The 123,661-nt window shown below is 54.8% G+C and overlaps 1 protein-coding gene and 1 long non-coding RNA gene across 7 annotated transcripts in view; one reads left to right on the forward strand and one right to left on the reverse strand.

The window, feature by feature from the left end:
- Positions 1 to 8,304, reverse strand: part of LOC138424419 (uncharacterized) — a 10,324-nt gene extending 2,020 nt beyond the window's left edge. The window contains exons 1-2 of one of the 2 annotated variants that reach the window (XR_011250790.1): positions 7,822 to 8,087; positions 3,577 to 3,753 (exon numbers count right to left, since the gene is read on the reverse strand). This is a non-coding gene — a long non-coding RNA (uncharacterized lncRNA). Of the gene's footprint in view, positions 1 to 3,576; positions 3,754 to 7,821 lie in introns of both variants that reach the window. The other variant, XR_011250791.1, reaches the window with a different exon arrangement.
- Positions 8,305 to 47,455: 39,151 nt separating this feature from the next.
- Positions 47,456 to 107,802, forward strand: GRIP2 (glutamate receptor interacting protein 2). Of its 5 annotated transcripts, none has more exons than XR_011251024.1 (24): positions 47,456 to 47,525; positions 72,029 to 72,109; positions 72,593 to 72,728; positions 73,995 to 74,140; positions 74,808 to 74,894; positions 75,731 to 75,806; positions 77,132 to 77,277; positions 78,373 to 78,520; positions 78,631 to 78,800; positions 80,436 to 80,561; positions 80,852 to 81,001; positions 84,670 to 84,856; positions 85,394 to 85,539; positions 86,236 to 86,316; positions 88,291 to 88,357; positions 88,456 to 88,601; positions 97,429 to 97,573; positions 98,512 to 98,651; positions 99,258 to 99,437; positions 100,375 to 100,552; positions 101,881 to 102,274; positions 103,435 to 103,578; positions 104,535 to 104,681; positions 105,686 to 107,802. XR_011251024.1 is itself a non-coding variant. In XM_069562565.1 (24 exons), the coding sequence occupies exons 1-24, from the start codon at positions 47,471 to 47,473 to the stop codon at positions 105,842 to 105,844; spliced, it is 3,147 nt and encodes a 1,048-aa protein (XP_069418666.1). In that variant the 5' UTR covers positions 47,456 to 47,470; the 3' UTR covers positions 105,845 to 107,802. The 5 variants fall into 5 exon arrangements, 4 of the variants coding, with proteins under 4 accessions (XP_069418666.1, XP_069418668.1, XP_069418669.1 ...); XM_069562565.1 differs by having other exon boundaries at positions 102,169 to 102,274; XM_069562566.1 differs by lacking the exon at positions 47,456 to 47,525 and adding an exon at positions 63,295 to 63,383 and having other exon boundaries at positions 102,169 to 102,274.
- Positions 107,803 to 123,661: the final 15,859 nt, after the last annotated feature.

Raw genomic sequence — 123,661 nt, forward strand, 5'->3', positions numbered from 1 at the left:
GGACCGTCAGGGAAGTCCCCAAATCAGTACTTTCATTCCCCTGCTCTCGGAAAATCCCAGCTGATTTTTCAAGACCCTGATCAAAAGCCTTCTCCTGCAGGAAACCTTTCCTCTCTCTCTCTCCTAAGAGATGCTGAGTGCGCTCCACCCAGATTCCCGTCACCAAAACAGAGCACCCACCTCCCAGCTGCTGTGTGTGCTGACTGCTAAGAGCTCTGGCTGCACCTGCCCCCGAGAATGGCTTTCAGCCAGCGGGAGCCTCCCGGGGGCCGCGTCAGGGATGCTACACTCTTCCCGTGGGAAGGGGGCAAGTACAGTTCCCTTAAGTATTGCTCCAGCTCCAGAGCAACCCGTGGGGTCAGGCTGAGGCCAGACTTCTCCTGAAACCACGTCCCTGCTTGCCTGGTTTCTTCCCTGCCTCATCTGGCTTGCCTCCCTCCCCTACCTTACATAAATGCATGTACAAGAGTGCCTGTCTAAGGCTTGGCCCAGGCTAAGACTCTGTGTGTGTGTGTGTGTGTGTGTGTGTGTGTGTGTGTGTCCTGCTCCTATTCAGCCACTAAGTCATGTTAGAACCTTTGTTACCCCATGGAGTGTAGCCCACCAGGCTCCTCTGTCCATGGGATTCTCCAGGCAAGAATACTGGAGTGGGTTGCCATTCCCTTCTCCAGGGAATCTTCCCAACCCAGGGATTGAATCTGGGTCTCCTGCATTGGCAGGCGGCTTCTTTACCACTGTGCCACCAGGGAAACCCTATGTATATATGTGTGTGTGTGTGTTGCTCAGCCGCGTCCTACTCTTTGCAGCTCCGTGGGCTGTAGCCTGCCAGGCTACTCTGTCTGTGGAATTTCCAGGCAAGAATACTGGAGTGGGTTTGCCATGCCCTTCTCCAGGGGATCTTCCTGACCCAGGGATTGAACCCGAGTCTCCTGCGCTGCAGGCAGATTCTTTACCTTCGGGGCCACCGGGGAGTCCTGTGTATATGTCTATCTCCACATATCTTATGTGATGTAAGCCTGGACCCTTGAGCCCTCTCAAGCATTCCTGTGTCCTGTTCCCTTTCACCCGCTCAGTGTGTATAAATCATGTGGAAATGGGGTCACAGCACCGAAGAAACTTGATCTCTGAATGACCACATGGAGAAGCTGATTTGGAATTTCCCACAAGTGAGAAAGAAGCTTATCTCATATTTGCGCCACTAAGGATTTGGCGGTCTGTTGGGTCCTGCAGGTGATGTTCCTGTAATGAGTACATCTGGGTCGGGTCATCTGTTAGCCTGGCTGATGCGGTGGCTCAGTGTCAGCGTCAGCGTGATCAGGCTGGGGCTCCAGCTCAGATACATTTGGCCTCCCTGGGACTCAGTTCCCTCAGCTGCAAAGGAAAAGGCACACCCCGCCCTTTGATCAGAAGCATTAAATGAGATCGGTTAATTTCAGGTGTCAGCTTGACTGGCCTTAAGGCGCCCAGGTATTTAGTCAAATGTTATACTGCGTGTGTCTGTGTGGATGTCCCTGGATGAGATTAACATTTCAATCAGTTGACTGAGTAAAGCAGCTTGCCTTCCCCAGTGTGGGTGGGCCCCGTCCAATCCACTGAAAGCCTGAATAGAATAAAAGGCTAAGAAAGAAGCCTTTTTGTATGCCGGTCTTGGAGGTGGGATGTTGGCCTTCTCCTGCCTTAGGACTCAGACTGGAACTTTCATCATTAGCTTTCCCAGGACTAGACTTCTCCGTCTCCATAAACACACGTGTTAGTCAACGGCTCAGTCATGTCCGACTCCGTGACCCCATGAACTGTAGCCCACCAGGCTCCCCTGTCCACAGGATTCTCCAGGCAAGGATACTGGAGTGTGTTGCTGTTTCCTCCTCCAGGCGATCTTCCCAACCCAGGGATCGAACCCAGCTCTGCTACATTGCAGGCTGATTCTTTACCATCTAAACCACCAGGGAAGGCTCTAAAAAATAAATCTATCTATACCTATCTATGTCTAAATATCTATATATCGATATATCAATATCTATATGTATGTATACACACACACACATCCTACTGGTTCAGTGGAGATTCCAGACTCATTCACGTGGGGCATTCACCCAGGCTTCATTGCTGGAGCATCACACAACGTCACCATATGTGCCTCCTCTCCTTCAGTCATCTCTAGGATCCCTGCCCCAGGGCATGGCCCTCCACCTTCACCGGGACCATCACACACCCCTCATCAGCCTCCCTGCTTCTGACCTTGCCTCTCCAATCCATCCTCCCTGAGGGCCACAAGAATGAGGGCTCAAAACCCCACATCAGTCAGTGTTATACATGCAGCAAGCAAGCTTACTAACTAAGCTTAGAAGCCTCAGTTTCCCCATCTGTAAAATGGGAAGGTGAACTAGATGAACGTGAAGCCTCCTTCCAGCTGTTTGTTTCTTTGGTTTGGAAATGTGGTCCTTACTCCCTGTTTCCGGAGCCTTCTGGATCCTGAATCTCTGCCACACCACCTCTCGTTTCCTCGGCTTCCGCCCTCATCAAGAACTCATTTCTCCCACACTCTTGGCTCCTCTTCCCGTTTCTATTCCTCTGCTTACAACATTCCATTCCTGCCACTTTCTCCCCTGGTCCTATCACATTGCAAGCTTACTCACTTGCTGCCATTCTTGTTACTATTTCCCTGGCATTGCTCTGCACGTATTGCCTTGGTGTTTGCACACTTCTGTTTCTCCCCTCCCTCCCGTAGAACAGCCTCTCCTTTTTAACCCTCCCATTCCTACTGCCCGCAAAGGTCCGTCTAGTCAAAGCCACGGTTTTTCCAGTAGTCATGTATGGATGTGAGAGCTGGACCATAAAGAAACCTGAGTGCCAAGGAATTGATGCTTCTGAACTGCGGTGTTGGAGAAGACTCTTGAGATTCCTTTGGAGTACAAGGAGATCCAACCAGTCCATTCTAAAGGAGATCAGTCCTGGGTGTTCATTGAAAGGACTGATGTTGAAGCTGAAACTCCAATACTTTGGCCACCTGATGTGAAGACCTGACTCATTAGAAAAAACTTCGATGCTGGGAAAGATTGGCGGCAGGAGGAGAAGGGGATGACAGAGGATGAGATGGTTGGATGGCATCACTGACTCAATGGACATGAGTTTGAACAAACTCAGGGAGATAGTGGAGGACAGGGAAGTTTGACGTGCTGCAGTCCATGGGGTCGAAAGAGTCGGACACGACTCAGGAACTGAACAACAACAAATTCCTACTACAGTTCCTCCAATTCAGGCTGCTATTGTTTCCCTTGTTCCTATCCTTAATGTTCGGAGAAGGCAATGGCACCCCACTCCAGTACTCTTGCCTGGAAAATCCCATGGATGGAGGAGCCTGGTGGGCTGCAGTCCATGGGATCTCAAAGTCAGACACGACTGAGCGACTTCACTTTCACTTTTCACTCTCAAGCGATGGAGAAGGAAATGGCAACCCACTCCGGTGTTCTTGCCTGGAGAATCCCAGGGACGGGGGAGCCTGTAGGCTGCCATCTCTGGGGTTGCACAGAGTCGGACACGACTGAAGCGACTTAGCAGCAGCAGCCTTAACGTTACCTGTCCAGGCATCCCTCTTCTCATCACTGGGATTTCTCTGATCACTCCTCCTGGCAAATGATTTCTTGTCTGACTCTTCGTCATCTCTGTAACTTTTTCTTTTTCTTCTCCTTCAGTGAATAGGATTTCTTCTGTTATTCTTCCTCCTCTTCTTTCCTCTGACATTTTTTTTCCCTTCTGTGGGATTAAAAAAGTGTGTGCAAATCCTTAGACACTCCTCTCATAAGAGGGGGCGTCTGTGCCTGGAATTTGGGGGGCTGGTGGCTGCTTTAAGGATACGTCTTATTATTTGAGTTTATTTTATTCACAACAATACGTATTGCATTTATAACATTTTTAAATAAAGAGATGCTTTAAAACAAACAAACAGAAAGGAATAAACAGGAAGTGAGGCTTGTGCTTTCTGAGGCAGGGTCATGAAAGTGGAGCCAGCTCCTCCTATGCTGTTTGAAACGCTCGCTCTGGGAGCTCCGAGCCCAACTCGAGCAGGTCAGCTGCCCTGAGGCCGCCATCCAGCTCAGGAACCAGCGAGGCAAGAGGCCTCCGGATGGTGCCAGCCTCCAGCCTTCCCTGCTGAGTGCCCAGATATCATGGAACTGAGACATGCCCTCTGCCCTGTCCAGATTCCCGACCCGAGAATTCACAGCCATAATAACTTGACTGCTTTATGCCACTTGACTTTAGGGTGGCATACTCTTCAGCAGCAGGAGCCAAAAGGCTCTGCCCTTGCCCACATGGCCCATCCTGGAGAGTCCCAGGGCTCTGCCCTGCCCTCCTGACCTTGGCACTGGCAGCGCTGCCTGTCCCATCAGCGATCCCAGCCCCGTCATCCTCTGGGCTGCGGGCATCTGGGCCATGCGTGAGGCCATCCGTCTGGGTACAGACAGCAGTGATTCACAGTTCTGCTGCCGGGAGAAACGTACTTCCTCATCAAAAGCTCTCGGCCAATAAGACAAGTTGCGGAGTCAGCACAGCGGACTCAGGCCTTTGTGCTGATCTGCCCCGGCCTCACCCCAACCCCCTGGGCCTGCGCCCGACATACTGAAGCGATTAATGATTCACGATGAATACGGGGCTGGGCTGTGACCCATCTGAGGGTCTTAGGAGCACAAATAGGTGATAGGTGGATCAGATAGACGGTGTGTGCGGCGCTGTCTGGGGGTGCTTGGAGCTGGGCAGATCTGGGTGATGGCCAGTTCCGCCAACTTCTGGCTGTATGACCTTGAGAAAGACATAACCTCTCTCGGCCACACTGTCCTCCTTTGTAACATGGGTGAATTACACCAACTTTGCAGAAATATTGGGGATCTAAGATCCCATAAAGGCCCACGCTTACCCTACAAAAGGGGTACTTCTGAAGGCCAAAGGTAAGGTTGGCTTCACTGATAGGATCAAGACGCCTGGGATTGCCTTTTGGAATACAAGCACCTGGCTCCAGCTTTCCTAGACTCTGCAAGGACACTTATGATGGGTCCTCGTTTGCAGGTGGGGAATCTATGGCTCAAAGAGATAAGGTCATTTGCCCAAGGACACCTGACTAAACACAGACTAACCCAAGATGCAAGCAGAGGCCAGTTGTCTTCCCCCAGCACTAGTGGAGGGTAGTGCTCTCTGCTGAGCCCGAGTTCGTACTTCACTCTGCTGTTGACTAGCAAGACCCCCTCCCCCTCAGAGCAGGCAGCCTTTACTGAGGTACAAATGCTTCTTCTTGCTGTCATAAAATTTTATTTATTTAAGAACTTTACTTAATTTTTTTTAGATAGGTAATCCGCAGTGGTAAAGAAGCCACCTGCCAATGCAGGAGACGCAGGTTCAGTCCCTGGGCAGGGATGATCCCCTGTGGGAGGAAATGGCAACCCACTCAGGTATTCTTGCCTGAAGAATTCCACGGACAGAGGAGCCTGGTGGGCTACAGTTCATGGGGGTCAAAAAAGAGTCAGACATGACTGAGGATGAACTCCTTAATGCATTTCCAGAGTTCAAAATTTCAAGGGCTTCCCTGGTGGCTCTGTGGTGAAGAATCTGCCGGCCAATGCTGGAGACACGGGTTTGATCCCTAGTCCGGGAAGATCCCACGTGCGGCAGAGCAGCTAAGCCCATGCGCCTCTGAGTGCTGCTGAGCCTGTGCTCGGAAGCCTGGGAGACGCAACTACCGAAGCCGGTGCCCCCAGAGCCTGTTCTCGGCAACAGGAGGGCCCACCGCAACTAGAGAAAAGCACCTGCAGCAAAGAAGACGCGGCACAACCGAAAATAAATAAAACGACTTAAAATAACTTTAAATAAAAAGTAAACTCACTTGAAACATTTTCAGGAAGCACAAACGAGGATGCAATGAGAACAGAGTCTGTCCCATCTGCTCCCAGCCACTTTGTCAAGGGGATCTGCGTGTCCACAAGAGAGAATTTTCCACATGCTTGAGGCAAACAAGAAGGCAGAGCCTTCGCTTTTTTTTTTTTTCCCTGCACATTTTATAAACATGTGCTCCACTCTGCCCTCTTCCAGAGCCCTCTCCTCCTGTTTTAATGGCTGTGTGGTATTCCTTTGTCTGGATTGCTCACACACCTCCCTCCCCCCATTCTAAAGGAAGAAGCAAGTCTGATTTCCAAGGCTGGGACTCCCAGTGCCCCTTCCCGGGCTGTTCGTCCTCAGAAACTGCGCCCTGGGGAGCTTAGCGGCTGCTGCGCTCATGGAAAGGAGCTCTGGTGGGCGTCAGTGGACAAAGCCTGCAGACAGACAGACCTTCTGACCTCTGGCCTCCAGCCTTTGCTGGGTCCACGGGCAGGGCCTGCCCTCTCTGAACCTCCTTTACCCCTAGATACAACTCGAAGACCCCACGCGTAGGGCAGAGGTGAGGGCTGCTGTAGAAAGTCGCTTGCCTTCTACAAGCCTGAAGCCCGGGGACACTCGCTGATTCACTGATTCGCTCGTTCTTTCGTTTACTCAGCCACTTATTGATGTATTCCTCCCCGCCCCCCACTTATTCACGCGCTAATTTCCATAAATCATACACCCATTCGCTCATTCACTCATTCATTCATTCCGCCACCGTTTCTCACTCACCCGTACACCCATGTCCTCGCTCACTGATCCCCTCCCTTATGCGCCCATTTATTCAGGCATTCACTGTTCTCACTCTTTCATTCACGGTCTGATTCGCGGTGATCGCGTTCCTGGGACGTGCTAAGCGCGGATTCGCGGGAGGCTGGCGCGGCGAGCCGGCTCAGGCCGCTGCGGGGGCCCCTCCGGCCGCGCTCCGCGCCGCCCCCGCCGGCCCCGGCCGCCGCGCCCCCGCGCCCGGGAAAGCGCGCGCTCTCGGGGCGCCTCTGCTCAGCTGCGGGCTTCGGAGCCGAGCCGAGCGCTTGGCGGCCGCCCGGGCCCCCCCGACCCTCGGCGGCCGCCCATGCCCGCCGCGCCCTGGGCGCACGGCCGTCCCCAGAGCTGCGCTGAGCCGCCGGGCCCGGCGGGGGCGGGGCCGGGCTGGCGCGGCCGGGCCGGGCCGCAGGGCGGCCGCCGGGATGCGGGGCTGGCGGAGGAACCTCGCGTTCTGCCTGCAGCGGCTGCCGGACGAAGGTAGGACGCGGCCGCCGCCCAGGCCGGTGAGCACCGGCGCGGCGCGGGGCGAGGAGGGCGGGCCCAGCGCGGGGCTGATCGGGGGGCGCCCGCTGGGGGCCCCCGCGGGAGGCGAGGGGCGGACGGCGGTCTGCTTCCCAGGCGCGGGAGGGGAGCGCCTGAAGCGCCGAGCCCGAAGGGTCACCGCAGGACATGCGGCTTGGAGCGCAGCTGGGCCGGGGGTGGGGGACACAGCGGGCGGCTGCGCGGGGCGCGCGGAGGTGGGACCGGGGCCCGGGCGACCGCTTGAGGCTGGGGGTGGGGGGCGTAGGGCGCTGGACGCCCCAGGGCGCAGCCCGCTACCGGCGCGTGAGTCCGGTCCTTGGAGCGGCCGGAGCCGGCGCAGCGACCACGTGCGTCCCCGCGAGTTGGCCCGGAGTGGGGGGGTCCGGTGTGCGCGCGCTCACCGCGGCTGCGGCCTGGGGATCCCGAAGCTGCCGTCGCTGGGACCCAACTTTCCTCCGCGCGCCCGACAGCAGCCCCACGACGACCCCAGAGTCTGCAGTTGCTCAAAGTTGCAGAGAGGCCGCAGGCGGGAAGGGGTGCGCGGAGGGCGGGGAGCCTACCGGGCCCTGCCGCAGCGCGGCGGCGCAGCCGCCTCCGCCCGGCCGCCCCCCTGGCTGCCCCGCCACTTACCTGTGGTCGGGGCCGCTGGCCGCGCGGGCTGGAGGTTAAGGAGGACCCGCGCGCCCGGGTCCGGCCATCACCGAGGGAAGTTCGGCTTCGGTGAATTGCCAGAACGGTGTCGAGGGGGCAGAGCCAGGCGGGGATGGCAGTGCCCCCCCCCCTCGGCTCACTTCGGGGGGCAAGAAGGCGGGCTTAGAGGTGCGTCCGGGCCCACACTTCCGCCTTTGGCTTTCATCTTCGCGGCCACCCCTGGAGAGGGCGCTGTTCTTTCCTCCTGGCCAGGGAGGGCATTGAGCTCCAGGGAGGATGCCTCTCGCCCAAGGTCACGACACCGCTGGGTGGAAAAGCTGGAGGTGAACGAACCTAGGTCTGCGTTACTGGCGAGACTTCGGTCGTGCCAGCCCCCTGCCCCGACTACTTCCCGTCGGACCAGGGTCAATTCCTGGGAAAGGATCCGTGTCCAGGCCAGCCCAGGATACTCTTGAATGGGGCATGAGGGAAGCGGGGAGGGGGGACTGCTGAGAGCAAGTCCCTGCCCCTCCTGTCCTGTCCCCAACGCTAGGTCAGTTCTGGAATCCGTGCAAAGGTGGGGGCGGGGCAGGTGCCCAGGCTTCCTTCCTTTCGGTGGAGGGAGGGCGCAGGTGGGTAGAGCCGGCACCGTGGAGCTGCCTCCAAGGAGAGGAGTAAATTAAGAGTGCATCTTCAGAGCCAGGGGCCCAGCACCAGCCTTCAGAAAACAGCGCAGCTCAGCCACAGGCGTGCTCCATGGTCTTGGACCTGTCCTTCAGGCTCTGGGGGCTCACTTTCTGTGTCCCTAAGGGGCGGGCCTGCCTAGGGAGGAAAATGTGAGATCTAGGCCCCTGGGCACTGCGCACAGCCCAGGGCAGACTGGCAAGTGGGAGGCTGTGATGTCCTGGGACGGAGGGTGTTACTGCCTTGCTCCTGGATGCCCACTCGCCATGGGTGAGGCGCGTGGGTGGTGTCTGTGTGTGAGGTGTGCATGCTGGCATGTGGGTGGTGTGTTTGAGATGCACGTGGGTGTGCCCAAGGCTCACAGGTGACCTGTACGAGGTGTGGGGGTCTTGTGACGCCTGCAGACCTTTCGCCTGATGCTGGCCACCGTCTTGAAGAGGAGCCCCCCCATCCCCTCCCTCAATGCCATGAGATACCCAGCGTCTGAGTTTTCCATGGGAAATCTCTGAGACTGATCTCTGAGTTCAGCACTGAATCGGAGGGTGACTGGTGTCTCCACCCTCGCCCGGCAGGAAATTGCTATTTTAAAAAGACAAAAATCCCCAGCTGACTCTGGGCCTCGGGAAAATGGTTTCCCGTGGGCCAGGTCTCAGATGAGAAACTCTACGATGTGGGCCCAGCTGGACGGGAGCCCTGTGGGAGGTCAGCCGAGCTTGAGTGAGGGAGAGAGAGGGCTGCAGAGATGGAGCCGCAGGCCTGGCATCCTCAGAGAAGAGCTTCAGCCAGCAGGAGGGACATTCTGAACAACACCAGCTTGTCCACTTGTTGGGCAGTGTAAGTTAAGGCCCCAGGGAAGGGAGAGTGGGCTTAGAGACCAGACTCAGGGCCCCAGCTTAGCGTCTCTGCTGGCCAGCTGTGTGACCTTGGGCCCACTGCTTAGTTCTTCTGAGCTTCTGGTTTTCGATCCGTGAAATGGGAAAGGTACCCTTGCAGGTGGTCTTGGAGAGTCAGTGTTAACATGGCTTAGCAAGTGGTCAGTGCTCAAGAAATGCTAATCCCCATCTTCCGTTCCGGATCTTTACATCTGCTTCAGGTTTGGTGGGGTGAGGATGGGGCTTCCTGGACGGCTCGGCAGGTAAAGAATCCACCTGCAGTGCAGGAGGCAAGGGGAGACACTGGTTTGATCCCTGGGTCGGGAAGCTCCCCTGGAGGAGGGAATGGCCACCCACTCCATATGCTTGCCTGGGAAGTCCCATGGACAGGGAAGCCTGGCAGGCTACGGTCCGTGGGGTTCGGACACAGCTGAGTGAGTATGCACGCGTGCTTAGATTTGGGGAAGTGATCCACTGTACTGGTCAGTGGGGCACTTGACTCAGGGTGGGTTTCTGGATTATGAGCAGTCATCTTGAGGCTCCCCACTCCTAGGGTTTGGGGGCATCCAGTCTGGGTTGTGTCTGCTGTGTGGCTACTTGGATCCATCGGCCAGCCTTGCCCAGTGAGGTTGGCCGAAAGTGTGGTTGTGCTCAGCACACACTTACGCAGTGTGTGTGTCTGGGTCACTGCACAGTCCTTAGCACCTTATGCAGTAGTCATGTCTCTTGAAGAGAAACACATGCGGCCACAGAAATTGGGGAACTCTGTGACTCTTCATGATGCTTTTGAGGGGTGTGTTTGTGTGTGTGTGTGTGTGTGTGGCGGGGGGTAGACGGAGAGAGAGAAACTTGTGTTCTAATGAACCATCACCTTGAGGTTTGTGGCCCCATAGACAGCAACAGATTCCCTTCTGTTCGCCGCAGTAAACCCTTCTAGAGGATACTTGCCTCCCTCCTCCAGGCTCCTGCTGATCTCTGTGTGGGATCAGAAAAATAAACGCCAGTCCTCAGCCTCAGGTTGCCCCCAAGTCCCTCAGATAACAAAAGTTCAAGATGCCCAGTGCCTGGGGAACGTGGAGTTGAAAGCAGCAGCCAATTCCCGGTCAGAGAGGCTGCTCAGGGGAGGAGGGCCCTGCGACCCAGTGGAGACAGTCGGATCTCCACCGGCAAGTTCCTCCCGTGGTGTGGCCTGATTAATTTTCCTCCTTATGCCAGTCCTTTCTGCTCTCTAATGGACTTTTGGAATGTTAGCCAGGAGGGTTAATAGAACTCATCACGCCCAACTCTCTTAGTAGAGAGAGGGCGAAATACAGAAGCAGCCAGGAGGAAATGACTTTTTAGTCACTCACCAGATATTTCCTGGGCCCTGTTCTGGGGGCCGGGGATACTGCTATGAACCAGAGACCCTGGCTCATGTAAGGGACTTTACATTCTGCGGAGAGACAGAGAACAAGCAAGCAGGTAAATAGGAATGGGACCGCTTCAGCGTCAGCGGTGAAATGGAGACAACACAGGAACATGGGGTGATGGAGTGGAGAGTCCCAGAGGAGGAGACGTCTTTAGAGAGGATGGCCAAGGGGGGTATCAGGGAGGGCCTCTCTGAGAAGGTGACTTTTGAGCCAAGACTGAAGAAAAAGAAAGCTCAGCCATCCAAGAGCGGAGGGAAGAGCTGTGTAGGTAGGGCGGTTGGTGGTTTAGTCACTAAGCCATGTCTGACTCTTGCGACTCCACGGACTGTTGCCTGCCAGGCTCCTCTTCCCAGGGGATTCTCCAGGCAAGAATACTGGAGTGGGTTGCCATTTCCTTCTCCTGTATAGGTAGAGGGGACAGCAAGTGTCAAAAGCCCTGGCTTCTAAGGCGTAGTGTGGGGAGGACGGGTTTGACCTATTGGAGGAAGAGCAAGAAGCAAGGGAGGAGGGTGATGAGTGAAGAGGCTGGAGAAGCCAGGTCATGGAAGGCCAGATCACCACAGGAGAGGAGGGTGGGTTTTATTCTGTAATGGGAGGTATCAGGAGTCTTGACCAAGGACTTGGGTTGGCTCTGAAGAGGAGCAAGGTTTCGAGCAATGGAGATGACGGTGGGAGAGGCATGCCCATATGGGCATAGGGTATAGGGGCATGGGTATAGGGGCGTATAGGGGCGGAGGGGGGAAAGCTGTAGGAGCTGAGACTGCCGGATGGGCGGGAACCAAAGGCACCGAAAGCGCGCTGGGGGAACTGTCCAGGGTTCTGACAGGCTCATCCAGCGGCTCTGCAATTATGGACTTTTAGGGGATCGTGTGTGTGTCCGTCCCCGTGGTACCCAGCTAGCTGATGGGTCCCGTTGCTGGTTACCTAGGAGACAGAGGGAAGACGATGGGGTGGGATCTGATTGGCTACACACTCCCGCTGCTCATCTTTCTGTCAGACTTGCAGGCAGAGGTTACAAATGGTCCATGTGGGCATGCCAAGCGCTGGAAGGGGAGCTGCGAACGCTCACTGCCCCAAGTCCTCCGTGTGAGAGTGTGTGTGTGTGTGTGTGTGTGTGTGTGTGTGTGTGTGGGTATGTCTGCCAGTGCGTCTGTGTGCACGTCTTGAACAAAGCGGCAGCATCTGGAGCTAATGTGCTTCCTGCTGTGAAACATCTGCTCGTTTCCTTAAATCAGGTAGTGGGGGCTCAGAGAAATTTAAGAAGAACCAGCCAGACTTGAGAAAGGATCTTTTGTTTGGTTTTACTAACTGCGGTGTCAACACTGAAGCCGACTTTAAACGTCTCCCTGTACCTCCAGAAATGCACATCAACCTTTGAGTGGCGGAAGTTATGTCCCGTGATGCAGACTGTGATGTCAGTGTGCAGAATCGCCTGCTCCCCCCCGCCCAGCCAAGGATGGTATAACATTGTAGATCTGGTGTTTCTCTCCTCTCCTTTTTTTTTTTTTTAATAGTATCTATTTTGCTTTCACTTTGTGGGCAAAAGGACAACAGATCTGCACATTAATTTTGCTTATAAAGGGAGTGGGGAAACAAACAAACAAAAACCTCATCCAAGTATTTCCTTTACTGTTGACTTTTTCCTTTTTTAAAAAACTTTGTATTTTGTATTGGAGTACAGTTGACTAGCAATGTTGTGGTAGTTTCAGGCGGAGAGCAAAGGGACTCAGCCATTCATATACAGATATCCATTCTTCCTCAAACCCCCCTCCCATCCAGGCTGTCATATAACCTTGAGCAGAGTCCCATGTGCTACACACTAGGTCCTCACTGATTGTCCGTTTAAAATATAGCAGTGTGTACGTGCCCATCCCCAACTCCCTAACTATCCCTCCCCTCTATCCATCCCCCCTGGTAACCATGATATCCTTCTCTAAGTCTGAGTCTGTCTCTGTTTTTTAAATAAGTTCATTTGCATCATTTCTCTTTAGATTGCTGTTGACTTTCTACAGCAGAAGCCCGGGTAGGCTTAGGGGGAGAAACCCAACAGGAACAACCATAGTACTTGCTCAATAAATATTTGAAGGGAGCAAATGAGCCTGGAGGACAGAGTTGAAACAGAGAGTTAGACTTCCTAGGAGCCTGGCTCAGCCCACCAGATATTCTGATCCTATTTGTTGTTGCTGTGTTTTCTTTTTTCCTAGAGAAGCTAAAAATCCGGTTTTAAGTGCTACCAGCCAACTTTAAAATGCTGGGCATCAATTTAAACGAACTCTGAGGGGTCAGATGACGCTGCCTTTGAAGCTGGAGGCCTCTGATATTCCCAGCCCTTTGGGATCTGGCTGCAGTAACCTCTCTTTGCTCCGGTATCATGCATAGACCTTGTTCTGCCCCACCTCTGAGCCTTCGCTCAGGCGGCCGCCTCTTCCTGGAGTGCCTCTTCTCACCCAGCAAATTAGTGTTTCCTTGGGTTCCTGCCTTAGACCAGGGCAGGGTGCAGCCTCCTGTTGTCCCCTCCTCCAACACGGCAGAATCGGCCTCTCCCACATTTGTGTTCCAGCTCCTCTCCTACTGGAGCATAACCACGTGTCTGCTCGTCTCTCTTCTCTGCTGGACTCGGGCTCCGCAAGGCAGGAACCCTGTCCCATCCATCTTCGCAGTGTCCCGCCCTGGGCCCCCAGCTCGGGAGCCGGCCAGGACAGCTCTGAGTGTGGAGGGGCAGCAAATCCCTTCGTGGGGAACTGCATCTTTATGGCAGTTTGTGCTTTGCAGAGCATCCCCCCTTTTTTAATGCTATTGGTTTGTTAGCCATGTCACCCTTTTAGGAGTTTAGCATGTTTGTGTTTTGCCTGTGTGGGATCTTCACTGCTGCGCACGGGCTTTCTCTAAGGGCAGCGAGCGGGGGCTGCTCTCCAGCTGCGGGGCGTGGGCTTCTCTTTGTGGCGGGTTCTCTTGTTGGTTTCCACAGGCTCTAGGGTGCTCGGGCTCAGATGTGGAATCTTATTTCCCCAACCAGCGATCGAACCCATGTTGGCAGGCAGATTCCTAACCATTGGACCACCAGGGAAGTCCCTGCAACGCATCCTTATTGGTATTATTTAATTAGCAGCCCACTCAATCAGCGGATGTTTTTTTGAGCTCCTGTGGTGTGCCAGACGTGGGCACACAGTGCTGAAGACCGAGTAGGCCGAGCTCTCACAGAGCGTGCACGTGTGCGGCTGAGCCGTGTGGGCTGCTGCCTCTGGCGGTGCTTCCCGAACACCAGGGGCTTGGATCTGCCCACTCTTCTTCCTTTGGCTGGTCTGCCTCAGTTTACTCTCCAGGGACTCCTCCACAGTCCTTGAATGGCTCCTCAGAGGGCATGCCACGGAGGGGCAGATAGTCCGTGGCCTTCTTTGCAATCAGGAGATGGTAGTAAAGGACAGGTTGCTCAGGAGTGTAGGGAACCCCTGGGCTCCCTTCCAGAAAATTAGCTAACTTTTCCATGTGGGGCGTTCAGAGCATTCTGAGAAAATATTTGTTTTTGAAGTTTGTCCTTTCATTCTGCAAGCTCTTACTAAGCCCCTACTAAGTGCTGGTCCCTTCTCTGATCTGTTGTTCAGTCACTCGCTAAGTCACGTCTGACTCTTTGCAGTCCCCTGGACTGAATGCAGCGTACCAGGCCTCCCTGTCCTTCACCGTCTCCCAGAGCTTGCCCGAACTCCTGTCCCTCGAGTCGGTGATGCCATTCGACCCTCTCACCCTCTGTCACCCCCTTTTCCTCCTGCCTTCAATCCCTCCCAGCCTCAGGGTGTTTTGCAATGAGTCGGCTCTTGGCATCAGGTGGCCAAAGTATCGGAGCTTCAGCATCAGTCCTTCCAATGAATGTTCAGGGTTGGTTTCCTTTAGGGTTGACTGGTTTGATCTCCTTGAGGTCCAAGGGACTCTCAAGCGTCTCCTCGAACACCACAAATCGAAAGCATCAGTTCTTCGGCTTATACCATTTCAGAAACCCAACCTGAGTTCAGAGCTCAGTATCTCCGTCTCACACTTGGGAACCTGAGGCGCAGGGAGGCTAAGTCGCTTGTCTGAGAACGCACTGCTGGGTTGCAGCACAGCAGGAATTTCATCCCGGGGTGTCTTTCTCCCAAGCCAAGGCTCGTTCTGTGACCCCAGGCTGCTTCCTTTGGAATTCCGGTCCCAAGAGTCACGAGTGATGGGGCACTCAGGTGAGGAACGTGGAACTCTCTGTGGGTTGGGGAACTGGTGTTGACATCTGGCTTGAGTGGGCTTCCCTTGTGACTCTGCTGGTAAAGAATCCTCCTGCAATGCGGGAGACCTGGGTTCAATCCCTGCATTGGGAAGATCCTCTGGAGAAGGGAAAGGCTACCCACTCCAGTATTCCGCCTTGGAGAATGCGTCCATGGACTGTTCAGCCCATGGGGTCACAAACAGTCTGACACGACTGAGCGATTTTCACTTTCTGACTGGGGTTTCAAAGAGCAATGGTGAGTTGGCCAGAAAGGAAAGGAGCAGGGAAGGGCGCTTTAGGCCCACAGATCAGCGGGCGAGAAAGCAGAACTCAGAAAAGCGTTCTGTGTCCACACTGTGCAGTGTGGGCTTGCATGAAGTGGCTGGGGGCGGGGGAGTGGGGCTCCGTTCCGGAAAGGTGGGTCTGGCCGGATTGGCAGGGCAGAGACGACCATACCCAGCCCGTGAATACACCTCGCTTGGCACTGACAGTAGCTTAAACAAATTATTTGCTGTTAAATTTTAAGGGGAGGTGGGAGGAGGCGGGGAGCTTTCACATTAGAAAACCAGATGTGCAGCTCTCTTCAGAGGACCTCGCGACCCTGGGCTCGCCCTGCCGCTGTGCCCTGTGGAGTGCCCACCCCCATCCAACCGATGACGCATTCACGCACTTGCCCGGTGCGGGAGACCTTGAACTCAACCACGAAAGCAGTTTATGCGTCATTTCTTGAGGCAGCTGAAAGGTTTTCAGGCAGGAGAGTGATTATCTTCAGAAAGCTCCTGCTGGCTGCCAGGGGACTGGGAGGCAGGGTGAGGCAGGAGGACCCACCCCCTTACCAGCGACCGTCCTTGTCATTTTTAGGCGTATTTGCTCAGCCCTACTAGATGCCGTATTCACTCCTCGTATTAACCCTGCAAGGCCAGGTTATCAGATGCTGCTGCTGCTGCTGCTGCTGCTAAGTCGCTTCAGTCGTGTCCAACTCTGTGCGACCCCATAGACAGCAGCCCACCAGGCTCCCCTGTCCCCGGGATTCTCCAGGCAAGAACATTGGAATGTGTTGCCATTTCCTTCTCCAAGGCATGAAAGTGAAAAGTGAAAGTGAAGTCGCTCAGTCGTGTCTGACTCTGTGCGACCCCATGGACTGCAGCCCACCAGGCTCCTCCATCCATGGGATTTTCCAGGCAAGAGTACTGGAGTGGGGTGCCAGTGCCTTCTCTGGTTATCGGATGAGGGAATAGAAACTCCAAAAGCAGATGCCATGAAAGAAAGCATGGAGAGATTAGACCGCCAAAAAATGTAGTTTTGTATGACCAAGGAAACCATTCGCAAGGTTCAAAGACAAGCCACAGGACAGGAGGAAAAGTCTTTAAAGCATACCTAATCCAGGGACTTCCCTGGTGGTCCAGTGGTTAAGACTCTGCCTTCCAATGCAGGGGACGTGGGTTCGATCCCTGGTCGGGTAACTAGGATCCCACGTGCCACAAGGCAGCTGAGCCCGTGAGCTGCAACCGCTGAGGCCGTGTGCTCTGGAGCGTGTGCAGCAGCAAGGGAACAGCCTGCACACGGCAACCGAAGATCCCGCATGCCGCCGCGAAGCCCTGAGACAGCCAGAAACAGATCAGTATTAACCAAAGAATCCAACCAGTCCATCCTGAAGGAGGTCAGTCCTGAATATTCACTGGAAAGACTCGTGCCGAAGCTGAGGCTTCAATACTTTGGCCACCTGAGGCGAAGAACTGACTCGTTGGAAAAGACCCTGATGCTGGGAAAGATTGAAGGCAGGAGGAGAAGGGGACAACAGAGGGTGAGATGGTTGGATGGCATCACCAAGTCTATGGACATGAGTTTGGATAAGCTCCGGGAGTTGGTGATGGACAGGGAGGCCCGGCATGCTGCAGTCCATGGGGTCTCAAAGGGTCAGACATGACTGAGCGACTGAACTGAAAAAAAGAATAATATCTAGAGTGCAAGGAAGTCTGCAAATCAATAAGAAAAGGAAGCCATTTAGGAGGAGTGTAATGGATTTGAGCAGGAAGTTACTAGACGACGCCACGCAAATGACCAGAAAGTGAAGGAGAAGATTGATCTCGGGGAGCTGCTGTATTAGCATCAGGAAAGATGCTCATAGAAACGGTAGCACACGATCAGCTTTGAGGGGAAATGAAAAGATCAGTAGCGTGTACTGCTAGTGAGACCGTGAGTGAGCAGAGACCGGTGAGTGCAGCGAGCGGGTGGGACCGTTTTGGGGGGGGAGGGCGGGGGCGGGGGGGACAGTTTGACAGTTATGCAAAGTGCTCACATCCTGTGACTCAGCCATCCCTTTTCTCTTTGAAACCTTTTTATTTTGCCTGCGACAAGTCCTCACTGCTACGCACAGGCTTTCTCTAGTCGCGGCTAGCGAGAGCAGCTCTCTGGTTGCCGTGTGCCGGCTTCCCCTTGCGATGGCTTCCGTTACTCCGGATCACGGGCCCCGGGCAAGCGGGCTTCAGTAGGGGCAGCCTGTGGGCTTCAGTTGCCCCACGACACGTGGGATCTTCCCCGACCAGGGATCGAACCTGTGTTCCTGGCATTAGCAGGCGGATTCCTAATCGCCGTACCACCAGGGAAGTCCCACCCATCCCTTTTCTAAGGATCTATGCTCAGGAAAAATCTAACATAGATGCATAAGGCAACATGGATAAGGACATTCATTGTAATGTTAGTGAAAAAAAACTAAAGAGCGTAAAGCAACTGTCCACTGGTAGGCGGCTGGCCTGAGAGCTCGAGGGTCACGTGGTTCAGATAGAAAACCTCAAAATACTTCCCTGAAGTCTCTCCTCAGCGTCTGTCTCCTGTTTGTCAAGTCCCTCCTCTCCCACAGTCGGTAAAACCATCATCTGTTCCTAGTGCACGCCTCTAGAAACTTCTTCTGTGTGTAATAAACATCTCTGCATTCCTATTCTTTCCCCTCCCTGAAGTGGTGGCCCGCTACGCTTCGATTCTGCACATTGTGCTTTCATTAAAAGATATACTGGACGCAAAGAAGAGCGCTTCGAACATGGGTGCTTTTGAAAGATCAACATAAAACAATCACCAGTGCATCCGACCTGGGGTGAGAAATAAATCACGGCCCGCCCCAAGGCCACACGGCTCTCCAAAATTGCTGTTCTGACGTATACTCCCTTTGGGGATTTGTGTAGTTTTACGGAAAAAAAAAAAAAAAGATAAAGCAGTGGTTTTACCTGTTCAAGGTCCCCAAGCTAGGCAGGTACTGACTTTGGTTGGGCTTCAGGTCTGTCTGCCCAGCGGGGTTGAAGCTGAAGCCCAGAGCCCCCGGAGAGAGGCAGGCAGCGAGCCACGCGGGGGACCCAGCTGACCTCGTGACGCATGAGGAGTTTCGTGCATGACGCACGGAGTTTCCTGATCGGGATTTCTCGGGGCCTGGGGAGTTTCACTGGTGTCTTTTGCTGGGGGATGTGCAGGAGTGGGTTTTAGGGGGCTGAATGGGAGGGGCCTGCCAGGAGACCCCTGTCTTAGAGGCACCTGTCTGGCTGCATAGCTCTGGGAGCTGGCAGCCCAGCTGGGGAACCCCAAGGAAGGGGGATGCCCTTCAAGCAATCGTTTTTCAACTGAATGAACAAATTCTTCCCCTCTCCCGTCCAGCAAGGGTGATTCATCCTAGGGTGAAAAATGAATTCTCCCAGGAGGCGCTGCTGCCCGAGACCCTGGAGCCATGAATTTACTGCCTGCCTTCTGTCCTGATGGAACTGGGTCTCAAGATTTACGTCTGGGGGTTTACGGGCAGCTGGCTCTGGGTTGGCAGGAGTCCTGGAGAGCTGGCAGGATGGGGGCGGCTGTATTTTACAGTGAGGCTGGGCCCCAGGAGGATGTAAATCATGGACCTCCCAGCCTCTGGAGAGAGGCCGCCTCCCTTGAGTGGGTGGGAAGGGACTGGGGGGCGGTGATGCTCAGGGTCAGCAGGAAGGACCCTCCCTCAGAGATCACTCAGTCCAGTTCTCTTGGGTTCTCAGTGGGGAGACTGCCCAGGGAGAGGGAGAGTGGCCCAGTGCCTCTGAGGAGGCCAGAGTTCCTTCAGATCAGAGGAGTCAGACTCTGGTTTGAGCGGTTGACCTTTCGCAATTGTTTTGTTTCTTTCAAATGTAAACCAACCTGAACCACAGACATCCCTCCAAACTGCTCTTGTTCAGTGACTCAGTGTGTCAGACTCTTGGCGACCCCAAGGACTGCAGCACACCAGGCTTCCCTGTCCTTTACCACCTCCCAGAGTTTGCTCAAACTCACGTCCATTGAGTCAATGATGCCATCCAACCATCTCATCCTCTGTCACACCCTTGAACGTCAGCAGTTTGCTGGAACAGTTGGCTGTTCGAGCCCTCTGGTGACCTCTGGCCTCCAGTGGCTTGCAGGCTCAGCTAGTGGTTCCCCACAGTGCGGTGCAGCTACCCTACCCAGGACGTCTCTTGAAGAGGAAGATGGGAAAAAATTTCGAGTTTCAGTTTGCGGTAGCATTTTCTCACAATTTAATTATTTCTGGTTCTGCATGTGTCGTATGCCACGTTACGCAGATGCAGTGAAGCATGGATAGTCCGTAAGTGACGTGCATATGTTGCTGCAAGGGAGCGCACAAACATTTTTCTGTAGATGGGAGTACGAGATCCAAAGCGTTTGGGGACCACTCCCTGCCTGCCTGATGGAAGCGCAGCATTAAGGAGGACCCTACTGGGATGTCCCTTGCTTCGAGAGCAGAGGGCACCAGCATTTACTGAGCTTGCACTGAGTGTTGGGCACACCCCTTCTCTAGAGGCCTGGATTCTGCAGCAAGATTGGGAAGCAAATGATTAATCCCATTCTACAGACCAGGAGACTGAGGCCCCGAGGGGAAAAGGCCTCACCTGGTCCCTGAGCTGAAATTGGTCTTCTGACCCTCCTGTTGACCCGTTTCCTGGTTCTTCCTTTGTCTGCTGTGTCTGTTCCTTTGTCTGTTTGCAATAAAGAAATCTTATAAAACGTTTGTTGGGCATTCAAACTATTTAAAATAATTAGGCACAGCAATATCAATTTTTAAAAAGGCATTACAATGCCCCCTCCTTCTCTGTGTATCACTGATGTGGGCACATTCTTCTGGCTTTTTGCCATTATTAAAAATTAGCAACAGTATCCTTTTAAATTAAGTTACTTTCTGTGAGCTTCCTGATTACCCAGTGGTTAGGACTCCACCTTTCCAATGCAGGGGGTGCCCGTCTGATCCTTGGCTGGGGAGCTAAGATCCCCTGTGCTGCACAGAGCAGCCAAAAAAAAGAAAAAATTAAGTTTCTACCTGATTGAGGATACATTTGTTGTTAAAAGCAGACCATTTTGGAAAGAAACATAAAGACCAAGAACAGAACCAAAATCATTCTCTGTCAACTCACCATCCGCGGACCCTTTGATGTGTTCCCTCCGAGTCTCTTTTCCACTGTCTATTTTTGCTGATATCCTATGACATACCATTCTAGGTTTTGTTTTTGTTTTTTTCTTCACTTGGCTTCACGGGGTCAGCATCCCCCTGGGCTGGTCTAGCTGCAGGTGCCCTGTTGAGAGTCTGTGTGGGGCCCTGTTCCTCTACCTGCTCCCCTCCCCCTCGAGCTGGATCACAAGGCGTCTCCAGCGTTCTGCTGTTGCAAATCAGGCCGCAGCTTCCTCGTGGTTGTCATCAGCCTGTAAGGCAATTCTGCTTGGGCTTTTCCCTTGCAGATGTTATTTCTCACACTTGTCATTTTTAATGGCTACATAATCTCCTCGAGTGCTGCTATTCCTCATGTTCTAAACCATTTCTCCCTCTCTGTATCCCGTAGTAATAGTAGTAGTTCAGCTGCTCAGTCGTGTCTGATTCTTTGCGACCCCATGGACTGTAACCCGCGAGGCTCCTCTGTCCATGGCATTCTCCAGGCAAGAAGACTGGAGTGGGTTGCCACTTCCTTCTCCAGGGGATCTTCCCCACCCAGGAATTGAACCCAGGTCTCCTGCATTGCAGGCAGATTTTTCATCAGCTGAGCTACAAGGGAAGCCCTCTGTATCCCTATTCCCTATTCCCCCTGGGAAGCCTCCCTCTCCCCTAGCACTTTTGCTTCAGGGAACTGGCCTTGGGTGGTCGGGGGTTGGGAGGAGGCCAGGAGGGGACTGTCATCGTATGTGGGACCCCAGGCATTCGCTGCCGCCCTCCTGCCTGTGGCCTGGCCCCGAGCGGACTGACTCCTTCTTTCCTCGCTTTCATCCATTCCGTAGTCGTTAACCACGGCCCGCCAGGTGCTAGTCACTGCTCTAAGGACTGGGGCTGCAGCAGCCAGCAAGACAGTCTTTGTCCTTGTGGAGAAGGGGCGTTGGGCCCTAAACAGGCGAACAAATAAATAAGAGTTCACAGAAACGAAGGAAGACCAGGAAATGGGATGAGGGACTTCCCAGCTGGTCTGGTGGTTCGGACCCTGGTCAGAGACTAGATCCCACATGCCACAACTCAGAAGTCACATGCCGAAGCTGAAAAAGATCCTGCAGGCCACAACTTAAAAAAATATATATATAATAATCCTGCACGCCTCAACAAAGATCACAGATCCTGTACATCAAAACTAAGACCCAGCACAGCCACATAAACCTTTTTTTTTAAACGGGGACCTTCCTTGGTGGCTCCCCAGTAAAGAATACGCCTGCCCGTTTGCTCCCTGATCTGGGAATAGCCCACAGGCCACTGAGCAACTGAGCCCGTGCGTCACAACTATTGCGCCTGTGCCCTAGAGCCCCGGAGCTGCAACTTCTGAGGCCCACGCGCCCCAGAGCCCGTGCTCCGCAACACGAGAGGAGCCGCAGTTAGAGAGTAGCCCCGACTCCCCGCAACTAGAGTAAAGCCCACCCGGCAACAAAGACCGAGAACAGCCAAAAGTAGATAAATAAATAAAACTATTTAAGGAAAGAAACGGGATGAGATGATAAGGGTGACAAGGTGGTCAGGGAAGGCCTCCTGGAGGAGGTAACATTTGTGCGCGGACCGGTGGAGGGAAGACCCAGGAGAGAAGCGCGGCCGGTGGAGGGAAGGGCAGGGGCAGAGGTCCTGGGGCAGGGGTGCCCCTGGTGTGTTTGTGGGGTGAGGCAGAGCGCTCAACCAGGCCCTGCAGGCTGAGCGGAGGAGTCCAAATTTCTTCTGAGCTTCCTGGGAAACCATTGCAGGGCCTGGCCCGCGGTAGATGCCGGGTTGAACCCTCGTGTGGGAGACGGAGGGCTGAGACTTGCTCGATGCCGAGTGCACCAGGCTTGCACTGTCTGGTCTCCGAGTCTGACCTGTCCTGTTCCTGCTGCAGCTCACCCCTGTCCTCTCTCTGACAGTGGCCCGAGGACAAGCTGGCTTTATGCATCGGGAGCTCCTCTCCCCTCAGCTCCCCCGGCACAGGAATTAGGGGACCCGGTGGGCCTGTGTTTGCTCTGAATTGTCCTCTGTGAATTAGGCCGATTCTACCTCCCAGGGCTTTCAGGGGGCTGTGCTGGCACCTAGTGGGGGCTCACCAACGTTGGCTCTGAGATGCTAAACCAAACATCTTAAACAATAACGCTTTATCTAGAAATCTGCGCACTGTCTGTGAGTGTCAGTGCCCTGCAGGTACCCTGGAGGGAGGTGGCAGGTGTCCCCTCGGGGAAAATCAAAAGCAATTCCTTTGGATTCTGCACTTCATTTAATGAGAAAGGCCTGCAGGGAGGCAGAGGCAGGGCTTGCAGGCTGTGGGCAGGAGTGATTCTGGGGAGATTTATGGCACTTCATAAAAGATTCAGATCCAGGCTGAGCTTGGACGGTGCTGGGCTCAGCGCCCTGGGAGGCAGATGGTATGAGACTCTGGGTGGCTGTGATTGCTGTGTGGCTCTAGGCAAGTCACCGCCCTTCTCTGGGCTCTGGAGCACCACCGGGTATTCTGGGCTCCCTCCCGCTCCTCTGTCCTTGGCCCCACCTGCCGCCTGCCTCCACCAGACCTAAGAGGCTTCCCACATCCATGAGATCCTCTTCCCCACAGCCCATGCCCTCCCCAAGCCAGCTGTTTTTCCATTTTACAGAGGAGAACACTGAGGCTCTGAGAGGTTCACTGATGTGCCCAGAATTACATAGCAGATCTGAGGCAGGTGTGGGGGGGCGCTGTTTGGCCCCTTTACCAGGGGGGAGTCAGGAGCCTTCGGGGTGTGCTTGAAGGCCACTCAGGTTTTGGACGGGCAGTGATTTGCTTTTCCATCGTATGAGGTCTGTCCTACGGTTTTTATTTTCCCATTCAACAGAGAAGGGCCAGGAGAGTTTTGGGGCCAGCCTGGACCTCACAGCAACTAGCACCAGAATGGGAATATAATTGCCTCCTGGTCCAGCCTTTCTTCCCAGCACATCGCAGAAGTCTTTCAGCCTCCCCTGACTTGAGCTCAGCTCCTCCATTCATTTGCTGTGTGTCCCTGAGCAAGTGACCTGACCTCTCTGAGTCTCCACGTCTTCATCTTTAAAATGAAGATGGCAATATGCCTACCTCCCAGGCTTGATGGGAGGAGCAGCTGTCGGCAAATGGCCTAGAATAGTACCTGATATTGATTTCTTTTCAGAAAAATGGTAATCTTAGCACTGCTCAAACCCTGGAGAAAAATCCTTCTAGAAAGGAACTTCTTCTTTACTGGGCCTGAGCTTCGCTGATGTGGCCCCAGCCGAGGCAGACGAGGACGGAGGGAACTTAGTGTGGGCTGGTGGTTGCAGATGGCAGGCAGCTAATTTATTTACTTCTTCCTAATAAATATGCACAACGCATAAATAAAATATCTCACTTGTACCGCTCTCCTCAGATCCAGGCAGACAGCGACAGTAGGCAGCGTCACTCTGAGACAGGCTGGGTGTGTGTGGAGTCTAGCGAGGGGGTTAATGAGCTGATTATACCTGCTTTAACCTAATTTCTAGCCAGATATCCAGCAGTGCTCGAAATTCCCAGTTCTGGAGGTGCTGGGCATCCCCTCCAGGCCTCCCAGCCAAGCTCAGGTCGAGGACAACTCCCACAGCTCTTGCTTCCCTGGGAACTGGGCCAGACTGAACTGGACTGCCCTGGGAGGGATTGAGTGCCCCGTTCAGGCTGCTGCCGGAAGGGCCTCTGTCCTGGGTGGGTTTGGACTGGAGGACTCTCAGGGTGTCTCTGGAGATGCCTTGGGCACACTGGTAGGCCCTGCTTTTGCAAACTTGACCTGCTTCTGTTCATGCACTGGCCTCTTGGCAGGGGGCCCAGCCTCGCATTTTCCCCACTCCCCATTCAGTTCTTCTGACCCCTCGCCCAGCTCATCTGGAGCCACGAAATCCAGTCCTAAGACAAGATTAACAACAGTTCACGGGATCTGCCACCCTCCAGGGCTGAAAGAAACCTGGAGACGGGCAGGGGGCAGGGGCAGCCTGCAGACTCACAAGGACTGGGATTCCCCTCACTCTCTCTGAGACCTTCAACACGTTACCCAACTCCTCAGCGTCTCAATGTTTTCATCTGTGAAATGGGCACACCATTGGTATTTGCCTGACAGGGTTGTCGTGAGACTTGTTCTTTCATTTGTTTGACAGCTGTTGGCTGAGCAGCCGTTATGTGAAGACACTGCCTTAGGCCTTGGGGGTAGAGTGTGAATGAGACAGATGGGACCGTGCCTGATGGGTCTTACATGCTAGTGTGCTAGTCAGCCAAGCGCCTTGTCAACTGGTGGATGAGAATGAGATTGAATGTAACCCAGGCAGGCCAAACAGCAGGTGGAGACTCCCCTCACCTGTGGTCCTCAGGAAGGTGTCTCCGAGATGGGGATGGTCAAGCACATACTTGGATGATAAGAAGAAGCCCGATCTGCAGGGAACTGCATGGGCAGAGGGAACCGCCAATGAGGTGGTCCCGAGGTGCAGACAGGTCTGCATGTTCTGGGAATGCCAGGGCCACAAAAGCACTTGCGATGAAGCAGGTGGCACTCTGGCACAGGGCCTGGCACAGGGCGAACACTCACTGGACTTCCTCCTCCTTCCCCTGCCCTCCTGCTTTTTGGCCTGTGCTTGAGTCTTCCGTACTCACAGTGTAATGGTCGGAGATTTCTAAAATATCTAAGCTTCACCACTTGACTTTTTTTAGACCCATCCTGCGTATGACCCAGACCAGTGTATTAAAAAGCAGAGACATCACTTTGCTGACAAAGACTGGTATAGTTAAAGCTATGATTTTTCCTGTAGTCATGTACGGATGTGAGAGTTGGACCATAAAGAAGGCTGAGTGCCAAAGAATTGATATTTTTGAACTGTGGTGCTGGAGAAGACTGTTGAGAGTCCCTTGGACTGCAAGGAGATCCAACAAGTCCATCCTAAAGGAAATCAATCCTGAATATTGATTGGAGGGACTGGTGCTGAGGCTGAAGCTCCAATACTTTGGCTACCTGATGTGAAGAGCTGACTCATTGGAAAAGACCCTGATGCTGGGAAAAATTGAAGGCAGGAGGAGAAGGGGATGACGGAGAATGAGATGGTTGGATGGCATCATGGACTCAATGGACATGAGTTTGAGCAAACTTCGGGAGCTGGTGATGGACAGGGAGGCCTGGCGTGCTGCAGTCCATGGGGTCGCAAAGAGTCAGACACTACTGACCGGCTGAGCAACAAAGACCCATCCTGAAGAAGCGTGAGCCCCACAAGTGGCCTGTGGTTTCTCTCTGGGCCCGCCTTGCAGTCATATGTAGCCTAGAAATAAATGCAAAAGAAACAAAAGAGACCATAGCAAAAATCAACAAAGCCAAAAGCTGGCTCTTTGAAAGGATAAATAAAATTGACAAACCATTAGCCAGACTCATCAAGAAACAAAGGGAGAAAAATCAAATCAATAAAATTAGAAATGAAAATGGAGAGATCACAACAGACAACACAGAAATACAAAGGATCATAAGAGACTACTGTCAGCAATTATATGCCAATAAAATGGACAACTTGGAAGAAATAGACAAATTCTTAGAAAAGTGCAACTTTCCAAAACTGAACCGGGAAGAAATAGAAAATCTTAACAGACCCATCACAAGCACGGAAATTGAAACTGTAATCAGAAATCTTTCAGCAAACAAAAGCCCAGGTCCAGACGGCTTCATATGTTGCCTATATTGCCGACAGACAAAGGGCTCATCCAGAATACATAGAGATCAACAGGAAAAAGACAGGCAACCCAAAGCGAACTGATCAAGATACCCAAGCAGGCAGTTCACAAAGGAGATCCAAACGGCCAATCAAATCTGTGCGGAAGTGCTTGGCAGCATCTCACAGAGGGACATGGAAAGTAAGCCACAGAGAGGGACTTCCTGGTGGTCCAGTGGTTGAGGATCCACTTGCCAAGGCAGGGGACCCGGGTTCCATCCCTGGTTGAGGAGCTAAGATCCCGCCTGCCTTGGGGCAGTTAAGCCCGCGTGCCAAAATGAAGATCCGTCATGCCGCAACTAACGCCTGATGCAGCCAGGTATAAATAAGTAATTAAAAAAAAAAAAAAAAGCACAGAGAGATCCCCAGCAGAGGGCCCACGTTGAAAAGGCTGGAACTGCTGAGTATTTGTGTGGAGGAGACACAGCGGGACATCACGCGCTGAGGGTGGGAGCAGAGACCTCGCCTTGCTGCAGGCTCCCTGGAGAGACGAGGGGAGGGCGTATGACACCCACAGCAGCGCAGGGTGCATTCACCTGACCCGCTGCTCCCTGCTCTCCCCCAGCCTGCACCCCCCGCTGGGTGCCTCCTCCCACTTCTTCTCCCTCCTCAGCCTCCCCTCCGCCCTCTGCTCATCAGCTCTGCTTCCGGCTTGCACACACCAGGATCCAAAACAAACCGGGCCCTTTCCATGAGCTGTGGCCACCTGCTCACTCTCAGGCCTGCAGAGGAGGCGGTGTCAGGCAGGAAGCTGCGGGTTAGAAACGACAGAAACCCAACCCCAAGTGGCGCAAGCAAGGAAGAGACCTGACATGCTCATGACAGCTTCAGGAAGGGCTGAATCCAGGGGCTCAAAGGATGACATCAGCGCTCCATCCCTCCGTTCCTTGTCTTTCTTTCTCTGTGCTGCTGGCTTTGCTCCAGACTCGTACCATCCCACAGTCTGGTGGGGCAAGAATGCACAGCTGGGTCCAGCTGGCGGGGAGAGTGAGCTGCTCTGATCGGCTGTGCCCACCTTGGAAGCAAGGTCAGCCCCATGAATCACATGGACAGCAGGTGGGGGTGGGGGTCTCCCCAGAGCAAAATCGGAGTACTGTTACCAGAAGACCAGAGTCTGGATGATGGATGGGTAGAAACAACTGCTGCCATGGTGGGGGTCTCAGTTCATTTAAGTGAGGAGCGTGGGCTCAGAGTGTATCAGTCAGGGTTCTCTGGAGAAACAGAAGGGATAAGAGATCTATCTATCCATATAGCTATCAAAAAAGAAGAGATTTGTTTTAAAGAATTGGCGGAAGCGATGCTGGGGCTGGCATACAGAAATCCATAGGGCAGCTCGGGCAGGCTGGAGCCCCAGGCAGGGTTTCTGTGAAGCAGCCTTGAGACAGATTTCTTACGGGGGGAACCTTGGTCTTTGCTCTTAAGACCTTCAGTTGACAGTGTGAGGCCCACCCACGTGATGGAGGGTCATCTGCTTCACTAAATAACTGATTGTAAATGTCGATCACGTCTAGAAAATATCTTCACAGCAACATCTAGACTGGGCTTTGACCCAACAGCCAAGTCGACGCATAAAGGGGACCGTCACAGAGCAACCACGGTGCTTCTTGAAATAAGCCCCACATGGCAACATCAAGGTGTATTTGACCGCTTCTCACCTAAGACTGGGAGAAACCACTCAGGGAAGTCCAGGAGAGGCTGATGACCTCAGCAGAGAGAAGAGGAGAACCTTCTGGGGTCAGAGGGGCAGCTGGGTGCAGATTTCATCCCGAGCTCAATGACGAGTTGGTTCTCATCTGCTCTGGGTTCTGGACTGCGGGGCGGCCAGACCAGCTCTGTCCTGCAGGGTCTTCCCAGGCTGCCTGTGGTCAGGGAGGGGGTGGTTTACCCTCTGAGGCTCCCCAGGTTGTCGGGGCAGCCGGGGAGACTTCCTGCGTCCATCACGCAGTCCCATAGTGGGGTTAGCAGCAGTGAGTACCTTGACATGAGGTGGTTTCACCATCAGCCCGTTTGCTGGAGGAAGGGAGAGGCTGTGAGGCTGATGGGAGAATCACCGTGATTAGCGGCAGATAGACCATCACGCATTAGATGGACAGGCCCGCCTCACTGCCCAGTGGAGCAGCGAGCAAGAGCTTCTGGCCACCTCTGCGGAGCTGGGAGCCCCAGAGACGCGCTCCGTGTCCGTACTGGTCTCCCAGTTTTGATGAGGGCTGATGGCATGGCCTGGTGTTCAGCCCAGAGCTAGGAGCTAACAAACAGGAATGTTCTAGAAACTGAGACTCTGGCAGGGAAACTGCTTTGCCCCAAGTGTCACAACGAGGTGGTGAAAGTGAGAGGCAGGGTTCCCGCCCGGGTCAGCCTGACCCCAGAGCTGGGTCACCCTCACAGGGGAATCTCAACACAGCTGGTGCCGTGGGCTCCTTTTTCCGGTACCATCTAAAGAAATGCCCCCAACCCCTCCCGCTTGTAGAGTTTGTTCCAGGGTGACAAGGTCTGGCCTGCCCATCGGTATATACCATCTGATCATAGACCGACCCAGGAAACTTTGCAAGAAGGTTGTCTCAGGAGCCATTTAAAAACAAACCATATTGAAGTACAACTTACATACAATGAAATGCACCCATCTCGAGTGTACAGTTTGAAAGTTTTGACAAATGTATGGACTTGTGTAACAACTGCCCTAATCCATGCATAATTAGAGCCTTCCCATTACCCAAGAAAGCTTTCTTGTGCCCCTCCCAAATAGTTCCTGCCAGACCCTGGCAAGCACCCATCTGCTTTTCATCAATATAAACTGATTTGTGTTCTTTAGGGTCTCATAGGAATGGGACCCCACGCGTATGGTTTTGCACATCCATCACATCTTGAGACTCCCCCAGTGCTGCTGTGTGACGGAACCTCTTTCTTTTTCTTGCCGAGTGTAAGAAAAAGGGTGTCTTTACTCAGTCTTTTGTTCATGGGGGTTTGGGCGGTTCCTAGTTTGGGGTTACTGTGACTTAAGCTGCCAGGAGCCCTTCTAGACCAGGGTTTGTGTGAACACACGTTTCCGTCTCTCTTGGCTAAACACCCAGGAGTGGGCCTAGTGGCTACATGCCAAGTGTGTTCAGCTGCTTATAAGAAGCAGACCCATCTTATGGATGAGTAAACTGAGGGCCAGAGAGAGAAAGCAGCTGGCCTGGCACACCCAGTGTGAGACAGTCCAGCCCGGGGCTTCTTACCTCATCATTCACTCACCCAATAAATAAGAAAAAAATCCTTTCATTCATAATATTTATTGGCACCTGTGTAATACACCATTTGGGCTTCCCAGATAGCTCAGTGGTAAAGAATCTGCCTGTCAGTGCAGGAGATGCAGGAGACTTGGGTTCAATCCCTGCGTCAGGAAGATTCCCCGGAGGAGGAAATGGCAGCCCACCTCTATTCTTGTCTGGGAAATTCTGTGGACAGAGGAGCCTGGCGGGCTACAGTCTGTGGTTGCAGAGAGTTGGACAAGACTTAGCAACTGAACACACACACCCATTCACCCCATTTATTTCACTTAATCCTCCCAACAATTCCTGAGACCAGATCATAGAAATATTCTCATTTCCCAGATGGACGGAGGCCCAGAGAGGTGGTGCTGTGGCTGAGACTCAAACTCAGATCTCTGGGCCCTCGCCTTTCACTGCCCCAACTGGAGATGCAGGGAGCGCAAGACCCGCCCTCCCGGCCCACTGCCAGCTGACTGCTGCACTCCTTCCTGCTGACTTAACCTCGGAGGCTTTTAAAACCGGTCTCCATGCAGCCACTCCTGATGGATCGGGGATGGCAGGTGAGAGGAGAGCTACCAAACCCAGCCCTGGCCCCGGCCCGTCTCAGAGTCCAGGTCCGCCTGGTGGAAGGCCCTTCCCTGGCGCGAACGCAAGGCGGAGCCGGGAAGGAGAAGGACTCCGAGAACCTCTTCTTCCAGGCAGGACTGAGGCCTGCAGGTGGGGCCGTCCCATAAGGGGCTGGAGCAGAAGCAGGGCAGGGCGGCCCACTCGCCCGAACAGCCCCGTGTGACTCTGCGGAGCCCTCAGGAGCTGCGCTGCCGTCTCACGGGTCTCCCTCTCCCTGCAAATCTCCCCGTCTCCGTGTCTTTCTGTGTCTCCCTGGTAGCCTTTCTCTGTGTTCTCTGTCTGGGTCTCTCTCCCCACCCTCAGAGCTCTGTTCTTTTTCTGGTTTGCAAGCATGTTTCCATTTGTAACAGATTCCCTGAGAAAAAATCTCCGACCATTCGTCTCCAGTCCAATCTGTCATGAACATTGCCAGTAGAAATAACCAACACAAAATAAAACTGACATTGGCTAAAACTGTGCACGGGGAAAAAAAAAAAGTAGTTATTGATCTAAAAATTGACAGAAGAATCAAATCTCCATGCCAACATTAAGATCTGCAAAATTCTGACCCGATAGAATTGAAATTGACAGAAATCACGGCCAGAACAGGGACTCTGAGGCGGCAGAAGATGCGGTGATCGGTGGTGTGTGCTGTGGGCAAAGGAACTGATTGATGAGTCAAATCTTCATTACAGGTTTTAATTAAGAAAGACTCCGTCTTGATGAAATCGACCTCAGTAAAGCAAAAACGGCAACAGAAATCGCGGAAGCGGCTTAACTGCGCTTTGTAGAGGATTAATCAAAGGTTTAAGTGGGGCCTTCGAGGCTCGTGCCAGGAAGCACTTCCTTGTATTCATCACATGGTAAAATTTGTGCTTTCGTGTCCAAGATGGCCTTGTCAGGAGTCAGTATGGACTGTGCTGTCTGCAGGAAAGACCGTGGTGCATTGAGGCTCCATCAGTGCACAAGAGAGGAGGTGTCTGTCTGCCGTGCACTGTTGCTCGACTTTGGCCATACCCTGGCCGTAGGGCACCTTTGAAACGTGTCCGATGCCCTGACTTTCTCCTTCCTCCAGTGGCTCCTGGCTCCTGCAGGACCCAGGTCAGCGTCCTCTCGTGAGGCCTGGCACTTCCACCTCCTCCATTCTCCCATCCCCGCTTCCGTCTGCCCTCTCTGGGCTCCAGCCACGCAGGCCTCCTGTGTGACCTTGTGCGCGCTACCTAACCTCTCTGTGGCCCTGTCTTTTCATCTGTAAAATGGGAATAGCAGCACCTGAATGAAAGCGTCATCATGCGCTAATCCACGTGGTTGCATAAAGCCCCAGAGCCAAGCCTGGGGAGCACCCAGACATGTTCATCCTTACTCTCACCCCAGACCCTTGCCCATGCACTTCTCTCTGCCCCTGGGGCATAGGGGGCTTCCCTGGGGAGCCCGCACTAATCCTGTGGACCTGGCCCAGCATCCTTTCTCCCGGAAAGCCTCCCTTTGCCCCCTCTCATGCCCTGAGTCCCACAGCAGAGGGCTGGGACTGCCGTCTTTCTCTTCCCAGCATTGCCCCGGGGCCTGGCACTTAGCAGGCGATCAGCCATTCAGGAGCTACTGTGGGGGTAGCCCGCAGCAACGGGGTAGCAACTGACGTGGATTGGCGGGTCCGTGCGGCTCTGTCTTCTGAGAGTGGGCCTGAAGCTTCCCCGCTCCCGTCCTCCCCCCACCCCCCGACCCTGGGGAGACTGAAGGCGCCTCGGCAGAAGCCTGAGCAGACGCCTCCCCGATGGCAGCCTCTTAACTGCTTCCTCCCCATCCTTTCTGTTTTCCTTAAAGGGCAGTCACCGAGCCTGGCCTCCAGAGCGGGCACACTGGGCCGCCAGCCCCTCTGCCACGGGATTTCGGTGACTCACCCACTCTGTGTCACCCTCCCCTCCAGTATCACCCACATCCAGAGTACCACCCGCCGGCAGGAATTCCTTCCTTAAACCCCCAAGGTCATCCTTTCCAACTCGGACTGGACTGCTGTGGGCTGGCCACGGTGCTGGGGGTCCCCTGGGCGCTTCTAATCAGTGACGGCCCAGCTTGCCAACTGGGGGCTGGCCTTCTAGGCTCCTCGTCCCAACACGTGGGTGTTTTAGAGGTTGGTGTGGCCTCAGGAACTTGGGAGTCAGAATCTTCAGGGTGCAGGGGTGGGTGGCGGGGGCATGTTTAAAATGCTCATCCCAGGGCCCCAACCCAAGCCTGAGGAATCAGCACTGCTGGAACTGAAAGGGAAACTTAACATTGTAGAGACTTCCCCGGTGGCCCAGTGGCTAAGACTCCACACTCCCAGTGCAGGGAGCCCAGGTTCGATCCCCAGTCAGGGAACTAGATCCCACCTGCTGCAACTAAGACCCCGCGCAGCCAAGGCATAGGTGTGTGTGCTAAGTCGCTTCAGTTGCATCCGGCTCTTTGAGACCCTATAGACTATGGCCCCCCAGGCTCCTCTGTCCCTGGGATTCTCCAGGCAAGAATACTGGAGTGGGCTGCCATTTCCTGTTCCAGGGGATCTTCCCGACCCAGGGATGGAACCCGGGTCTCTTGCATCTGTTGAGTCTCCTGCATCGGCAGGCGGGTTCTTTACCACTAGCGCCACCTGGGGATAGATACATAAATATTAACAGAAAGAAAACTGCAAAATATGCATGTGATTGTAACACGGAGGAGGAGGAAAAGATAATGAGAAGTGAACACCCGTGTAACTACCCTGGTTAAGAAATTTCTATTCCTTTCTCTGTGGGCTCATCTCAAGCTGCATCTCCCTCCCTCCACCCAGAGGTATGCACAGTCCTGACTTTCTGGATGGTCATTCTGTTCGCTTTCTTTGCGGCACTACCCCTTGTAAATATCATGCCATGATGGAGTTTGTTATTGTCTGTCCTTGAACTTCACATAAACGGAGTGTGTATTCTTGTCCAGCTCCTCTCCCTCAGCACCACGTCTCGGAGCTCCTTCCATCGCGTCAGGGGTAGCAGCAGTGTGTTCTTGTCCACGGCTGTGTAGTATTCCTTTGCTCGACTCCCAGATTGTTTCCAGTTTTTGACTTTTACGAGAAACTTCTGCTCTGCGTATCCTTGGCCCTGCCTGTGGTAGCCTGGTGCACACGTTTCTGTTGGTTACACACCTTCAACTGAAGCTGTCAGCCCGTAGGGTAAGCATATTCTTCACAGCTTTATCGAGGTATGTTTTAGAATATGCATATTTAGAGAGATACAGCCAAACTCCTTCCCAAAGTTGTACTGCTTTGCATCGCCACAAGCCACGTGTGCGTTGCGGTGGCTCCACATCCTCACCAACACTTGTCCTCAGACTTCCCTCCTTCCGTCTGCTCCTCCCTCCCTCCCTCTTTTCCTTCCTTCCTGCCTGAACCTTTATTTCTTATCAACCTTCCCAAGAGATTCTGAGGCCCTCGGAGGGAGGTCTCAACTCTTGCTGCGCATCAAAATCACCTGGTGAGCTTTAAAAAGGCAGACCCTGAGACCCCTGCTGGGCGACAGTGAATCAGAGCCCCCCAGGTTGGAGCACACACATCCAGTCCCTCTGAATCTGCGCTGCCCCCCACCCCCGCCCCCCTGGCTGGAGCACAGACATGGGTGGTTTGAAAGCCAAGCTTCCCGAGGTGTCTTTAGGAGCATCCACTCCACACGCTCCCCTCCTCCAGGCCGTCGTCCAGCTTCTTGTCGACGAGCCGTTCACGAAGACCCCTTCTCTCGGCCTCAACCTCTGGCTGAAGGCCGTGGCTTCTGTCCAGCTGCTGGCCTACTGCCCCTGGGCTCTGGGAGGCACTGAAGCTTTACCGCCGTGTGGATGGCATCTCTGAGGCTCTCCTGGTTCCTATGGTGACCTTTTCAGACTGGTCCTCAATGATCGCTGGGCCTCTTCCATGGGCCAACTTTAGGGAGGGGAGATCTGACAGGTCGCCCCTTCGGGTGACACCAGGGTTTGCAAACTCGTATGCCTACAGGTTTTGTTCCAGTTCCAAAGAAAGGCAGTGCCAAGGAATGTTCAAACTACTGCACAATTGCCCTCACCTCACATGCTAGCAAAGCAAAGCTCAAAATTCTCCAAGCCAGGTGTCAATAGTACGTGAACCAAGAACTTCCAGATGTTCAAGCTGGATTTAGAAAAGGCAGCGGAACCAGAGATCAAATTGCCAACATCCGCCGGATCGTAGAAAAAGCAAAAGTTTTCCAGAAAAACTTCTGCTTCATGAACGACGCCAAAGCCTTTGACTGTGTGGACAATTCTTCAAGAGATGGGAATAGCAGACCACCTTACCTGCCTCCTGAGAAACCTGTATGCAGGTCAAGAAGCAACAGTTAGAACCGGACATGGAACAATGGACTGGTTCCAAATTGGGAAAGGAGTATGTCAAGGCAGCTTTACATCCTAGGATGCATAAGACAGCTCGCATCATAAGGAATTATCCTGTCCAAAATGTCAGTCATGCCAGGGGTTGAGAAACCCTGATCTAACAAAGCTATCTCCACTTCAGCGAACATAAAAATTTTGTGTCATTTCAAAAGCTAAACATTTATTTTGCAGCATGACTTTTGGTTGAGCTGCACCTCAGGCTGGGCGCCAGCTTTTTGTCATTGGTTAGTTCCTCCAAAGCGGTGCTTCTCCGATTGTCTGGTGAAGGGCCGGCATTTTCTTCTTCTTTTTAATCTATGGGATACTGATACATTTAAAAAGTACATGCGTGCTTGTGTGCTAAGTTGCTTCATTGTGTCCGACTCTGTGTGACCCGCTGGACTGTAGCCCCCCAGGCTCCTCTGTCCATGGGGATTCTGCAGGCCAGAATCCCGGAGTGGGTAGCCATGTCCTCCTCTGTGTACAAGTTTTATTCACTGCCGGAGCATGAGAGCTGCTCAGCATGTCTTTAGCAAGGGAGTGAGTGACTGCTGGGAGCACATGAGGTCTGGGCGTAAATGCCGCTGGGTTATCACTGCTGTCGTCCTCATTCTTCCTCTCGTTGACTCTGCTGCCTGAGCCTCAGGCAGAGAAGAGGCCCCAGCAGCTCCAGGAGCGAGGTGCCCTCACTCCTAACCTCTTGCTCTCTACCCGGATTCCCAGGATACCACGTGATCTGCAGCCCCGAGGCTGGCATGTCCCCAGGGAGGGGCCTGGCACTTAATGTCCTCCTGGCGGCTGGCCGCCTCCCTTGCCTGGAACCCATGCGGAGGCAGGGGACTCTGAATCACCGGCCGCCAGGATTCCTCTCGGGGGGCCTCCTTCTTCCTCCTTGCAGACGGTTTTTCAGTGCCCAGGAACAGATCGAAAGGGTGCTTGGAACTGAGGGTTCTGGGTTCGAATCCCAGCTCTGTCCTTGTGGCTCGGTGACCTTGTACAAATACCCGCACCCACCCGAGAGAGGGACTGAAGGAATGCACCGCCTCCCGTCCAGTCCCTGGGAGCCCAGGGGGCCTCGAGTCAGCAAAGAGCAGGAAAGCGCCTCCGGGCTGGGTGTGCCTCGAGTCCCTCACTGAATAAGTATCGTTGAGCCCCTACTGTGTGCTGGGACACGCACCCTGCCCTGGTGGAGCTGCCATTCTAGTGTGGGAGACAGACGATAAATAAGAAATGTAAGTACAGATTGGCTTGTCAGATGATAAATGCTGAGGGAAAAAATAAAACAAGGAAGGGAGTAGGGGTGCTGGGGGTGGGATCTGTACCTTTCACTAGATGAAAGTGAGCATGTGATCGCTTGGTCGTGTCCGACTCTCTGGACTCTCGGTCCAACCCCGTGGACTGCAGCCCGCCAGGCTCCTCTGTCCGCAGGATTCTCCAGGCAAGAATACTGGACTAGGTTGCCATGCCCTTCTCCAGGGGATCTTCCTGACCCAAGGATTGAACCTGGGTCTCCCTCATTGCAGGCAGATTCTTTACCATCTGAACCATCCAGGAAGCCCCTTTAGGAGATGGGGGAGGTGATTTTTGAATGAGGACCTAAAGGGGAGAGGGAGGGACAGAGCTGTGCGGACAGCAGGCGTGGAGGTAGGGGGTGGATATTCCGGCAGAGGGCACAGTGGGTGCAAAGGCCCTGTGGTTGAGGGCCGAGGTGGGCGTTAGAGTCAGTGTGAAGAGAGTGGAAGGAGATGAGGCCAGAGGTCACAGGGGGCCTTGTTGGCCTTTGGAGGAGTTTGGGTTTCATCTAGCATCCTGGGAGTCGTGGGAAGATATAAACAGGGGAGAGATGAGATCTGATTCCTGACTGCCTCAAGGTGTGCAGGTAGAAGGTGGGTTAGGTAGGGTAGGGAAGGGAAGGCAGGGAGACCGGGGAGGAGGCTGCTACTGCCGTCTGAGGAGCAATGCTGGCAGCTGGACAGGGATGGGGGAGGGAGTAATGGGGTACTGAGGACTGTCCGGTTGGTCCAGCAGTGTGAAGAGAGACGTTATCCAGGGCTGGAGGAGTCAGGGAGGGCTTCCTGGGGGAGGTGATCCATGAATAGGGGACGTCGGGAGGTGGAGAGGAGGCCTTCCAAGGAGGGGGCTGTGCAGTTAACGAAGGACAAAAGCAGGAAGACAGAGAGCAGAGGCTGGGATCCAGGAGGGGCACAGGAGGGGAGCCCAGAGAAGCGGGATGGTCAGACTTCAGGAGGGTGCCTTGTCCATCCATTCAAGTGAGGGCCTTTGGGAACCACGGAAGCTTCTCAGGAAGGCGAGACGAGTGATGATCATTTCATAGATTACTGGTGGTGAAGGACCCTCAGAAAGGGCCATCCCCCTAAGTTTACTGTGGGGAAACAGGCCCAGGGCAGACAGGAACTTGTCCCAGGTCACACAGTAGCCATGGGACTGCCTTGGGAAGAGGAGTTTGGTAGGATTGAGGGCAAGTGTGGGGGACTCAGGGCTATGGAAAGGAACTTTTGGGAGACACAGTCTGCTTGGCAAGAAACCGGTAACTCACGCTGCGCCTTTGGACCTGGCCCGGGGTCCCACAGGGCGCTCCTCAGCATTGTCCTCACCCTAAGTCTGATGACCTGTGGCCTGGGGTTCCCTCGCCGCCGTGGTCTCTGTGTCTGTAACTCAGACACAGTCCCTGCTGTCTGAGTGCTTTGCGGCCCTGGACCCAGCACGCTGGAGCTCCAGGGTTCCGGTCTTGTGTGCCTTTGTGGCTGATTACCCCGTCCCCCGTGTTGTGTGGCTCTGTGTCCCTGTCCTGGGGGGAGCTCTGTGCCACCGTGGGCCATCACTCAGCTTCCTACCGGCCTGGGCCCTGTTTCCCACGCGGTGGTGGCTTGTTCGAGCGGCCAGAGCCCCAAGATTTTGCTCAGATTACTGACACCGCTGCCCTGAGGACAAGTGGGCAGAAAGAGGTCACCCTGGCCGAGCCAGTCTCTCTGCGGACAGCCCAGAGGGCTCCCTTGGAACACACTCGCCCTTTCTTTACCTGGGACCCCCTCCCCGCAGGGCCATCCCTGGGTGTCGCTGGAGTGTGTGGTCACTGCCTGCACGGGGCGGGGGCAGGCGTGGGTAACAGGGCTTGGTATCTCTGGCCCCACTGCCTTAGTCCATTCCGGCCGCTGTAACAAAATACGCTGCCTGGGCAGCTTACGAACAACGGAAATGTATTTCTCACGGTTCTAGAGGCCAGAAGTCCAAGATCAGGCTCCGGGGAGGGTCCGCTTCCGTAGCTGGCGCCTCTTGCCATGTCCTCATGTCGGGGGAGGAACAAGGGACTCGCTGGGATCTCTTTTATTTATTTCTTTTAAAATTTTATTTATTTATTGGCCGCACTGCACGCCGTGTGGGATCTTAGTTCCCCGACCTGGGATCAAACCTGCACCCCCTGCATTGGAAGCCCAGACTCTTAGCCACTGGACCACCAGGCAAGTCAGTGGGGTCTCTTTTATAAAAGCACTGATCCCATTGACCACAATCGCCTCCTGAAGGCCCCACTTCCTAATACGTCACCTTGGGTGTGAAGTGTTTAACATGAGAACTTGGGGCCATTCAAACATTCGTCTTCCCTGGTGGCTCAGTGGTAAAGAATCCGCCTGCCAATGCAGGAGACGCACGCAGGAGATAAGGGTTCGGATCTCTGGATCAGGAAGATCCCCTGGAGAAGGGGATGGCAACCCACTCCAGTATCCTTGCCTGAATTCCAGGGACAGAGGAGCCCGGCGGGCTACAGTCCGTGGGGGCCACAAAGAGTCAGATGCGGCCGGGAGACTGAGCAGGTAGCTCAAGCATTCAGTCTGAAGCTGCCACTGATGAGCTCTGTGACCTCCAGCCCCCTCCTTTCTGTGTGCTTGAGGTCGGGGGTTTGGGGTGAAACGCACAGACCATGCCAGTGACGGGTGGATGGGCACAAGCCCCTGTACTCCTCCGTGGGGGCTCCTGGTCTTCTGTGTGCCAGGCTGGGGGATACAGACCTGCAGGCCACCCCAGGAAGGGTGATGCTTGGATGTGGCTGCCTGCCGGGGCCTCCTACTGGCTCCCCCAGGCCGTGATGTCATCCACCTGCAGCCTCGGGTCCACTGAAAGCAGACACACAGACCCGGATGAACCTCCCCACCCTGCCGAAATGCCAGGAGATGCCCCCGCGGTGGCCGAGGGGAGGCGGGGCTCTCACAACCCCAGAGGGCCCCGCCTGCAGGCACGGTCGCAGGGAGGGGCACACGGTGGGAAGGGCAGCGAGGCTGGGAGCTCGCCCAGAGCCCGGTGTGCGCTGCACCCCCGGCCCTCATTTTGCCACTTTTGCTGTCTTTAATCACACCCACCCACACGCTCCCGCAGACACCAGGACAGAGGCGTCTGTGTTTGGAAGAGGGCTGGCTGTGAGGGTTGGCTTGGAGCCTGCTTGTGGGGTTCAGGCTCAGAGCCACACCCCCCAGCCCTCTGCCTAGCTCTCCCCCGGGTATCTGGACTAATCTTAGCCGCACATCGTGGGCTCGTGGGGAGGGTTGCCGTGTGCAAAGGCTGGGGAGGTCTTTGCTGCTGTTGTTCAGCCGCTCAGTCGTGTCCGACTCTTTGTGACCCCATGGACTGCAGCATGCCAGGCTGCCCTGTCCTTCACTATCTCCCGGAGTTCAACCCAAGTTTATGTCCATTGAATCGGTGATGCCATCCAACCATCTCATCCTCTGCCACCTTCTTCTCCTTTTGCCTTCAATCTCTCTGAGTATCAGAGTCTTTTCCAAGGAGTCAGTTCTTCGTATCAGGTGGCCAAAGTATTGGAGCTTCAGCTTCAGCATCAGTCCTTCCGATGAGTATTCAGGCTTGATTTTCCTTAGGATTGACTGGTTTGGTCTCCTTGCCATCCAAGGGGAGTGTCTTGTGCAGAGTCCAATTAAAACTTTGGTTTTATTCAGATTTTTCAAACAAGGTGTAGTCTGAAAGCAAACACCTGGCAGGTAATAATAAGGGAGGTCCCTTTCACAGCGCCCTGACTGGCCCCAGGCTAAGTTGCTGCAGTTGTGTTGACTCTTTGCGACCCCACGGACTGTAGCCTGCCAAGCTCCTCTGTTCATGAGATTCTCCAGACAAGAATACTGGAGTGGGTTGCCATTTCCTTCTCCAGGGGATCTTCCTGACCCAGGGATGGAACCTGGGTCTCCTGCACTGCAGGCAGATTCTTTACCATCTGAGCCACTAAGGAAGCCCTGACTGGCCCCAGACCTGCGTTATTTCCTGAGGCTGTAACAACCACGTGCCTGGATGATGGGATTCCCACTGCAAGGATGAGGGGAGGGCAGGATTTGAACCCAGTGCTTTGGCCACTAAAGCTGCCCCCAGGCTGTCCCCTCCAGGGGACTCTGTGGACAAGCCTGGGGAGGAGCCCTGGAGGTCAGGGTGGGGAAGGCATGGGTGCTGGTGGGGGGGGGCCCTGGTGGCTCACGGGAAGGACCATAAATGCAGTGTCTCCATCACCTCTGCGCAAGCATCCCACAACTTCATCTGTATCCTCGTTAATGTCCTGCCCAGGCGTCTGCTCCTAATCATTGCGCTGTGAGGGCAGTGCCAGGACTATTAACAGGCATGCCACCTGTTTCCCTGTTGGCACACCTGTCAGACAGCCGCCCCGGCCCACTCAGAAAATGCTTGATGGCACTCTCTTCCTTGACTCAGGAACGTTTCGGAACCATCAGACGTATAAGCTGCTCCCCTGGCGGGCTTTGAGCCCCCTGTGGGGCTGCTTCTGGCTCAGAGTGGGTCTGATGAGGGTGGACAGCAGAGGGTAGGGGGAGAAGGTGGTCGGCTGGGTTGTGTTGGAACCCTCTCCCCTGCCACTTGGAAGCTGTGTGATGCTGGAACAGTCACCTTCCCTCCCTGAAAATCCACGCCCTGACTTTGTTTGTTGCTATTGTTTGGTCACTGAAAGTGATAGTGAAGTCACTCAATCGTGTCCGACTCTTTGCGACCCGTGAACTGCAGCCCACCAAGCTCCTCTGTCCATGGGATTCTCCAGGCAAGAATACTGGAGTGGGTTGCCATTTCCTTCTCCAAGGGATCTTCCCGACCCAGGGATCAAATCTGGGTCTCCCGCTTTTCAGGCGGATTCTTTACCATCTGAGCCATAGTTAGTCACTAAGTCGTGTCTAACTCTTTGTGACCCGCCAAGCTCCTCTGTCCATGGGATTCTCCAGGCAAGAATATTGGAGTGGATTGCCATTCCCTCCTCCAGGGGATCTTCCCGACCCAGGGATCGAATCTGGGTCTCCCGCTTTGCAGGCGGATTCTTTACCAGCTGAGCCACCGGGTAAGCCCTTTGAGCCCCCCTACTTCTTTTTATTTTATATTCCAGTGTTTCATTTACTTCTAAATGGCACTGATAGCACAGGATTACCCCTGAGGCATTTTAGGGGCAGATCTTGAGCTCTGTTTGTTTGTTTCATCTGTTTCTCCCCCAAAGTCCTTTTCTTACATATAATGAAAATAACAGCGTCAACCCAACAGAATTCACCGTGACTCCCTCACATCGTCTCCTGCTCCTCCTGTGCCGTTTCCCCTTGTCATCTCCCGAATGTCTTTTCACACTGTTTGTTCAAATCAGGGTCCAACCAGGGTCTTCGAATCGCAATTTGTTGTTAGTCTCTCAAGTCCCTCTTAATCTTTCATAGCGCCTTTCCCTCTCTTTTTTTTCCACTGTAATTATTTGTTGGCAAAACCCTGTCATCTGTCCTGTGGAACGGCCTCACGGTGTCATGAGCACAGCCTTCAGTCTTTGTACTTTCTGTTGACTGAGGTCTGGATCTTGTTGTTGTTCAGTTGCTCAGTCGTGTCCAACTCTTTGTGACCCCAGGGACGGCAGCATGCCAGGCTTCCCTGTCCCCCACTATCTCCTGGAGTTTGCTCAAACTCATGTCTGTTGACTTGGTGATTCCGTCCAACCATCTCATCCTCTGTCGTTCCCTTCTCTTCTTGCCCTCCTCAATCTTCCCAGCTTCGGGGTCTTTTCCAATGAGTTGGCTCTTTGCATCAGGTGGCCAAAATATTGGCGCTTCAGCTTCAGCCTCAGTCCTTCCAGTGAATATTCAGGACTGATCTCCTTTAGGACGGACGGGTTGGATCTCCTTGCAGTCCAAGGGACTCTCAAGAGTCTTCTCCACCACCACATTTCAAAAGCATCAGTTCTTTGGCACTCAGCCTTTTGGTCCAGCTCTGACATCCATACATGACTACTGGAAAAGCCATAGTGACTAGATGGACCTTTGTCAGCAAAGTGATGTCTTTGCTTTTTAATACACCGTCTAGGTTTGCCATAGCTTTCCTTCCAGGGAGCAAGTGTCTTTTTCTTTCATTTCTGCAGTCACCATCCACAGTGATTTTGGAGCTCAAGAAAATAAAATCTGTCACTGTTTCCACTTTTACCCCTTCTATTTGTCGTGAAGAGATGGGACCAGATGCCATGATCTTCGCTTTTTTGAATGTGGAGTTTTAAGCCAGCTTTTTCACTCTCCTCTTTCAGGTCTGATTTTGCAGGCAAAGCAGGTGGTGCTGTGGGCTTGCTTCCACATCCTATCAAGAGGCCCACGTGCCAGAATGTTCCACTTTTGGTGATGCTAAGATCCTTTTAGGAGTTCAAGCAGTGTCCGCCGGGCCCTGCTGTCACCCAGTTCTGTTCGGCACTCCCTTGATGCCCAGTGCCGGATCCTCGATTTCATTAGGACTGTGAAAAGGTGGCTTTCCAGTTCTGTTATCGGTTCTGCACCTATTTGCAGTGGTTCTTCTGTAAAGAATGACATTCCCTTAAAAGAAGGGATAAATGCTTCATTCTTTCCCTGCATCTTCTGTTCATAGGATAATCAGTTGTTGCCTTGAGTCCCTCCAAAGGAACCGAGGAGGTTTTTCTTTCTTCTCAGAAGCGTGAACACATGGATTTTTGCAGTTTTTCAGTCATTGTTCTTTCTGATGCTCAGCTTGGCCCACATGTGGCTGGTGGGAGGCCTCCAAACTGGCTGCTGTGTCCTTTCAGCCCTATTAGCCTTCAAGCATGGCCGTGTGTGTGTGTGAAGTCGCTTTAGTCGTGTCCAGCTCTGTGTGAACCTATGACTGTAGCCCGCCAGGTTCCCCTGTCCATGGGTTTCTCCAGGCAAAAATACTGGAGTGGGTTGCCATGCCCTCCTCGAGGGGGATCTTCCTCGACCCAGGGTTCCAACCTGTATCTCTCATGTCTCCTCCACTGGCAGGCAGGTTCTTTACCACTAACGCTGCCACAAGCATGTCCTTACTTTATAGCAACACGAGATGTGCCGGGCTCATCTTGCACCGGTCCTGGAATCAGCCTCTTCTCTGAGGAGCCCTGGGGACCCTTTTACTGGGAGAAAGTATTTAGAGACCACAGTCTGGGTTCTGAGGAGACCACTTCCTTTAGAACTGGCAACATTTCCCTCTGTGCTCACATACCCCTTACGCTGCTCCATTCATTTCGAGCATTTTTCACCTTCTATTCTAACATCCTAGGACGTTTACTCTGTCTTCCTGCTAGAATGTTAGTGCGGTGAAAACTGGTTCTGATGGTGGCTGGACCTCCCGGTTCGGCATTCAGAAGGTGCTTAATAGAACGCTGGTTGGACGAGTGAGTGGATGCACGGATGGATAGCCATCGTCCTCTCCCTCCGCCCTGGTGACTCAGATGGTAAAGAATCTGCCTGCAGTGTGGGGACCTGGGTTCGACCCGTGGGTTGGGAAGATCCCCTGGAGGAGGGCATGGCAACCCACTCCAGTATTCTTGCCTGGAGAACCCCATGGACAGAGGAGTCTGGTGGGTTGTACTCCATGGGATCTCAAAGAGTCGGACACGACTGAACAACCAACACTTTTCACGTCACTTCCTCCCTGCACCAGCCTGGCACGCCCCCTTCCCTCCCCCACCGTTGCCTGCAGAGCCTGGGGGCCTCTGTCTTATTTAGATCAGCAGAGCTGGGCAGCAGAAATGTCACACCACTTGGCCCACTGGGAAGAAAGGGCCGGGCTGAGAAGATTAAAGGCATATCTGATGAGATGTTAATTTGCTCGGGGAAGCAGGTGGGGGTGCCGCCTCTGGGGCTTTGTGAGGCTGAGGCAGGGATGAAAAAGCAGAATCCAGGGTGGAGCCCAGCCTGGGTCCCTCTGTGGTTGGTTTCCTTCTCTGAGCCCATCTCTTGCGGGGGAGGGGGGGGGGTCTGTTAGCTCACTTTTAAGGGAAATCAGGTGGCCCTGTGTTTGAGTTTGAATCCTGGCCTGGCTGCCTCAGTGGCTGTGTGACCTTAGGTGATGGGAGGAACATCTCTGGGCCGTGGGGGAGAGGGCGTGGGACTCACAGGGAGGGTGAGCCCAGGGAGGACCGTGGACTCCAGCCCAAGAGGCCAGAGAACAGCAGGGACTTGCTTGGGGCCACCCTGTAGCCAGCCGCAGATGGCTGGAACCTGGACTCAGGCCCCCTGGCTCCCCACCTGGGCTGGTCTGCTAATTTTTCGTAGAAACTCATTTAGTTCATGCCTTTCGGCTGGGCCAGCTCTTCGCTGCTGTGCGGGCTCTTCTCTGGGTGGGGTGTGCGGGCTTCTCTGTGCGGTAGCTTCTCTGGTTGCGGAGCATGGGCTGTATAGCGTGTAGGCTTCCGTGTCTGAGGCGTGTAGGCTTCCGTGTCTGAGGCCTGTAGGCTCAGTAATTGTGGCGCGTGGGCTTAGTTGCTCTGAGGTATGTGGGATCTTCCTGGACCAGGGATCGAACCTGTGTCCCTTGCACTGGCAGGCGGATTCTTTACCACTGAGCCAACAGGGAAGCCCCCTGATCTGCCCTTTCACCGTTGGACTCGTTTAGGGGCTCCTGCGCTCTCCCACACTCGCCCTCAAGCTACCGCTTCTGCAGAAGGAGCGCTGTGAAAATTTGGGGAAGGGGGCGCTGACAGGAGCCGCTCAGGTGACAGGCAAGTTCTCGACGGCCAGAAACCGGAACGCCCCGGTGTCCCTTTTCCACTCCTGCCAGCCAGGGGACTCCTGAGCCAGCGAGGAGCCCGTCATCCAGTTTCCATCTGCGTCAGCTCGAGCCCAGGTTTCAGGGCGACCGCTGGAGGCAGAGTGGGGAGCACATCGGTCTGTGTCTGTTTACTTGTTCGCTCATCCAGTGTCTGCCAGGTCCCTGTTCTGCCCTGAAGCTGAATGAGGAAGGCACTGGGTGGAGCCCAAGTCGCCAAAGATTCAACCCACACTCGCTTAAGCCAAGAAGGGAATGTATTGGCCGAAGTAACAGAAAAGGGATATTACTGACGTCAGGTGCGTCATCGCCAGGGTGGGATCAGCTTCACGGCTCCCGTTTCCACTTTGCCGTCACTGTGGCCACCAGCGACTCCAGCATGCCTCCACTTCCCTGCACACCCTGCAATGGACAGAATTCCCCTCCCCAGGAGTTTGGTCAGGTCCCAGGACTTGGGTCGTGTGCCCGTCCCTGAGCCCATCACTGTGGCCGGGCTAGGAGAGTGCTGGTTAGCGGGCTCTGGGTCAAGGGCCCTCCAGGAGCTTGTGGGGGGTAGGGGGGCAACCTCCAGCCAGCCTGAGTGCAGGGGAGGAGCAGCCCCCCCAGAAAAGTGGGGTGACGCTGCTGGAAGAAGAAGGAGCAGGAGGCAGAAAGACCAGGCGTCCAGGCCGACACCAGCTCTCCGAGAGCTTGTGGTCTAGTGGAGAAGCTGGACTGTGCATGGTGAGAGGAGGTGTTGGGCATCTGCAGTGTACAGACGCTCCAGCTTGTGGGATCACTGCACAGAGCAGAGTCCTGTCCCCAGGGTTCCAATGGGCAGACGAGGGGTGAAGAGCATCTTTCTGGGTTGGGCGCTCTCAGAGGGCAGGGACCACGTGCTCCTCACTCTGCTCCTGGGGTGACCCCTGACATGGCGCCAGGACCTGGGCTCTCTGACACCCAGGGAGCCGCCTCCCAATCGGCTGTGAGTGGCTGGGCCCAAGTGACTTCTGAGTGGAGTCCGTGCCCCTCTCGATGGGGGCAACCCACGGTACTTTGAGCTTGGGACGAGTTGGGAGATAAGCCCACTGAGGCTGTCAGTGGGGGGCACCCTGAGTCAGGATTTGAACCCAGGCCTGCCCATCCTCCAAGGCTGGCGTTCTCTTTTCTCACCTGACTCTGCACAGCTCTGCCAGAGACTTGCTGTTTGGCTGGAGGCTGGGCCTCCCTGCCTGTGGGCAGCCTTGCGGTGGAGTGGGTCGATCTGAGATGGGGGCGCCCTGCACCCCGCCCTGTGTCTCAGGAAGCAGCTGTGTGAGCCCCTCACATGCTGGCTTCCATCTTGCTGGGCTGCCCTGAGCGGCCCCTGCCACTCTTGCCTTCAGGATGAAGGGATGGAGACCCCCCGGATGCAGCAGAAAGGACCCAGGCACGCTGGCCTCGCTGAGTCGCCCCCACAGGGCTTCCCCGAGCCCACCAGCAAGAGCCTCCCGGTGCACTGGGCTGGAACCCACACTGGGGCAGAGGAGGGGGCATGCTGTAAGTCTGAGGCGTGCTCTCTGTCAAAACTGGTTGATCTCTAAGCTTCAGGGAGGCAGTAAGGCGTGACAGGGCCGAGTGGAGACTCCTGGGAGGAATCTGAAGGACTAGGGGATCACTGAGCAGGGCATCAGTATCTCACTGGGTGAGTCACCTCTGTTAGCTGCAGGGTCTGTTGACTCAGAATAATTGCCCTGCACTCCATCCATAGTGGGGGCTTCCCAGGAGGCGCTGGTTGTTAAGAATCCGCCTGCCAGTGCAGTGCAGGAGACGTGAGAAGCGGGTTTAATCCCCAGGTCGGGAAGATCCCCTGGAGAAGGGAATGACTACCCATGCCAGTATTCTTGCCTGGGAAATCCCGAGGACAGAGGAGCCTGGCGGGCTCCAGTCCATGGGGGTTGCAGAGTCGGGCAGGACCGAAGCAACTTAGCTTGTGATTCCCGAGAGGGCGTCTGGCCCTCCCTGTGAAGGTGTTCCGTGGCCTGATTCACTGTGGCAGCATCAGTGGTTTGCAGAAAGGATGGAGGAAGCAGGAGCCGCCCTGATGGGGAGGGGCCCCACCTGGCATCCGGCCCGTCTGCCACGCGTCTGTTCTGTGACCCTGAGCCCCCTGCTGCCCCTCTGCCTGGCTCCAAGTGTAGTGCTGGGGTGGTCAGCGAGGAGGCTAGCTGCGTGTGAGACAGGAAGGGACACCAGATGCTTTTGTTGAGCTCTTGCTGGATGCCTGGAGCTCTCAGGTCTCCATCAGCACCACGCCCCCTGCCCTCACCCCAGCCAGTTTGGTGGGGATTCTCTTGTTGCTCATTGCTACAAACCGGGCTAAGTGTAGCAGCTGGAAGTGAGGCGGTGGGGCCTCAGACTCAGCATTCGACACCAATGGCCTTGAGATGCCTGTGCTGACCTCAGGGGACACAGGATGAGAGGACCCTGTCCTCGTCTGCAGGGACTCCCAGGCTTGTAGGGGATAGACAGTCTCAACCTAGTATGCAAAGCATTACTGGGGCCCAGCGGGCGGGTGGGAATCTCTGAGCAAACCTCCCTGGGCAGAGACTCCCAGGGAGTGGAGTAACGTTCCAGGGAGTGCAAAGGCCTGGGGGCATCAAACAGACCCTCCCCCCGGGGAAAGAGGGAGGGGGATTGGTAGATTTGGGCAAAAGATGGGGTGAGCAGGCAAGGTGAGGCTTTGGGAGGATAGAGGAGCCGGTGGGGCGGTGGAGGTTTGCTCCGATGTCGGGGGTCCCCCCCAACCCCCGCCCCCTAGGAACTGCACTCCCCAGGCCGGGCTGCGGGGGAGGAAGGACCTCACTGATGGCACCGCTGCCGGCTCCGGGGAGGATTATCTATTTTAGCAACCGGGGAGGGCGGAGCAGGGAGCGCCCAGCCTTTGCCAGAAGCGCAAGCCGCGCAGAAGAGCGCGGAGGAGCGCGGAGCCGCGCCGGGCGGCCGGGCAGCGGGGCTCCGGGCCCAGGGCAGGCGGCGCGATGCTGGCCGTGTCGCTCAAGTGGCGGCTGGGCGTGGTGAGGCGACGGCCCAAAGGTACGGGGCCCCGGGGGCTAGGGCTGGCCCTGGGTCCAGCTGGAGGGCGGCGGCCGCGGGGCCCCCGCCCCGCCCCGTCCCCCAGGCTCCGCCCTCCTCTGGGTTCTGGGGTCTCCGTCCGGGAATCCGCGCTGGGTCACTCGGTGCCCTGCCCTGGCCGGCTCCCCGAGTCTCCACCTCTCCTTGTCTTTGTCTGAGTCTCCAACTCCGGCTCTTCTCTCCGCCTCTGTCTCTTCCGGGCCTCTCGCGTCCCTCTTGGTCTGGTCCTGTCTCCTCCCTGCGTCTCTCTGACCCTCCTCTGGCCTCCTGGCCTCTCTCCCGCTCTGCCCCCGCGCTCTGGGCTCTCTCCCGGCCTCTGACTGTCGGCCTCGCTCCACTTTTCTTCGCCTTCGTCACCCATGTCCCTGGCGACTTTTGCTTTTCTCCTGATTCGGGGCATGGGGCTGCGGGTGGAGGTGGACCAACAGAGTGTGTGTGTGTGTGTGTGTGTGTGTGTGTGTGTGTGTGTGTAGGATGAGGGGCTGTGTGGGGGGAGTTGGGGCTGGGGGGCTGTGGGCAAATGCAGGACTGGGACCCCAACGAGGCTAGCTCCAGAAGTGGCTCTGGCAGGGTGTGCAAAAGAGCGTCTGGAGAAGGGAGTCCAGCCCTCCAGGCCCTGAGACACCAGGCCTCTTCATGCACGTGGGATGGGGTGGAGGTCGTGGGTTTGCAGCCTCTGTGCTTCTGGCCTCAGAACTCATGATAATGGTACTTTTCAGAAGGACAAGAGTAGCTGACTGTGTGCCAGGCATCGCGCTAACCCTTTAATTCCTCCCTGTGGCCCTGCATGGTCTGCCCTGTCCTCACCCTGAAGGCGCACAGGGGGAAACTGAGGCCCAGAGAGGTTAAGTAACTTGCCTGTGGCCACACAGCCAGCATTCGGAGGGTTTCTCAAGCCAGCTCTGGAAACTGTCAGCAGCATCTTTTTCCAGACGAAGGAGCCTCCATGAGGTGTGGGGCTGCCTCAGGAGTGGCCAAGAGGTGGCAAGGTCTGTGGGTTGGCAGAGTGGGGCCTGCACTGGCCCGTGGGCAGCTTGCTGGCGGTCTGACATCCCAGAGGCCCCTGGAAGCCCCTTCTGTTGGGGCAGAGCAACCTGGATAGGGACAGGACCTCCCCTGGGGCTTCCCAGCCGCCCCTGTGCTGGGACCGTCCCCAGGGGAGAAGCCCCTCCCTCATCAAGGCTCTTGCCATCTTGCTCGGTGCCACAGCCCCCCAAGAACCCAGGGGGCTCCCCCTAGGCTGGAGGGATGGACAGACCCAGCCTGACCTGCTTCTGATCTGAGTATCCCCAGGATTGGGAGAACAGCCAGCTTCATGCTACAGATCCGGTTCTGGGTCTTGGAGGTGCAGAAAGTGCTTGAATTGTCCCCGACAGACCTGGCTCTTGCTTCCTGCGTGGCTGGCTCGGAACCTCAGTTTCCTTGTCGATAAAAGGCACCCAAGGAAAGCCCGCCCTTCTGAGACTGCAGTGACAATTAGAAAAGATTGGGGCGGGGCTGGCACCCAGAAGACCCCCCTGGTAATCTTGAATTTCATCTTGCCTTCTGCGGCCCAATTTCCTCCTCCCCCTCCCCCCTTGCCCCCACCCCACAAAAACAGGGACCCCAGGGTGGTTGTGTCTGGGACCAGCAAGCCCTTAATGGGAAACAAGCGAAGGAGGCAGAGGGAAGCACGGCCTAATTGCCCGAGGACAGACTGCGCTGACGGGTGCCAGGCTTTGTGGCATCTCCCCACTCCTTTGGGGGGGCTCGAAGGAGGCACAGGGACCTTGCTCGCCAGTGTTATGAGCCTGCATATCCATTTAAAACGGGAATTCTTGGGGGAGAGGGACTCAAGAGGTTGTGGGGGAAGGAAAGGCGTTTCTCTTCTTTTCCAAAGCATTTTTTTAAATGTGTGAGGACACGTCTCTCTACTTCCAGCCCATTTTTTTTTTAACATAGGCAAACCTATTTCCCATCTTTCCTGGGTAAGACCCCCAAGCTCTTCACCCTGTGATTGCTTAAGCGGGGTGGTCCCTGGGCCTCGTGCCATCTGCAACCGCTCCTGTGTCTCCCAGAATGGGATTTGAGGCTTGGCTTAAATTGAGGAGCCGTGCTTCCTGCCGGGGCTGGGACTGGGGAAAGCTGGGGTTCAGACTCGGCTGGCACCCCATCTCTGCCACAGCCCTAGAGGCCGGGGGAGCCCCTGCTGGGTGCACCCAGCGTTGGGAACATCTCCAGGATGCTGGTGGCTTACTGTCCTCCCCCCGCCCGCCTCAGTCCTGACAGTGGCCTTGGCTTCTGCATCTGGACAGTGGGGGGCGGGGGGCCTGCAGAGCTGCACTCTGACCCAAGTGCTGGACTCTGAGCGGAGCTTCAGCCTCTAGAGGCATAAAATAGTTACATTCAATTCAAAGAGTGAGAGATGTAATTTGATGTGTGCTGATGTGAGAGAGGCAGGATATGCAAGTCGTGGAGCCATGGGCCGGGTTTAAGTCTCAGGCGTGCCACCAGGCCAAGTGCCTTCACCTCTCTGGGCCTCCGTTTTCCCATCTGTGAAATGGGATTAATATTGGAGCCTTCTTCTCTGAGTGGCTGCAAGGACCACTGAGGTCATACTTTCAAAGTGCTAGGTGTCACTTGCAGTTTCTGACTCAGGGGCCTCAGACCCAGGGAGAAACGAGGGGTAGATGATGTCGGGGCGTGGCAAGGGTCGGGGGTGGGTTGCTTGGGGGACTGACAGGGTCCTGTTCATGCTTGGAGAAGGAAGCAGTGATTTTCTTGTGAGAGGGGAGGAAGCCCCCAGAGTGGGGTTTTTAAGGATGAGTAGTTTTCCAGACAGCTAAGAAAGAAAGAGGAATTAGGCAAAGGGAACAGTTTGTACGAAGATCTGCCTCAGAGAATCGGTCAGGCGACTTCGGTCAGCATGAAGGGTTTGGGACGGACGGGAGCTGGGGCAGAGCAGGTGGGAGACCGTGGAGCTTGCACTCTGTCCTGGGCGGAGGGGACACCGTGGAGGGTCCATGAGCAGCAAGGAATAGAGGCCAGCTGTGAGTGTTAGGACGGGCTCTGGGTACTGAGCAAACCACAGGCGGGGATGTGGGGAGAGAGCTAGGGCTGTAGGGGGTGGAGGGGGAGTTGATGGTTGTCGAGGCAGGGGAATACCCCGAGCCATTCACTCCCTCACGGGATACCGTATTATGTGCCATTTACTATTCTAGACCCTGGGGGTACAACAGAGAGGAAGACGGGCAGAAAGCCCTGCCCTCGTGGAGCTGACGTTTCTAGGAGGAGGGGCAGCTAAGGAACAAGACAGATGAGGGAGATATATGGTGGTGCCACGCTGGAAAGAAAGACGAGGCAGGGAAAGGGCATGAGGGCAAGTGGCTAGCAGGGTACAGTTTTGCAAAGGGTGTTGGGGGAAGGTGACCCTGGGACAAAGCCCTGACGCAGGGCAGGGAGGGAGCCAGGGGACCGTCCAGGGGAAGAGTGTGGCCGGCAGAGGCCGCGGCCAGTGCAGAGGGCCTGGGGTGCGGACGGGTTGCATGTCCCCAGGCTGGCAAGGCTGGAGCAGGGGCGGTCAGGGCGGGTGGTGAGGAGGACCCTCTGGTGAGGCCCCTGCAGTGCCGGGGGAGCCAGGGGCAGCTCAGGGATGACGAGGTTATCAAGGATAGCGGTGCCCCCCGCCGGCCGAGCGGGGCCTCTCCCGCGCGTGCCCTCCCGAGCTCGGTCCGCCCGCACCCCACTCCGTGGCGCACATCTGTGATGAATTATTCACTGCTTCCTCTCCCTCCATAATGAGTCTCTCCTCTGTCTGCCTCTCGCCTCCACATCCGGCTCCCGGCGCTTCTCACACTGCAGCAGCTGCGCTGGTGGTCTCGGATCTGACTCGCAGTGTGGAAACAGGCCTCTTGCCTCCAGCGCCCAGACAGCAGCCTGCACCCCCGCCCCACCCGCCCCACTTCAGACCAGCGAGGGTGTCCCGAGTCCCCAGGGATTTCTCCCTCCCTGGGGGCAGAGAGGGCCAAGGATCAACTCAGCCTGGAATAATTCCTGGAACCCCGCAGCCAGGAGTGAGCCTCTGGACCTGTTCTGTGTTCTCCAAGCCTTTATTGAGCACTTGATGTTTGCTAGGCGTTGGGTTAAGTGCTTCCTGTGTACATTCTCATCCTCGCGACAATCCTGTGAGCTGTGAACTAAATTGCCCCATTTTACAGATGATGAAACTGAGGCTCAGGGAGGATATGACTTGCCAACTTTCCAAGGTCACACAGCCAGGAAGGAAATGGTGGTGTCTGTGTAACCCCCTGCCCGCCTCACCCCCTACCCACAGGCAGTCTGACTTCTGAGCCCAAACATCTCACCACGGGCGTTTTTCTCAGGGGTCAGTTATCTGGCCTCCTGGCCAGGATCAGAGGACCCCTCAGCATGCAGCTACGAGCCTGTCTTCCTCAGGCTCTCCCCAGGTTCTCCCACCTTCCTCTGCTACCCCCGCCCCAGGAGAGCCCTGCAGAGACAGTGACGGGGTCCCCCAAGGTACCCCCTCCAGGCTGAGCGGTGGCGTCGCCCTCCAGCACCAGTGCTGATCGGGTCAGCCCGTGTCCCAGCGTCGTCTCCGTTTGTCGGCTTGAAAGTTCAGTCCAGCAGGACCATCTGCCCGCTAATTGCCCCGATGATTGTGAAGGCTGCTGGTCCCTGTCTCTTCGCTGGGGAGACGGCCTGATGGAGCAGAAAGAACAGCCATCACACAGGAGACCCCGCTGCCTGTGGTCCCGGAGCCCTGCCCTGCTCCTCCTGGCCACAGTTTCCCTCTGTGCCCCCACCCGGCTCCCCCGGGGCTGGAAGTCTCGTCACCCCACTTCCATCTGCCCATGGCTCTCCTTGGGCTGACCTTGTCCCTCCAGCCCCCGCCTTTCGCTGACTCGGCCCAGGTGATGGTGACTCATAAGTGCAAGTGTGGGAAGAGGGGCGGGCACCCACCCGGCAGCCTCTTAGAGCCACACAACTGGGGCTGCTAGGGTCCCTGCAGGTGACCTTGGGGACAGTCCTTGCTCGTCACCGAGGCTCGGTCCCCTGGTTGCAAAACAGTCCGTCGAGGGACGCTTGTTTGAGGTTTGGAAACAGCCAAGATGGCTCAGTGGTAAAGAATCTGCCTGTCAGTCTAGGAGATGCAGGAGATGCAGGTTCATTCCCTGGGTCCAGAAGCTTCCCTGCTGGAGAAGGAAATGGCAACCCACTCCGGTATTCTTGCCTGGGAGATCCCATGGACAGAGAGAGGAGCCTGGCGGGCCACAGGCCATGGGGTCCCAAAGAGTCGGACACGACTCAGCAGGAGAGCACACAGGGTCGTTTAGAGCCCAAGCTGGGGACTGAGGCGAAGAGTCCCAGGCTGGTGAGGTAGGAGCTGGAGCAGCCCCCAGAGGCCACAGGCCTGGCTCCGCCCCAGCCCACACATGTACCCCCATTTTACACGTGGAAGGGTTGAGGCCACTTTTGCTCACAGTCACCCAGCCAAGTCAGGGGTGGAGATAGGACCTGAGCCCAGGGTCCCCTCACAGGCCCCCACGCTGCTGCTGCTGAAGGAGGGGGTGCTGGCAGGGCTGAAATGTTTGTCTCCCCTTAGGGGTCAGGCTTGTCAGGAATAGACAGGAGAGGAAGAGGGGGGCATCCGGTGAGTTGCCGGTGGCTCTGAGGGATGCCCCAGGGCTTTGGAGACCCAGATGGGACACCAACCAGTTGGAGCAGGCCCCAGGAAGTGACAGGGAGGCAACCCTGGGGAGCTTATTTTGCCAGGCAGAGGAGGCCTTAGGGCCAGCTCATTCCTGGGGAACCGAGAGCGTGAAGGCTTGGAGGTGGGAATGGAGGGAGGCCAGGCTGCAGGGGAGGGCGGGTTCTTGACGCCCGTTGGTGACCTCCCAAGGATTCTTCCTGAACAGCACTGAGGGAACCACGGAACGTGGGGAGCCTCAGCTGCCCGGAGCAGGCACTGACCCAGAAATCTCAGAGTCAAGCCTTGTCCTCAAATAAGTGGCCTGTGCCAGGGGCCACCCCTGCCCTGCACCTCCACCAGGCAGTCCTGCTGCCAGGATCTCACCGGCGTATTCTCAGCTGCGCGACCTCCTTGGTGGTGGCAGTGTTCAGTCGCTAAGTCGTGGCTGACTCTTTGCGACCCCACGGACTGCAGCATGCCAGGCCTCCCTGTCCTTTACTATCTCCCAGAGCTTGCTCAAACTCGTGTCCATTGAGTCGGTGATGCCATCCAACCATCTCATCCTCTGTCGTCCCCTTCTCCTCCTGCCTTCAATCTTTCCCAGCATCAGGGTCTTTTCCAGTGAGTCGACTCTTCAAATCAAGTGGCCGAAGTACTGGAGTTTCAGCTTCAGTGTCAGTCCTTCCAATAAATGTTCAGGGTTGACTCCCTTTAGGATTGACTGGTTGGATCTCCTTGCTGTTCAAGGGACTCTCAAGAGTCTTCTCCAGCACCACCATTCGAGCATACTGGAAACCTACTGACCTGGGGGCTGGCTTATCTTCCAGTTTCATATCTTTTTGCCTTTCTGTACTGTTCATGGGGTTTTCAAGGCAAGAATAGTGAAGTGGTTTGCCATTCCCTTCTCCAAAATTTGCCTTCCCAAAGTCTCTCCCTGCATGAGCTTGTATCACTAATGAGTCCACAACAGCAGGATTCTCTTTCAGATAGTCCACATAAGACCATCACACAAAGCCCTGTGAGAATGTGTTGGGCTGAGATTAAGGCTTTGAAGTCAGACACCTGCCCCTGTCTCCTGCCCCTCTGGACTCCAGTTTTCTCATCTGTAAAAGAGGTGATCGTGCCAGCCTTGTGGGCCTGAAGCAAATGCCACTGGACATTAAAAGCACACTGACGCCCAGAGGGGATTGAAGAGCCTGGCCCCAGAATTCCTGGTGGTGTGGGGTGTCGATGGCCGCCCACTCTTTCCAGCCACACACCCAGGAGAGACCCTCAGGGTGGGAGGGAAGCTGGTGGGTCCCCACTGGAACCACATCCAGACTCTGAGCTGTGGCTTCTCCTGCCAGGGCTCTGAGGGCGTGACCTGGCTCCAGGCACGACCTATGAGTCTCTGCAGGCTGGTCCGGGGCAGGGCCCAGAGAAGCCATAAGGAAACAGGCTCCAGCTCAGGATGACAGAAGGACTCCCATCCCGACAGCCATTCAGGAATAGGGAGGGCTGCTTGTGAGGTGATGAGCTCCCCGTTCGTGGAGGTATGCAAGCTCTACCAGACAGCAGAAAGGCTTCTCGCATGAGATTGAAGAGGGATGAATGATGGGTTTCTTTCCAATATAGCAATCCAGCGGTTATTTATTTTAGTCATTCATTCAGTAAATACTTACTTAGATCTTACTTTGTATGAAGCCCAGCCCTGAGCATAGGGTCAAAATCAATAAGCAAGACAGTCGAGGGTCCCCTCTTTAGTGGAAAAAAAACAGGTGAGCAAATGCACTGAAGGAAAGGCTGGGAGAGGGTAAAGAGGACCCACCTCGTGTGGTCAGGGTGGGCTTCTTGGTGGAGGTGGCATTTAGGTTGGGCTCTAGGGATGCAGGGGAAGGGAGTTCCAGGCAGAAGGAAGAACCCATGTAAAGGACCCCGGGCGGGAGCACCTGACTCTGACACTCTGACCCTTGGCCTGTCCTAGCAGGGGCCCTTGGCCAAGTCCCTTCCCCTCTCTGAACCTCAGTTTCCTCTAAGAGCAGAGCAGGAGTGCCCACGTCAAAGGGCTCTTGGAGGGTTCCATGAGACCCTGCACTCAAAATGGCAAAGCTGTGCGTAGATGCCCCTTCTCTGGGGCATTTTCACAAGGACGCAGAGGGCACCACTTGATGCAGAGCGGGGATGGCAGGAGTCCAGAGTTAGCCACAGGCTGAACCCACCTGGCTCTCCTCTTGGTGGCTGAGGGCACAGGAGGAGAGCTGCGCCTGCCCCTCCGAAGCCTCATGGGTCTCCAGCCCCAAGGGACGTTGCGGTCCTCTGGGTCCAGTGCTCTCCACGCCCGCCCTGCTCCCAACAGCGTGGTCACGTGGGAGGGCCTCCACGTGTCTTCCTGCCAGCATCTCGTGGACGGGGCTGAGGAGAGCCTCCCTTCCTCAAGTGTTATCCGCAGGGTGCCGGGATGCCTCCTGCAATCCATTCTCTCCCTAAAGCAGGTCTCCGGCTATCAAGACTCAGCCCCTTGCCTGTCCAGCCCACCTGCTCCTGGGGGACCTCCGACCTCAGCCAGGCGGGCTGGTGCCTCTCCCTACGATACTGCCTTCCCCCTCCCACCCCTTGCCCAGGCCGTCCCTCTGCCTGGAATGCCCTTCCTGCAGCATCTCGGAGGGTTTGGTTCCTGCGTCCCTTAAGGCTTAGCCTGGACACCACCTCTACCAGGCAGCCTTCCCTGATGCCTCCCTGAGCGGGCTGACTCTTTGGCTCCCTTTTGCTATATTTGGGCTCCTGGCGGGTCCTCATTGAGTGTGGGCCCTTCCACAAGAGACCCCGGTGTTCTGCATTACCTGTGATGTTCTTGGCACAGAGTTGGCCCAGCAGCTGGGCCTCGAACCTGCATCTCTTGACTCCCAGCCCAGGGCTCTCTACAAGGCTGGACACGCATGGGGGTTGGGGAGGGCACTGCTATGGTGTCCTTGGCACTCTGAGATGAGGATGCATGACGGGGCTGAGCCCAGACTGCCTACCCATTTATTTTCTGGTTTTGTTCAGGCAGCGAGTGGGCAGGTGGGCAGTCTGAGTGGTCCTGGTGGGGAGAGTGACTGAGGTCAGCCAAGGCTCCACCCCCACCCAGGGCTCTCTCAGCTCCCAGTTCGGTTACTTTTCTAAGGAACTGGGCTGACCCCATCCTTCCCTCCCTCTAAAACCTTCCGTGGCTCCCCAGTATCCTCAGGAGAGACCTTCAGCTTCTTAACAAGCCATTCGAGGCATCTGTTTATTTTTTACTTTTAGTCCCAGGTTTCAGTGGTTGAGCTAGAGTCTTCTGTTCATAGCGCACTTGGTCCTGGGCCAGCCTGGCACCCACTCTGGTTGCTTTATTTCTCCCTCCCTCCTGCCCTATCCCTCTTCCCAGTTACTGTCCTGGAAACCTTCACTCTGTGACATAGATCTTTACTGTGTATGTGCCCTTGGGCACACGTTGCCCTTTGTGTGTATTTTTTGTTTATACGTGATATTACAGGGAAATCTCACGATCTTTCCTGCCTTCTCCCGGCCTGCTTTCTTCCCCTCTGTCCTCCTTCCCTTCTCCTCCTCTCCTTGCTCCCATGAGCTCGACACTATATATCTAAACCCATCCACGTGGCTGTGCCCGGCGTGTGGCCGTCATGTTACGCGCCCCCTCCCCCAGAATGGAGACGCAGGTCATCTTCACAAATGGTGTTCTCACTGCTGCCCCTTAGGGTTGTCGTCCAGTCGCTCAGTCCTGTCTGACTCTCTGTGACCCCATGGACTGCAGCACGCCAGGTTCCCCTGTCCTTCACCATCTCCCGGAGTCCACCCAAACTCATGTCCATTGAGTCGATGACACCATCCAACCATCTCATCCTGTGTTGTCCCCTTCTCCTCCTGCCCTCAATCTTTCCCAGCATCAGAGTGTTTTCCAGTGAGTCAGCTCTTCGTGTCAGATGGCCAAAGTATTGGAGCTTCAGCTTCAGCATCAGTCCGTCCAATGAATATCAGGACTGATTTCCTTTAGGATTGCCTGGTCCAAGGGACTCTCAAGAGTCTTCTCCAGCACCACAGTTCACAAGCATCAATTCTTGGCGCTCAGCCTTCTTTATGGTCCAACTCTCACGTCGGTATGTGACTACTGGAAAAACCGTAGCTTTGACTGCCGGAGGTTGCCTACCGGGGGGGGGGGGGGAGGGTCTGGGTCCCTCCTGGCTGCCTCAGTTTACCCCGCCGCAGTGCCCCGCCCCTCCACCTCCCTGGTGGGCACCAGCGCCTGCTCTCACCTGCATTTCTCATGTTCGCTGCCCTGAGAAGTCCAGTGGGAGAAGCGCTGCTTCCCCTTCACCTCTCTGCTTGCCGGTGAGTCTGGCGGCTCTCGCACGCATTTGCGTTTCCTTGCACGCATTTGGGATGTTTCCTTTAAGCTTGGCCCCCTTTCCTTTTTCTTCCTGTTTTGCATCTCGATGCATCCTGACTCCAGGCTTCCGACCTCTCCCCTCCGCCCTCACTCTCTGGCAGGTCCCCAGACTCACACTGCTGGTCACGAGGAGGGAAACGGGCTCAGAGCAGGAAGGGACTGGCCCGAGGCATGGAGAAAATCGGCTGCCCACTCTCCTGCCCCTGAGGCGCCTGGCCCTTCCTGCTCTGGTCCCCCCATGGCATCTGCACCCTGGCAGCCCAGCCCCTCCGGCTGCTTTTTGGAAACAAGTCAGATCACTCAGGACCCTGTTTAAACCCCCCGGTGCCTCCCTTGGCACCGCACCTGGAGCAGAATCCCGGCTCCTCTCCTCCTCCTGCTCCCCAGACAGCTGAAACTCACCCCCGCCGCCACCCTGGCTCCTTCCCAACCTGTCTCAGCCTAGAGGCACCTCCTCCAGGGGCTCCCTGACCCCTGCCTGCCACCTGTTATCCTGGCCCCTCAGCCCTAGCACTGACTCCATCACTTACCTGCATTTGTGGGTTTCTCTCCTTTGGATGCTTCCCTTGTGGCTCAGATGGTAAAGAATCTCCTGCAATGCGGGAGACCCAGATTCGATCCCTGGGCCGGGAAGATCCCCCGGTAGGAGGGAATGGCAACCCTCTCCAGTATTCTTGCCTGGAGAATCCCATGGGCCGAGGGGCCTGGCAGGCTACAGTCCCTGGGATCGCAGAGAGTCAGACATGACTGAGCGACTTCACTTCTGCTCCTCTGATCTCTGTCTTTCCCCCAGAGCAGCAGCCCAAGGGGCAGGCTCCACACCTGCTTTGGCCTCTTGGAAACCTGGGGCCCAGCTTAGTGTCTGGCAGGCAGTGGGTGCTTTTGGGCGCCGAGTGACCAGAGAGGCAGGGCAGGGCCTTGTTCACACTAGCCACCTCCATGTGCCCTGCGCGCCGCAGTTTTCCAGGCGTTTTGTTTAGTCACTGAGTCTCAACAAAACCCCGTGAGGACAGCTTCATCACTAAGAGGAGGAGCCCGAGGCTCCAGAGGCCCCTACGCGGTCATCGCCCATGTTTCTCCTCCAGGAGAGAAGCCATTGCCGGTGTCTTGCGTGGAGGCCGAGAGGGAGCCCCAAGGAGCTTCCCCGTTTGTGTCCGGGCCTGGGCAATGGCCCTGTGGCCTGCCCTAGTCAGAGGAGCAGCAGCCTGGGGACCCCCCACCCGTTTCTCTTTCTTCCGGTGTCTGTGAGTGTGCATTTCTCAGGAGGGCCTGCAAGTGGGATGTTTATGTAGACAGTATCAGCAGGGCCTGGGTGTAAATCCCACTTGGTCCTCAGACTCTGTGTGACTCAGAGCAAGTGGCTTCATCTCTTTGGGCCCCAGTTTCCTCACGTCTGAGGAATGCGGATGAAACGAGAAGACAGGTGTAAAAGGCTGAGAACGCGGCCGGACACAGAGCTTCTCCGTGAAGGGCCCGCTGCCGTTCCTCTCGCCTCCCGAGCCTCACCCTTCCCTGTCTCTGCACACAGTCTGTTGTGCTTTGCTCTCGAAGCCGCCGGAGACCACCTTGCCCTCCAGGGCTGGAGGGAGGCTGGGGTGAAGGGCACTGGGGACTGGTAGGTGTCAGCCTGGGGGCCTACTCCGGGGCACAGCCCAGGTGTGGCTTTACCCCAGGTCTTAGTGTCCCCATCTGTGAGGTGGGGACGACAGTGTCCACTTACGGGAATGTCTGATGAGAAGAGAGGGGAGTGACTGTCCTCGCCTGGCCCTCGGGGTAGTGTGAGGAGGGAGGGAGGGAGACAAGGAGGAAGAAGCCACAGAACAGCAATAAATGGTTTATCTCTTGTCCTCGGATCGCCATCTCCGCATCCTTCCCACCCAGACTTCATTTCCGGCCGTCACTCAGGGTGTCTGGCAGCTCAGGACATGGTCTGTCTGCGTGGTGATGACGAACCAGCCCTGGGGTCTGAGAGGAGGGGCAGAGGCTGGGGTCCAAGCCCCACTCTGCTCTGGGCGAGGGGCCTTGGCCGGGCTCCAACATCACCTTCTCTGGGTCTCTGTTTTCCCATCTGTGCAGCGGGGGGTCAGTTCCCACTCATGGAGGTGGGGGGGGTCACTGTCCCTGGGTGGGCGGGGGTCAGCGATGCCAGGATCCTACACCACATGGCACCCTAAGAGGCTTCAAGAATGCCCTGCAGGGAGGAGGTCAGGGCACTGGGCAGACCTCCTAAGGCCTCTGTGCCCTTGCTCGTCACTGGTGGGGAAGCAGTTCTGACAGAAGTGATTTGCCCAGAATGACAAGGTCCTTGGGTGGCGGAGCTGGGGTTTGAACCTGGGTGCGCCTGGCCTGTGTGCTCAGCCACCTTGAAGTTCCCCTTCTCTGGCCTCATTCATCCAAGGCATTGGGATGGGACCCTTGGCAGAAAAGTGGGCTCATAAATGCTTCCCGAATCTATATTTGGACTCCCTAACACTAGAGGGTGGGTGCTGTTATTATTCCCTTTGTGCAGCTAAGGAAGCTGAGGCCCAGAGAGGTTTGGACGCATGCCCCAGGTCACACAGCTATTGATTCTTTGACTGTCCCGTAAGAGCTGAGGACGCGGAGGCGTCAGGGCCTCTCCTGGCCGTGGAGGGACCTCCCGTCAGCTCAGTGGCCCTGCCTCCTTCCCCAGGCTGCCCAGTGCCCCTCCCGGGTCATCCACAGTGATGGGAATGTAGAACACTCAAACCCCGTGCCCACGAGCGACCGGCGGCCCCTAGCGGCTTCCAGCCGCATGCACGCCCAGCAATCTGTGCCTCGTTTCCTCTGTTGTCCCGGAGCTTCGGCCGCAGTGCACGAGAGGGCTCATCTCTGGGGCAGGGCCCCGCCGCAGTCCCCCCCACTCCCCCAGCTCCCAGGTCCCAGCAGGGGCCCTTGCTGCTCATCCCAGGCCCTCCCGCCTCCTCCCTCGGGGCCCGGTGTCCTGTGTCTCAGGTCCTCGCGGAGCCTCTTGCACCCTTGCTCTCCAACCATCTATGGCTCCCACTGTTTGCAGGATGAAAGCCTGGCTCATTATACAGCACTCTTAAACTTCTTCCTCATGCTCTGGGGAGCCAGTTGAAATGCCGATTCTGGGTCCGCAGGCCCAGGGAGCCCTGAGCTTTGCCTTTCTGGGGGTGCTCCCGGTGGGGCTGGTAACACTGATGCGGCTGGTCCTCAGCCCACACCCAGAGGAGCGGCTGTCAGCAGCCCTTAGAGGTCGCTCCGTCTTCTCCTCCCTTGCCCCGGGGCGCTGTGTTCACGGCACCGCCCTTCCCATCCTCCACATTCAGGCTCAAAGACGCCTTCTTGGTGGACCCCCTCTTCTCACCCCCAGATCTCTTCATCTTGAGAGGCATCTAGCCGCGCCTTTAAGAACAGACCTCTGGGACTTCCCTGGTGGCCCGATGGTTGAGACTCATTGCTCCCCATACAGGGGGCCCCAGGTTCCGTCCCGGGTCGGGGAGCTAGATCCCAGGTACCGCAACTAAGACCCAGCGCAGCCAAATAAAATAAAAAATAAAAGTGCTGCATCTCTATGTTAAAGGAAAAATAAAAAGGAAGCAGTCTTCTAAAAAAAAAAGAACAGCCCTCTTAGGTGTACACCTGGCTCTGCCCTCACAGCTGGTTGACCTCGGGCAAGTCGGCTAACCTCTCTGTGCCAAATATTCGCTTAAACCCTGCCTTGTTCCAGAACGGACCGACAGTTGCTTTCAGACCCACTGTTTGGATGAAGTGGAGTGAAACGTGCTTGGTGGGCTGGCAGGGACAGAGGGCAGGGGGAAGATGTTGGCCCTCGCTTGTGTCCTCGCTGGCTCCTCGAACAGCAGGCTCTCAGAGAATCGCTGCAAGGCAGCTCTCCCATAACCTGTGGCGTGACCTTTCCGGCCGCTCCTCGTCCACGAGAGTAAATTCCAAAGGAGCCGCGCGCGAGCGAGAAACACGGCAAGGGTTCAGACCTTCAGTCTTAATCGCTCATTTAAATGCATGTGTTCGGAGAGCAAATGTTTTCTTATGAAAGGGGGTGAATGGAACTCCAAAGCCTTGGGCTGTAAGCCGGGGCGGGGGCGGGACGGCGGGAAGAGGATGAGGGTCTGTGAAGAGCTGTGCCCCTTCCTGCCTGGTGTGCAGCTGGGCTGCTCCAAGGCGGCTCTCGGTGCCCTGGGGATTGTCAGGCTCTTCATCGAGGGCCTTATCGTGACGGCTGCAGGGCACCATGGGCCACACACAGAGCCCACAGCCCCTCTCCCAGCAAACGCCTCCCAGATCAGGTTCCCTCTCCGACCTGGTGCTCACCCTCCCTCCTATGGCTGAGACCTTGGCATCTCTTTGACCTTTGACCTCACCGCAGGCCCAAGGCACCCTGCACCCTGGGACGTACCTGAAGTCACCCAAACAGGAAGCCACCCTGGGGAGGTGGGCATCAGGCAAGGAACGTGACCTGTGGATTCAGGGGTGCGAGTGACCCCCCATGCACTCAGAGTCCCGGTTTGTCCTGAAGGTGCCAATAGGTTGGGGCTGGCAGGAGCCAGCTTGGGCAGCCCAGGGATTGTGGGCTGGGCTCTGTGGTGGGCGTCCCTGCTGGGGAGGAACCTCAGATGAAGCCCTGGGTTCCCAGCTGCGGGCTGCACCCTCCCATTTGCTGCAGGACCTGGGGACACATGAGCCCCGCTGTTCCCGTGCATCGGAGTGCTTCCAGGGAGCCGAGACCTTGTCCGTCTCTTTCCCTGTTCATTCAGCTGATTGCAACATGCCGTTCGTTGTCCAGGCCGTTGACACCCCAAGTCCCCATCCCCCATCCTTCTAGCACCTCTGCGGTGTGTGGCTCTCTGCCGGTACCAGCGTTGGTGGGTGAGCAGAGCCAGCTGGAGAGCTGGAGGGGAGCCCCAGGTGTCAGTCAGGGTCGTCAGGGCCATCCTGAGCTGGTGCAGAGGAAGCACCCAGGGGGGTGTCGGCCCGAGGCCCAACGGGGGCTGGAGTTGTGACCAGCTGCCCCTGCCCATCAAGCCAGAACTTGCTTCTGGCTTGCTCTGTCTTCCCACACAGCTGGGGGATGCTCCGGGTAACAGGGTGCTGGGCTCGTCTTCCCCAAGTCCCACCTTAGGGGAGAGGAGACGGAGGCCTGGGAGAGGAAGCTGGAAGGGCCAGGGGGCTCCGAGGGTGAGGGTTTCTACACTGAGACCTGCAGACACACCCTGGCCTCATTCAGTGACTGGTTGTCCTCTGCCTCATGTCCTGGGAATCCTATGCAAGATTCCACTAGCATCTACTACTTAAAAAAAAAAGTTTGGCAGGCACTGTTCCCCTTTTCCGAGTGGAAACACTGAGTCTAGGGCGGGCAGCAGTCACTCCCCAAAGTCCCGGGACGCGTCAGGCGCAGAGTTGGCCCAGGGGTCTGTCTGCCTGAGGGCCCTGGGGGCGGTCTGCCATCTTCAGAGACCCCCTGCCCAGACTCGGACTGGGTGGCGGTGGGGTGGAGGGTGGGGAGGGGTGTTGAGCCCCGTCCAGGAATCAGCCGTGACGATGGCCGTGTCCCCTTTAAGCAGAGGGCCGCCCGCTGCGGTGGGTGGACGCGTGCCCAGCCAGTGGGAGCCAGGAGCTCCCCTCCCACGGCCCCTCCCTGGGGAGGGCGAGGGAGGGAGCCGGTGGCACCGGGAGACAATAGCAGTCATGCTGTGTGGGTTCAGCCGGGAGACCCCTGGAGACGCGGGTGAGTAACGGGCCGGCAGGAGGGGCGAGGGGGACTGAACCCACAGAGTCCTCTGGAACCGCCGCCCAGAGAGGGGCCATGCCTGGGATGGCCACTCCCAGACCCCGCGCGGGAGGGTGGGCAGGTGGCAGGGCTGTCCGTCTGACCCGGCCCTGGGGGAGCAAGTCCGCTGGGCTGTCCTGCCCCAGCGCTCCGGCCTCCGGTGTGCCCCAGGGGGCACGTCCCGCCCCGTGTGCCCCGCGGGTGCCAGGGTGCTGTTGGAGAACTCCAGCCCTGGCTCACGGTGCCCCCGGCCTGCGGGGGTGACTGGTCGGTGGGAAGGAGGCGAGGGGGCAGGCAGGTGTCGCTCAGCTGTCTCACTCCTGGGTGGCCCCGGGGCTGGGACCCTGGGCGGGGCTCGGGGGCCGCTAGCTCACCCTTCAGCCCGTGTCCTGAGCGGCCCCAGCGATGCCTTCCCATAGTTGGCATACTCCTGGTGTCACCACCGTGCAAGAGCTCCCAGCGTAGGGACTGTGGTCCCAGTGGGGAAGCTGAGGGTCTGAGGGGCCGACCCACAGGGGCTGAGGCGGGCTTGGCACCCAGATCTCTCCTATAGCAGAGCTCCCTGCGCCGTGCTTCCGAGGGCCCAGGAACTGAGGCTCTCGCCTCCCCTCACCCTGCCCCCCGACATCGCAGGTGGCGGAGTTGCCCCTAGGCCCCCAGATAATCATAATAATAATGGAAATAATAGTAGTAGCTGACAGCTCTTGAGATCGGACTCTGTGCCAGATGCTTTTCAGCGCTGTCTCTGCCTTTTCTCATGGCGTCCTCACACCACTGTGCGTTCAGTACTGTTAATTTCCCCATTTTATAGTTGGGGAAACCGAGGCATGGGGGTGTTAAGCGACTTGTCCGGGGCTACGGCTGGGATTTGACCTCCTGTGATCTGCCCTTGCCCCTCCTGGCAACTCCACCCCTCTCTTGGCTTGGGCACGTCTGTCTTCTCAACATCAGGCCCAAGAAGTGGGGGGTCAGTCCGTCCTGCAGCGGTCAGAGCCACAGGGGTGGTAGTGCCCTGGAGACCTCGCCTGGGGCAACGCCGGGGAGATGTCTTCCCCCTCTTCTCGGTATTGTGGTCTCTGCCCTCGACCTGCCTCACCTTAGCCCCAGGCTCCTCACTGGCCTCCTGGGCCTCCCCTCTCCCACCCGCTCCATGCTGCTGTGGGAGGGTTCTTTTTGCTAAGACTCAGATGTGACCACAGCTTCTTATCCTGGCACTCAAGGCCTTCCATGATCTCCCTGGCTTCTTCCTATCCGAGTAGCTTCCTTGACACGCCCTCCCTTACGCCTGCGGACTCCACTGTGGTCCCTCCCCGGCTCACATCGCTTCACGACCACCCCCGTCTCACTTGGTGTCAGCACTCAGGCTTCTTCTTAAAAGGAAAAGTCCAAAATGTGGCTTCAGGCACAGTGCGACCCAGGTGCTCAGTTAACATGATGAAGACCCCGGGTCTCTGCCTCTTCTCTGCCTCTTTTCAGGCAGGCTTTATTTCCAGGCAGACTCCTCTCCTTGAGGTGCCCAGGGGACCCCTAGTGCCTTTGAGGTTAAGGGTATTTCCAGCAAACGTCCCAGGGCTGGTTCCCATGAACCCAGCTTGGATCACGTGACCACCCACTGGGCCTCTGGCCACATGGCCTCGCTGGAGCTCGGGGCCAAAGGCAGCCAACAGGTGGCCAGTCCATGTACCCTCGGCATTTCTCAGAGCTGGCTGGGGCCCTGAGCGGGCAGGCTGTTCTCAGGCAGGCTCCTCAGGGAGAGCCAGGCTGGGACTTGGGGCCTGTGGGGCGCAGTGCCCAGGGCCCTTTCTCCTCCCCGATGGACTCTGCCAGCACCAGTCCTTTTTCAGGCACATACCCTGCTGCTGCCGTCTTGGTGCTGGGAGCCTTGTTCACCCCCACGAACCCCGAGCCCTGCAGGAAGGGGTGTGTCCCGGACTGGGGTGTGCAGTTAGGCTTGAAAGCAGATTTGGGCAGGAAGCCCCACGCCCCACGGTGTCCACTCTCCTCTGACCGGCCACAAAGCGGACTTTGTCCCAGCTGGGAGGCTCAGACAGGGTTCGTGTGTGTCGGGGTGGTGAGGGGGTCCTTCTGCCACAGCCTGAGCTGCCCATTCCTCCAGGCGGTGGGGGCCCTCACCAGAGCCACCCGGATCCTCGGGCAGGCCTGACCTCCTGCTTCTCAGTGGGGCCGTGGCTGTGAGGGGGATCCTCAGGCTCCAGACCACGGAGGCTGTGGCCTCCAGACCCAGGGAGACTTGGGCCTGTGTCCTGCCTCTGCCTCTTCCTGACTCCATGACCTTGGACAACTCATTCCACCTCTCTGATCCCCATTCACCTAATCTGTACGTGGGAATTGCGTTTCAAATGATTTACTGAGCATTTCCTGTGTGCCAGACTCTCCATACTGGAAAAAGCAGTGAACAGAAAGACAAAAAACTAGCCCCCCAGGACTGACATCATAGTGAGCTGGGGCAGATAGCAAAGATCACTAAGTTAAAAGGAAAAAAAAAAAAGGCGAGGTCTGTCAGGGAAAGAAGGCCATGGGAAGTGCCGGAGGGGTGCGGGGGTTCAGATGTAAATTCAAACAAGCTGCTTGGGGAAGATGAGAAGGTAAAGATTCCACAAGTTCCTGGAGGAGGTGAGGAAGGGGGTTTGTGGATGTCAGGGAAGGAGCATTCTGGGCAGAGGGAACAGCCAGTGCAAAGGCCCTGGGGTGCTGTGGAAGCTGGGCATGGGTGGACCATTGCACGGAGTGGAGCTGGCCCAGCACAGAGCTTTAGCAGGTGAGGTCAGGGAGGCCCAGGTCGGTCAGTTGTGGGGAGATCTGCTTTGATTCTCCGCTGGGTGAACTGAGTCTTCCCTGCTCCTGTTGGTGATCTGGGCTGGGGGTCATGCACTCCGATACGGTGGGTTTCAGAGGGATGTGGGGCAGCACAGGTCCAGAAGGCCCCGGCCCCTCTTGAGCCTGTGCTCAGCCCCACACGATGCTGGGGTCATCGTGGGCCCCAAGAGGGGGAACATGAGCCAGAGCGTGGGCTCAGGGTCCAGTGCTGGGGATCCCACACGGCTTGTGTCAGGGAGATTGCGGGGCTGGCAACCTCTCTCGTCATGTCCAGCCTGTGGGTGCCCGAGCCCTAACAGGGGGCTCTTGGGGGCGGGTGCTGCCTCCCCAGGCACCCCTCTTTTGGGGTCCGTTGCCCTCGTGTTTGGCGGGAGAGGGCAGAGCTGGTGATTAAGGATCTGGTCTGCTGGGGGCCAGAAAGACCAATCCCAGTCTGTCCTCGGCAGCTTCCCGGCTGAGTGGTCCCTCTGGGTTTCAGTCCCCTTGTCTGTAGAGGGGGATGCTCGCGAGCTCTCGGAGGAGTTAAACACATCAGTGCCCATCACTCAGAGGAGTTAAACACATCAGTGCCCGTCAAGAGCTTGGAGCGGGCCAGGCACCGGGCTAATCGGCTCTGGTTTCCTTTTTCAGGTGTGTTTTTTTTTTTTTTTTTCAGTCCTTGGCTCCAAGTGAAACAGGTGTCTGCCTTTTAAATCTATTAATAAATTTCTTTTTGTTTCCCTTAAAAAATGCACTGAGCAGAGCAAGGGTCGCCCATGGCTGAGCTGGTGATCTCTCCACAGCTTCTGGGGAGCCCTGTGAGCTGCGGGGGTTGGGGCTGTCGCTCTGAAGTCAGCCCGCAGCTGGCTTTGCTGCTCCTCCATCCGGCTGTCTGCCCTGGTCCAGCCCGCCGGGGGCAGAGGGCGGTCACTCGGTGGGTCAGGAGCACCCAAAGGAGCCGAGGCTGCTGCCAGGAGGGCCGCAGGCATCACCCCCGAGTTGAGTCCTCCCAGGACCGTCGTGGAGCGAGGGGAGGAGGCAGGAGCGGCCCATGGCTAAGCGACCTAGGAGCTGTGTGGCCTTAGGCAGTTTCCGTAACCTCTCTGTGCCTCGGTTTCCTCATTGATAGCGTAGGAATGATCATGGCACCCACCCACCTGCGGATATGCACTCAGACACTCAGTCGTGTCCGACTCTTGGCGACCCCACGGACCGTAGCCCGCCAGGCCCCTCTGTCCTTGGGATTCTCCCAGCGAGGATACTGGAGTGGGTTGCCATGCCCTTCTCCAGGGGATCTTCCCGACCCAGGGATCGAACTCACGTCTCCTAGGTCTTGGGCATTGGCAGGCAGATTCTGTATTACAAGTGCCACCTGGGAAGCCCCACGTGAGGATAAAGTGGTAATAAGTTGCAGTTTCTTAGACTACGGCCTGGGTTCCAATCCTGGCCCTGCCCCTTACCGTGGGAAGTCACCTAAGCTGTTGTGCCTTAGCCCACCACTCCCCACCCATCTGTAAAATGGGAATGGCGATTGTCCCACCTCAGCAGGTGATGAGGATACATGCGACAAAACTTGTGCAGCCTGGCATGTAATCAGTAGGAACAGTTACCGTTATTAATAGGAAAATCTTTCTAATGATGTGAGTGGAAGGGCCAGGGAGAGAGCTTAACATGCGTCCTGGCTCCGGGCACCGCATAGCCTCACTGATTTCTCCCACCAGCCCGCGAGGTGGGCACTAGCGCTGTGCCAAGACTTGGAGAGGCGAAGCGACACGTTCCAGACCCCTTAGCCAGTCGGCAGCAGGCTGAGACTCCAGAGTCCATCCTTCGCATCGAGCCGGCAATGCCTTCCGAGGTGGGGCCAAGCCAGCCAGGTTCGGCAGATCACTTGGCAGGGAGCAAGCTGTGGGTCACTCTGTGCGCTGTTGTGGTTGGACCCAGAGGCGACTGGGAGCCCCCCTTCTCTCCATCGGCACTCGGCGGGGCTGGTCCTGCTGGTGGCTTGCAGTCAAGCGGTCATTTTCTGTCAGACGCAAGCTGAACCTCCCACCGGGGCCTCGATTTCCCAGTGGCCCCTCTCAGATGCTGAGTGCTCCCTCCTCGAGGCCTGCAGAGCCAGAGGTCAGCCACGCCCCATGCACAGCCCCCCTGCCCAGTCTCACGGCCCCAGCCCCTCTCCCGCTTAGGCAGGACCCTGGCAAAGGCAGCCTGGCGGGGGGCTGACTTCCTTTCCCCTTTGTCAAAGCTCAATAGCTCCCTGGGGCCCCAGAGAAACAGAGATAATGAAGGCAAATTAGCACTGCTTTCAAGAGAAATGAAATAGAAAAGAAGCCCACCCACCCGGACTGAGCCTGGGGCCTGGGGACCACGTGTAAAGTCTATGTTCTGCCAGGCATCTCTCCCTCCTGCCCCACCCCGCCGCCGCGCCCCCGACTTGCCTAGCCCGTTTGCTGGATGGCTTGGCATCACTGCGGAAATGAATTTCTCTCTGAAGCGAGTTCTTACAGGACAGATTGACTGAAGGCAAAAGCTCATAATTGCCCATTGCTGGAAGGAGGAGACAGGGAAAAAAAAAAACACCCAGATAAAAATATCTCTGTTTTTTATGCACGTTTCCAGCTGAAAATTGGTGGGAAAGATGTTTTTGAAAAGCCTTCATCTCTAAGCATATAATTACCAGGTCCTGGAACAAAAAAGAGAGCAAGCCAAAGAGAGCAGGCGTGTTCTCTGAGGGAGCAGGACTGGGGTCTGAGCCCTCTGAGGGTTTTCCATAAATAAAATAATTCCCTCAAATTCTCCTGCCTGCGCTGGGGGGAGACACCCCCATTTCACAGAGAAATGGAGACTTGGGTCACACGGTTAACTAGTAATTCTGGCCCTGTGTTGGTTTTTGCTGTAAATGACGCCTGTTTCCCCCTGACCCGAGGGTGTTTGTGAAAGTGGGGACGGTCCCCTCTGAGCAAGCCTCAGTGAACGTCGTAGCATCCCTTGTGGGTGCCTCTGTGAAAGTGGCAGGGGTCCGAGGGATCCAGAAGCCCCTTATCTGGCAGTCAGCTGTCCTGAGTGGCCTCAGCTTCCCGGAGAACTCATCAAGGCCACACCCTAAAATGCATGTGCTCTCCCTGAGGAAGACTCTCTCGTGTCCTCGCCCAGCGCCTGCTGACTCTTTTTCCGCACATAGTTGTATGAGCCTCAGGCTGCATCGTGTGGTCAGATGCCTGACAGTTAACCCAAAGCCAGCAGACGGCCCCCGTCCCCACACCCGCCCGGCCTCAGCCGTGCCAAGCGTGCGGGCACAGCCCAGTTGGTGCCATGTCGTTCACTGGAGCAGAATTTGAATATTGGGATGAGGGAAGCACAGAGAGGTCGTGTTGACAAGCCACAGAGACACCCCAGGAAACGGGTCCTCTGCCCCAGAATCAGCTGGAACCCGCTGCCGTTCCTCTCCATTCTTTGAGATTCTACGGCTCTGAATTTGGCAAACTTGACTCTGCTTTCTTGCCCTTAGGAGATCTCCCCCTTCCCCTGTCTCCAGGCTCCCAAACTTGGAGCCAGCACACTTGAAGCGAAGTGAAAGTGTTTGTCGTTCAGTCGTGTCTGACTCTTTGCGACCCCATGGACTGCAGCCCGTCAGGCTCCTCTGTCCATGGGATTCTCCCGGCAAGAAGACTGGCGTGGGTTGCCATGCCCTCCTCCCAGGAGTCAAACCCGCATCTCTGAAGTCTCCTGCATTAGGCAGGCGAGTTCTTTACCATGAGCACCCGCTGGGAAGCAAGCTTACCTCAGGTCTTCCCGGGGCAGCCCAGGAGAGATGGATTTTCCAGTGGCGGAATCTAATTTGCATGGAACAAGACATTTAATTCCAGAATTGCCCACATTGAAATATCAGAGATGTTCACTGTCATGCAGTTGATAGAACCCAGTCTTTTTAATTTGATTAGCTCAGAAACATCTTGTTGAATCTAAATGAAGTGTGAATGAGGGAACCGTAATACGAGGCATTATACTCAATGGGGTGTTGCCTGAATCTGTGGCTGCAAATGTGAATATGTGGCCTGGGGTCACGGGTGGTGAGCAAAGCTGCTGGGGGCTGACTCCAGGGGCCCTGGAAACGACTCTGGGCTTAACTGCAGTCTGATTTGTTACTTCCCACCTTCTGGCAAAGCCAAGGAAGGAAGCCTGTCCCCAGTCTGGAGAAACCGCTTCTCAATGGTTAGAGCTGCAGGTGGTGAAGGTTCTCAGGCTTCCTTAGTCCTGGGTTGAGCCCTGACCCCAGACTGAACGTGACCCGGACCCAGCCTGAGCTCCACCCCTGATCTAAAGCCCTGATTCTCAATGAGGGGCTGAGTGGGGGTGGGGAGGCAGTGTTGCTCGCCTTGAGGACAAGGCGGGTGTCTAGTCATTTTTGGCTGTGATGATGGCGTGGAATGCTGCTGCCCTCTAGTGGTTAGAGGCAGGCATGCAGCCCGCCCGGCTCCTCTCTCCATGGGATTCTCCAGGCAGCAATACTGGAGTGGGTTGCCATTCCCTCCTCCAGGGGATCTTCCCGACCCAGGGATTGAACCCAGGTCTCCCGCATTGGCAGGCGGATTCTTTATCATCTGAACCACCAGGGAAGCCCAAACATGGTACAGCATCCGGCAAAAAAAGTGTCAGTAGTGTTGAGGTTGAGAGACCTGCCATTGATTGAACCCCGTTGCCTCTGACTGAGCCCGGAGCCCTGGCCAGGCTGTGTCCTGATCTTGACCCCGGTTGACCCCATCTCTGGCTGAACGCTAACCTGGGCCTCTCCCTCGTCAAAAAGACGTGGCTGGGATGGGATGGGACGCTTCTGCCGTTGCCCCAGCCCTCTCTCATCCCCTCTTATGCAGTGTGGGAAGGGGGACGGTCCTGTGAGTGAGGCCTTGCGGAGGTCAGGGGGCCGGGGAGGGAGTGGCCTTCCCACTGCTGGTGAGTGGTGAAGGGGGATGGCGCAGAGGGGGCTCCCGAGGGGCAGGTGGGGCGTGTGCAGACTTGGGTGAAGCCTGTGTGTCAGTCGTATCCAGCTCTTTGCAACCCCGTGGACTGTAGCCCGCCAGGCTCCTCTGTCCACGGGGATTCTCCAGGCAAGAATACTGGAGTGGGCTGCCACTTCCTACTCCAGGGGATCTTCCTGACCCAGGGATCGAATGTGCATCTCTTGTGTCTCCTGCACTGGCAGGCGGGTTCTTTAGCAAAAGCCTGGGGGGTTGTACAGGTGCCTGGAGGTTGGGGGTAGGGGGTGGCCCCAGGGGCAGCATGGGAGAGCCACCCTGCTTGACGGCTTCCCAGCTGACCTGACCCAGCTCTGTGCAGGACTGAGAAGGGACTTGGAGACGGAGTAAAAAGCCTGGTCCAGGGAACCTGGAGCACGGGGTGGGCTGGACCACGGAGCCAGGCGTCTGGCTTTGGCAGAAGCTGCCTTGGCCGAGGGCTGTGTGACCGTGGGCACGAGTTGTCCCTCTCTGAGCCTCAGCTTCCTTCTCTGCAAGTGGAATGATGGCTGTAGAGATGGCGAATCGCTGCATGGCAGAGAACCGCCCAGACTCTGGTGGGCGCCCCAAAGCATGTCACTTGAGAGAAGAGGCAGCGTCGCCCTTGCGGGGAGAAGCCATGAGGCTCCCCCAGAGCATCCCGGGTGGGGCTGGGGGCAGGAAGGAACCCCTCAGGGCTGCTTCCAACCGGCGGAAGCTTGCCAAGGCGGGAGGGGCCTGCCCGATGGGAATGACAGCGCAGCTCAGGGCCTTCCCTCTGTTTGCCGCCTGCAGACAATGGGCCTTACACCAAAGGGGGCCAGGACGCCGCAGCGGCCTCTGGGGCCCTGGCGTGCCGCCGGCAGAGCATCCCAGGTAAGCAGCCTCCCGCCTTCCCCTTCCTCCCTGGAGGAGCAGACAGCTCCGGGCGGGGCCAGACCGCCTCAGCTCTGCCGCTGACTCACCCCGTGGCCTTGCTGTCGTTCAGTCGCTCCGTCGTGTCCGACTCTTTGCTGTCCCCTGGACTGTACCACGCCAGGTTCCCCTGTCCTTCACCACCTCTAGGAGCTTGCTCAGACTTATGTCCATTCAGTCGGTGATGCCATCCAACCATCTCATCCTCTGTCGTCCCCTTCTCCTCCCGCCCTCAGTCTTTCCCAGCATTGGGGTCTTTTCCAAGGGGTTGGCTCTGTGACTTTAGACTAGTCCCTTAGCCTCTCTGATCCGTAAAAAGGAGATGATTTCACCCAGCATCATGCAGCCATGTGCGCTGCTTACCAAGCATCCGTTTTGTTTGTCCTGGAGCCGGGGGCTCGGAGTTTGCCCCATGCTGCCCGCTCACCCCCTCTCTGTTGGCAGAGGAGTTCCGAGGGGTCACCACGGTGGAGTTGACCAAGAAGGAGGGCAGCACGCTGGGCCTGACCATCTCAGGGGGCACCGACAAGGATGGGAAGCCCAGGGTCTCCAACCTGAGGCCTGGGGGACTTGCGGCCAGGTGAGAAGCCTGGGCTCGGTGGGTAGGGGGCGGGCAGGAAGGGGGCCGGGCGGAGGGGAGGGCGTCCCGGGGCCTCTGCAGAGCAGTAAGAGCTGGGTGTCTGTGGAGGAAGGGCTGGAGGCCACTTCATTCCTTTCACTCCGGAGCCAACCCGACCCCAGCACCCCACACTCACGGGGCCCTCCAGGCCTTTTCACACACAGAACCCTCTGCCCAGAAGGCCCCTTCCCTAGACACCCTCCTCCCCTCGTTGTGTTTCCGACTCTGTGCAACTCCATGGACTGCAGCCCACCAGGCTTCCCTGTTCATGGGATTCTCCAGGCAAGGATACTGGAGTGGGTTGCTATGCCCTCCTCCAGGGGCTCCACCTGACCCAGGGACTGAACCTGGGTCTCTTACACAGGCAGGCAGATTCTTTACTGCTGAGCCACCAGGGAAGCCCAGACACCCTCCTGGCAAATTCCTATTCCTCCCCCCTCACTGCCTCTGGGAAGCCCCCCCAAGGCCCCAGGCTGAAGCACCACTCTGCTTGGCTGGCACTTCCGCACACACTGCCTGCATTTTCCTACTATTTACTTCACCTCGGGGACTCCCTGGACCATGCAAGTGGAAGTCGCTCAGTCGTGTCCGACTCTTTGCGACTCCATGGACTATACAGTCCGTGGAGATCTCCAGGCCAGAATACTGGAGTGGGTAGCCTTGCCCTTCTCCAGGGGATCTTCCCAACCCAGGGATCGAACCCAGGTCTCCCGCATTGCAGGAGGATTCTTTACCTGCTGAGTCACAAGGGAAGCAAGAATACTGGAGTGGGTAGCCTACTCCTTTTCCAGCAGATCTTCCCAACCTAGGAATCGAACCGGGGTCTCCTGCATTGCAGGCAGATTCAGGTCCATGAAACCTAGGAGTTCGCCTCTGTATTACTGCCCCTCTGGGCCCAGGAAGAGCATTAAGAATAGCAAGCACTGACACTGTGGCCTCTCTGTAGAGCTCTAACTGTGAGGGTGACGCCCCTGCAGGAGGGAAAGCAGGCAGGCCAGCATCGGTGGGGTGGGGAGAAGGCCAGGCCTGGGTGTCCCCCAGATCTAGGATAGGGTCCGCACTCTCCTCCTCACCCGCCGAGTGGCCTCAGACCAGGCCTGCCCTCTCCGAGCCTCAGTTTCTGCACCTGTAAGATGGGGCCGCAGAGACCCTGGGATTCAGTGGGTGGGGAGGATGTGAACGCCAGCGTGTGTCAGCCGGCGCGTGCGCTGGCCTCCTCTCTCCCAGGAGTGACCTGCTGAACGTGGGCGACTACATCCGGTCAGTGAACGGGATCCACTTGACCCGGCTCCGCCACGATGAGATCATCACCCTACTGAAGAACGTGGGCGAGCGCGTGGTGCTGGAGGTGGAGTTTGAGCTGCCCCCGCCCGGTGGGTGCCCTCGGGCCACGAACCCCCTCCACTGCCTTGGTTGCGGGGGGACGCGGCTGCCTGCCCGCCAGCACCTGGGTGGGCAGGACCAGGGGACTGGCCACAGAGCGCCAGGCCGCACCCGGGGCTTTGCTGCAAATGCAGTGCGCTGTCACCAGGAGGTGGAGGGCCTGTCTGTAACACCCTTACCATCATGCGTACTTGGTTTCCAGATGCTTCTCCTGTGGTGGGGGAGGTTTTAGGAATGTCGCTGAGTACATCGGTCCCTGCCCTTCCCGTGCGGCACCAAGTACAGTGGCCTGGGGTGTTTTAGCTCAGCTCTGAATTTCCAAAGTTGGTCTGAAGTCTTGAAATCTGAGTAACTGTCTGGAGTTGAGCTCGGGCCTAAGACCACCAGCCCTGGACTCAAGCTTGAGTTCTGCCGTTGTTGTCTCTGTGAGAGCCCGGGCCAGCCCTCTCCCCTCTCTAAGTGGAGGACTGAGTGGGCTTCAGCGGGGAGGGGGCCTCTAAGCCTCACTTGTCCTGCCTGTCAAATGGGGTGGGGGGAGTTGGCCTTTCCTGTAGTGTCTGTGACTGGTGACCCGCCTGTCCTGGAACGAACCCTGGGGACAGCTGCCAGTTTGGTGATGCGACGGAAGGACTCAGGAGGGTCTCCACTTCTCCCCAGCCCCCGAGAACAACCCAGGGATTGTTTCAAAGACAGTGGATGTCTCCCTCTACAAGGAGGGCAATAGCTTTGGCTTTGTCCTCAGAGGTCAGTGTAAGAGTCACCTTTGGGGTCAAGGGACGGGAAGGCTAATGCCAATTCTATGTGTTTTGCTTTGCTCTGATGAATTATAAAGTATTTATATTTAAATTTAGATAAATAAGTATATATTTAAATTTAAACAAATACAATTTTAAATTTAAATAAATAAGTATATATTTATGTAAACATATTTGTTTAAATAATTTTGCATTAATATTTAAATAAACATATATTTATGTTTATGAATATATTTATATTTTATAATTATATATGACTATAAATTAAGTTTGTATTTATATTTAAATATATTTATAAATATGTGATTACTATATCTTTAAAATATATATCTATATTATTTTTAATATGTATATTTTCAATATAGCATATATTTATATAATTATGTATAAAATAATATGTTTATATTTATATATTTATTTGTATTTATATTTATATAATCTTCCTTCTGACCTTTAAGAACCTAGGATCATTAAATCAAATATTAGATGGAAAACTTGGCCAACCAATAAAATGTGCATGATTGAGGAAGTGAAAGGGAAAAGTTGTAACAGAAAGTGAAGTTCGGAGTTGCCTAGCAACCAGGGAAAAAAGGGAAATCAGATGAGATTGCAGGAGAGAAAGCAAGCTGTTTAATCGAGGGAGGACTTTGGTTCTGTTCCCTACTTTCCATCCCACCTCTGGATGGGATTTAGAGCTCATGTCTCATAGGAGGGGCAGGGAATAGCAGGTGTAGAGTCCTCGAGCAGAGAGAATGAAAGAAGCCTGCTTAAGGTCTGGGTTGGGGCCTCCGGGATGACTGCCATCTCTTGTCAAATTCTGTCCAGGAGGTGCCCATGAAGATGGGCACAAGTCCCGCCCGCTTGTCCTGACCTACGTGCGGCCCGGCGGCCCTGCTGACAGGTGAGTCTGAGCTGGGGGGAGCTTACAGCCTCGGCCTGCACTGCCCTCGCCCAGCTTCCCGGACGAAGGCAGAGGGGACATCGGGCAGAGTCTGCTAGGAGCAAACTGAGGTCCAGACCGGGGGCACCCTGCCTAGCATCACTCAGCGGCTTGTTGGTGGAGCCAGCCCTAAATCCCAAATGAGGGGGGCCCTGAGCTCTTTCTTCCCGAAGAACCTGCTGTCTGCAGGGTGGAGAGCTTTGGTGTGGTGCTGTTGCCTCTTCTCTGGCCTTCATTTTCCCATCTGTGGAATGGGCCCAATAGTGGAGCCCTGCAGAGCTGATTTGAGGGATGTGGGGCTTGGTGACGGGTGTCACTGTGGCCCTTCGTGACACAGCCTCCCCAGTCCTGGCTGCACTGCCGGCTGGCCCTGCCTGGGTCCTGCTCAGCAGCTCCAGGAGGAGCGGAGGTGAGGGAGGAGCACACCCAGCTCCCAGCTCCTGGGCCCCCGACCTCCCGAAGGGCGACCCCTGGCCATTTTAAGAAAAGCCTGGAATGGCCTCGTCAGAAATCTAAACCCATCCTTGGGGCCTGTGACGAGCTATTCATAGAACCACCCAGAATAGCCTTGGCCACCTGTTGGGGCAGGCATTCCAGAGCTGGGATATGACCCAGGCCGAGGCAAACCCCCGCAGGCCATTCCCCTGGGACCCAGCGGAATTCCTTCCCAAGCATGTTTGTCACCAGGCCAGAGTCACTGCTGAGACCCAGGGAGGGGGCCCTGGGTGGGGGCCCTGTGTGCAGGCAGCTCCAAGCCTCCAGACGGCCCACCCCTGGTGCTGGGCAGCCCTGGCAGGGCTGCGACCCTGGTGCGGCCCTGGAGGTGACCTCAAAGGGCATCTCCAGCTCAGCCGCTGGAGGGCTGACCTGGGACTGTGAATTTATTAAGCACTAATTGGTGCTGGGAAAGAATGAAGGCGGGAGGAGAAGGGGACGACAGAGGATGAGATGGTTGGACGGCATCACTGACTTGATGGACGTGAGTTTGGGTAAACTCTGGGAGTTGGTGATGGACAGGGAGGCCTGGCGTGCTGCAGTCCATGGGGTTGCGAAGAGTCGGACACGACTGAGTGACTGAACTGACCTGAACTGAATCGGGGCGGGGGGTGTCGTTGCTGACCCGACTTCCATCAGTTCTTCGGCTTCTTCCACATGGCCTCCCTGGCTTGCTCGCTCACGCGTGCTGTCCCTCATCCTTTCTGCCCCGTCTCCCTCCTCCACTCCCTGCCCTCCCTCTGTTCTCTCACTCGCTGGACGAGGCGGCGTGACCCGGCCCTTCCCCGCAGGGAGGGCTCCTTGAAGGTGGGGGACAGACTGCTCAGCGTTGACGGGATCCCGCTGCAGGGGGCCAGCCACGCCACCGCCCTGGCCACGCTGCGGCAGTGCAGCCACGAGGCACTCTTCCAGGTGGAGTACGACGTGGCCATCCCAGGTGAGTCGGGGCCTGAGGGCTCAGGTTGCAGTGAGAAGAGGTCCCCGGGGTGGAGGGCAAGGAGTAGTGGGCACACATCCCCATCTCTGCAAGGGCTGTGTGACCCTGGCCCAGTTGCAGTCTCTCTGGGCCCCTCTGGGGGGTACACGATCTGCCAGGCGCTGGGGATCCATCTGAGAATAACATAGATGAGGTCTCCATTCCCATGGGGCTGACATTCTGGTGGGGAGAAGTGGACCATGGACGGGATAAGTCACATACAGAGTGTGTCAGAGGATGATAAGTGTGCAAAAAAAAAAATCAGGGAGAGAGATGGGGAAGGCTGGGGGATGCCCTGTAACCTGCGGCCGTGCGGGTGGGTGAACAGTGATGGTGGCTGGACCAGGGGCTGAGCGGGTGTGTAGACAGGAGTTAGATCTGGGAAAAATGATGAAGCTCCGCTGGCCTGCTTTGCTGAGGTTTCGACACGTGGGCAGGAAAGAGAGTGGAAAGAGCCGGGTTTTGTTTTCCAGCCACTGGGTGGGTAGGTGCAAGGGGTGCTGTTTTCTGAGACGGGGAAGGCTCACGGTGAAACCCCACGGTTCAGTGTATACAGTAGGCTCTTGACGCTTGAGTGCTAAGTCACTGCCATCATGTCTGACTCTTTGTGACCCCATGGACTGTAGTCCGCCAGGTTCCTCCGTCCATGGGATTCTCCAGGCAAGAATACTGGAGTGGGTTGTCACTCCCTCCTCCAGGGGATCTTCCTGACCCAGGGATCAAACCTGCGTCTCTTTCTGTCTCCTGCGTTGGCAGGTGGATTCTTTACCACTAGCACCATCTGGGAAGCCCAGGCTCTCAATATATGTGAGCAAATTAGTACTGTTCAGCAAAGCCTTGGGCTCAAAGCCTCTCTGAAACCTGAATTCTTGCCCCTCCTCTGCCACTGAGTGGCCATGTGAACTTGGACGAGGCCTTTGCCTCCAGGTGCCTCAGTTTTCTTGTCTGTGAAGTGGATGCAGTGATCCCTCCCTGGCAGTGAGGATTAAGCTGAGACAGAGGAAGGTGCTCAACATTTATTTGCATCTCAAACTCCTCTTTCTTTCTGCGTACCAGACACAGTGACCAATGCTTCGGGGCCCTTGATAGTGGAAATCACCAAGACGCCAGGGTCAGCCTTGGGGATCTCGCTCACCACCGGCTCCCACCGGAACAAGCCGGTCATCACAATTGACCGCATCAAGCCGGCCAGCGTGGTGGACAGGTGGGGCACCTGCTGGGAGCTGCTGTGGTGTGTGTTGAGGGGGTGCAGGGGGAGAGTCGTCTGGAGCTGTCTGGCTGTACCCTTTCCCCTTTGCTCCCCGACCTGGCCAGGAGCGGGGCCCTGCATGCTGGAGACCACATCCTGTCCATCGACGGTACCAGCACTGAACACTGCTCGCTGCTTGAAGCCACCAAGCTCCTGGCCAGTGTGTCGGAGAAAGTGCGGCTGGAGATCCTGCCTGCGCCCCAGAGCCGGCGGCCTCTCAAGCCCTCAGAGGCAGGTGAGTCCCCTGCAGACCTCAGGGCTCAACCCTGAGGGCTAAGGGGCAGGCTAGCATTTAGTAGAACAAATGTCTTGTGCCACAGGGACGTTCAAAGTGTCCAGTGCAGCAGCTGAGGGTGCGGAGGTAGGGCAGATAAATAACTTGGATGTTTAAATGGCAACCCACTCCAGTATTCTTGCCTGGAAAATCCCATGGATGGAGGAGCCTGGTGGGCCACAGTCCATGGGGTCACAAAGAGTCTGACAGGATTGAGCAACGAACACTTTCACACTTGCTGATCTGACAGTTTGCTGGTGTGGATACCCCCAAAGCTAGTTCTATCACTGGTCGCATTAATAGAAGTATGAGGGCTGGAACAAGGGAGGGGATAGTCCTTCTGTGCCCTGTGCTACTCAGAATTTGGACCCGTGGGCTCACCTCAGGGCCCTCAGCAGGTCCAGAGGAGGCAGCCAAGCAGTCAGGAGGGCCTAGAGCCGCCCCTGTGGGCCCCTCAGGTGTCCCAGCGTCTGTTCTCACCCCTGCTGTGCTGCTGGGGCTTCCCAGGGGTCATCTGGGTACATGCCCATGACATGTCTACGAGGTCAGTACAGAGGCTCTGAGGGTCCGAGCAGTGCAGGTCCTTCTGATGACACCTGGCTGCCGACAGTCCCCTTGGCTCTCCCTAAATAAACGTCTGCCAAGCCCATGTGTTAACTCCTTCTGTCCTCCCGCTTCCCTAGGAGGCAGCTGCCTTGTCCCATTTTACAGTTATGACAACGAGGCACAGGGTGGGGCTCAGGGACTTGTCCCAGTCCCACAGCTGGTCACTGATGGAGCCGGGATTGGACTCAGCTCCTGGCCCCAGAGTCTAACCAGGGAAGCAGAATCAATGGGCTGAGATCACAGGGACCTTGTCCGTCCATCCAAGAGCATGCTGCCCCAGGCTGGACATCCCCCCCAACTCCCCGCAAAGTCCTGCAGCGGAAGGAAGAGCCAGAATGGGGTCTGGACTGCGGGGAGGACCAGGTCGGGGAGGTGAGAAAGGCAGGGTCCGTGGGCTCCCCTGGGAACCAGAGGCTTAGCTGGAGTCAAGAGTTCACTGAAGTCGAGGCCCGTGAAAGGTTGAGGGGGGACAGCCTCAGACTGCGATGCGGGTCCTTGCAAGCCTGGGCCAATCTGACAGGGACCCACGTGGCCCCCGAGAGCCCAGCGTGGGGCAGAAACGCCCTGCCCTGGTGCCCTGCTTGCCCAGCTCCAGGCCAAGGCTGCCCAGGCTGCAGCATGACCACAGTCCCCGGAGGTGCTCCTGCTGGTCACCGTCTGCCAGCCGCACTCCTTGGAGCTGACAGGCCGGTTGGCCTGGTTCACATCCTGCTCCTCCAGCCCTCCCAGCTGTGGGCTGGTGCGGCTTTCCCTCTTGGATCCCTGCCTCTCAGGCTGCTGCGTAGCTGAGCCCTGAGCACAGGGCCCGGCACACAGTGGGCGTCTGTGACATGTGGGCGAAGTCTGGAATGCCCAACCTGGCTCGGAAACTCCAGACCTTCTGTTCCCGCTCTCCTCCCCTCGCTGGGCAGACAGAGCTCATCCTCCTGGGGCGTGGCGTCCAGACCCGACCAGCCCCTAACGCCTGTCTCTCCTCTTCCTCCGCCGCAGTGAAGGTGCAGAGGAGCGAGCAGCCGCATCGCTGGGACCCCTGCGTGCCCTCCTGCCACAGCCCCCGGCCCGGCCGCTGCAGGACGCCCACCTGGGCCGCCCCTGCCGGCCAGGACCAGAGCCACTGTAAAGTGCCCTCCCCGCGGTCACTCTCCTCTGTCCCTGGGGAGGGGCTGGAGCCTGTTTTATAGGGAAGGAAGCCGAGACTCAGAGAAGTGAGGGGCCCCTGTGTGGCAGCTGGGTTTCACCAGGTCTGTGAAAAGCCTGTAAGCTTTGAGGCCCAGAGAGGGAGAGAGGGGCCTGAGATCACACCGTGAGCGTGGTGGCGGTGGGAGCGGGCGAGGCGCCCCTGTGTCTCCCTGGGGCGGGGTGGAGGGCTCTGCTGGGCTCATGGGTCTGTGCTCTCATCTCCCCAGCCTTATCCTCGTCTCCCTTCTCCTCGCCGACCGTGAACCATGCCTTTTCCTGCACCAACCCCAGCACCCTCCCTCGTGGATCCCAGCCCATGAGCCCCCGGACCACAATGGGGCGGAGGCGGCCGCGGAGAAGGGAACACAAGAGCTCACGTAAGCCGTGGTCTCTCCTCTCCCCTCTGGGCTGCCACGATGCCTGAGAGAGAGATTTGCCAAAGTGTGGGGTATTTGGGGCAGGGCCGGGGGTGGGGAGGCAGCATTACATAGAATATATGGTATACCAGGTTGCTGTGGATGGTTGGGCAGGTTGCGCACTGCACAAAGGCTCTCCTGAGGAGTGACAGTGAATTTGTACACTTTATCTTGTATTTTTATTATGAAAGATTCCCAACAGGTGCTCAGTCGTGTCTGACTCTTTGCCACCCCATGGACTATACAGTCCATGGAATTCTCCAGGCCAGACTACTGGAGTGGGGAGCCTTTCCTTTCTCCAGGGGATCTTCCCAACCCAGGGATCGAACCCAGGTCTCCTGCATTGCAGGTGGATTCTTTACCAGCTGAGCCACAAGGGAAGCCTTTATTATGAAAAATTCCCAGCCGGTGGTGGCAAAGTGTCTGAAAAAGGCTGCCTTTTTCAGATTTCTGCGAAGGTCTCAGAGTAACTTCCTCTCATTTTTCTCTCCTTCAACCCTCTGATCCATTCCAGGGGGTGGTGTTACTGTCTTTACCACCTTTCTGACATTTATTAATTTTCCCTAAGACGGTGACACAAGAAGCCTGAAACTAGCCATCCAGAATATGGTAATTTTTAGTTTTATTAGGTATATATTTCTACTCAATGTGTGCGTATTGACACTTCTCTTCATTTGTGATCACTATATAGAGTTCCTTTTGAAATGAAGGTATTTAAGTATTTTTTATTTAAAAATTAAAACAAATATTTAGTTTTTATTTATTTGGCTGCATTGGGTCTTAGTCTCAGCACACAGGGTCTTCTGTTGTGGCACACAGACCCTCTCTCTAGTTGTGGCGGGTGGGCTTAGGAGTTGTGGTGCGCAGACCCAGTTGCTGTTCAGCATGTGGGGTCTTGGTTCCCTGACCAAGGATTGAACCCATGTCCCTTGCATCACAAGGCAGAGTCGTAACCACTGGACCACCAGGGAAGTCCCTTGAGTGTTTTTTAAAATGAATGGTGATGAACAATAATGTGGAAGTAGCAAAAAGTCATAAGATTGCCCAGAATTTTTTTCTTTCGTATTTATTTATTTGGCTGCTCCAGGTCTTAGTTGCACCATGCGGGATCCAGTTCCCTGACCAGGGATCAGACCCAGGCCCCTTGCACTGAGAGTGCTGAGTCTTAGCCATTGGACCACCAGGGGAAGTCCAGGGCCCTGAATTTTGAAATCTGGCCTGGGAAGAATCTTTCCTTTGTTGATGTAGAGAGTGTTCCTAGCCTCCTTCTATGTGAATTGCAGAGGCCTCCAGGAAGAATGGAGGGTCAAACTGGGCCATTTAGGATTGAACCAAGTGAGGGAAGAGAGAAATATAAGTCAGTTTGGCACTGAAAAGCACTAAACATGGTTATGAGCTTCCTGGCAGCCCAGGCGAAAAGAGAAACAGAATTCAGAGTCAGGTAGTAAAATTCAACTTTCAGTTCAGTTCAGTTCAGCTCAGTCAGTCGTGTCTGACTCTGTGCGACCCCATGAATTGCAGCATGCCAGGCCTCCCTGTCCATCACCAACTCCTGGAGTTCACTCAAACTCACGTCCATCGAGTTGGTGATGCCATCCAGCCATCTCATCCTCTGTCGTCCCCTTCTCCTCCTGCCCCCAATCCCTCCCAGCATCAGAGTCTTTTCCAGTGAGTCAACTCTTCGCATGAGGCGGCCAAAGTACTGGAGTTTCAGCTTCAGCATCAGTCCTTCCAAAGAAATCCCAGGGCTGATCTCCTTCAGGATGGACTGGCTGGATCTCCTTGCAGTCCAACTTTACCAATCACCATTGTTACCCACTGAAGCAGCCGGTATGTAGGTGAAAAGATTCAGAAATATTTTTCACAAGCAGGAGCTTATGGAGCCTGGAGACTCTTGGGACCCCCTTACCTGTCTCCTTCCTTGATGATAACGATTAGTTAGTTAAATAGAAATTTTTGAACACTTCCAATATTCTAGATACCATTTTTATCATTGGAGATATAATAGTGAAAAAATAATGAATAGAAATATAATAACTCAATATATCCAACAATAAAGTTTGTTACACATATTATAACGTGTGATATATAATAGCATAAGACTCACTGGGAAAGACCCTGATGCTGGGAAGGACTGGGGGCAGGAGGAGAAGGGGATGACGGAGGATGAGATGGCTGGATGGCATCACCGACTCGGTGGACGTGAGTTTGAATGAACTCCAGGAGTTGGTAATGGATAGGGAGGCCTGGTATGCTGTGATTCATGGGGTTGCACAGAGTCGGACACGACTGAGCGACTGAAATGAACTGAACTGAACTGAAGAAAATAATATATAAAGACACAATGGTATAGCTAATAGAATGACATATAAGTTTTATTTAATAAATGATATCCAATATCCATATTAATAATACAAATGTATTTTATATGTGGAATATAAAATAGAATGTTACATAATATATTAAATAGTTAAACATGGAGTTATCATATGACACAGAAATTCCACTCTTAAGTAAATACCCAGGAGAAATGAAAACATATGTCATATTCACTCCAAAACCTATTTATGAATGTTTATACAGTGTAATTCATAATATCCAAAAGGTGGGAATAACCCAGATGTCCATCAGTGGATGAATTTTTTAAAATGTGATATCATCATACAGTGGGATATTAGCCTCAAGAAGGAAGACATTTTGATCTGTGCTACATGGATGAATCCTGAAAACATGCTAAAAAGAAACCACACACAAAAGACCATTTATAGTATGATTACATTGCTATGAAATGTCCAGAACAGGCAAATCTATAGACATAGAAAGTATGCTTAGGGCTGGGAGAGACAGGAGGATTTGAGTGACTAATGGAAACAGGGTTTCTTTGAGGGATTGAAAATTTTCTAAAATTAATTGAGGGGATGGTTGTACAACTTGATTATACTAAATAATACATTTACTAAAACCCATTGAATTGTACATTCTGTGGGTGAATACTATGGAAGCTGAACTATATCTCAATAAAGCTGTTGCCCCAAAATGGCATAATATATACTATCGCATCTAACAGTAATATAATGTGATATTTGATATATGGTGCAATAATGAAATAAATTGAAGCATAACACCACACAGGGCTTCCGTGGTGGCTCAGTGGTAAAGAATTCACCTGCTAATACAGGAGACACGGGTTTGATCCTTGGGCCGGGAAGATCCCCTGGAGAAGGGCATGGCACCCCGTTCCAGTATTGTTGCCTGGGAAATCCCATGGACACAGGAGCCTGGCAGGCTACAGCCGGTGGAGTTGCAAGGAGTAGGACGGGACTCAGCGACTGATCCCAGCATAACATCACACAACATCACAGGACGTCATATCACGGACCCTCGGAGCCTGTTTTATAACATGGCATTCCAGGAGCTGTCTTCCTGGGTCCTGGGCGCAGCTCTGCCAGGTGGAACCCACGACCCCGAAGTTCAGAATGGGCCGCGACTTGGCCCCGCCCCGAGGCGGGGCGGGCCTCCCACTCGCGCGCCCTCTCTGACTCCAGGCGGTCCCGCCGAGGGTGGGTGGGCTCTGGCAGGAAGTAACCCCCGGGACAGTGCCCTGAGTGCCGTGCCCGCCTGCCCCGCAGTGTCGCTCGCCTCCAGCACGGTGGGGCCAGGCGGCCAGATTGTGCACACGGAGACCACGGAGGTTGTGCTCTGCGGAGACCCCCTCAGCGGCTTCGGCCTCCAGCTCCAGGGCGGCATCTTCGCCACCGAGACCTTGTCCTCCCCACCCCTCGTGCGTTTTATCGAGCCTGATAGCCCGGCGGAGAGGTGAGCCCACTGCCCCCTCCCCGTGGTCCTGCCACTGTCCGATTCGGGGGTGGACAGCCGGGGAAGTCCAGTCACACGCTTAGGCTGGCTGCACAGGTGATCTCACCAACCATCACGGTCCACCCCGTCGCCGGCCTCGTTTTGTAGACGAGGGGTCTGAGGCTTAGAGAAGCTGATTCACCTGCCCAGGGTCACACAGCTTGGGAGTGACCCATGACACGAACCCCAGTGTGGTCTGAAGTCCGAGTCCTGTATAAACATCTCCTGAGGCATGGCGTCATCCCCACGGGACACAGAAACAGGCCCAGCGAGGGTATCCCTTAGAGCCAGGGTCCCGGGTAAACGGCCTGAGGAGCTGCAGCTGGCGCGGCGCGGGGCGGGGCGCTACCAGCCCCGCCCCGCCCCGCCCCCGCCCCGCCCCCCCCCGCCCCGCCCCCGCCCCGCCCCCGCCCCGCCCCGGACATGGGCGGGGCCTGGCCCTGCTCCTGCGCTGCCAGTTGCTGGCTTCGAAAGGGGCCGCTTCTCTCTCCGGTTCAGGTGTGGACTGCTGCAGGTAGGGGACCGCGTCCTGGCCATCAACGGCATCGCCACCGAGGACGGGACGATGGAGGAGGCCAACCAGCTGTTGCGGGACGCGGCGCTGGCCCACAAGGTCGTGCTGGAGGTGGAGTTCGACGTGGCCGGTGAGTGGGTCTCCTTCGCGACCCCCTGCGCCCTCCTTTCTCCACCCTGCGCCCCCCACCTCCCGCCCCGCTTCTTCCCGCGTTTGCAGCGTGTCCCCAGAACGCCGGGAGAAAGGCATTGGGCGGGAGTGGAAGAATTGCACACGCTAGTGTGAATGAGGGTTTTTGCAAGGGAACAGGAGCCGCGTGCTGGGGAGGTGAGGGTTTATGCAAAGATCCCCAAACAATTCGGTTAGAATTCTGGTTCCTGATTTGGACACCGTGTCCTCCTGGACAGGGCCTGTCCTCCTCCATCCTCAGTTTTCCCCAGTGTAAAAACAGTGTAAAGTGGATAGAATCCTCTATTCCAAGGGGTGTTATTGAGATGCGATGAGATGAAGCTCCTGGAAGCACCACCTGAGGTCTGTCATGTGAGAGGTGCCCTTTAAGTCCTTGCTGGATCTGAATGGCTTGGGCCGGGATAGGGGGCCCCAGTGGCAGCTGTAGGTTGGGGTACCAGTCCTGACTCTGCTCTGACCTGATGGGTGCTTTTATGGGACAAATCTGTGCACTGTACCTCAGTTTCTTCTGTGGGTAGAAGAAGCAGGATGGGGTTGTGTTTGGCATCCCTCTCCACTGGACCAGAATCAGTGTGGGGTGCGGACTCCCCGAGGCTATTCGCTTGAGTCTCCCCGGTTTGTGTCTGTTTGCACCCAGAGTCCGTCATCCCGAGCAGCGGCACCTTCCACGTGAAGCTGCCCAAGAGGCGTGGCGTGGAGCTGGGCATCACCATCAGCTGTGAGTCCCCGTCCTGTGCACCCTCCAGCCTGCCCTGAGTCCACCCAGCACGAGGCGGTCAGGGGAAGGCTCTGGGTGGGAGGGGGCGCTGGCTGACCTGGCTTCCCTCTGTCTGCAGTGCATGTCCTCAGGCAAGGCTTCTGGAAGCCTCGGTTTTCTTTTCTGCACAATGAGAGTCTCCTAGCCTATTTAGTCTCCAGGGGTGGTTAAGTGGTTTTGTGAGGCACCAGTCACGTGCCCCAGGTTTGGTTTTCTGTTGCCTCTGTATTCCCAGGGCCCAGGAAAGGCCTGGAACATAGTCAGTGCTTAATTCATGTTTGTCAAAGGGACGAAAGTGAGGTACTGCAGAATGGAAAGAAGTAGAATACACAAGCAGAGGAACGGTCACAGACCCTCCCCCAGCCCTCATCTCACTCCGGAAAAGCCGAAGTCCTCTGACTTTGTGCGTGCATGCACGCAAAGTCTCTTCAGTCACGTCCAGCTCTTTGAGACGCTATGGCCTGTAGACTACCAGACTCCTCTGTCCTTGGGATTCTCCAGGCAAGAATGCTGGAGCGGATGCTGTGCCCATCTCCAGGGGATCTTCCCGACCCAGGGATCAAACCTGCATCCCCTGTGGCTCCTGCATTGCAATTCTTTACTGAGCCCCTGGGGAAGCCCCTTCTGACCTCATCTCCTGCCGTCTCCCCGTCACACCCGGGAGGAGCAGCTGACCAGAAGGGCTGGTGCTGCAGGTCCTTTCTGCCCCAGCCCCTGCAGTCAGTGGTGGTGGAAGCTGGAGCAGCCAAGGGGGAGAAGGTGCTTCCAGCCCAGGGCCACCAGCTGCAGCTGTGCAGCTGTACAAGACGCAAGGTGCCCATTCAAGCTAGACTTAGATTTTTCTGACATTTTCTCAACAGACTAATTAGACAGGGCCCCTTTGTCTCATTGGCAAAGATGCTGTTTGGGCTAGAGGGACCGCTTTACACCTGGTCACTCATGGGAAAACCCATTAACCCCAATGGATTCTTTCTGCAGAAAAACTCAGCCATCCATTGTCTTAAATCATGTTCCCTGGGAAATAGCCTCTCCCACAAGGAGTGACGTATAGGGGCCTTATTGAGGCGGGTTCTTAGGATCAACACCTGTGGGCAGAGGAGACTGTAGGACCAGGCATTGGGAGGAGCTAGGCTGCAATGTAGTCAATAGAGGGCTCCCCCAGTCTTCTTTGCTGGGGAGGCTGCGGGAGCTGAGGCTTCCCTGGTGGCTCAGACAGTAAAGAATCTGCCTGCCAATTCAGGAGATTTGGGTTCAATCCCAGTATCAGGAAGATCCCCGGGAGAAGGGAATGGCTACCCAGTCTGGTACTCTTGCCTGGAGAATTCCATGGACAGAAGAGCCTGGTAGGCTACAGTCCATGGGGTCACAAAGAGTCGGAAACGACTGAGCGACTAATACTTTCACTCTCTGCGGGAGTTGTCCTGCATAGAGGCTGGGAGCTGGGCCTTGGCACCGCTGAGTGGCCCGGTCAATGGGTGTAGACATTGTTTTGGGTGAGGCTGCTCCCTCAGCTAAAGGCCATTCCCCAGCAGGATCCTGCTGCAGTGTTCGCAGCCAGCATTCCCTGCAGCGGGCAAGGAAGAACTCAGCTGTTAAGAGTCACTTGGTTCTGGAACCTGGGCCTGTCTGTGTTGCTGGGGACACAGACACCAGCCAAACACAGCCTCTCAGGGAGCTCCGTGTGCTGGAGAATGAGCTGAGTGTGGGAGGTGTTGTCCTACTTCGTCTAGTTCATCTCGGATGTCCCTGTGAACTCTGGCCTCATCCCCATATTACAGAGGGGAACTGAGGCACAGAGAGGGGAGCTGGTTTGCTCACAGTCCACACAGCCCAGGAACCATGGGAAGCGGGGTGTGGGGCTCTGAGTCCACACCCAACCCCTGGGCCCCTGAGGCCGAGGTGGCCAAGGATGGGCTTTTGGCTTCTTTCCTCCAGCGGCCAGCAGGAAGCGAGGGGAGCCCCTGGTCATCTCTGACATCAAGAAAGGCAGCGTGGCACACAGGTAGGGGGGCCCCTGGCAGGGCGGGAGGCTGGCCCATGGGGGTGGGCTGAGCGCCTGCATGTGCCCAACTCCTTCATGTCCCCTCCCTGCTCCTGCAGAACCGGCACCCTCGAGCCAGGGGACAAGCTGCTGGCCATTGACAACATCCGCCTGGACAACTGTCCCATGGAGGACGCTGTGCAAATCCTGCGCCAGTGTGAGGACCTGGTGAAGCTAAAGATCCGCAAGGATGAGGACAACTCGGGTGAGGGCCCCAATCCCCACCCTCCTATGCCAATCAGATGGTGCGCAGCTGGCAGTCTGGTGCTCCCTCCAACCAAGGGTGCCACCCAGGGGCTGCTGGTGGAGAGCCCTTGGATGAAGACGTGGGGTGGCCAGGGGGGAAGATGGCAGATGGGTCCCTGTCCCCAGGTCTGGCCTTCTCCAAAGGCCCATGTGAGGTCTGCTAGAGTTTGAGCCAGACGTGGACCCAACAGGCCCTGCCCACAGCTGCTGGGCGCAGATGGCTGGGTGTGTTGATGAGTGGGTGGGGGTGGGGGATGTACCACGGCGTGGGTGGCTGTGAATAAGCTGAGGCTGCAGACTCAGGCACACCTGAGGCTGGACAGGTGACAGAGTAAGTGAACTGGGCCGAAGCTGAGAGAAATTATTCAGTCTGCGTAGGCAGAGGAGAAGGAGAGGACTGTGGCCACTGGCGAGACTCTTGTTCAGAAGGGCTGCCACCAACTCCCACCCTGGGCAGGAGGATCACTTGTGGGCAGATTTCAGAGTTTTTAAGAAAACCGGGAAATCTGGTGTCATCTTATACTCAATATCATCATCACCATCATTATCCTTGTGGTTCTGCGTGGTATGTGAAATCTTTATTATAAAAATGCTGGTTCAGTGTTTCTGCTCTTACTGAAATGGCTGTTTGGGTGGAATGAAACATTGTTGGAAGCAGAAGATGGCCTCACGTGGTGCGATCTGAAGTCCTCCCATGGGGGAAATGGGTGTGTTCATGGCTGAGGGAATGGGTGGATTAATGACTGGCGGAATGTTTGAATTCATGGCTGAGGAAATAGGTGGATTAATAGCAGGGAACAATGGGTGTATTCATGGCAGAGTGGACGGCTGCCACAATGGCAGAATGAGTGGCTGCATTCATGGCTGGGAGAACGGGTGGATTAAAGGCATGAAGCGACGAGCACAGTGACGGCTGGAGGAACAGTGAAATGAGGCCTGAGAGGAGGGGTGAATCGGTGGAGAGGTGGGCTAGGGAATGGCTGTGTTAATGGCATGACTGCATGGGCGAATTAGCACCATGAGAGAATGGGTGAATTAATGACATGAGGGAGGGGGTGACTTGATGGCTGAGGGAATGGCGAATTAATGGCTGGAGGAATAGGTGAGTTAATGATTCAGGGTTTGGGTAAATTAATGATTGATGAAGTGAAGTGAAGTGAAGTCGCTCAGTCATGTCCGACTCTTTGCGACCCCATGGACCGTAGCCCACCAGGCTCCTCTGTCCATGGGATTTTCCAGGCAGTAGTACTGGAGTGGGTGGCCATTTCCTTCTCCAGGGGATCTTCCCAACCCAGGGATCGAACCCGGGTCTCCCGCATTATAGACACACGCTTTACGTCTGAGCCACCAGGGAAGGCCCGCGGCAGTGCTTGGTGGATTGGCTGAATAAGAGGTAGAGAGTTAGTGGCTGAAATGAGGGGTGACTTCGTGGCTGAAGGAGTGGATCCACTACGGGTTCGGCGATCTGTGGCTGAAGATTGAGATAACAGTGGACTAACGGTTGACTGAATGGGTTTATAAATGACACAGGGAATGAGCGTATTCATGGCATGAGGACGTGGGTGAACTAATCACTAGAAAGTCCGGGTGTTAGGCATTAGGGACTTGGTGTATTAGTGGCTGAGGAAATTTGTGAATTCATGGCTGAGGGATTGACTGAATTAATGGCTAGGGAATGGGTGAATGGGAATGTGTGTATTAATGGAGGAATTGGTGTATCACAGGCTGTGGAAATGGCTCAGATAATCACTGAGGAACTGGCTGAGTTAATAGCTGCAGGATTGGTTGAATTAATGATGAAGGCACTGGCTGTATTAATGGCTGAGGGAATGGGGGAACTAGTCACTTAAGGAATCTCTATTAAAATGAAAGAACTGGCATGTTAGGGCTGATGAAACAGGTGGGATAATGGCCAAGGGATTGACTTAATGGCTGATGGAATGGGTGAATTCATGGCTGAGCGAATATGGGATTTACTGGCTGAAGAAATAGTTTAATGGCCAAGAGAATGTTGAAAATGTCTTGGATTGGCTGAATTAATGGGTGAGAGCTTGCACAGGAGAGACGTGAGTGTGCCTGATGGAATGAATGAAGTAATGGCTAAGGTAAACGGTGATTTAGTGATGGCAGGACTGGGTGAGCTGGGGGCTTATGACTGAGCTCAGCGGCAGAAAGAATGGGTGACTTAACAACTTAAGTAAAAAAACTTAAGTGGCTGAGATAATGGGAAACTAATAGTTGAGAGAACGGTTGAATTAATAGCTGATGGAAAGTTGGTATTAGGCCTGAGGGAACGTGTGAATTAATAGCATGAGGAAATGGGTATTAATGGCTGAGGGGTTGGTTGGCTGAAGGAAAGCCTGAAATGCGGCTGAGGGGATGGTTGAATTCATGGATGTAGGGATGTGTGTCCTAATGATGGAGGGAATTCGTGTATCAAAGATTAAGGGAGGTCTCTTGTCTTCGGAGATGGCCCACCCTCTCTATGGAGTGTTTCTGCCAAAGTCACTCGCACTTTTCGAGATGGACCACACCCGGTCCATGGAATGTGTCACTAAATACATCTACTTCTTACTTGTCAGACAAAAAATAGGTTGAGGGAATGGCTGAATTTATAGCTGAAAGAATGGTTGAGATAATACCTGAGGGAATTGGTGAACGTGAGGTTATGAGGAAAATAATGGTGGAGCAGGTGGGTGAAATAATTCCTGAGGGATTGGGCATATTAGGCCTGGCAGAATGGTTGTATTGCTGGCTGAAAGCACAGGTGAATGAATGGCTGAGGGAAGGGTGGATTAGTGGCTGGAGGAATGGGGGAATCAATGGCTTTGGGAATGTGTGATTTAGAGTGGAGGAAATGGGCGAGGCTCTTTTTATATGGCCTGAGGACATGGCTCTATTGATGGGTGTGGGAACAGATTGATGGCTGAGGGAATGGGTGAATTAGGGCTGAGAGAATGCCTGAATTAATGGCTGATGAGTGGGTGAGTTAATGCATGCGGGTATGTGGTATTCTAGACTGAAGGAATTGGTGTATCAAAGACTGTGGGAATGACAGAAATAATGCCGAGGGACCGCTTGAATTAACGGCTGAGGGAGCGGTGGAGATACAAGCTGGAAGAACGGAAGAACTAATATCATGAGTGCAGGTCAGTCCCTCAGTCGTGTCTGACTCTCTGCGGCCCCATGGACTGCAGCATGCCAGGCCTCCCTGTCCATCACCAACTCCTGGAGTTCACCCAGACTCACGTTCATCGAGTCGGTGAGGCCATCCAGCCATCTCATCCTCTGTCGTCCCCTTCTCCTCCTGCCCCCAATCCCTCCCAGCATCAGAGTCTTTTCCAATGAGTCAACTCTTCTCATTAGGTGACCAAAGTATTGGAGTTTCAGCTTCAGCATCATTCCTTCCAATGAACACCCAGGACTGATCTCCTTCAGAATGGACTGGTTGGATCTCCTTGCAGTCCAAGGGACTCTCAAGAGTCTTCTCCAACACCACAGTTCAAAAGCATCAATTCTTCGGGGCTCAGCTGCCGGGGTCCAGCCCTGGTGGATCCAGGGTAATTCGAAGTGGGGACGGCGTGGCGAGGAAAAACTTATTTATTTAGAAATATAAAAGAGAGATTGGGAAAGAATAGTGTAGTAGGAAAATTTAGTGGAGGAAAGATGCTGAATAACTTGGTTTATGTGGAAAACCAATAAAGTTCCAAGACAAGGAACTTGCACCGTCTACGTTAGGCCACTGGCGTCCTCTTGAATAGCGGGGAGTGCCCCGCCTTGGGCTCAGTCTTGTGTGGATCTTAGAAGCCAGGGCAAGTAAGTAGACATGGCGAGCCTCCATGCCCCAGATGGGAATTCAGCCAGAAAAGAGAGTAAAGAAGACACGGGGGAAACCAGTCTTTCCAGTGACTGGCCCATCCTCTATTGTTGGAAAGGCTTTTTATACCTTTTTTTTGTACATAGAGATCAATGGATAATATAAAATTATGTAGCATCAGCAGCCCTGACTCTTATCAAGACCAGGCTTTTCTCTCTGCATACCTAGTTGTATACACAAGTCTTAGGTGATTTACATCATCTTCTGGCCAGAAGGCCAATTAACATTTTATGGCCCTTTTGTGATAAGAGTTTGTCAACCAGAAGACTTATTTGCCCTAATAATGTTGTTCTTCCCAAAGTCTGGTGCCACGCTCAGAAAGCGCTAAGTAAAGTTACATTCTTACATAGCAAAGACACAACAATTTATAACAATGAAAGAAGTGCAGTGATTTATAACAAAGAGAAAGTTAATTAACTCAAAAGTCTAGTGTTGCTAACATCAAAACTACTATATTCCTATTTCTGCATCCCGTTTACATTGATTAATATCCTCCCAGGTGCCTACAAGATAAAGAATATGGAGGCCTGGGGGCAAACATTAACTCAACAAACTCTTCACCAAACTAATTCTTAACTCTAAAAGGCTCTATATCTTTAAGGTGTTTTGAGCTTCATGCCTCTCACGGTTGGGGGCTGTAAACAACCCACAAATTGTAAAGTCCGGGCAGACCAGTCAGATTAGTTAGAAAGCCATCAAAGGGGTTAAGCCGAGACATTCTTTTTATATGCAGGAGACTGTTAACTGGAGCTCTGAATTAACTCTTTCGGGGATAGCCCCCTGTTATGTCAGAAGAGTACAGTATAGCAGATAGGAAACAGACAGGTTTTGGTTTCGGGGGAGATGCTCAGACAGAGGACCCCTCGAGACCTGACTCGCCTTGCCCACCAGGCCTCTCCGCATGACCTTGTCATGGGTGGGATCTCCCGCGCTAGCTCCCAGCACTCAGCCTTCTTCACAGTCCAACTCTCACATCCATACATGCCCACTGGAAAAACCATAGCCTTGACTAGACAGACCTTTCTTGATAAAGTAATGTCGCTGCTTTTGAATATGCTATCTAGGTTGGCCATAACTTTCCTTCCAAGGAGTAAGCGTCTTTTAATTTCATGGCTGCAATCACCATCTGCAGTGATTTTGGAGCCCCCCAAAATAAAGTCTAACCCTTTATTTTCCTCACAGCCGTATGACATTAATTCACCAATTCCTTCAGCTGTTATTCCAACCATCCCCTCAGCCATTAATACAACCATTCTTTCATCCATTGATATATCCATTCCCTCATGCCATGGATTCGCACATTTCCCCATCACTAATATACCAAAGCCTTTGACTGTGTGGATCACAATAATCTATGGAAAATTCTGAAAGAGATGGGAATACCAGACCATCTAACCTGCCTCTTGAGAAACCTATATGCAGGTCAGGAACCAATAGTTAGAACTGGACATGGAACAACAGACTGGTTCCAAATAGGAAAAGGAGTACATCAAGGCTATATATTGTCACCCTGCTTATTTAACTTATATGCAGAGTACATCATGAGAAACGCTGGGCTGGAAGAAGCACAAGCTGGAATCAAGATTGCCGGGGGAAATATCAATAACCTTAGATATGCCGATGACACCACCCTTATGGCAGAAAGTGAAGAGGAACTAAAAAGCCTCTTGATGAAAGAGGAGAGCGAAAAAGTTGGCTTAAAGCTCAACATTCAGAAAACTAAGATCATGGCATCTGGTCCCAATACTCCATGGCAAATAGATGGGGAAACAGTGGCTGACTTTATTTTTCTGGGCTCCAAAATCACTGCAGATGGTGATTGCAGCCATGAAATTAAGATGCTTATACTTGAAAGGAAAGTTATGACCAACCTAGACAGCATATTGAAAAGCAGAGACATTACTTTGTCAACAAAGTTCCATCTAGTCAAGGCTATGGTTTTTCCAATGGTCATGTATGGATGTGAGAGTTGGACTATAAAGAAAGCTGAGTGCCAAAGAATTGATGCTTTTGAACTGTGGTGCTGGAGAAGACTCTTGAGAGTCCCTTGGACTGCAAGGAGATGGAACCAGTCCATCCTAAAGGAAATCAGTCCTGAATATTCATTGGAAGGACTGATGCTGAAACTGAAACTCCAATACTTTGGCCACCTGATGCAAAGAGCTGACTCATTTGCAAAGACTCTGATGCTGGGGAAGATTGAGGGCAGGAAGAGAAGGGGATGACAGAGGATAAGATGGTTGGATGGCTCACCAACTCAATGGACATGGGTTTGGGTGAACTCCGAGAGTTGGTGATGGACAGGGAGGCCTGGCGTGCTGCAGTTCATGGGGTCGCAAAGAGTTGGACATGACTGAGCAACTGAACTGAACTGATACAGGTAAATTCATGGCTGAGGGTATAAGTGAATGACTGAGGCAATGAGTGAATTAAAGGCTCAGGTATTAGCTGAGTTAATAACTGAGGAATTCCTGATTTAATAGCTGAGGGAATGGGTGAATTAATGGAGGCACTTGACTCCATTAATGACTGAGGAAATGGTGTATTGAAGGCTGAGGGAATGGCTGAATTAGGTGCTGATGCCTGGAAAATCCCATGGATGGAGGAGCCTGGTGGCCTGCAGACTATGGGGTCGCTAAGAGTCGGACACAACTGAGCGACTTCACTTTCACTTTTCAGTTTCATGCATTGGAGAGGGAAATGGCAACCCACTCCAGTGTTCTTGCTTGGAGAATCCCAGGGACGGGGGAGCCTGGTGGGCTGCCATCTATGGGGTCGCACAGAGTTGGACACGACCGAAGCGACTTAGCAGCAGCAGCAGAATGAGTGTATAGTGGCCGAAGGAATAGGTCCAGTAATTTTTGTGGGAAAAGGTGAATTAATGGCTGAGCAACTGGGTACACTTATCGCTAAGTGGATGAGTGTATTACAGCTGGGGGAGTTGGTGTGTTAATGTTTGAAGGCATAGCGAGCTAATGGCTGACTGGGTGAATTCATGGCTCAGTTCCTGGCTGAGTTAGTAGCTGAAGGAATGCCTGATTTAATAGCTAAGGACAAGGGTGAGTTACTGGAGGCAGGATGGGTGAATTAGTGGCCATAGGAATTGTATATTAATGACTGAGGGAATGGTGTATTCAAGGCTGAGGGAGTGGGTGAACTAATGGGTGTGGAATGGATTAACTAATGGCTGAGGGAGGGAAAAGGGAAAGTGAAGTCGCTCAGTCGTGTCCAACTCTTGGAGATCCCATGCACTGTAGCCTACCGGCTCCTCCGTCCATGGGATGTTCTGGGCTGGCATGCCATTTCCTGCTCCAGAGGATCTTCCTGACCCAGGGATCGGACCCAGATCTAGCTGCATTGCAGTCAGACGCTTTATCCTCTGAGCCACTAGGGAACTGAGGGAGAGGCTGAACTAGTTCCGAAGAGAATCAGTAAATTAATGGCTGAGGATATGGGAGAACTAACCTCTGAGCGCATGGGTATGTTAGGCATGAAAGAATTGGTGCATTAGTGACGGAGGCAACGGGTGATAACGGCTGAGGGAAGAGTTGGATTAACAGCAGATAACGTGAAACAGGGGCTTCTCTGGTGGCTCAGATGGGAAAGCATCTGCCTGCAACGTGGGAGACCCGGGTTCGGTCCCTGGGTCGGGACGATCCCCTGGAGAAGCGCATGGCAACCCACTCCAGTATTCTTGTCTGGAGAATCCCATGGACAGAGGAGCCTGGCGGGCTACAGTCCACAGCGTCTCAAATGTCGACACGACTTAGTGAAACACTAGCTGAGGGACTGGCTGAATTACGGGCTCCGGGAATGGGTGATTTAATGTCTCAGTGGACAGGTGAATGAATATTTGAGGATATGGGGAAGTAATTCCTAAGGGAATCAGTGAATTAATGGCTGGGGAATGGATGAATGAGTAGCTGCGGGAACTGGTATGTTAGCAGCTGGAAGAATGGGTGAACGCATGTTTAAGAAAAGGCTGAATTTAGTGGTGGAGAGGACTCATGCATTAGTAGCAGAGGAAATTTGTCGGTTAAAGCTGAGAGAGTGCGTGAACTAGATGCAGGATCTATGGGTGTATTCGTGGATGAGAGAATGGGTATGTTAATGGATGAGACGATGGCTGCAGCAAACGGCCGAGGCAGAGGGTGAGCTGAGGGCTGAGTGGATGGGTGTAGTCGAATCTCAGGGAATGGGTGAGCTGACGCCTTAGGAGATGGGAGGATGGGGCTGACCAAGTGCGTAAACTAATGCCCGAGGGGATGGCTCCCTTAGTGGCTGAGGGGATCGGGGATTCAAAGGTTGAGGGGATGGGTGGAACCATGGCATGAGGTTATGGGTATATTAATGGAGTGAGTGGATGGATGAATTCCTGGTGAACGAATGGTACATGGTATGGGTGAGTGAATGACCGAGGGGATAGGTGATCAGTAGCTACAAGATGGGTTAATTAATGGCTGAGGAAATCGGTGAATTAATAGCTGAGCAATTTGTGTATTGGGGCTGAGACAACGGGTGTATTAATGGCTGAGGGTATAGGTGTGATAATGCTATGAGGGACTTGACTTAATGCTAAGGGAATGTTTGAAACCATGGCTGAATGAATGGCTGAGGGAATGGCTGAGTTAACACAAGGGAAGACTGAAGGACTAGGTGTGTTAAGGGAATAAGGGGATGAGAGTATTAGTGACCGAGGGAGTGTGTGTGTTAAGGGCAGAGGAATTGGCTGTATTAGTGGTTTAGGGAATGGGTAACTTTATTTTGACTGAGGGAGTAGGGGGGTATTAATGGAAGCGTATGATGAGTGTGGTGCATTAAAGCTTTGTGGGGTTCTGGGCGTGCCCATTCCTATGCCCCAGCCCCTGATATGTGCCCCCAACCTCTGATGCATACCCACCCTCCACAGATGAGCAGGAGACCACAGGTGCCATCAGCTACACGGTGGAGCTGAAACGCTATGGGGGCCCCCTGGGCATCACCATCTCAGGCACAGAGGAGCCTTTCGATCCCATCGTCATCTCGGGCCTCACCAAGCGTGGCCTGGCTGAGAGGTGAGCCAGGGCTCTGTGGGCACACACGGGTGAGCCAGGGACCCCATAAGGCAGGAGCTGAGCTTTGGGGTCAGTCAAAACTGGCTCTTAGCTTTGTTCCAGTATTGATGGTCTGGGGCCTGTCCTATCCCTCTCTGAACCTCAGTTCCTTAGATGGGGGCTAGCCCCTGGCAGCCATCCCGATTTCAGGTAAGTGCTGGATAAATCCCTCCCAGGCAGCTCAGTGGGTAAAGAATCTGCCTGCAATCTAGGAGACGCAGGATGCCATCCAACCGTCTCACCCTCTGTCGTCCCCTTCTCCTCCTGCCCTCAGTCTTTCCCAGCATCAGGGTCTTTTCAGATGAGTCAGCTCTTCGCATCAGGTGACCAAAGTATTGGAGTTTCAGCTTCAGCATCAGTCCTTCCAATGAATATTCAGGACTGATTTCCTTTAGGATGGACAAGTTGAATCTCCTTGCAGTCCAAGGGATTCTCAAGAGTCTTCTCCAACACCACAGTTCAAAAGCATCAATTCTCCAGTGCTCAGCTTGAAAAGACCACATTAGTAATTGGTAGCTAGTTTCTTGCCTGGAGAATCCAATGGACGGAGGAGCTTGGTGGGCTACAGTCCACAGGTCACAAAGAGTCGGACACGACTGAGCGACTTTTCACTTTCACTTCACAAGTGGCCTTGCAAACATCCTCAGAATTCATGCTGAACACTGGTTCCAGAACCTAACTTTGGAGTTGAGCTGGAACAATCCCCTCCCAGATGAAAGACTCGATGCCTCTATTAACACGATCACACTGGCTTTTTTTTTTTAAAATCCCCCACAGGTGGGTTTACCTGGGGTCATCCAGGCTTGTGCTTTGGGTTTCCTGAGTTCCCGGAGGGCAGGCCCCCCCCCCCCAACTTCAAGTCCCTAACTCCCGTCCTCTACCCTGTGCCCCCTCCCCAGGACTGGCGCCATCCACGTTGGGGACCGTATCCTGGCCATCAACAGCGTTAGCCTCAAGGGCCGGCCACTGAGCGAGGCCATCCACCTCCTGCAGGTGGCTGGCGAGACCGTCACCCTGAAGATCAAGAAGCAGCTAGACCGTGAGCCTCACCCCGCACCCTGGGGGCCGTCCAGCCCACCTAGGGAGAGAGATCCGTGGGGCACTGTGGCCCGCTTCAAGGGCCCAGCCTCATAAGATGGCTGCTCACCCCATGGAGGTGGGAGGGTCCCGGGGAAAATGAGGAGCCGAGGCTCGGAGTGATGCGCCCGAGGTCACACAGCCACTGTGCAGCTCTGTGGGCCTGAGCCATGCTCTTCATCACCTCCTGCCTCGGCCTCCTGCCTCTTAAGGAGCCTGCTTGTTTTCCCTTGCGGCTGTCACTTATACATCCCTCAGTTTCCCCTGTGTTTATCCCCCGTGCTTTGGTAGGGAGTGGACACGAGTCCAGACTTTGGGGCTCTCCTTTGAATCTGGGCTCCACTGTTGCCCAACATGTGACCTTGGGTGTGTGGTGCAGCTTTCCCAAAGCCTCACTGTTCCCATCTGTGAAATGGGTGTGCCCACCAGCCTGCCTCCCACCTCACATGTCCACTTGGTCACCCAGGGGCCTGTGATTCCCCAAACCAGGCCGAAGCAGGGAAACAGACGGACATCTCTGTCTCCAAGGTTGGGAGCCAGTGGCGGTGACACCCGCTCTTCCTCCCAGGCCCCCTCGCACCCCGCAAGTCGGGCAGCCTCAGCGAAGCCAGTGACGCAGATGAAGACCCGCCAGAGGCGCTGAAAGGTGGTCTGCTGGCAGCCCGATCCTCGCCCACCGTGCCCAGCGTGGACAGCGCTGTGGAGTCCTGGGGCAGCTCGGCCACAGAGGGTGGCTTTGGGGGCCCAGGTAACGCCTCGGGCCCCTGGACAAGCACGGTACTGTCTCTGGGCCTTTGCAGGGCCGTGCCCTCCCCCTGCCCCGCCTCCTTGCTCCTCTGCTGGCTCCATCCCTTAGGGACACTTCCTCATGGCAGAGCTGATCGGGCCCGGTCAGCCATTCTGACGACCCCTCACCCTCAGAGCGGGGACCGCAGGCCTTCTTGGACTTTGATTGGCATCCGTGGCACAAAGCTGCCCATTCAGATCTCCCCCATGAGGCTTGAGACTAAGGGGTCTGGCTTCTGCCTCCTCCCTTCCCAGCCCAGTGGCTGGCACGCAGCAAGTGTTCAGTGCTGATTGTATCCCATCAAAGACAGGAAGGCAGAAAGCCCTCTGCTATCCCTCCTATGAGACCCACTTGGGAGGCCACCCCCCAGGACACGTGCCCCCCTGCCCAATGCAAGTGGAGACCCATGGGCGGCCTTGGGGGATGTCTGAATTTTGTGATCTCTCTGACCCAGAACTGCAGGGGACTCCCCAAGGCCCAGCTCAGGGAGAAGTGGGGTGAGGCCTCGAGGTAGTCTCAGGGGCCCTTGGCCCTGGTCACCCCTCACTGCGTGTCTGCCCGCTTTGTTTGAACTTCCCCATCTGTAGCCCTGGGTCAGTGTCACCCCACAGGGCAGGACCTTCAGGGCAGGGGGAAGGGGATGGTCAAGAGTGGACCCCTTCTCAGGCAGGGCTTGGCCACGCTGAGCCCCATGGAGCTGGGACAGGGTCCTGGAGGTCTGGCATTCACTCTGCTGATGGTCACGGGGTTCTAGGGTAGGGGCCTGGGTGGTCCAGCAAGCCCAGAGGAGGCAAAGACCTCTCCCAGGCCACCCCGCTAGGCTGCAGGTGGGGCAGGAAGGAGGGCCAGCGGGGCACACGGAGAGGATGTTCGACGCCCTCTCTCTCCCCCCGGCCAGGTTCCTACACTCCACAGGTGGCAGCTCGGGCCGTGACCCCTCAGGAGTGGCGGTCCAGCCGGCTGAGAAGCAGTCCCCCCCTGACCGAGCCCCGGAGGACGAGCTATACCCCAGGCCCTGCCAATGAGAGCTTCCCTGAGGAGGAGGAGGAGGAGGAGGACTGGGAGCCACCCACTAGGTCTGTGGGGGGTGGGGGGCACCCCAGGGGAGGAGGCAGGCTTGGCCTCTTGGCTGGGATGGGCTTAGGGAGCTGGTCCCTGTGCCTGGGCGGTGGGTGTGATGGATGAGTCTCGTGTGGCCCCCAGGAGAGGCACCTCCCGGGAGAGGAGAGCAAGCGTGGAGCAGAGCTGTTTCCATTTCAGGAGGCCCAGGTAGGGGGCAGGGAGGCAGCCTGGTTGACTCCCCCACCCCACTCCGTGTCTGGCGATCCGCTCTTCTCAGAACCTGAGACGTTGAATCCGGACCCTCCCGACTTGGCCCAGATGGCAGTGGCCCCCTGGGGTGGCTGTGGTCATGAGCGCAGCCCTGGGCCATGGGTGTGATGCTGTTTGTGGCAGCGTCTTCAGGGGAATTCAGCTGCCCACTGCTCCTGTGAGGAGCGATCCCAGGGAGTCCCAGCTGCCCTCTTCCCATCTCCGTGGGAAGTGCTTTCGACCCGGCCGTGCCTGCTGCCGAGAGTGCCGTCCCCTCCCCTTTCTGGGCCGACGCCTGCTCATCCATCAGACCAGGCTCAAGGTCCCCTCCCTGAGTCTCATAAGGAAGAGGCCTGCGTCCCTCTGCTGAAACCCATGGCCGTGCGCATGAGCATGCTGGTGGCTCTGGCCGCCTCGGGTCTCCCTGTTAATGGCCTGGCTGTCGAGTCTTCTAGCGCTAACTGGCGCCGCTAACTCAGCCTGGCACCCAGTAGCTTCATGCACACACGCCGTGAGATCAGGGCCCTCACCTTAGTCCCCTCCGTGGCCCTGCACCCAGGAGAGGGCCTGGCTCAGCGCGTCTGTAGAATGGACTTGAACGCAGCGCACGGCCCTCAGTCTCCGTCTTCTCATCTCTGAAATGGGAAGGCAAGGGGGCCGCCCCTTTTGTATCATCGTCCTGGCGGCTCCCCAGGAGATGAAAGCCTGGGTGCCTTCCGGAGAGAGAGAGAGTGCTTTGCACACCACGGCACACTTGATAACGGCTGGGGCTGTGTCGATAGTGAAGGGCGTTGCAGGCAGTGAAGCAGGAAACTGTGGCTTGTTGAGTTCTGATGGGGCCCGAGTCTAGAGCCGAGAAGGGGCCCAACCTCCTGTGATAGAAATCGCGGGGGCGGCCCTTTCCCCAGCCCAGACCCTCCATCCTCATCCGTCCGTGTCCACGCCGGCTCCAGCTGCGTCTGTCACTGTCCTGTGACGCCTTGTGTCTGGGCGGGGAGGGGAGGCCAGGGGCTGTCCTCCAGGGCCGCACCATGGATCTCCTCTCTTGTCTGTCTCTCTGTCCGTCTGTCTGTCCGTCTGTCTCTCTCCCCAGGCGTCCTGTGTCACCGCTCTCCGCCCCGTCTCATCTGCCCCCGTTCTAGCCGCTCACCGCCAGTCCCGGTGGCCCCTCACTGCGTCTCCCCCCCATTCTGTGTCACCAGCCACTGCCCTGGGGCCCCAGCACTGCCGCCGAGGACACCTGCCTTCCAGCCCGCCCGCCTGCCCACCCTCTGGCCCCCCCTGAGCCCAGCGCAGGGTCCCCAGGGCCTGGAAGACGCCTCAGACCCCTGCCCGCCCGCCCGCCCCTGGGAGTTGACGCTCTCTGGTTCCTACGTTGCAGCCCAGCCCCTGGCCCCGGCCGCGAGGAGGGCTTCTGGCGCACGTTCGGGGAGGCCCTCGAAGACCTGGAGTCGTGCGGTCAGTCGGAGCTGCTGAGGGAGCTGGAGGTGCGTGTGCCCGTGGGAGGCAGCACGGTGGTGGCACTGTGCTCCCGTGCAGTGTGTGTGAATGCACGCACTGGCCTCCTCTGGGGGAAGGCGCTGCACACACGCACGATGGGCACATGTGCGACCGGGCATGTGCAGCTGCGAGCATGCTTGGAGCATGTGTGTGCACACGTGTAAGCATGCTCAGGCATGCACAGTGCAGCATGTTGTCGCAGCGCGTGTCCGGGTGTGCGCATGTCGATGCAGAAGGGCAGTTGTGTGTGTGTGTGTGTGTGTGTGTGTGTGTGCAGTACAGTGGTGTGACATGGCTGTGAGCCTGCCCAGGGGAAGCTTCTGGATGTCAGCATCGGTAACAGCAGGCAGTGCGGGGCTGGGAGGTGAGCGTGGCTGCAGTGAGGTCTGCGTCCCCCATGCTGGGGCAGGCTGCCGGGGAGACGCAGGCGGGGTCCTCACGGGTCGCTCCTGGAGCGCCTGCCCGCTCCGAGATCAGTGATCTGCACTCTGTGTCTGTGCTTCGTGCCGTGCTTTGCTCCTTGGATTTTTGATTGAGCTTTTTTTCGCTGTTAGTCTTGCCAAGTGCTTGGCTCATCAGAGTCAAGTTTCAGGTCTATGCATTCTCGCTCACGCTCCACTGGTGTTTCGTCTAACCCTTTTGCGCATTTTGCTTCCATATCCCCTTCCTTCTACTCTGCTTGTGTTTTAAGTCCTGATACTTTTCCTGGTTTCTCAACTCCTTAATTTTCAGTCTTTCTTGCTTCCTGACATATAAAGATACAGATTTACCTGTAAGCCCTTGCTTGACTGCATCCCATAAACTTTAAGTTTGTGGTACTTTTATGGTCTATTCAATTCCTAATATTTAAAAAATTTCCATTGTGATTTCTACTGAAGCCCTTTAATTACACTTCTAGAAGCGGGGTGTTTGGTTTTGGAGCTGCATATATTTGGTTTCATTTTTTGACGCCAACGTTAAAACCTGTTCACACTGGGTTGTGAAAGTGCATTCGATTTGATCCTAACTCTTGGGAGTTTTTGTAAGACTTCTTTCTTGGTGGCCAAGGATGTGATCAGCTTTAGTAACTGTTTCGGATACACTTGCCAAAGTTTGCTGATGGCAGACAGAGCGGGAAGCGTCTGAGTGGAGGGCTGTGTCCCCTCAGGCATCCATCATGACAGGCACCGTGCAGAGCGTGGCCCCGGAGGGCAGGCCCGGCCACGGGCCCTGGAGGAGGAGCCGGGAGCTACGAGCCTCCCCCGAAGAGACGCAGGAGCTGCTGCTGCCCACGCCCGTGGAGATGCACAAGGTGGGTGCTGAGGCTCGGGGTGCGCGGGAGGCCAGGGCGCATGTCCTGATGCGGCCCCAGGTGGACCCCACTCCTTTCCAGGCTTCATTCTCCTCCACCAGTAACACACAAGATTAGGTAGAAGGGAGAGTTTTCCCAAACTCCTGCCATTTGGGTGCACACACACACACACACACACACACACACTTGTGATGCTTTTCTTTAAGTGGACTCACTTTTATCCCACTTAAGTGATTGTGTGTGTGAGTATATACAATATGTAAGCTTGTCGCGTGTGTGTGTATATATATGTGTGGCAGTGGTGGTTTAATCACTCAGTCGAGTCCAACTCTCTATGACCCCATGGACTGTAGCCTGCCAGGCTCCTCTGTCCGTGGCATTCTCCAGGCAAGAATACTGGAGTGGGTTGCCACTTCCTATTCCAGGGGATCTTCCCGACCCAGGGATCGAAACAGCGTCTCTTGCGTCTCCTGCATTGGCAGGCGGATTCATTACCACTAGCGCCACCAGGGAAGCCCATATCTGTGTATGCGTGCATGTATATCACTACTTAAAGGAAAGGCCAGCATTTCTGTCGACTAGGCTACAGTCTAGGAAAATAAAATACACAGGAGGAAAGAGACCTCTCGCCCCATAATCGCCTTCAGAGGGTTCTGAGCTCTTTGGTGGGTGGGGCAATGGGAAGTGTCAGAGGCTGGGAGCGCACATGGCACCCTGTGGAGATGCTGTTCTGGTGTGGAAGTGGGAAGACTGGAAAGGAGTGTAAGGGAACTCTGTTCCTGTGGCTTCCGCGGTGACTGAGTGCTGCACACTGAGGGGCCCCAGAGGTTGGGGGGGCATCCAGGTGGGCGGGGGCTGAGTCCGAGAGGCATCCGATGCCCGCCCAAGGGACTTGGGCACCTGTGGGATGCTGGGGGAAGGTCAGGGCTCCAGAGGCCCCCTCCTCTGGCTCCCAGGTGACGCTGCACAAGGACCCCGTGCGGAGTGACTTCGGTTTCAGCGTCTCCGACGGCCTCCTGGAAAAGGGCGTCTACGTCCACAGCGTGCGCCCTGATGGGCCAGCCCAGCGAGGGGGTCTCCGGCCCTTTGACCGGGTTCTCCAGGTAACGCCGGGGTGGGGGTACCTTTGATGGAGTGGTCTTCCCTAGCCCCAGGGTGGGGAGAAAGCCCAGCGTCTACCCTGGCTGAGTGGCCTTGGGCAGGTGGCTTCCCGTCTCTGAGAGCCAGCTGCTTCATCTGAGAGAAGGGGCTGACCGCACAGTTACATCAGTGAGGTTAGGCTAAGTTATGCTGCGGTAACAAGCCCACATCCCAGTGGTTTTTAAGTACTGCTTGCCTGAAATATTTCTATTTTAGTTTTGGCTGTGCTCGCTGTTGGTGGCTGTGCTCAGGCTTTCCCTAGTGGGGGCGCATGGACTTCTCACTGCCGTGGCTTCTCTCGTTGCAGAGCCCAGGCTGTAGGATATGCTGGTGGCTTCAGTAGCCGGAGCACGCAGGCTCAGTAGCCGGAGCACGCTGGCTCAGTAGCTGGAGCACGCAGGCTCAGTAGCCGGAGCACGCTGGCTTAGTTGCCCTGTGGCATGTGGGATCTTCCTGGACCGGGGATTGAACCCAGGTCCCCTGCATCACCGGGCAGATTCTTAGCCACTGGACCAACAGAGAAGTCACCAGATCTCAGTGATTTAATGCACGTGGACATTTATTTGTCACGTCTCCTATACGTCCACTGCGGGTCTTATTCCACCTGGGCTCGGGGAGGGTCCACCCTCTAGGAAGTGCCCCAGACTCCATGGCAACTAAGTCATGCGATCTCACAGCAAGGGAGTCTGGGAAATGTGAGTGGGCACCCCCTTGCTCATGCCCCTGCTGGGCAGGAGGCTCAGCGTGTGGTCTGCTTGTGATGTTAACAAACAGAGAGAAGGTGCAGGTGTTGGAGGGTGAAGGGTGCGTGGAAGGGTTAAGAGAGTTACATGGGAGTGCCCGCCTCTGTGTCAGTGTGCAGAACGACATGTGTCCGGGCCGGGCAGGGTCTGTGTGTTGGGAAGTCCTCACCCGCTTGAGCCCAGGCTGAGTGGGCGCCATCTGCCCTGTGGGTGTGCTTGTGCAGGTCAACCACGTCCGCACACGGGACCTTGACTGCTGCCTGGCCGTGCCGCTCCTGGCCGACGCGGGCGATGTCGTGGAGCTGATCATCAGCCGCAACCCGCTGGCCCAGACCAGCCGGTCCCCGCGAGCGCCCGGCCCCAGTGGCCCACGGATGCTCTGAAGTCGGCCCGTGATCTGGACAACCAGGAAGATCCTGGCTCCACGCCTGCAGCCAGACTGGAGAAGTGGCCACCCACTCGTCCGTCTGTCACCGGGCAGGCTCGGATCGGACTTTGTCCTCCAGATCTGTGGAGGCAGGGGTCTGGGCCTGTTCCAGTGACATTGAGGTCTTTCTCCAGCTGGGCCTCTGAGATGTGCCAGGGTGGGGCGGGGCACCCAATAGAAGTGAAGGCAGGTCGCTCAGCCAAGAGTAAAGGGGCTACTCCAGGTCCCTGCAGGGCCCCTGGGAAGAGCATCCAGTGTGGGCACAGCTCAGCGCCACGCAGGGAGCGATCGCCCAGCAGAGCTGTGGAGCCGAGTGACTTCAGGGCAGGAGTGAACTCCCTGTCTCAGGAGGTGAGCAAGAGGAGCTGATCCCAGCTGCGTGGTCACAGGCAGGGATGTGCAGCTTCTCAGGGATGGTTAGTTTCCCCTCAGGGGAGCATGATCTGGACCGCCTCCCGGCAGGAAAGACGGAAGGGGCCAACCCCGTTCTCTCCAGAATCTGGGTCCAGGGCTCACCGGCACATCCTCCCATGCCGCACTTAGCAGACTTGGAGCCGGGGCATCTCAAATCCCAGGGCCTCTGAGCAGTTCTTCCATTTCTGAGACTCTGGTCGAAGCCTCTGCGACTTGGAATCGCATTTCTGGCCTCGCTGGGTGAGCTTTCACAAAGCAGGCTTCAGGCTGTCCGTCTCTCCCGCTGCTTTCATCGGGCACATGGCCATTGCTCCGTACGAGTGCACCCTTCTTGGCCCAGGCCCCTCAGGGCAGGAGGGAGTCGTTTTCGGACCGAAGACCCAGGGGTGTTCCCTTCACCTGCTGTGACTGTGAAGATGGGGAAACTTGGAAGCAGGATGCATGTGAGGGGATCCAGCTCCTCACCAAGTCAGTGGAGGAGGGGACAGAAGCAGATGGAGAGACTGGAGGGGTGGGGGGAGACAGGCTATTCCTCCTCACTCCTGGGGGCGACAGTGTCCAAAGGGGTCGTGGAGGGAAGTTGATTCTTGCTTGAAAATCTGGAAGCACCAGCATCGCTTAAAATGGTTTTCCTCATGTTCTGCTACCTTTGGGTTTGGAGAAGGGCCTGGGACATCTACCTGGTCAGGGCTGGGGCCCCCACCCCACCCCGGGATGGAGGTGGTCAAAAAGCATTCAGCCAGTTCTCCGGCCGGGCTTGGACCCTGCCCAGCTCTTAACAGGGTCCCAGGAAAACAGAGGCGCCACCCTCCCACACCTTCCACCTTGCACCCCTGTGTCCCCAGAATAATGCTCTTCCCCTCAAGGGGCTTGGTGAGGACCCCAGAGCTGTGTTGTTTGCACGCTGGGTCACTGCGCGTTGCCCCATCTGGGCTGACCCCTCTGCACGATTAGGGCGGGGATGGTCTCAGAGTCAGCTCTGCCTGCTGGAGGAAGACGCGCCCTGAACCTGGCCAGCACCCCCATCCTTGGGCCGAGGCCTCCGCCACTCCCCCAGACGTCTGTAGCTGGGCCCCGCAGGTGAGCCTCCTGGCTGCGGCCGGCCTTCTCATATGCAATATTCCTCTGTCTTCTCACGGGGACTGGTCACCCCAGAATCGACGTTTCCTGACACCCGTCTCCCGGCGAGCGTCCTGCCTGCCTATGCATTTTCAGTACAGCCCCCCGCGACGTGCCCCTCCCACCCCCTAAAAGCTGTATTTTTCTCTGGCTGAGATTAGAGCGTATTCCTTGTAAAGTATTTTTCTACAAGGGGTTTTCTTAGGGCTCTCGGGAAGCACAACGTGACAAGCGGCGCCAAATTGTAAAGGCCATTTGGGGTCTGTCTGGGGACACGTGTACAGACCTCTCCCCCGCAAGTTGCAATGACTTGGGGGTTGGGTGGGAGATTGCTGTTGGGGTGATTTTTAAAAAAAATAAAACTATTTACAACCACCTGGATTAGGGTGTCTGCTTTAAAAAAATAAATCATTCGCTTGCGATACCTCTCCCAATTACTGATGATGTTTTTCACAACACGAGGGAAAGTAATTGTTAAAATTTTTATGGAACCACAAAAGACCCAGAATTGCAAAAAGCAATCCCAAAGAGAAAGAACGTACAAGGCATAAGCCTCCCAAACTTTACACAGCACTGCAAAGCTACGGTCATCAAAGCAGCGTGCCCCTGTTGTAGAATGGACATATAGATCCATAGAAGGGAATACAGGGCTCACAGATAAACCCACAAGCATCTCATCAATTAATCTTCGACAAAGGAGACAAAAATATACAGGAAAAGATACTGTAATCCCGATACTTTTACACACTAAAGTTGTTACGGGCAACACCTATGAGTAGCCTTTCTTTACACCTCCTGTCCTTACTGGGGGAGCTAGAGCCTTAGGGGATGTGTTCTTCATGAAGAATGCGCCTGAGCAAAGAACTACAGGCCTGCGTCTCACCACTTAGGCCCCCTTAAGATTCAACCTGAGACAAAAAAAACATCCCAAGCCTTGAAAAAATGGCCTCCTCAGTGGGCGGTGATTCACAGAAGGGGTAACTTGGAGCGGGGAGGCTGAGGTGGGGACCTTACACCAGGGCACGCAGAGGCTACATGAGGTTTTTTAAACTCCTGGCCAGAAGGCCCGCCGTCGCTCAGGGGTACCAGGCTTGCTTTAGCTGTAGGACAGTCTACCTAGATCTGGAGACTGCGGTCGTATCGGGAGCAAAACAGATGTGTTCCAGGAGCAAAGTGGGGCTTGGTTACAAGCCCATGCACGCCAGGCCTCTCAGCCCCAGAGCAGTTCAGCCATGGGACCCAAGCTGGCTCAGGCTCCAGGAACGTAATACCAAGCAGCCCAAGACAAGGAGGACAGAGCATTCTGCAAGGCCTTTCCTTTTATTGCTTTTTTTTCCAGTTCCATTTTTACGACATGTTGGAGTATAGTTGATTTACGCTGTTGTTTGTTTTCGATGTACAGCAGCTTGACTCGACGTATTGGCTCAGTTCAGTCACTCAGTTGTGTCCTGCTCTTTGCAACCCCATGGACTGCAGCATGCCAGGCCTCCCGGTCCATCACTATCTCCTGGAGTTCACTCAAACTCACATCCATCGAGTCGGTGATGCCATCCAGCAATCTCATCCTCTTTCGTCCCCTTCTCCTCCTGCCTTCAGTCTTTCCCAGCATCAGGGTCTTTTCCATTGAGTCAGTTCTTTGCATCAGGTGGCCAAAGGATTGGATTTTCAGCTTCAGCATCAGTCCTTCCAGTGAATATTCAGGACTGATTTGCTTTAGGATGGACTGGTTTGCTCTCCTTGATTTATACATAGAGCATATCTCTTCACTTTCGGATTCTTTTGCTGTTGAGAATTCCAGAAGTTTGAGGCGCGTTCCATGTGCTGAATCTCAGGCCCTTCTGTATTATCTGTTACACACACATGTATCTCTATGTATATTAATCCAGGCCTCCTCAATCTCAGGCCCTTCTATATTATCTGTTACACACACACATACATATATATTTCTGTGCATGTCAATCCAGGCCTCCTCCCTTGCCGCCCCAACGTCTCCTCTGCTTCTGTAAGCCTACTCCTCTGGCTGAAGCCTCTGAGCCACTCTGTCGTTTGCAAAGCCGGTCTCTTCCGTCTATGCCCCAAACCCATCCGCGTGTGATAGCGAGTCTTCCTGGGCCTCCTCTGTGTAAAATAGCTCAGTTGGTGGAGGGTCTCCGTGGGTGCACCCGTGTTCCTGCCAGTGGCGCATCTCATCCCTTTTTCTGGCTCACAGTCCGTCGTCTATTTCTAGCACAGCTTCCTTTTCCACTCGTTTCCGGGTGGACAGTTTGCTGGTTGCTGTGCGTGGGCGCAGGGAAACGGTGCCGCCGTGGAGGTTGGGGTGCGTTCTTTTCCAGTTGGGGCTTTCTCTGGACATACATCCAGGAGAGAAAATGGCAGATCAGGGGCCTGTTCTGCTGTAAGCGTGATGTCAGAGAGCGTTTTACGGTGGCTCTTAGCAATGTTCATTCCCAACAACAGTGTAGGTGGCTCCTTTCCTCCTTGGTCGCTCCAGCAGTTGCTGTTTGTAGACTTAATGAATGGACCTCCTGCTTGGAGGAGTGACCCCTCTTTTGTAGGTTTGCTTGGCATTTTCCTAAATGTTAGGGATCTTGAGCATCTTGGGGGTATGGATTATTTACTTATTTCTCTGTCTATCATCAGTGTGAGAATATTTACCTCTTCAAATTGACTTCCTGAAAGTCAGCTGAGATTCAATTTTTTGGGGGCATTATCTATTGCAGGCTATTTCCTGAGAATAGGGGTTATTGACACAACCCATAAATGCGGGAAACTTGTTGTTAGAGGAAATGTCCAGAAGGTGGCAGCTCTTCTTCGTGCCCGCCTCTGGTTCTTAGGCCATCAAGCTAGAGGGAAAGGCAGCTTCCTGGGCTGGGAGTGAGTGTGGGATGTGCGTTAGCAAACACCCCAGGGTGCGTGTTCATTACTCCCCCTAAAACGTCGCCACCGGGCCCCTTCAAGACCGATCTCGATGAGGGCCCCTGTACCCTGCTGAGACTGCTCATTGCCCAGGAAGCTGGACTGTTAGAAAGGAGGCTCGCGCTGGGAAGCCCAGCACCGGAGAGGCGGAGGCCAAGTGACTCCAGCCTCCAGGATCCTCACTGCCCGGATGCCATCAGAACTCCGGGCCGAGCCAGAGCTGAGCAGGCGGTAGAGGTGACCTTGGGCTGCTAGGCTGTGTGGACCCTCACTCGGCCCAGCCCTGGGCCCCAAGGGTGGGTTTCGCAGCCCAAGTCAGGGAGGTGGGAGGAAAGAAAGGAGGCGCGGCTTCCCTTCCCTTTCTTTCCTTCCTTCCTAGCGCCCCTCCCTCTCGCGTCCAGCTGATGCGCTCTCGCAGTGGTCGATTTGTAGCGGTGCACGTGTCCTCGGTGTCCAGCCAGCTAATTCGGGCATGGCTTTTCCACAGAGTCTGTGTAGTCTAGTCTGTTTTGGACAGAGCTCGTTGCAGAAGGTCGAGCACCGAGCTGAGCATCACGTGCTGGTCCATTATCTCGCCACGCGATTTTCAGTGCATATCCGGAAGGAGGCAGATCCTCTCTGCAGTATTGATTGCAGGTCTCTGCTAGAGGTTAGACAGAGATTTCTGTGTGTATGAGGAAGGAAGGAGGGGGGTTCTTTCCATCCGTTTTTCCTCATATGCAGAGGCCTGTATCAGGGAGAGAGAAACTACAAGGACCGGAGCACATTGCTGGGCCTTCTCAAATAAGCTCTGTGGCCAAAGACACCCCAGGAGTGTAGGATCGATATCGTCCTGGAGACCGGAGACCTGCATCAGGCTGGTGTGCGCTCAGATCACCTCTCCTCCAACAGACGCTGGCGGGACCTTCAAACCACAGCACGTGGGTGGCATGAAAGGGAAGGGAAATGCCTCTTCTAGCCCCTCCGCCCTCCCTGTCTTGGGCTCCTCCGCTGTCCCTGGCGCCTGAGCCGGTTGGAGTGCCCTGTCTGCACTGCAGCTAGGTCGGGACGGCCTGGCAGAGTGGCCTCGGTGAGCAACCGCTTTAACTTCCGGTGTGTCCTCTGCTCGGGCTGAGACCAGAGTCTCCACTGGGACCGTGGCGGGAGAGTCACCGAGCCTGCACTTGACCTGGGTTCGCACCCCAAGCCTCGTTCCTGTGTGTGCAGCCACTGAAGCCCTCAGCAGGGTGCTGTGTCCAAGGCTGGCGTTCGTTCTGAGATGGGAGGTGAACAGCTTGAGGGGGAAGAATTAGTGAGACTGAAGCCCTAAAGTGCGTCCTCGGGCGCATCCCACTCTCGTTCAGTCCTGGGAGTCCCACTTTGCCCTCGGCTCTAGCTGGCTGTTCGGCTCTAAGGGCTTCCCTGGTGGTGCAGAGGTTAAAGTGTCTGCCGGCAATGTGGGAGACCTGGGTTCGATCCCTGGATCAGGAAGATCCCCTGGAGAAGGAAATGGCAACCCACTCCAGTGCTCTTGCCTGGAGAATCCCATGGATGGAGGAGCTCAGTGGGCTACAGTCCAAGGGTCGCAAAGAGTCGGCCAGGACTGAGCGACTTCACTTTCACTTTCACTAGTTGGCCCAGGAATGAGAGTTGGGCATGGATGGTGCTGCCATCGTGTGGACACTGTCTGTAACTACACCTTGCGCTCTGGTGCTTCCTGGTCCTCTCACCCGCAAGGCCTGCTGCTGCTGCTGCTGCTGCTAAGTCGCTTCAGCTGTGTCCGACTCTGTGCAACCCCATGGACTGCAGCCTCCCAGGCTCCTCCGTCCATGGGATTTTCCAGGCAAAGTACTGGAGTGGGGTGCCATTGCCTTCTCCGACATCCTGCCTAAGTAATGCAAAAAAAAAAAAAAAAAAATTCACAAAGCTCCTGACTTTCAAAAAGCCCAATGCCAGTGGTCAGTTATCCTCATACCCTTTAAGGAATAAAATACCCCAACATCCACCACAGAACAAGATCTCAGCATCCCTAATTACTGTAGGAATGTCAATCAAAAGAGCAAAGAGAAATCACATCTCACCTGTCATAACAGACATCCTCAAAACCTACAAACATTAAATGTGGGAGACAGCAGAGGAAAGGGAACTTCCCTACGCTGTGGGTAACAGTGTACCTCGGCCAGGTCCAGTGTGATGGACAGTGTCAAAAAGCCACACACACAAATACTATCAAGAGAGGCTAACCTTAGGATCTGACCTTCCCATACACGGGCCTGTATCTTGAGAAACTGTCATTCAAAGACACTTGCCCCCGATCCTTCACTGTCACCCTACATACAGTATGAAAACACAGAACCAGCAAAATCTCTGACAGATTAAAGCTTAAAGGACACAGTTGCATAGATTAAGGTGCCCTTAATCACAGCTGCCCTCGGAACATGCCCTGGGGTGATTACTGCAGAAATAATTTCCAAACACAAGTGACTCAAGACGCCAACTGGCACAGGTAAATCTTCTTCACACACTTGAAGGAAAAAGAAAAAAACCCCGAAAAGTCCACCACAGGGCCAGATGCTCAGTCTCCTTAATTCGTGCAGGCAAGCCAATCCAAGTGATGAGAAATCCAATCCCACCAGTCAGAATGACCATCCTCACAAGTCTGCAGATGATAAATGGGGGAGAGAGTCTGGAGGAAAGGGAAGCCCCCTCCACTCTTGGCGGGAATGTACACGGGCAACTCCAGTCTAATGGACAGTTTCCCAGTGCCTGAAAAAAATATCAAGGGAAGCTAAACCTGGGGTGTGACGCACCCAGAGCGGGGCCTGTACCCCCGAAAACCCACCATTCAAAAATATACGCGCACCCCAACACGCACTGCAGCACTGCTCACAACATCCACGACAGGGAACCGCAGAGTATGCACTGGCGGATAAAGCCTTGGGGCGCTGTGGCACACGTGCGTGGCGCCCGAGCACTCAGCCGTGAGAAACGCCACTGCCACGGTGAGATGCTGCCACTGGGCGGCGTCTGACGGCTCACTCTCCAAGTGAAGTCAGCGAGGCAGAGGGCGGCAAGACCGTATCCTGCCCCTTCGGGGAGAAATGAAGACACGGACGCAAAACAAGTAATTTACAACCAAAAAGAGTCCCCGAGAATCCAAAGGGCTCCCCCCAAAATTGAAGGGTCCGATATTAATCCTGGTGTCAGGACTCACACAGACACAGCAGTCTGTGTTTGTAATAGATAATCAAAAGGGTTATCTCCTTCTTTCCACGTATACATGGACATCTGTGTCTCTAACAAACAGAAATCTGAAACTCTGAGGGATAATCTGCAGGATTAGCTCATTCCTTCCTTCCTTCCCCCCGTTTCTGTAGTGCTCTACAAACACCCGTGTCCCGCACTCTGCCCCACTTTCTGCAATGATCTCTGTGGTAAAAGAATCCACAAAGAATAGAACAGATATACTCAGGGATACGAAACACCTCAATCAGGCGCTGACAAGAAGCACAACTCGGCAAGTCGGCTATCCTCCAGCAGAGCTCTGGCATCAGGGAATGAAAGGGAAGCGAAGACAAGCAGTGGCTACTTCATAGCCTAGGCCCTTTGCCTTGTGATCCTGTCCTGTTCTTGGCCCTGGCCAAGGTTTGGTGCCACAGCTGGATTGGGGTGGGGTCCAGACAGCCGGGCAGGGTGCCCTCAGTTGAGCCCCCTCTTAAACCTGTATGGTCTGGTTGGCTCCAGCTGGGACCAGAGTCCCCAGTGCTCCTAAAGGATGCCGGTCCAAACCTCTGGTCTCGAGGAGCTTGGAAAAGTCACAGCCTGAGTGGTCCCTGGCATCAATTTCAGGAGGTAGTTTGCTCACTCTTTTTATATAAGTAGAAAGTCTATGATGATATGCTCAACACTGAAAATGATTAGAGGAATTGAAATCAAATCTAAAATAAGGTATCAGTTCGCAGCAGTCAGAATGGGTTTCATAACAATGTCTACTTCATACACCTGTAAAAAACCGTAATTCCAAAAGATAGAGGCACCTCAGTGTTCACACAACTCTATTTTAAAAAACAAGACATGGAAGCAGTCTAGACATTCAGCAACAGGGTGATGGACAAACACGCTGTGTGTCGTAGGTACAGTGGGGTGGTGTTCATAAGATGAACCGAATCGTGCCATTGGCAGAGCTGTGAATGGGCTTAGAGACCATCAAACAGAGCATAGTCCTTCAGAAAGAGTAAAACCCGCATTGTATGATGTTGTTCCCATGTGGAACCCCAAAAACGATAAAAGGAGCTTCTATGCGATGGAGAAATAGAGACAGAGACGTAGAAAACACGTGCAAGGCTGGGGCAGGGGGAACTGGGACATTGGGACCTAAAGACGCCACTCGCAGTGGTGAAGTCGCTCAGTCGTGTCCGACTCTCTGCAACCCCGTGGACTGTAGCCCGCCAGGCTCTTCTGTCTGTGGGATCCTCCAGGCAAGGATACTGGAGTGGGTAGCCATTCCCTTCTCCAAAGGATCTTCCTGTCCCAGGAATCGAACCCGGGTCTCCTGTGTTGCAGGCAGATTCTTCACCGTTTGAGCTACAGAAAAATCCACCTGCAATGCGGGAGACCAGGGTTAAGTCCCTGGGTTGGGAAGATCCCCTGAAGACGGGAAAGGCTACCCACTCCAGTACTCTGGCCTGAAGAATTCTATGGACTGTATAGTCCATGGGGTCGCAAAGAGTCGGACCCGACTGAGTGACTTTCATTTTCACTTTTGGGCTTGCCTGGTGGCTCAGCTGGTAAAGAATCCGCCTGCAAGGCGGGAGACCTGGGTTCAGTCCCTGGGTTGGGAAGATCCCCTGGAGACGGGAAAGGCTACCCACTCCAGTACTCTGGCCTGGAGAATCCCGTGGACTGTATACTAAAGATATATGCTGCTATGTGTGAAATTGAAGAGAAAGTGAAGTCGCTCAGCCGTTTCCAACTCTTTCCAAGGCCATGGACTGTAGCCTGCCAGGCGCCTCCAGCCATGGGATTTTCCAGGCAAGAATACTGGTTGGGTTGCTATTTCCTTCTCCAGGGGATCTTATAACACAGGTAACTAATGAGAACCTGCTGTCTAGCACCGTGAAATCTGCTCAATCTTTTCTGGTGGCATAACTTGGAAGGAAATCCAAAAATAAGGCATATATATATATATATATAGCCAATTCACTCTGCTATGCAGCAGAAACGGACACAGCATTGTAAAGCAGCTATATTGCAAAAAAATAATTTTTATAAGTGTCTACAAACAATAGCTGTGAGTGAGGACCTGGATAAAAGGGAGCCCTCCTATACTCTTGGTGGGAATGTGCAAGGGTAGCCTCCACTATAGAGCAGAGTATTCAGGTTTTTATGGAAAAGCTAAAATGACACCTACCCTATGATCTGGCAATCCCACACTTGGGCATATAACCAGAGAAAACCAGAATTCGAAAAGGCACTTGCAGCCCAACATTCATTGCAACATTACCTACAATAGCCAAGACCCAAATGCCTCCTAAGTGTGCACTGACAGCTGAATGGCAAGGAAGATGCCACGCACACACACGGGCGTGCACACACACATACACGCACACACACGCACACACACACGCACACACAGGCACACACATGCACACACACATGCACACACGCACACACGCACACACACACAGGCACACACGCACACACACGCACACACGCACACACAGGCACACAGGCACACACACGCACACACAGGCACACACAGGCACACACATGCACACGCACACACACGCACACACAGGCACACACACGCACACACACGCACACACAGGCACACATGCACACACACAGGCACACACATGCACACACGCACACACACAGGCACACACGCACACACAGGCAGACACGCGCACACACACGCACACACACACACTGGAATATTACTAGCCAGAAAAGAATGAAATAATAGCGCTTGTGGCAACATGGATGGACCTGTGGATTACTATGCTGAGTGAAGTAAGTCAGACAAAGACAAATATTACGTGATATCAATTACATGTAAAATCTAGAAAAATGGATACAAATGAACTTATTTACGAAACAGAAATAGGCGACAAACTTATGATCACCAGAGGAGAAATATGGGGTGAAGGGATAAAATAGGAGCTTGGGATTAACAGATGAGCCAGAACTACATCTGCTTCATGGACTACACTAAAGACTTAGACTGTGGATCACAACAGACTGTGGAAATTTCTTCAAGAGATGGGAATACCAGACCACCTTACCTGCTTCCTGAGAAACATATGCAGGTCAAGAAGCAACAGTTTGAACTGGATGTGGAACACGGACTGGTTCAAAACTGGGAAAGGAGTACATCAAGGCCGTACATTGTCACCCTGCTTATTTAACTTATATGCAGGTTTCTGTTCAAGTTCAGTCGCTCAGTTATATCTGACTCTTTGTCACCCCATGGACTGCAGCATGCCAGGCCTCCCTGTCCATCACCAATTCCCAGTTTACTCAAACTCATGTCCTCTGAGTAGGTGATACCATCCAATCATCTCATCCTCTGTCGTCCCCTTCTCCTCCTGCCCTCAATCTTTCCCAGCATCAGGGTCTTTTCAAATGAATCAGTCCTGCCCATCAGGTGGCCGAAGTATTGGAGTTTCAGCTTCAGCATCAGTCCTTCCAATGAATATTCAGGACTGATTTCCTTTAGAATGGACTGGTTGGATCTCATTACAGTCCAAGGGACTCTCAAGAGTCTTCTCCAACACCACAGTTCAAAACCATCAATTCTTTGGCTCTCAGCCTTCTTTATGGTCCAGCTCTCACATCCACACATGACTACTGGAAAAACCATAGCTTTGACTAGATGGACCTTTGTTGGCAAAGTAATGTCTCTGCTTTTTAATATGCTGTCTAAGCTGGTCATAACTTTTCTTCCAAGGAGCAAATGTCTTTTAATTTCATGGCTGCAGTCACCATCTGCAGTGATTTTGGAGCCCCCCAAAATAAAGTCTCTCACTGTTTCCATCGTTTCCCCATCTATTTGCCATGAAGTGATGGGACTGGATGCCATGATCTTAGTTTTCTGAATGTTGAGCTTTAAGCCAACTTTTTCCACTCTCCTCTTTCACTTTCATCAAGAGGCTCACTCATTCTTTGCTTTCTGCCATAAGGGTGGTGTCATCTGCTTATCTGAGGTTATTGATATTTCTCCCGGCAATCTTGATTCCAGCTTGTGCTTCATCCAGTCCAGCATTTCTCATGATGTACTCTGCATCTAAGTTAAATAAGCAGGGTGACAATATACAGCCTTGACGCACTCCTTTTCTGATTAGGAACCAGTTTGTTGTTCCATGTCTGGTTCTAACTGTTGGCTCCTGACCTGCATACATGATATGCAGAGTATATCATGCAAAACGCTGGGCTGGATGAAGCACAAGTTGGAATCAAGATTGCCGGGAGAAATATCAATAACCTCAGATATGCAGATGATATCATCCTAATGGCAGAAAGCGAAGAAGAACTAAGGAATCTCTTGGTGAAGGTGAGAAAGGAGAGTGGAAAAGCTGGCTTAAAACTCAGCATTCAAAAAACTAAGATCATGGCATCCAGTCCCACCACTTCATGGCAAATAGATGGGGAAACAACGGAAACAGTGACAGACTATTTGCGGGGGCTCCAAAATCACTGCAGATGGTGATTACAGCCATAAAATTAAAAGACGCTTGCTTCTTGGAAGAAAAGTTATGACCAACCTAGACAGCATATTAAAAAGCAGAAACATTACTTCGCCAACAAAGGTCCATCTAGTGGAAGCTATGGTTTTTCCAATAGTCATGGATGGATGTGAGAGTTGGACCAGAAAGAAGGCTGAGCGCCAAAGAATTGAAAAAGTTGGCTTGAAGCTCAACATTCAGAAAACGAAGATCATGGCACCCGGTCCCATCACTTCATGGGAAATAGATGGGGAAACAGTGGAAACAGTGTCAGACTTTATTTTTTGGGGCTCCAAAATCACTGCAGATGGTGATTGCAGCCATGAAATTAAAACACGCTTACTCCTTGGAAGAAAAGTTATGACCAACCTAGATAGCATATTCAAAAGCAGAGACATTGCTTTGCCGACTAAGGTCCGTCTAGTCAAGGCTATGATTTTTCCTGTGGTCATGTATGGATGTGAGAGTTGGACTGTGAAGAAGGCTGAGCGCCGAAGAATTGATGCTTTTGAACCTTGGTGTTGGAGAAGACTCTTGAGAGTCCCTTGGACTGCAAGGAGATCAACCCTGAATATTCACTGGAACGATTGATGCTGAAGTTGAAGCTCCCACCCTTTGGCCACCTGATGTGAAGAAGCAACTCATTGGAAAAGACCCTGATGCTGGGAAAGATTGAAGCAGGAGGAGAAGGGGACAACAGAGGGTGAGATGGTTGGATGGCATCACCGACTCAATGGACTTGAGTTTGAGCAAACTCTGGGAGATAGTGAAGGACAGGGAAGCCTGGCGTGCTGCAGTCAGTGGGGTCACAGAGAGTCGGGCCTGACTGAGCGACCGAACACCAACACTGAACATATAACAGATACTCAACAGTGTTCTAGGAAATCACTCTAGGAATTACATTCAGTATCATGTAATAACCTGTAATGACACAAATCTAAAGAAGAATACCTGTATCTATTGTGTATATATCTGAATTAGTCTGGTGTATCTCAGAAACTCACATAATGTTGTAAGTGAAATATTCTGTTCAGTTCAGTCGCTCAGTTGTGCCCGACTCTTTGTGACCCCATGAATCGCAGCACGCCAGGCCTCCCTGTCCATCACCATCTCCCGGAGTTCACTCAGACCCATGTCCATCGAGTCAGTGATGCCATCCAGCCATCTCATCCTCTGTTGTCCCCTTCTCCTCCTGCCCCCAATCCCTCCCAGCATCAGAGTCTTTTCCAATGAGTCAACTCTTCGCAGGAGGTGGCCAAAGTACTGGAGCTTCAGCTTTAGCATCAGTCCTTCCAAAGAAATCCCAGGGCTGATCTCCCTCAGAATGGACTGGTTGGATCTCCTTGCAGTCCAAGGGACTCTCAAGAGTCTTCTCCAACACCACGGTTCAAACGCATCAATTCTTTGGCGCTCAGCCTTCTTCACAGTCCAACTCTCACATCCATACATGACCACAGGAAAAGCCATAGCCTTGACTAGACGGACCTTAGTTGGCAAAGTAATGTCTCTGCTTTTGAATATGCCATCTAGGTTAGTCATAACTTTCCTTTCAAGGGAAACGTGTCTTTTAATTTCATGGCTGCAATCACCATCTGCAGTGATTTTGGAGTCCCCAAAAATATAGTCTGACACTGTTTTCACTGTTTCCCCATCTATTTCTCATGAAGTGATGGGACCAGATGCCATGATCTTAGTTTTCTGAATGTTGAGCTTTAAGCCAACTTTTCACTCTCCTCTTTCATCAAGAGGCTTTGTAGTTCCTCTTCATAAGGGTGGTGTCATCTGCATATGTGAGGTGATTGATATTTCTCCTGGCAATCTTGATTCCAGCTTGTGCTTCTTCCAGCCCAGCGTTTCTCGTGATGTACTCTGCACAGAAGTTAAATATACATCAACTTAAATAAGAGGGACCCACCCGGTGGTCCGGCGGTTACGGCTTCGTCTTCCAGTGTAGGGTCTGCCAGCTCTGTCCGTGGCCGTGGAGGTAAGATCCCACAGGGCTCACAGTCAAACGACCAAAACATAAAACAGAAACAATATTGCAACAACCTCAGTAAAGACTTTAAAAATGGTCCACATCCAAAAAACATCTTTAAGAAAAAAACGAAGGAGGAACATCCCAGCCTGGCAAGAGTCATCTTTATTTTGGATCTTGTCACAGCTCACCTGCTCTTGACTAATTCGTGAACTCAGAAAGTAGTAATGTGCTTGGGCTTCCTCAGTGGTTCAGCAGGTGAGGAGTCTGCCTGCATTGCAGGAGACACAGGAGACCTGGGTTCGATCCCTGGGTCCGGAAGATGCCCTGGAGGCGGGCATGGCAACCCACTCCAGTATTCTTGCCTGGAGAATCCTATGGACAGAGGAGCCTGGTGGGCTACAGTCCATGGGGTCGCAAAGACTCAGACACAGATGGCAGCTAAGCGCACACACACCACTTCATTCTCCCGCCTGGGCCAACAGCATAAACGAGACAGACGAAGGCCTGTGTTCATGCGGGAGGCTTATATTCTCGTGGAAGACAGTGAACCAGTGAGTGGGCCACTAATGATTCCAGGAGGGACAGGAGGCCCTGGAGGCTGGGACAACAGAGGGTCAAAGGGTAAAGTGACCAGGGGGGTTTTAGCTCAGGGAGCAGGAAGGTGACATTTATGCTCAGATTTGGAGGAACAGGGTCCAGGCAGAGGACACAGCAAGTGCAAGGACCCCCAGACCCCCAGGTGGACAGAGCCTGGTGGGCCCAGGAAGAGAAAGCAGGCCAGGGAGGGGTGCAGGGCTGGAGGTCGCAGGGCCCAGTAGTGAGGCTTGGCTGGGGACTACAGATTTTATCCTGTGTGCAGGGGAAGCCGCTGACGCGGGTGAGCAGTGGGTCTGCTGTATGGAGCCCCTTTAGCCTGGGGGCGGGGACCCAGGGATGCCCCTGAGTCTCTTCCGGGCCTCCAGGGCAGGAGGAGCCCAGGGGCAGCATGGACCTGGCTGGGGGAACCACGGCTCTGCGTGGGCAGAGCAAGTGCCGCCCCGCCATCAGCTCCGCAGGATGGCGTGAGCCCCGTGTCTGGGAGGGGTGCAGGCAGGCCCTGGGTCACACCAGGTGCGTTTGCGTGGCTGGACCGGCGTAGCTGGGGTCAGACGTGCTCAGGGCACTGCGGTTCTCCCTAGTGCTGGGGGCGGGGACAGGTGAGGGAAACATCTGAGATGGGAAGGAGGTGTGGATTGGACCAGCAAGACGGAGAGGGGACCCTGGTCCTACAGCCTGGCTGCGAGCCCAGCATGTCTGAGTGCTCTGCAAGGCTGCTTCTAACAGATGGGGAGGTCTACCTTGTTCTCGGACTGGAAGACTCAGTTTTGTTAAGATGACCACGCCGCCCAGGGCAATCTGCAGAGGCAGGGCGGTTCAGTTCAGTCGCTCAGTCTTGTCTGACTCTTTGTGACCCCATGAACCGCAGCACGCCAGGCCTCCCTGTCCATCACCAAATCCTGGAGTCCACCCAAACCCATGTCCATTGAGTCGGTGATGCCATCCAACCATCTCATCCTCTGTCACCCCCTTCTCCTCCTGCCCTCAATCTTTCCCAGCATCAGGGTCTTTTCAAATGAGTCATCTCTTCTCATCAAGTGGCTAAAATATTGGAGTTTCAGCTTCAACATCAGTCCTTCCAATGAACACCCAGAACTGATCTCCTTTAGGATGGACTGGTTGGATCTCCTTGCAGTCCAAGGGACTCTCAACAGTTTTCTCCAACACCACAGTTCAAAAGAGTTAGGGCAATCACTCTCAAATTCCCAATGGTGTTTTTCACAGAACAAGAACAACAGTTTTTTTTCTTCCAGTTTGTATAGAAACACAAAAGACCCACAAAAGTTAGCCAGAGCGATCTTGAGAAAGGACGGGGCGGGAGGGAGGAATCAAGCTCCCTGACCTCAGGCTGTTCTACAAAGCTGCAGTCTCAAAACACAGGAATAGCGGCACAGCGGCACTGTGGCCTTCAGTGCGACAGGATGGAAAGCTCAGAAATAAACCCGCACACTTGCAGTCAGCTAACACACAACAGAGGAGGCAAGAACGCGTAGAGCTAGGGCATTCTCTAACACCATATATGGAAATAAGCTCAAGATGGAGTAAAGACCTCGAAATAAGACCATATACTATAAAACTCCTAGAGGAAAACATCAGCCTGACACTCTGACATAAACTGCAGCAGGGCATTTTTGGATCCGTCTCCTAGAGTAATGGAGATAAAAATGAACATAAATAATGAGACCTAATGGGGGAGCCTGGTGGGCTGCCGTCTCTGGGGTCGCACAGAGTTAGACACAACTGAAGCAACTTGGTGAGTGAGTGAATCCAACCTAAGAGCTTTTGTACGGCAAAGGAAATTGTAAACAAAGATAACCTATGGACTGGGAGAAAATATTTGCAAACGATGTGACTGACAAAGAATTAATTAATTAATTTCAAAAATATACAAACAGCTTATATGGGGGAAAAAAAACCCCAAAACATCCAATCAGTCTTAGCAGAAAACATAGTTATTTCTCCAAAGAAGAGAAACAGGTGGTCAACAGGTATATGAAAAGATGTTCAACATCCTTAACTGTCAGACAGAAATGCAAATCAAAACTCCAATGAGGTATATCACCTTATCCCCATCAAGATGGCCATCGTTCAAAAGTCTACGGACTTCCCTGGTGGTTCAGCGACTGAGACTCTGCCTGGCAATGCAGCGAATGCAGGTTCCACCCCCGATCCGGGAACTAGGACCCCGCAGGCCACGGGGCATCCGAGCCCACGCGACTCCAGAGCCTGTGCAACCAGGCAACTGCTGGGCGTGTGCCACGTGGACCCCACGGGCCTCAACTGCCATGCCTGTGTACCGCCAAGCACCCAGCCTGCAGGCTCTGGAGCCCACGTGCCGCAAAGAAAGATCCCACAGGATGCAACTAAGACTCCCCAGAAAGTTTTGTTTTTTTTTTTTTTTTAAAGTCTACAAATAATAAATGCTGGAGAGTGTGCGGAGAAAAGGGAACCTTCCATAAAAAGAATGAAATGATATCATTGGCAACAATGTGGACGGACCTAGAGATTAGAGAAAGACAAATAGCGTATGATATCACTTATTTGTGGAATAAAGAAAGAGAATACCAATGAACTTATTTACAGAACAAAAATAGACTCACAGACATAGAAAACGCAGTTATGGTTACCAAAGGGGATGAGGCGACGCATTAGGAGTTTGAGATTAACACACACACAGATACATAAAATAAACAACAAGGACTTACTATATAAAATTGGAGAAGGGAACGGCTTCCCACTCCAGCATTCTTGCCTGGAGAATTCCCTGGACAGAGGAACCTGGCGGGCTATAGTCTGTGGGGTCGTAGAGAGTGGGACACGCCTGAATGACTAACTCATTGCATAGCACAGGGAACCGTACTCAGTATCTTGTAATAAGCTACAGTGGGAAAGAATCAGAAACAGCAAGCGCGTGTGCAGATAACTGAATCACGTCACTTTACACCTGAAACTAACCGAGCGCTGCAAATTAACGAGTTGTTGTTTAGTCGCTAAGTGTCCAACTCTCTAGCGACACCTCTGTCCGTGGGATTTCCCAGGTAAGAAT

Source organism: Ovis canadensis, chromosome 19 (assembly GCF_042477335.2).
Source record: "Ovis canadensis isolate MfBH-ARS-UI-01 breed Bighorn chromosome 19, ARS-UI_OviCan_v2, whole genome shotgun sequence".
Classification (NCBI taxonomy): Eukaryota; Metazoa; Chordata; class Mammalia; order Artiodactyla; family Bovidae; genus Ovis; species Ovis canadensis.

Excerpts from the sequence above, each read along its gene's own strand:
- GRIP2 (XM_069562565.1), top strand. The coding sequence starts at position 47,471 with ATGCTGGCCGTGTCGCTCAAGTGGCGGCTGGGCGTGGTGAGGCGACGG. Across the intron at positions 77,278-78,372 it reads GTACGACGTGGCCATCCCAG|ACACAGTGACCAATGCTTCG; the intron begins GTGAGTCGGGGC and ends TCTGCGTACCAG. Across the intron at positions 99,438-100,374 it reads GGGTGGCTTTGGGGGCCCAG|GTTCCTACACTCCACAGGTG; the intron begins GTAACGCCTCGG and ends CCCCCCGGCCAG.